The following is a 123,051-nucleotide window of genomic DNA, read 5'->3' as shown; positions in this document are numbered from 1 at the left end:
AAACTTTGAAGATCTGGAACTTCTTGTTAGAATCTTAAAGGGTACGTTTTAAATCTAAGTCGTCTGAATTAATGGTTAAGATTAAAACGAAAGTTATATTATTTTAAGAGCTAAACTTTAAGGTGGTCAATACGTGGACAACTGTTTTTCTTATATAGACAACTATTTTTGGGCCGCGTACGAGTCAATTATGCTTGACTTAGTTGACTTTGATTTAATAAGCGGGCAACTTCATAAAGTCTTAAATACTAACCGTTACTAACTTGTGGACCATTAACAAAAATGATAATTAAAAATAGAAAACCTTACTGTCTTCTTCATCTTCTTCTTCTTAGTTTTATTCTTATTCCTTTACTAGGGTATATCCCGTGCCCTAGGGCACGGACACTTGTATCAATCAAACGTTACGAAATTTATTGTTATATTTTATTGAGAGAGATAGAGATATTTTAATTTCTTTTTTTAACCCTTGAAATTTATATCGTTTCTAATTTTCTTAAATTAGTTATTTTATTTCTAAGAAGGAAACAATTATTGATTTTTATTAGTTAGTACTAATTTCAAGTGTCCGTGCCCTAGGGTATATCCCGAGCCCTAGGGCACGGACACTTGAGAGAGATTTTAATTAGTTATTATTTTATTGAGAGAGATATTTTTAATAGTTATTATTTTTTTGTATTGTTCTTTTGTTTATTTTCTCTTAAATTAATTATCACTAGGGTATATCCCGTACCCCAGGGCACGTCACTTGTATCAATCAAATATTACAAAATTTATTGTTTCTTATTATTTTTATTAGTTATTATTTTTATTAACTAATAAAAACAATTTGTTTATATTATTTTTATTAGTTATTATTTTATTATTTTATTGAGAGAGAGAGAGAGAGATTTTAATTTCATTTTTTAACCATTGAATTTTTTTTTTAATTAGTTATTTTATTTCTAAGAAGGAAACGATTATTGTTTTTTAAATAGGTAACTTTGTTTCTACGTAGGACTATATTTTAATGGTAGCCGGCCGGAAAATTTTCCGGTCGGCGACCATTAACAAAAAAAAAAAAATTCACTCTCTCTCTCTTTAGAAACTCCAGCGAAGGGGTTTCCCTTCAACAGACCAGAACTGGCCTGTTCTTCAACAGACCAGATCTGGCCTGTTGAAGAACATACCAGTTCCGGTCTGTTGAAGAACATACCGGAACTCCGACGAATGGAAACCCCTTCGCCGGAGTTTCTAGAGAGAGAGAGAGTGAGTGAAATTTTTTTTTTCAAGGTCGCTGAAAAAATTTTGGTCGGCGACCTAATCGGAGAAGAGAGAGAGATAATGGTAGGGAGAGAGAAGATGAGGTGGAGAGAGAGAGAGGTGAGGTGGGGGGTTTTTTATTTTTCTCTCTAAACAATATCCTTTATTAAAGAAGAATGTTTGTCCCAGTCATCGTTTTCCCTTCTGTTTTAGTATATAGATTATTGAGAGAGATTTTTATTTCTTTTTTTAATCTTTGAAATTTATTTTGTTTCTTTTTTTTACACTAATATTTTATGGTTTGTTTTAAATTTTGAGAAGAGCTTCTAAACAATATCATTTATTAAAAAAGGATGTTTGTCTCAGTCATATAGAGTATATCCCGTGCCCTAGGGCACGAACACTTGTATCAATCAAATGTTACGAAATTTATTGTTATATTTTATTGAAAGAGAGATTTTTATTAGTTATTATTTTTTGTTTCTTTTCTCTTAAATTAGTTATTATTTTATTGAGAGAGAGAGAAAGAGATTTTAATTTTTTTTTTAACCCTTGAAATTTATTTTGTTTTTTTTTTTTCTTAAATTAGAATTTTTATTTCTAAGAAGGAAGATTATTGTTTTTTAAATAGGTAACTTTATTTCTACGAAAGACTATATCTTAAATTTTGAGAAGGGCTTCTAGACAATATTAATAATTAAGAAAAGGGGTTTGTCCCAGTCATCGTTTTCCCTTCTGTTTTATATAATAGATTTTTTCTTAAATTAGAATTTTTATTTCTAAGAAGGAAAGAATTATTGTTTTTTAAATAAGTAACTTTATTTCTACGAAGGACTATATTTTAAATTTTGAGAAGGGCTTCTAGACAATATTAATAATTAAGAAAAGGGGTTTGTCCCCGTCATCGTTTTCCCTTCTGTTTTATATAATAGATTGTTTCTTCTTCTCAGTCTAATTCTTATTTTTACTGCTACTAAAATAAACTATAGTTTCTACCACTTCACAATCTAATTTGATTTTGTTTCCTTAATAGCCTTGAAAATTTTGCATCTTTTCTATTTGTATTTTGAGGTTTTTGCTTTATGATGATAAAACCTTGATTTCTTTAACAAAATCCTTAAATTTCCCGCCAAATTTGCCTGGGATATGATTAATTTCATCTTAGAAATGTGTGAGAAATTTCGATTATGAGTATTTGAGTGAGTTGATTTGTGGGTTAGGGTTTAAGAAGACGGATGTTATGGCTCAATTAAAAGAGGGATTTCAAGGCAATTTTCAACAGGTTGAGTGAGGAAAAGTGGGAAATTTAGTTTCAAAAGACAATCTTCATGAGGCCCAAGACGAAATACAGATTCAGTTTTGGGAGGATCCAAATCTAAAAAACTCAATCCAGGAAGAACTAACCGTTCCTGAAAGCTTAGATTCCACGATGCAGTAATTGTTCTTGGCTTGTCAAGGAGTTGAAGATTTATTGAAAGAAGATATTGATATTAAAACTTGGGGTTATGGAAGTAGAAATTTGGGTGTTGGTGATGAAGAAGTAGTAGAAAAAGAAGACCAAACTTAAGGTTTTTGGAAAAAAAAGGGAGGAGTTAAAATAAAACATCTAAGAAAAACGGTTGTCCACGTATTGGCCACCAACTTTAAATGTCAGTTGTTTACTTCTCATTTTCATCTTCTCTTTAAATGTAAAGTTGCAATGACGACAGTGAAATGGTGTCGGGGGAGGTGGTATAGTGTGGTGGTGAAGTGGTTGTGGTGGTGATGGAGTTGGGGCGAAACTGGAACAATGGTGATGGAGTTGCGCCGAGGATAAGTTGCGTCCGAAGTCGTGGAATTGCGGAGGAGAGGGTGAAGCGTCGGTGACGGTGGTAGAGTGGTGGCGAAGGTGGTGGGTGGTTGTGATGGAGGTAGTGAAGTGGTTGTGATGGTGGTGGGTGTTTATTGATGGTGACGAAAAATATAAATATTTTATTTTATTTTCATACCTAGCTTTTAAAAAGCAACTATATAAATGCTACAAAATCGTGACTTCTGCTTTTTGAAAAAAATGGGTTTTTCTAGCTTAAAATAAGCTACAGCTTTTCTGAACCAAACGCACAAAATTTTCAATAAGCGCTTAAAGTATACTAAAAACTAGCTTTTAACTTTTCTTTTAAGCAAAACCAAACGGGGCCTTAGAAACTTTCTTTAAGTAATATCAAAGTTTGTTTATAGATCAAACTCAATTAAACTGTGTTAATTTATTAAGTTAAGTTTAATATACTTTTTAGTAAATTAGATTTTAATAGATATTTTTTAATAAATCCAATACAATTACGCCAGCAACATTAGTGAAGATTATGGTGTACGGTTTAATACCTTCCTCACTAATATGTAAAATAAGCTATTAAATTCTTTTTCAAATCTATCTATTTAATCTTTAATCTATTTCATCATCTTTTTCAATTATATTTATTTTATCTTCTCTATTATTGTTTAAGACATTTTAAAGTTTTCAGATGATTTTAAAATTTCCATTTAAAGATTGGTGACGGTTGGAGCAAGTACCATCCAAGTTTGTTCATGACCTTGGTAATATAATTTAACTACACACGTCGATATTCAATTCTAACTATTTTTAGTATTATTAAGACAATTTACTCTATTTATTCTTATCTTGACGAGGGGTGTAGATAGGTTTAGACTACATGATTCAATTGTTTTATCATAATGTACACGTAAACTAACTAACAGACTTGTCTTCTTGATCGCACTCTCACTGATTGGATAGAACTGAGACGGGTACTAATTGACTAAGAAGGTACATACTAATATACTGAGAGACTTAAGTATATTTATGATATCAAAGTCTTCTCAAATCAAAGCTAAGCGTCGCTCTTCTCTTGTCAATTCTCTTCCATAATATTCTTAATAAGTATATTTTATAATTTTTTATTTCTTCCATCACTAGTGAAAGTTTTCATGTATCAGTTAACAAAATTTATTGATTAATTAAGTTAAATTTATTAATAAACTTTGTTTTTTTTGTTGAACTATTAATAAACTTTGTTTAGTCAATAATTTTTTTTTTAATAAACTTAGGTAATAAATTTTATTTAATGTAGAAAACATCTTCATTTAGAAATATTGTTTTAGTAATATGAAAGTTTATTTATACATAAAACTCAATGAAAATGTATCGATTTATTAAGTTAAGTTTAATAAAAAAAAATTAATAAATTAGATATTAATAAATATTTTTTTAATAAGCTCGGTATAATTATATTGATTTACGTCGCAATTTCAAATAAAGAAAATACATAATCTCCTATTAAAAAATGGTTTTAGAGTTTGTGAGTATTTTTGATGTTATTTATAATAGATGTTACATTTATTGTCGGGGAAGTATTGGGGACTTTTTCCAGTGACATTATCAGTTGAGATAATCTTAGTTTCTTCTCCGCTTTTTCTTTTTTTGAATCTTTCTTCATCGAAGAAACCTTTGACTTTTGGAGGAATGAGGATGACGAATAGAAATTAGATAGATTTTAAGATAAGAAAATATTTAGCAAAGAATTGACAAAACGGGCATAGATAAAGAAGAGAGGAAGAGGTAGCCCTTAAAGCAACACTCTCAACGTTTTTCTTCACTGTCACTTCTCTGCTTTTTCTCTTTTGTGTGCCAGTTAGAAGATATTTAGGTTGGATTAATGTTGGACCCTTTTCTAGTCAAACATATGATAATTTTAATGAAAAAAATTACTTACCAAATCAACTAAAAATGATTATCCATTAATGTGCCTCTATTTACAATAAAACAGATTCAGAAAAGCCAGACTCGATGAATCAAATCCAAATTGATAATGAATACAAATATGAGTGTATTCTAGGTGTTAGTATAAGTGAAGAAGAAGGTGTAAACAAGGTGTAAGTAAAGAAATGTATAAGTAATAGAGGTGCCTTTAGAAGAATAACAAACTTGGTAGTTAGAGGTTGTTGGGATTAACAGAATCTGTTATCCCATTCTCTCTCTATAACCGAATATATGAAAGCTTATATAAGCTCAATCTTTGTAATTGAATCATTAATGAAAATTCATTCGATTAATGAAATTCTATCTTTCTCTGATTTCTATCATGGTATAAGAGCTGTGGTTTTTTTTTCTACTTCTTCTTCTTCTTCTTCGAATCACTTTCTCTCTCTAGGAAATCGAGATTCATTCTCATTAATCTCTAATGGCTTCTCAATCATCGCATTCAGTTTCATCACCAAATCTTACTTCACCAAATACTTCCATATCTAATATAGCAAGTTTTGTCTCGGAGAAACTTGATGGATCGAATTTTCTAATATGGAAGGATCAATTCGAAGCAATTCTAATCAGTACTGATCTCTTTGGTTTCGTCGATGGCTCAATTGTTCCTCCAAATAAGTCAATTATAGAGAACAATCATGAAATTCCTAATCCTCTTTATCTTCAATGGAGGAAAACAGACAATTTTGTCAAATCATGTATGAAAGCAACATTTACTCACTCTATTTCTTCGGATGTTCTTGGACTTCAAACTTCTAGAGAAATTTGGAGCTATCTGGAGCAAAATTATGTTGAAGAATATGAGGCAAGGATTGCCTCACTTCGTGAACAAATTCAATCGATTAAGAAAGGCGATTCTTCTACAACTGAGTATCTTCGAAAGATCAAGGTATTATCTGACTCTTTAATTGCTGTTAATGATCGATTATCTGATAAGGAACTTAGTCGAATTGTTCTAAAAGGTCTTGGAAAAGATTATCGATCCTTTGTTATAACTATTCATAATAGAGAAACACCTATAACTTTCTCTGAACTTAGAACTCGTCTAATCCATCATGAACAATGGATGAAAACTCAAACTCAAGAGGATGAAAGTTCAGCTTACTTTGTAAAAAATCTTCCTTCTAGAGCTGGTTATAAATCTTTTAATCCAAATAGATCTTCTCAATCACATCAAAATTACAGGAATTCTTATCAAGTAGATCAAGGAAAGATAATTTCTAATTCTTATAGAGGACCTTCTTCTTCTTCTAATCAAAATCTAGGTGAATCAGCTTCTGATTTTGATTTTAGTACTGTTCCTTGTGGCATATGCAAAAGATGGGGACATTTTGCTTCAAAATGCAGGTATAGATATGCTCCTGATGATTCTATAAAGAATCCACAAAGTAAAAATGATCAAAATCAACCTTAAAAGAGGTTTCCTCAGCAACTTAAACCTATCAAAGGAAATTTTGCTGGTATCCATCTTTATGAAAGTATAGATGAAAGTAAAAATGAGAAAATGGGAGCTTACACTCCAACAGATGAGGAATTGTATGAGTCAAATTGTGACTACAATTCAGATGAATTCAATTGTGAAGAGGCAAATATGGTAGTCATAGTTTCTTCACATAAAAATCCAACAAATGAAGTTCATAATACCATCACTGAGAGGGTCTGGTTGGCTGATACTGGAGCCACCAGTCATATGACAAATGATCCTACTACCATTATTGATCAACAAGAGTATAAGGGTTCTGATTCTGTAATGATTGGAAATGGTCTTTCAATTCCTATTTCTGCTACAGATAATGCTCAACTTCATACTCCATCCTATAATTTTGACTTGTTTAATGTGCTATATGTTCCTAAACTCAAAAGGAACTTACTTTCTATCTCAAAATTTACATATGACAACCAATGCTCTATGACTTTTACACCTTGGGGTTATCAAATAAAAGACCTATGGTCTGAAGACATTCTCAATGAGGGATCAGTTAGGAATCACCTATATCCTATTGTCTTTGGTATACAAAATGAGCATGATCATCAAGTCTATGCTGTGTCACTTGCTGCACCATACTCTATTTGGCATACTAGACTAGGTCACACATCAGATGCTATAATTCATCTTCTCTCAAGAAACAAACTGATCTCTGTGCTAGACAAGCCATCTAAGAGTTTATGCCATCCATGTTCCATTGCTAAAAGTAAATTGCTACCATTTCCTATATCAGATAGCTATACTGAATCTCCTTTGTACTTGATACATTGTGACATTTGGGGTCCTTCTCCTCATGTGACTCTCAATGGAGATAGGTACTTCATATTATTTTTAGATGATTTCAGTAGGTTTTTATGGATATATCCTCTGAAATACAAGTCTGACAGTCTCAAGTACTTCAAATTGTTCAAAACTTCACATGAAAACTTATTCAATACTTCTATAAAGTATTTCCAAAGTGATGGTGCATTGGAGTTGTCCAAAGGAGAATTCAAACAGTACTTGGACCAATGTGGAATCCTATTTAGAAGTTCATGTCCCTATACTCCTCAGCAAAATGGAAGGGCTGAGAGGAGAAATAGACAGATCACTGAGATGGGGAATTCTCTCCTATTTCAATCTCATTCTCCAAAGAATTTATGGTTTGAAGCTTTTTCAGCTGCTGTGTTCACTATTAATAGGCTTCCAACCAGGATTCTTCAGAGTAAGTCTCCTTATGAGGTATTATTTCACAAAACACCTGATTACTCTCTCTTAAAGACATTTGGATGCTTATGTTATCCTCACTTAGGTGCTATTAGACAAGACAAGCTAAGTCCTAAGTCATCTAAGTGTGTATTCATTGGCTATAGTTCTTCTCATACGGGTTATAAGTGTTTTGACTTAGAAACTCATAAAATTCATATATCTAGGAATGTTATTTTTTAATAGAACACTTTTCCCTTTGCTGACATGGGTCAAGTTGAGTCTAACTCTGAATCCTCACCTATCACATTGCAACTACCTATTTCACCTGTCAATCCTATACCTTCAATACTTGATATTCCTTCTATACATGAACACTCTCCTCAAGCTAGCACATCAGTAAATGAACCTAATGATCCTGAACCAAGTCATAGAATGGTAACTCGACTAAGGAATGGTATATCCAAACCAAAGTGCATTCCAGATTATGTTTCTCACTTTACCATTACTCACCCTTTATCTCAGTCTTATCTGACCTTGTTGCTCAAACATAAAGAACCCTCAACTTTCAAAGAAGCTTCTTCAAATCCTAAATGGGTTAATGCTATGAAGGAAGAATTTCAAGCATTAAAAAAGAATGAAACATGGTCATTAGTTCCTCCTGATCCATCTATGAATCTTTTAGGTTGTAAATGGGTTTTTAAAGTGAAATATAGGTCTGATGGCTCTGTGGAGAGATACAAAGCCAGACTTGTGGCAAAGGGTTATCACCAAAAAGATGGTTTGGATTACTCTGAGACATTTAGTCCAGTAGTAAAGGCTGCTACTATAAGAACAGTTCTTAATGTAGCTATTTCAAATGAATGGAATATCCAGCAGTTGGATGTATCCAATGCTTTCTTGCATGGAGTACTCCAAGAGAAGGTTTTTATGACTCAGCCTCAAGGTTTTGTTGACTTGGAATATCCTTCTTATGTATGTCATCTTCATAAAAGTCTTTATGGCTTGAAACAGGCTCCAAGAGCTTGGTTTCAGAGATTTGGCTCTTTTCTTCTCACTTTGGGTTTCAAGAGAAGTGCTCATGACCATTCAATGTTTGTCCAATTCACAGATTCTGCTATAATGGTCTTACTCCTATATGTTGATGATATCATTTTAACTGGGAGTAATAGTGCTATTATGCATTCTCTTGTGCTTACTCTTAGCAAAGAATTTGCTATGAAGGACTTGGGTCCTCTCCATTTTTTCTTGGGGATTGAAGTATCTCGAGCTAACTCTTCTGCTCTATTCCTCACCCAAAAGAAATATGCTCTAAGCTTACTTGAAAAAGCTGAGTTGCTGGACTCCAAGCCTAGTTGTACTCCAGTTCCTGGTGGAAATAGATTATCCAAGTCTGATGGTGAACTAATGTCTGATCCAACCTTCTACAGAAGTATAGTTGGGGGTCTTCAATATCTAACCATGACCAGACCTGACTTGGCTTATGCTGTGAATTATGCAGCCCAGTTTATGCAAGCACCAAGAACATCTCATATTCAACTCATGAAGAAGATTTTAAGGTATGTCAAAGGGGCAATTGACTGTGGGATTACTATCACACCAGGAGACATTTCTAATCTAAGAGGTTACTCAGATTCTGATTGGGCTGGGTGCCCTGATTCAAGAAGATCAACAAGTGGTTTTTGTATTGTGCTTGGTCAATCACTAGTTTCCTGGTGCTCTAAGAAGCAACCAACTGTTGCAAAGTCCTCTACAGAAGCTGAATACAAAGCTCTCTCCATCACCTCTGCTGAAGTACTCTGGATTTCATTTCTTCTTGAGGAGCTCCATCAACAGGTGTCTCTTCCAATGGTTTTATACTGTGATAATTTAGGAGCAAAGAACATTGCGGCCAATCCAATTTGTCATGCTAGGACAAAACACATTGAAGTCGATTATCACTTTATTAGGGACTTGGTAGCCTCTGGTCGACTTGAAATCAGGTATATTCCATCATTAGAACAACCAGCTGATTTGTTTACAAAGGGTCTTGCTAAGGATCAGTTTCTCAATCTTAGAGGCAAGCTAATGGTTCTGATTGACCCATCATCTTGAGGGGGCATGATAATGAATACAAATATGAGTGTATTCTAGGTGTTAGTATAAGTGAAGAAGAAGGTGTAAACAAGGTGTAAGTAAAGAAATGTATAAGTAATAGAGGTGCCTTTAGAAGAATAACAAACTTGGTAGTTAGAGGTTGTTGGGATTAACAGAATCTGTTATCCCATTCTCTCTCTATAACCGAATATATGAAAGCTTATATAAGCTCAATCTTTGTAATTGAATCATTAATGAAAATTCATTCGATTAATGAAATTCTATCTTTCTCTGATTTCTATCACAAATGATTAAAAAAGTTATTAATTATCTTATGTAAATATAATGACCCAAACAGAGACTGAAGCACTTATGAGAAGGAACTTAAAAGAAGCCTTGGCTACTACTACATTTTAAAAGAGTTTTCTAGGTGCATTATATTCATGAAGAGTTTTCGAGCTCGATTAGTTGAAGTTCAGGTTCTTATAGGGTTCCGGAAGCTCATGTCTGATTCCGACCCTTAGTAAAACTTGAAAATAGGTCAAATGAAGCAAAAGATAGTACAAGAGAAAGGTGACTTCTGAAGAGAGAAACAAGATTTCAAAGACTTTCATTGTTTTTTATATTGTTATAATCATATTAAACTATTGACAGATTTAATTTTGGAAAAGTTGATTTTTATAGACAAAAAAAAGTCAATAAAGAGGTTTTGCCATAGCTATCAATTGAAGTATTATGTTCCATAGTCACATACTCACATAGATAAACATTTCCAAGAATTTGAAGTATTCTGTTCCGTCACATAGATAGATATACATCTCCAATAGATATACATCTCCAAGAATTCAGTATATGTTTCAATGAATCCAACACCAAATTCCTCTTTTCAATTGCTTGTTTAAATCATTCCATCATTTTGACAAGAAAAATTGTTTCAGCTTGTCTGAGTTTTATCGGTGTACGTGCAACTTAGTAAACAACTTGACAATAACTTTTTTTTTTTTTTTTTTGTTGAACTACTTGACAATAACTTTTTTGATGTGGTTTACAACTTTCTCACTGTGAATGAATAGTTGACCTTGGTAAAAAATGATCGAAACTCCCAAAGCAAAAAAACATAAATTTTCTGAATTAGGTTAGTTGCTGCTGTTGACTTTAACATAAATCTTACATGTTTCAAGTAATATAGTCTGAGTTCTCATAAAAGAAAAAAAGTAATATAGTCGAGAAAAAAAAAGTAATATAGTCTGAGAAAATATTTTGAGCCATGCTTGTTATTAGGAATGGAATAAGTGATGAATAATTGAGTGTCTATATGTTTAGGCCGCGGCTTTGGGGAATAAAGAAAATTTTCCGGGGAATAAATTCTCGAGGGAATCCAGATTTTTTTTGAAAATTCTCCGGGGAATAAATTTTTATTGGGAATACAGAATACATTTTTTTGAAAGTTCTCCTCCATCTCATTTGTTCTGTCTGCCACTTCATCTTCTCGACACCTCATCATCTTCTCCGGCGAAAGTCGCCGGCCGGCCAATTTTCTGACCGGCGACCTTCAAACATACAAAAAAAAACTTTTTTTTAAAAATTTTCTCTCTCCTCTTTCTCTCTCTAATTTTTTTTCTTTCTTTTCTCTCTCTCTCTAGAACAGATCTAGAGAGAGAGAAGGTATGTTCTCACGACTTTCATCGGAGAGAGAGAGAGAGAGGAGAGAGAAAATTAATATTTTTTTTCTTTTTTATGTTTGAAGGTCGCGACTTTCGCCGGAGAAGATGATGAGGTGTCGAGAAGATGAAGTGACAGAGAGAGGTGATGAGATGGAGGAACCTTTTTTATAGTATCTTCTAAAATTAGAAGCCCCTTAGCAATAAAAAGAAACATAAAAAGTCAATCTTATTTGACTAGTTTTAAGAAAAGTCTTTATTCCCAGGAGAATTTCCTTTGTTCCCCACAGCCGCGGCCATATGTTTATCTACAAAAAGTGCTATATTTATTAGGATGAAGACATCCACATGAAGAATTTTTAGATGATAAAAACTAGAACTTTTGGGTTTATAGCCCAAAAAATGGGCCCTAATAAGACATTTTTAGTCCTCTCTAATCCTATAAAGGGTTTCAAAACCAAATCCCTATAATACATATTAATTTATAATACCTATACTAACCTTCTTTATATATAAAATCTGATTTACATTCTAAAATCCAAAATATCTTTTTCCATTTTTATCTCCCACCATTCTCTCTCCAATCACGTTTCTAAACAAAGTAACCGTGATCTTCATTATCTTTAGTAACCGAAACTTGCTTATTTTCTCTCTCTCTAAACAAAGTAACCTTTTGATAATCATCCATTAATCTCAGAAATCTTGTTTCTTCTTCATTAGACCAACTGAAATCATCTTCTTCATCGTTTATCAGGTAAAACACATTACAAAAGTCATTTTTCATTCCATTGAAACAGATTCTGAATCAGATTTAATATTGTTTTTCAAGTAATGTTAAAGGTTTTAGTTTCTTCTTTTATGTTTAATGTTTTTCATCTTCATCTTCATCTTTAACTTTGTTCATGAATTTCATTATAATCAAATTTCTCTCTGTATCATCTAATCAAATCTTTATCATTATTTAGTATTTTCTCTCTCTAAGATTCATAACCGATTTTATGATGTTAATGTTAAATCCGTCTTTACAATTCATTTTATTCGATTAAAAAGTGTTTGTCTCTATGTATTTTGTTACTTTTTAGTAGTTTTAGGTTATAGATTTTGATTTTTAGATCATTTTTCAAATCTTCGTCAAGGTTTCCGTACAATTTTTGATGCAGTGAAGATATCGAACTTTGTTATAACTGAATGCAAACGATATCTAATTTAAAATAAATTACGGATCGTTTACAATAAATTACATATAATTTTTGATCCAGAGAAGATCTAGTACGATTTGGTTGTAACAGAAAGTAAACGATATATAATTTACACGACATTACATAATGTTTACTGAACATAACACATACATAACTCAAACATCTTCCGTACGATGTTTTTATAACAGAATGTAAAATATATGTATTTTGTTACAAATTATACATATTTTATAAATAATATCAAAAACATCTTATAAATCTGCATAAATTATATATAATTTATTCAACATTACGCGTACTTTTTCCCCAAAACAGTTGTTGTTTATAGTACAATAAATTTTCCAAAAGTTATATGTAATTGATTGCACATTATACATATTTTTTCACATAACAGTGACCTTGTGATTCAAACTAAAGTTATGTTTGTCTCCTAACACATTATGAAGTTTAACAAACAGTATGCATAATTTATTCCATTACACATGTCGATCCTAGTAAATTATATGTTTTGTTGACAAATGTATATGTTTTCTTTTTGTAGTTTTGCTGTTACTTATGGAATTTCCTACTGAAGTTGGTCATTTGTTTCTTGGTGGTGCAAAAGCATTTGGATATGCTCTTCGACAATATAGTGTAAATGTTGTTTGTCCTGCTCAAGACTACATATGCTCTACGACAATATAGTGTAAACGATTTTTTTGTAACAGAATGTAAACGATGTGTAATGTAAAAGAAATTATGTGTAATTTATTGAACATGATACACGTACAGTTGATAAATTACGTTGTATGCATGACAAATGTTGGTTTCCTCGTCATAAATAACAAATAATTTACGTATTTGTTTCATAATTTGTATTCGATGTGTATTTATGTATGAGTAAAAACAAAAACAAATGTTGTTGTAATGTTCCCAGAAAAATATATTATTTCCAAATCTGAAAATTAAGTGAGAGAAAGTAATATATACGTTTTGTATATTAACCCCCAAATCACGCTAAATTGATCTCAGAAAATATACTCTTTCCAAATCTGAAAGTTTAGAGAGAGAAAATAAATTTAATTTACAAATCTGTTTAGAGGAGAGAGAAATTATGATTTGTTTCTATCCGTTTTTTGCTAATAAATTCCCCAAATCACTCCCAAATTTGATTTCCTTCTTTTCAGCGTTTGATTAGTTTCTGGTAATGGCGTTTCGAAGATTTAGGTTAGGATTTTTGAAACGTTTCGTTTTGGGAAAGTTTCGATTTTGTTTCCTATAATTTATCCCAAATTCACGGTTAATAAGTTGTTGGAATTTTCGGTTCGGCCCACAATTTAAAATCCCGTGAAAATGGTTTGGGACACGAATGAAATTGTTTTATAGATTGTATGGGTTTTTAGACCCAAGAACAATAGGACTAAAAATCCATTTTTTGACAAGATTGGACCCTAAACCCTTTTTGAACATTATTTTAGTCTATATACCCACGGACCCTAAAAACTATCAGACGACGTAATATTTACTTAAAATCCTCTATGGGACAAATTTTATGTTTTGAGTTTAACCTCTCCTCTATGTAAATCCTAGGTCTACTAGACTACTACTAGGTGCAAGGATTCTTTGGCTGAATGAAAGCAATAATGGACGGATTACCCTCGAAGTGCCCAACATTTATGAAGGTAAGGAACCCAAACTTAAAGATTCAAGCATAAGTTTTTTTTTTTTTCTCTCAGGTCAATGTTTGGCAGTATAACTTTGCAAATTACTAAGAACCACATTACGAGATTGACATTCTCAATGATCCTGTTGTTTCCTTTCGTGCCAAACATGACCTAAACAACTTGACTTGGGATCATAAGTACTTGCCTTTTAGGATTGAATCATTATATCATAAGGATCATCCAAGACAAACAACTCAAAGCTTGAAACATATATTTAAAGAATGAAGGAGAAGTATCAAAACAATTATTACCCAGAACGGCAAAACTCAAAACAGTTCATTCGATCAGTCTTTGTTTTCCCCCAAATCTTCAAAGGAAGTGTAATCTGCAAAGGTTTTATGGATACTCTCAGACGTCTGATTTTCTCTTTGACTGCAGAGAAAGACGAGCATCCCTTTCTCGTTCAAATTCCCGTAGATCTGTTCTCTGTAAGAAAGACACTTTATCTAGATACTGATTAGAGCTCTTCTTGTAAGCATCTAGTTCATCTTCTAACCCTTTGTTTTCATCCTTGAATTCACCCCAATCCTTTTTCGTCTTGTCGAGTACACTCAGCTTTTGTTTCTTCTTTATTTGTTCAAGAACTGCATCTACTGCAGAAGGAGGCCCCATTGCTACCTTTGCTTTCTCCATTGCCTCCTTTGAGTCAGCATCAACTAGCTTCTTCACTTCAATATCTTGGCCTGCAAAGTCCCTTATCTCTGTTACCTGAAACCAGAAAAAAAAAAACTATAATGTCTGAATACTCCCAGATAACCTTTTCAAATATACTGAAGAAAAAATGCCGGTAAAAGATAATGTTGTTGAGCAAAGATTTCTTCCAAATCTTAACAAATGCCTATTTTGCTAAATGGGAACACGGTTCATTTGGTGGAGATACTAAAACTAGCTTCTGTGATATAGATTTACTGTATCCAAACCCATTTATAGTTTTATACATAAATCTGAATATATGCAAAGAAAACAACAACGATCTTGTTAGTCCAAAGAGTTACTGCATACTTCTATCTTCCCTCTGCCTGCGGCAGCAGCAGCAGCTGCTGCTGCTGCAACCTTCGCTGCAGATATCGCAGCTGCTGCAAGCTTCTTGGCCTCATCACTAGTATGATTTTGTATAAGATTAGGTCTCTTCCCCGGCATGTCTTGCCCATGCAATCCAGGCTTATTAGGTGCCAGACCAAGAGCTGTCATCCAATTCTACAAGATCAGAGTGAAAAAAACATAGAAAATAAGATACTTATTTCATAACAGTATCCCAAAACAATTACCAACTAAACCTCTACAGATTTGAGGAAAAAATACAAGACGAAGAAAAAATCTCACAGGGGAAGTCTTCGATGTTTTATTGGTCGTTGTATTAGATGGTTTGCTTGTAAAGGATTTGGGTATCTTCACCGAAACACTCTTATTCATTTGCTCCCATGCAGCATTCACCCGAGCCTTTCTTTCTGGGGCAATGAGATAAACACACGAGTTCATCATTAGTTCAAGTGTTCGGAATTAGCTGATACGAGGGTTGATCTGTAACTCTGTCAGGTAGTGTTCAAATTTTTAATAGAAGTAAAAGAACACTTATTTGCTGCGGTAGCATAGGGATCTTCTCACCCCCTTTATTTCTTTAAAATCAATACATATTTGAAAATTCTGAACCAAATACTAACATTTTGTTATAAACAAACCCCAATCTCTGTCCTTGTTTTAAGGTATTCTTGTATCTATTTATAAACAAAGTTATCACTAGATTGGAGTCAGATATGCAAAAGGTTTTGAGGCAGCAAAAGTGAAAAAGTTACGAAATCAGAAGCAGGAAAAAAAAATTGAAATTTCATTTGCCGATCTATTCAAAACAAAAGAGCAACTAGCTTGGGGAACAGAAAAAATGGCCAGATAGGTAGGATTACCCGTCTCTTCATGTTGAGCCTCTGGATTAGACCCAAGTAGAACTTCTTCGGCAGATGACGTTGACCCCCCATTTTCCTTAACTCCATTACCTGCAACATGTCCAAACAGTCTAGGGAATGAACGGAAAATAACAAACATAAGCAATATTGAAGAAGAAAGGACTTCAGCTACTTCAGGTATAATCTATGAGCAATTAAGTCACTATATGATATTTGGTTGCCACAACTAGATAAGCACAGCATGTGGCATGCCAAGGATACGAAAGAGGCCGAGTTAGGTTCCGCCCAAATACCCAACACTTATCTATGAGAATTAATGACCTCAAGTCCCGAAGGACCTGAATTATGTTAGAAAAAATCACTTGGCAAAAAACTTAACAAGAAGTACACAAATTTTTCTTTCTCAAAACTTTCAAAGAACTAGCCATCTGTTGGGTACTTGAGCTCAGAAGGTTGCATTTAACGAGTCTGTAATGGCCGAAAGATGTGGTGCTGACTATATGGGTGTTACATTGTTTCTCTTGTATCCACGTGGTGTCAAGGGATACTTGGTCTTAACTCTCTGGGATTGGAGTGAAATAGTTGCTTTCTATTTCATTCACATAAATTGCTCTTTCCCTACAAGAAGTTGTTTTCTATTTCATTGCCATTTTTATGCAGCATGATATCAACAATAAGAACACAGAAACTTGGTATTCTGTATCACTGCTTCTTGAGAATAAATACAAAAATAAAACCCTAAAAAAAATTAATTAAGAAAAAAAACTCTAAGAATTTCATTTAAGAGCCTTTCATAGAAGTACAGGAAAGAAAGCAAAGATTGAAACTCCAAAACCTTAAATTGCATCGTAAAAAGAGCTCCAAAAGTAAAGTTAGATAACTTCGTAGGTCAAAAAGAAAGAGATAGAGGTACCAATTTCACGTTTTGGGCTCTTAGACTGCATCTCTAGAGGCAACTCCATGGCTGATGCCTGTCGGCACTTCGTTTATTCTCGTTGAAGTATATGTTTCAAGTATGTTATTGATTTTGTTTGCAAAGAGGTTTATGGGAATTGGAAGAATGAAGACGAACACACATGCAACTCAAGTACTCTATAAAAGATTTCCTCGCATACAGGTTGTATTTTCTGGTTGGCTTGTTCCTTGCACTTCTGAAGTTTCAGCAGAGTATCCTACGGTTTTAGGCGACGTGTTGAGTACCTGTATGGTGTTAAGATGACATTAATGTAAGTCAATGTACTAGTGATGTAGCAATGTTGTACAATTAAGCAGCGTCTAAGTTAAACAAAGAGTACCTCAAAGTTCCTATCTCAATTACTAGAAGAATTAACTTTAGAGATGTGATAGAGGGGCGAAGATTTGGCACATTGTTTTCTTTCCTTAATATACATTGTCTAACTATGAAATCAACGAGACAACTTTCTTCAAAGATGAAGACGTCACTTTCAATCCGATATCATAAAACTAAGTATAATACCCCTACACCGCCAAAGTACATTTCAACTATTCAGGACTCTCTATTAGGTTCTTTACATTCACGGAAGCTTATAACTTGATACAAAAATTAGTCGTTCATTTCTGACAAATTAAACAACTCTTTTAGTTAAACCTATTAGTAAGGTTTATCACATTTTCTAACTGATTTGTTAATATAAATTTAGTTACTATAAAATTTTGAAGTTTTTTAATCATGAAGAATCCTAAACTTGTTTACAGAATATCTCTGAAACCTAGTTTTAAAACTTCCCCAAGGATCACTGACAAAGTGAAATTGGATAACTAACATTAACAGTTTTTCGTAAATTTGGGCCTTTTTTTTATCAAACTTGCACAAAGGAAAAAAAATTGAATCCAGAAAACAAATGAAAAGGTCTGATTTTTTTTTTGTGTGTGTGATTTTTAGATATTAGTTAATTCTTCAAAACCAATAATAGTTTCATTTACATACATATCTCAAATAAGATGGATCAGATTTACAAGATTTCTTAGAAATCTTGTAAAGGCACTATCTTCATGGGGTTTCTCTAATTCACAAAACCCATTATTATGTTTATAGAAGAAATCTTGAAAAAATTAAAACAAAAAGAAAAAGAGATTTCAGCAGCTAAACGCCATCCCTAATCTCGTAAAGTGTTATGGTTTTCTAAATCTCTATTATACCCTAACAAAATCATTATAACAACAATCAGTTGAAAATGATAAGATAAAGAAAGCAAGAGAGTTTTAAAGAGAGAGAGAGAGGGAATACCTTTTCTGGTGCGTGCGGACGAGAGAGAGAGAAAGAGATCGGCGTAGAGAAACTCCGGTGGTAGTACTGTAGAGAGAGGCAGAAAGAATGAATGCGGGAACGAAGCTAGAGAGAGAGAGAGGGGTTTATACTTACTTTTATAGAGAGAGAGAGAGAGAGAATAGAAGAAGGAAGATGGGAAGCTGAAAAGAGAGAGAAAGAGAGAGTGAGGGAGGAGAAAGTGTTTTTCTTTCTTTTTGTGGGGGGTTGTATTATTAGTATTTTGTTCGTTCGCTCGTGTGTTGCTTCCGGTTTCCGGCTATTGTACTTGTCTTCTGGGTTACAAGACTATTCATTACCCAATTAGGGTTGTCTACCCATTTCCTGTATGCAAACAACAAATTTTTTCTTGAACAACACAATTAAAAAAAAAAAAACAATTATACCTCATATTATTTTATTTTTTTGGAAGACAACTACGATCTACGTAACATCATAGATGTGATAAGCTCGATAACTGCCCACTCAAACATTTACGACACCGGGCCTATAGCCCAACAAAGACAATGGCCTAAAGCCCAACAACTTTATTAATACCTACATAATCCCAATTCAAATAACCAAAGATTCCACCTTCTTTGGGATTCGAACCTGAGACCTCCAGGGATTTCTGGAGTTTATGTCAACACCTTGGAACCAGTTGGGCTACCAACCGTTGACACCTCATTTGATTTTGATACATCATAAAGTGAAGTATATTAACCAGGATACGCAATGCTCGTGCTTGTCAGAGACAATGTGTTTTTCACGTAAGATTTTGTTAAAATAAGTTGACCATGTTTGGTTAGAGACAATGACTTTACCCCTCATTTTTTTAGGGTTTTTTATCACTCTATTCTTCTTTTTCTCTCCCTCAAGCAAAAAAGTCACCGGCTGACGACCTTAATTTAAAAAAACCTTCTTCTTCTCTCTCTTTATACCATTCCCGTCAAAGGGAGTCCTCCCCTTCCCTGACAATGGTACAGAGAGAGAAGAAAAGAAGATGGGGAGAAGAAAAAGAAGAAGAGAGAGAACGAGAAAAACGAAGAAGATAAAAAAATTGTCGACAACCGGAGATTGTTGATCGACGACCTTTTACCGGATACCAGGCAACATTGATCGTGTCGTTAGGTTAAACTCAAATAGACATTGTCTTCTTTTGTTGGTATTGCCTCTATAGAAGTGCCCTTGCTCGTAAAACTAAACTTCTCATTGTGGTCCTCAAAAGGGTTTGCCTTTACACATGAATTTTATTTTCAATGAGAAAAGAGTTAATTTATTTTGGCCTCTAAAAATAACTAATTCACTAAAATAGCTTTCTAAAGTTGACTAATTTCTATTTTGGTCCTATTTCAATATTTTCAGTCAGTCAACTTTAACTGTTAACTTTTCTTTTCCTTTTCTACCCATCTTCAAAATTCTTTCCCTCGCTATCATTTATCATTTTCGTCGTTGTCAATCGACTGATACAAAATAAAATTGTCTTCTCGCTTCTCCTTCAACCACAACCATCTCTCTTATTCTCCCTTTTTTCCTTTACTCTCTCTTCTTCTTTTCTCGAGATCTCTCCCTGGTTTCTTTCTTAAACCTGATGGGGTTTCATTAAATGAAATCCCTATTAGGTTTCAAGTCTTACTGATTGAAACCATATTGGGGTTACTTCAAATTGAAACACTAAAGGGATTTTTATCGATCGAACCTGAAATCCCAGTAAGGCTTCATTCGATCGACGAAACCTCAATGTTGTTTCAATTTGAGAAACCCGGTCGTGGTTTCAATTCGTGAAACCCCATTTGGTTTCTCGAACTGAACCCCTAAAAGATTTCTACATAGAGAAAAAAATCAGGAAGGAGATAAATCAAAAGAGAGAGATAAACGAGGGGGGAAAGGAATAAGAGGAGAGATGGTGGTGTTGTGGTGGTGGAAGGAAATAATTTAATTTTTATCCTGATCACTAGGCCGACAGACGTTGACCGACAAGAAAAAAATGACAAAGGGTGGGGGGAGATAGAGTTTGAAGAAAGCGGTGAAAAACGAAAAGAAAAAACAAAAGTTGAAGTTGACTGAGCAAAAGTTAAAAGAGAACCATGGAAGTTGGTTGTATTTCAAGGTACGGATGGGAATTTGTTTGACCCGTAAGTTTACCGCCATCGCCCTTAGCGGGACAAGTTTATGGTGAACCATGATGATCCAAAAAACGACCATCAATTGACTACGGTAAATAAGTCGAGGAGATACCAAGGGCCCAACGATCAACTCGTATCAAGTCAACAGGGAGGTTGAATCCGAAAGATGTGTCTCATTCAAGTCCAGAACTGGGGGGGGGGGGGGGGGGAGGGGGTCGATATGAGCGTCGCAGGCGTCTATGCCCTGCCTCGATTCAAATACAACCAGGTCTACCCTTGGGACTTAAGAGAAAACTATGCATGAGTGGGGTCGGTACCTCAATCACGAAACATGAGGGTAGAAGCGTGCCTAATGCTTTACCGACTTAATCCTGAAATCTTATCAAAGATTCCAGTTGGTGAAGATCTTAAGTATTTATAACTTGAGCTTAAAGAGTCACGCAAGGAGGAACCTTCTCCTAAAGATCGGAAACACGATCTACCAGATATCCTTAGACAATATAACTTTTAAATATCAAAGATATGGGAAAAACCAAAGAGCAATCCTGGTACTTTCAGACTACAAAATACTAGTTTCAATATAACACGTTGGATCTCAACTGCCTCATCAATGTCGTTTAGTTATAGTCGGCCAAAGCAATCTATAAAAGGTAATCATTCGTCTCAAAGCAGACAAAAGCTAAGACTCTCTCAACACAAGGAGTAAGTCACAACTCTATAAACTCGGGTTCACTCAATATTTTAACTGTAAGGGCAATCTGAATGTCTTGAGCATCGAAGAGGTTTCCGAATTCTTTTGAGGTTTCACTCTCAACCCGAGAGAAGAAAAACGGGATTCAATGTAACAGACCCAACATTCCAACATTCTGACTAGTTCGAAGATGAATTTTTTTTTTTGAAATAACTTATAAATAATATATAACACAAATACAAGATGGTCACGAGTAAAAACTAAAAGGAGTCGCGTTACATAATTATATATAGCCAATAAATTCTTAATCACTTGGTTCGATTAAGTATATGTATTTTGTTACATTCTAAAGTAATTAAGTATAGTCACCGCTCTTTGGTGTAGTGGTTGGACATTCCCTCTCAAGCTCTTGAGGTCGTGGGATCGAGATTTATCCGATGTGATTTAGACAATAAATAACATAAAGTAAAAAGAGATGGGCTTTCAAGCACCCTAAGAAGGCCCTAAGGGTCTTCATGTGTTAAGGCTCAACCTCAAATGTCATGATGTATCATTGCCATTCAAATGTAATTGAAGACTGAACAGTGAACAGGGTTCATTTTGGTGCATTATTCATGTTTAGGGAGCTAAAATGGAATTTCCCTAAGAAAAAGAAAAGGGAGTCATTTGATTTGTCTCAAGTCGTTTGTTCTTCAAAGTTGGATGATTTTGGTAAACTACTAGTCCACTTTCAGTTTCTACTCCCAATCCCCCCCACCATTAACAACACCAGCGACGACTACTACGAATCTCTCTCCATCTCAGTAAGTCTCTCTCTCTCTATATCTTCTACATTTGATTTTAGTTCATATTGCACATTTGATGTTTCTTCTTGCTAAATTCCCCCTAAAACCTTTATGATTTGATTCTAATCTTTCATTTATTTTGATCCAGTATCAATATTTTGGGTAAGAATTAAAAAAATTTCCCTACTTTATCTTTAACTTATGCATAGTTCTTGGAAAAATCAATCAAGGTGTAGTAGTGGGTATGATTAGATTTGTTGGAAGATTGATCCAATTTCCATCTACCCATGGAAGATTCTAAGCAATTTGATTTGACCCATACTTTCATTTAACACGATATTTAGTATTCAGACATTTTTAGAGCAAACCCACTCTTGAATAATGCATATTAGAAGTGGTGTTTTTTTTTAATTTTCTCTTGTATCTGAATCTAATTCATGTGAATCTGACCTTGAAATTCTGAAAGTTTTTCATACTTATGATTTTCTTAAACTGAATTATTTTGGGGTGTATGCATTAGTGAGATCAAGAAGACAAAAAGAAAAACAAGCACCATCTTACATGTACATTGTTTAAAGTGGGTTTGCTTTAGAAAAGGCAGAGGGGATCTAGCTCGCTTGTTAGACGGGTTATGGATCAAATTACGAAGAAAATAAGTGGTTGAAGAGAGGGGGAGGTTTCAGAGCCTCAGAGGGTTATAATGTATATAAATAGAAATGTAAAACCTGTATCAATATCATTTCGCTACTAGAAAGTTGTTAGTTAGTAACGGTAGAACTAGTTAGTCATTGTAAATCTGATACTGCCCCAATCCCAATAGTGTCTTCTTGTTAAAGAAAAAAACAATTTCTAAAATATATATATAGGATGGAATCTAATGTCAGTAGTTTGTGGACTTATAAGAATCTTACACTAGATAATCTGCACCAATCTAGCTCCTCTTGGTAACATCTTAGTACTTGAAACTTTGTTTTGGTGGTTTGAATTCCTTCAATTTTCCATATTTTTGTTCATTCGGGAGGTTTATTACCTTGTTTATTTCAATTGATGTGTGCTGCTCAGGGCGGAAGAGGAATTTGGGTGGGTAGTGGGTGTCGATTCTTGGAGATCTTTGTCTGCAACTGCCGTTCTAGTCAACTTCTTTCTTTAGACCTTAGCTATCCGTGCATTTCCATACAAACCATAAAGTTGATACAAAAGAGAAAAACACCTGGTTCGTGATAATGTTCTTCCAACTCCTTGTATACCGGCTTCTGGTAGAGTTAAATTTAGTCATTGATAAACGCTGCAAGAGTACGTGATGTGGAAGTATTATTGATATTAATCTGTCGTATGAAAATATGTTCTTCGCGAACAGTCTTTGATGCCCAAAAAGTCTTAGAAATGTACGACATGGTCAACAAAATATCTTCAGTCAGCAAGTTATCCTTGCAAACTTTGTTTTACAACACAACTACATAAACCGCCTATTTGAACCCCCCGTTGAACCGCCCAAGAGAGAAACCATTGTTTCTCTCTCCACGTGAGCAAACACGTGAGAGGAGAGAGAAACAATGGTTTCTCTCTTGGGCGGTTCAATTGGGTGTTCAAATAGGCGGTCAGAGTAGAGTTTTTGTTTTTTTTTTATCATCCTCTATAAGAAAAATAACTCTGTATAAGGGAAGAAATCCTGTAAATCAGTCTTAAGAGAAGGAACTGCATGAGGAAATAGAGGTTCCTTCGACATAGGAACACTTTACACAAATACGCAGTCAGTGGTTGAATGAAGATAATTAATTATATAGGACATGAAAGATTTTTCACTAGTTTAATATGTATGTTTTATTATTAGTATGTTTATACTTTATATATATACCCTCTGGTACTTTTTGTTATTGTTCCATTATATCGTTCATTAGCTTATCTCACCGGGGCCAGTATGATCGAAGATCCCATATTAAGTAAATAGGGTCGTGTTCACTCACACTTATATCTAGATTGATGTTTGTCTCTTTTCTTTTATGTAAGTTGCTTTATTTATGGGTTTCCTTTTTAGCATCAAACCCACGTTCAATTAGTCTTATTGGAAGGAAATTTTTGCACTTGTACACAGTTTTTATTCATTAGTATAAAAGGCCTGCTCGCAGTATAATAAGTAGGTCGTTTATTGATAAAATTCATCTGGAATTTGCAGCTTCCCTCATGCCCTCATCTGGACAAGACATCAGTATGACTGGATCAAGTGACCAGGATACTAGTCTTTTCGGTGATGCCCCATTGTGGAGGCATGTGGTGAAGTTAGATAAAGCTGCTGGTGGGGGAGGGAATAGGGCTTTCAGATGCAACTTCTGCAACAATGTCTATAATGGATCATATTCAAGAGTAAGAGCACATCTACTAAAAATTAAAGGACAGGGGATCAGAGTCTGCTCAAAAATTGATTTAGAATCTCTTCAAAGTTTGCACAAGGAACATGAAAGTTCAGATCCTAGAAAACCTTTATCCACAAAAAGCACTGCTGTTATATATGAATCGCCTTTGCCTATTTCATTTCATCCTTTACAATCAAGTCTCCCCCTAAAATTGAAAAAGCGAAAGATAGAAAATGAAGAATGTCAAATGAAATCAATTGATTATATTACTAGAGACGAACTAGATAAGAAAGCTGCTAGATTATTCTACTCTAGTGCCTTACCTTTTAACTTAGCCAGATCTCCTTATTGGCGAGACTTCATTACTTCTGTTGCTAATAGCAACTGTAAGGATTACATCCCTCCAAGTTATGACCAATTGCGCTTTGATTTACTTAAAGATGAAAAGATAAGTGTAGAGAGAATATTGGATAAGATGAAATCATCCTGGAACCAAACTGGAGTCTCTATTCTATGTGATGGTTGGACAGATGATAATCAAAGACCTCTTGTTAATTTCATGGCAGTATCTTCGAACGGGTCATTCTTTTTGAAGGCTATTGATGCTTCAGGGAAGGAAGACGACTCAAAGTTCTTATCTCAATTGTTAGTAGATGCAGTAAATCAGGTTGGTCCGACTAGAGTTGTTCAGATAATAACGGACAATACTTGTGTTTGTAAAGCTGCATCTTTAACTTTAGAGGCAAGATATCCCCATATTTTTTGGACTCCTTGTGTTGTACATACTCTAAACCTTGGGCTTAGAAATATTTGTAGCAATGAAAATAGCAAAACAAACACAGAAATTTATGAATTGCTTAAATGGATTCATGATATAGATAGAGATATAAGGGATATTCAAGATTTTGTTGTTTGTAATGAATATTCGGCGTCTTTCTACAATAAATATGGTCAGCTAAGGCTGTTAAGGGTTCCAAAAACAAGGTTTGCTGCAACAATTGTATTAGCAAAGCGGGTTAAAGAGGTCAGGTCTGTATTAACGAAACTGGTGGCTGATGTTGATTGGGAAATTTACAGGACAAGTGATGATATAAAAGCTGAGGTTTTATGTTGTAGGGTGGAAGATGCTTCATGGTGGGAAAGAATCGATTATCTTCTAGAATTTACAGAACCGATTATTAGTATGATGAGAATGGTTGACATGAATGAAAGTGATCTCCATAGAGTGTGGGAAAGGTGGGGAACTATGTTGGAACAAGTTCAAGAATTGATCTTTAAACACGAAAACAAAGATATTCTCGGTGATCGCTCTAAATTTTTTGACGCAGTTCAATCGGTTTTAGTAGATAGATGGGATAAAAATGACACTGCTTTGCTCTGTCTGGCTTACTCACTAAATCCGAAATATTACAGCCATGCATGGCTTAAAAGTGAGTGTGGTTTACGACAACGCTTAGCACCACATCAAGATCAAGAAATTGCGGATAAAAGGATTCTCTGTTTTAGGCGGCTCTATGATAATCCTTCCTCATTGCGACAAATTCAGACTGAATTTGGAAAGTTTGCAACTGGATCTGCCCTGTTTGATCAATTAGAAGAGATACAACTACAAGATGAAATTGATCCGATTTCGTGGTGGGCAAATTTTGGATCTGGGATGCCTCTTTTACAGTCCCTTGCTTTGAGACTTCTCTCACAGCCGGCATCATCATCTTGTTGCGGAAGGCATTGGAAGACATACTCGATGATCCACAATATTAAGAGCGAAATTACTTCTGCTCGAGCTGAAGATCTTGTGTATGTTCACTCAAATTTAAGGCTCATGTCCCGGAGGAAAGAAGAATATGTGTAAGTGATACTGTTACAGTTCAATCAAATCTTTCTTCTTCATTTCCGTTTACATTTTTAGCATTTAAACCTTATTTTTCCTTCATATTGTTTGATGTACCAAAATGCTGTATGTGGAGGAAAATTGACTAATTTCCTTTTGGAGATGCAGCAAAGGCCCGACAAAATTTTGGGACATGGTGGGCGAGGACTACGACCTAGAAGGTCAGCCAGAACTTGATATTGCCAACTTAACTTTAGATGATCCTATTTTGGAGCCAGTGATATTTGATGAGGAAGAACAAGATGGCGAGATGGATATGTTAAATCGTGTAGGAACATCAGGCTCGTTTGTTGGGGGCGATGAAGAAACCGATTAGGAAGAAATCCGCAGAATCCCAAAGTCCTAAACTTTTGTATGTTTTCCTCACGAAGAAGCTCCTAATTATATGATTATTCTTGTAAACATGAAATACTGAGCCTCTTCTGCTAAATTACTGGTTTTTTCGTCTCTGTTTAGATGTGCGCACCTTCTACTGGAGCAGCTAATGATACCATGATTATAACCATCATGACATCATTGACATGGTTCAAGTAGTTTATTCTCGTCGGGTTTGGGCATCCACTGGAGGAGATTCAACCACTTGAGACTAACAAATTTAGGTCTGAGATCTTTTCTGCTTGATTTCGGTAAGACTAATAAGCTACACGAGTAAGTCTTTAAGATGAATAAGGAACCGTTGTAAATGCATATTGAGTTACCAAGGCTGTTAGGACGGGTGCAAAATCTTTCCGCCGCGATCTGACGCTGGAAGTTATCGTGTCAGATTTCATGGTAATCTTGTATTCTGAACTGTGTGATTAGTTGATTCTGTGAAGTACATGATGCTGAGTTCAGAAGAAACTTTTCCATCTCTAGATTTGCCCATTAATCTTCATGTAAGCTTCTGACATTAGATTAAGTATTCTTCTACTTTCATATTGATTGTATTTTACATGTTGATTTGAAGTTTGAGTCAGGTTGAGGATTTAGTTTTTATTGAAGATAGTGATGAATATACAGACTACAGAGCTCACAGAACCATGTTCTCTTGCGTATCATATTTTCATGCTTCTTTTGTTGTTTTTTTCGCTGTTCTCTTGCTGTTGTGTCTCGAGTGGTTCAATATTGTTGATGTAGAGTGGTCGGAAGTCGGCCAAACCTTTAGGATAGTCAAAGACTTGAAACTATGAAAACCTTCAAATATTTGTCAGGAAGCCGTAGTCTGGTTTTTGCAGCACTCTCCTGTGATTTCTCTGTAAATTTCCAGTAGACAGATCTCCTTCACAGTTTGAAGACATCTTATTCCATTAGCAACTGTTTAGGAAATTTTTTCGTTCAGAGATTTGGTATGTGGTATGGGTAACGATACGCGATAAGCTACTGACTATCGGGTACACTAGAGATATGCTCCTTTGGTTTGCCATATACGCACCTACTCTCAGACATTCATCTCTTTAAAACTTAGTCTTAAAGTAATCTCGAAGTTAACCGTCCAACTAGTCAAGTTTATAGGTTTTCACAAAGAAATTGAGTTAATTAAGACGGAAGATTTGGGTACGCCAAATTTGGAGTACCAGATCAACAATTTGTTGATCTTCAAACATCCTGACTTTCTCCTCCCTTCTGGTTATCCTTCTCTTTATTTCTTTTTCTACTTGAAAACTTTTGAACAATATGATTACTTGTCCTAAAGATGGTCAATGTTTATGCCCTAACTTTCACAAAGACTCTAGTTTACATTTTGGTGTTCAACCTTTCTAATTTAGCACCTTCTTCAAAGGAGCACATCTTTAATTTCCGACTTCAACCTTTCTAATATACAGAACCTCTTTGCCGACCTCTAATTTTCGACTTCCCTTCCCACGCCTTTCGCCCTCAACATGATGAACTAAGATTGAGATAAACGCATTGAAATAACTTGAGTTATACGAGTAAACTACACATGAAATTGAGATTCCTAAAAAAAGATAAATCGGTAATCTAAGAACTCTCTACATCATTAAAATCATTACAATTGACACTAATATATGAAAGAACACAAATAATTAAAACATATTAAATATATAGTTTTTTCGATGACACGTTGTTAAGGATCTTGCTTATTTTCTTGTCACCTTAGAACACTTCCATCTTGAGTGGGATTGGTGTCTTGATAACCTGCAATATTTGCACAACTTCTGCCATTGATGGTCTGCTTGAAGGTATTTGAGATGTACAGACTAAACCCAACTTCAGAACAGGCAAGACTTCATCCTCAGGATACTCATTATTCATGTTCGGATCGACACAATCTAACACATTCCCTTCTTCAAGAAGAACCCTAACATAATCACTCAATATCAAAACATCGTCTTCTCCATACTCTACCGGCCTTCTCCCTGTCACTAGTTCAAGAACCATCACACCGAACCCATACACATCGCATTTCTCATTAATTCTTATACTCTGACATGCTAATTCCGGAGCCATATATCCCAATGCACTCTGAAATCTACTACTTATTACGTGTTTATCGAGCTTTGTAAGAAGCCTTGCTAGTCCAAAATCGGATATCTTTGGGTTGTAGTTTTCGTCTAGCAAGATATTGCTTGGTTTCACATTGTAGTGTATAATAGGCTGATGAAAAGATTGGTGTAAATGGGCAAGACCTTTCGCCGTCCCAAGAGCAATCTTGAATCGAATAGCCCATGAGAGACAAACGGACAATGGCCTCTCATGAAGTAGGGAGTATAAGCTTCCGTTAGGGGCGTAATCTGATATTAGAAGCTGCAAATTAGGAGTCCAATAGTAACCTTTAACGATCATAATATTCGGGTGTTTCACTTTTCCTAGAATTCGAACTTCTCTATCGAAATCTTCGGGATTTTGAAGTATATTTGATGTTACTAGTTTCTTTATAGCCACATTGGATCTTCCTTCTCTACCTAAAGAAACCTTGTAAACTGTTCCAAATACTCCTCTTCCAATCTCACAAGCTTTGTTAAGTAATGTTTCAGGATTATGTATCCAATCTTCGGACGATTTTGTGTCGAACAAAACGAGTTTGCCTGTGACAGTACTAATGCCTGATCCTGCCTGAGAGCTTGAACAGATGCTTTCCAATCCATTATCTCTAAATGTTATTCTTCTTCTAGTGGAAATATTGAGCAGACTCACCACAATAACTCCGAAAACAACCAAAAAAGCGGCCGAAATCGATATAATGGCAGAAATACTAAAGAATCTTCGATGTTCAGATTTCACAGAATCACTTGATGAACTTGGAACTTGATTACTACTCCCATGAGTACCACCCATTTGGTTACCGTACGAAAATGGGTCGAGTACTAATGGCTTCGAGACATTCATCTTACAAGGTCCTTTCAACAAGGGTGAACAAATACCTAAATTTCCTTCTAGTGAACTTCGCCCGAGATTCTTGAATATCCCTTCCATTGGAAGCCGGCCGGTAAGTCTATTGTAGGAAATATTTACTGCAAGAAGATTGTTTAAACTGCCAAGTTCTTGCGGTATCTCCCCTGTTAATTCATTGAACTCCAAGTTGAGAATTCGTAGCTTCTTCAATCTTGATAATGCCTTCGGGATCGAACCGATAAATTTATTATGGGACAAGCTCCTGCAAGTCAAGAAAAAACATAGAAAAATTGTTTATTTTGTAATATGGAATAGAATTTGTACTAATTCTGAAACATTTTGGTCAGAATAAGACTACAATAGTGTTTTTCTACTGTCCGGATCTGACTCGTCGGATTCTGCTTCGTCTGAATCTGAATTTGAAATGCCCGAGTGTGACTTGTCTTACTTTTCTTTTTGTTGTTGAAACTGTCTTGGCTTACTTTTTTTTTTTTTTGATGAAAGAGTCTTCTTGGCTTACTTAGATGCATGATATTCATTTCAGGTTATTCAGACTATGGCCTCTTAATTTAGACTAACTCTATGTCTAGCTCACCGAAGTCAGCCCGTGACAGCAATGCAGACTAGGCAGATAAAAGCAAACGTTCTGAACTCGAGACGATCTGGATCTCGAGTCCGATTTCTTGTCTAACTTAAAGAAAAAACAAACAGAATTTACTTACAGCAAATAGAGAGATGAACAATTCCCTATCTCTTCCGGTATTAACCCACTCATGGAGTTACCATCAAGTTGCAGAATAGCTAGATTTTTGGATTCGCACAAGTCCTCAGGGATCGACCCGTATAGTTCATTATAGCGAAGATCCAATATAGATAAGTCCTGAAAGTAACCAAGTTCCATTGGCAACTCCGATCGAAGATTATTCCAAGACAAGTTTAAGTACTGTAAATGAGAAGAAAGACCCATTTTAGCAGGAATTATCCCTGTGAGCTTGTTTTCTGATAGATCCAGTTCTCGAATAGACTCGAAAATTCTGCTTGACCCAGGTGGAATTGAACCAGTAAACCTATTCAACGATAAGTCGAGTACCTCTAATCCCATATCGAACAAACTCTTCGGTATACTCCCATTAAAGTTATTCCCTTTCAACTGAATGAAGAACAACTTAGAACAGTAAACTAATGACATGGGTAATGTTCCACTCATTTGATTATCAGATAAACTCAAGAAATTTAGTGATTTAAGATCACCCAACGATTCGGGTAGGTTTCCAATGAACACATTGCTAGAAAAATCTAAGTATTCTAAGCTACCCATTTTACCAATCCACCTAGGAAAATCGCCCGTTATCTTGTTCTTGGATAAACTGAAGAATATGAGAGAATTAAGCTTTTGAATTGAGTATGGAAGATTTCCAGTTAACAAATTAGTACTCAAATCTAAATGAGTTAAATGTGGACATAACCCTAAATCATCAGGTAAAGATCCAGAGAACTGATTACCCTGTAAATGAAGTTCTTTCAAGTAATGAAGAGAAGATAAACCTTTTGAAATCGGACCCGAAAATTCGTTATTCGAAAGATCTATGATTCTTAATCCTTTTAAAGTATAGAATCCATTAACAAAATCTGGGTAACCAGAGAGATGATTGTTGGAGAGATTTAGAAATCCAAGTGAAGTACATTTTTGAAGAGAAGAAGGAATTAGACCTTCAAGAACATTATTAGCTAAAGAAATGTAATTTAGAGATAAGCAATCTTGAAACAGAGAATCAGGGATTGGTCCAGAAATCAAATTATTAGAAAAATCAAGAACTTTAATTGAACTCAAATTAAAATCAATGGGTATAAATCCTGATAAATGATTATGACTAAGATTAAGATTTTTGAGATTCTTATTAAGAAAGAATTGAGGAATGATATTACCACTGAAATTGTTATGAGCTAAAGAGAGAACCTGCAAATTCTGCAACTTTTCTAAACCTCTATTCATCTTCCCTGATAAACCCAAACCTTGTAATGAAATTTCAGAGACTTTATTGGTTCTAGGGTTGCATTTAATGTATTTCCATGAACATGGAGATTCATCATCTTCATTCCATGAGACTAAATGTGAAAATGGGTCATGAAGATCTGATTTGAATACAATTAAACCCAATACATCATCACTTAGTTGAAGAGATGGGTTATTACTTGAACAAGTTTTTAGAAACAACATTAAGAAGATCAATACTTGGAGAATTGGAAAACCCATCTTCATCTCTTTCTCTCTCTTTCTCTCTCTCTCTCTCTAAGTTTGTTTTTCTAACTCTCAACCTGCCATAGAAACTAGGAGAAGGAAATGGATAGCTAGTTAAAATACAAGTAGTAGAATGAAAGACAGAAAGGAGACTAATCGTTTGGGGTGACTAGGACTCTGTATAACTGTCAAAGAATGCCATGAGCCTTGAGAAATTTACCTAAATGGTCATACCTTCATTGTAAATGTTTAAGAGAGATAATATTCGGTCTCACGAAAATTATGTAGCTTGGTAGTATCACGTAATAGCGCTGGTACCAAATAATCACCCGAACAAATAGATTCATAACCTAGCTAAATTTCAAAAGACATTTCTTATCTCTGAATCTTTTTAATTGTCGCGTGATGAATTATTGTGAAAAGGCAAAAAAAAAAGACTGATATATTAAGAAATATAGATTATGAAAGGTTGCCAATACGCGGACAACCGTTTTTCTTATATAGACAACTATTTTCGGGCCCGATGCGAGTCAACTATGCTTGGCTTAGTTGACTTTGATTTAATAAGGGGACAACTCCATAAAGTCTTAAATACTAATAATTAGTAACTTGTGGACTACTAACAAAAATAACAGTTAAAGATTGAAAACCTAAACTGTCTTCTTCTTCATCTTCTTCCTTCTTGTTAGTCTTATTCTTCTTTCTTCACTTATACTAAAAGTAAGTTGTAGTTTCTACCATTTTTTTTATCAACCCCTAGATGGATGAAGAAGACAAAATCTCTTCTTAGTCTTATTCTTCTTTCTTCACTTCTACTAAAAGTAAACTGTAGTTTCTACCATTTTTTTTATCAAACCCTAGATGGATGAAGAAGACAAAATCCCTCAATCTGCACCTGAAGAAGTTTTTCCGGGCATTTCCATAATAGGCATTAATGACATTGATGAGGTAAAACAGAACATAACTTGCGACGAAAATCTGGCAAGTTTTCTGATTATGCCAGATTTTCGTCGCAAGTGATGTTCTGTTATGTCATATTTTTGCACAACCCGAATTACCAGATTCATCTTCCTCGTCACCATCGTTTTCAGAGTCGGAACCAACAGATCCATCTTCATCTTCCACATCTTCTTTGATTTTCTCTGCCATCAATACCATCTTCTTCTTCATGGTTGGTTTTAGAATTTTAGGGTTCTAACCTTTGTCTTTGGGAAGATTCTACAACAACTCCCTTACCTTTGTTTGATGCCATAACCACCAATGCTTCTCCAAGGAATTTCTATCTAGAAATTTGGGTGATGATGAAGAACAAGTAATAGAAGAGATGAAGACTAAACTAACCTAGGGTTTGTGGAGAAAGAGGGAGGTCATCAAATAATACATCTGATTCTAAGAGGACTTGAGTGAAAATAATAGATAGTTGTCCCCTTAGAAACTGATGTCCATATAAAAATTTGATTTTTTTGCGTTGTCAATATAAGAAAAACGGTTGTCCGCGTATTGGCCACCTTATGAAAAGTCGAATTATAATATTTGTGCCTTTCCTATTAAAATTCACACCAAGTTTACTTCTAAAATAATTAATTTTTTTAATTTCGGTGGACTCATACCGATTGTTCTTTTCTGAATTAGTTGGATTCGTACATAATGTTCTCTTATGGATTCGATGAACTCGTAACGAATTTACAAAGAGGGTAATGGTGGGAATCGATCGGGATCAATCCATACTGAGTTGAGACTTCATAAGAGCATCTCCAATGCAAAACTCAAAAAAATCTCTATTCATCCTATGTGTCAAGTTCCAATTGAGATTCTCACTCCTAGGTGGCGTCAATAGAGATCCTCAAATTTTTTGTGTCTCCAATGCAAAACTCGAAACTTATCTTATTTACTTATGTGTTATAGTTATTTTTGTAAATAAATAATTAGTATTTTAGAAAATATAGAAAACTCGATTGCTATTGGTTGAAAATCAAATATTGATGAGGTGGACAATTAGAGATATCTCAAGAAGACACTCTAGAAATAGAGTGTCCTCTTGAGATATCTCTATTCCACCCTCGACACGTCATCTTAGAGATCCAAATAGAGTGTTGCATTGGAGATGGTTTTTAAGGAAAAACTCTAAAAATCTTAAGTGGCACTCGGAGATTTTAAAATTGAGTGTTGCATTGGAGATGCTCTAAGAGATGGAAAGCCCTCTAATGGAGCTATTAGTTAAAGAGATGGAAAGATGGTGCGGCTGATATTGTGTTGGACAAATTTATAACGAAGTACAAAGCTCGTCAAACGAGAAACGTGAAATAGAATCTTATCTTGAAAGAATTAAGAATGAAGGGAAGGGATTCAGTCCACGTGGCAACTGATATATATTCTGACCGGATTCCGATGTCTCTTTTTGTCTTCGACTTCGCTGGATTGGCCTGTGTTTCTTGTCCCATACCATAGAGCAACAACATCACCTCCCTTTTTTTTATTTTGTAAACAGAATTTTAGAGAGAGAAAATTTGTAAACTAATCTAACGGTGTGGATGTTATTGTAGAGCTCGAGGTGCTTAGAACTAATAAGGAGAACCGTTAGATCTGACAAGTGGGTTACTCGTGGTATGATCTTGTGGTGTCAATGGAATCGTTGTGTTCGTTAAATGTGGGCGGTGGGCCCAGCTTCATCTAGCATGTGGACTACGCCTGACAGATCGTGACCGTCCAATTTGTCTCATCTTTTGGAACTAGTTTCTTGTTTTTGGTTCCCTTTTATTGTCTCATACAGTATTTTGGAACTAGTTTCTTGTTTTGGGTTCTTTTTTCATTATAAGATTTTGACCTAAAAAAGAGCTGAAGAAGGACCACAAGTAATGAGGAAGATCCGAAGATGTTATTTGTATGTAAGAAATATTTACTCCGACTTACGTTTGGGTAATTATCCATCAAATAATCAATGTATTGAAATCTGATACGAAAACATACGTAGTTAAAAAATAACAACTCAAATTACCGAATAGAATCTTTCAACAAAAAAAAATTATCAGATAGAAGAAGGTTTGAAATTAAACATTTTAAATATTATCGAGTCAAATATTGATCAGTTTTGACTGAGTTAAAAAATAAACAAAACCAAGATCTGCATCTAACTGAGAAGCAAATGAAATATGGATAGTGGACAAATGACTTCAAAATCTTAACGATCTTCCACAAGCTAAGGACTTTGAAAATAATCACATTTGTTTAAAATTATAATTGTATATTTAGTAAGTTGAAGTGATTCGAGATTCAAAGTTGAGGTAGTTAAATTCGATCAAAATATTCTATATAAGAATATTAAGGTATTAGGTTTGGGTTTGGTCCATCATTTATTATATATTTTAAACATTCTCGTGACACAACTATTGTTTTATTTTCATTTTTTAGCATGTAGTTGAATAAAGTTTAGAGCATTCTTAGATTTTTTTATGACTAACCAAAATAGGTAGAAATCAACATGAAACAAACTTCTAAAGTAGCAAATTTAAACAAAAAAGACATGAAATACTAACTTTAACGGAGATATAAATAAAGAAAATTTAAAGCACAAAAAAGACCGTTAATGGAACTCGACGAGTACTTTAACATTCTCAAAGGGAGGGAGAGAGTATGTTTGTTAATGATGAGAGAGTTCACTACCTATAATTATCATTAATGGGCTAATGCATGAAAACAGAAGTCATGAAAAGGATAGAAGCACACGCTTAACAATCTTCCACCTTAGAGGTCAAGGGTTCGAGGCACACGCTTAACAATTCAAAAAAAATGAAATGGATAGAAGCGGTATTTCTAGGGTTTAGCAGCACTCTAGGTAGACAAATTACTTTAAGAAACTTGTACTTGTAGAATATATAAAGCTAGAGAATAAAAACAACAAAAGCATCAAACAATTTGTTATCTAATTGTCTAATCTTGTAATCAGTAGTGTTAGTATTTTAATTCTGGGTTGGGTATCTTCCTGTGGACAATAAAATCCAAAATTGAAAACTTCGTTTATACCGTCGTAAAGGTTGTTAATTTTTACGGTTTCTTTGGCGAAGAAGATAATGTTATAGTTGGACAAGTGAGGAATAAGAAGACAAGAATTAACCAAATATAGTGAACGTGAATTTGTCCCTGTCAATTTGGAATGTTTTGAGACAATCACGGGATGGTAATCACATCTCTCTGTCCCTTCTTCTCTCATTACCTTTCTTTCTTTTCGTCAATCACCACAAATATTATTGTTGCTTAATAAATACATTTCGCAACATATATTCTAATAGAATATGTTTTAATAAATCGACAAATTTTAGAATAACCATTATCGTAAATAATTTATATTCTGACAGTTTTAGCACATTCGATTTGTAAAAGATAAGTTATATCAGTGGTGTAAAACGGTAAGGGTCTATACCTAATTAAATGAAAACAAGGGTTAAGATTTAATATAGATAACAAGTTAAGGGACCGAATTAAACAGAAAAGTACTAGCACTCGAGTACTCGACTAGGCGGTGAATTTGTGCCAATTACTTTGGACGTCACGGCAATCTAAAGAAGTCACGGGGTGTGAGTAGCAAATTGACTTTTACCTGCCTATTTGCAAAAAGGAGACCCCTCTAATTCTTTTTCTAACTAGATCCAACTCCTTTTTCCCTTTTATAAAGGCAAAGTCACATGTGATTCTCAAGCTGGCCCTTTGTGATATTTACGCTACAAACCAAGAAGTTTGTAGCCCAATGGTCGCCGAAAATGTACAGTCGTTTTACAATTGGTATCTTCTGTTTGGTCACTCGATAGTTTGTTCAGTTGTCTTGATGTTAACTTTAGAGAAGACTTCTAAATAAAAAATGTAGACGAAAAATTGAACCATGAAAAATACCTTATGTTACATTGTAATGGTAAAGAAAAATTGGAAACTTTCAAACGTTCAGTATTGCAACTTTAAAACTCATATTCCACAAACACTCCCGCTTGATTGTATTGAGTTTTGGAACGCATAAGCCATGAAGCCCAATGAATGAAACCAGGGGCGGCCCGGGCCCAAAACTACCGAAGCGGTCGCTTTGGGCCAACATTACGGAAAGCTTCATGTTTGGGTTTTCTATGTCTTTTTTGAAATAACAATTACATTCTTAACAAACTTATAACAAGATGGTAGTTGTAGCTCAATGGTTAGGAGTTCATGTTTGGGTGTTCTATGTCTTTTTTGAAATCTTGTTTATTTTTCTCGAACATGTCGTATAAAGGGCTCCAATATTTAGTTTCGCTTGGGGCCTCCCAAATGTTTGGGCTGGCCCTGAATGAAACTGCAGAATTAGGAGGTTTTGGTCGTACGCACTATTAAACTTTTAGTAAATATGTTCTTACGAAGATGCACTTGTTTTTTTTACTCTTCAAACTCTAATGCGAGTCATAAATAAGTCGTACGAATCTTATTTCCATTTATAAAACTAATAATAACGGCTAATACTAGCAAATTATTACCTAACATAAGAATTGCCTAAAGCCCATTCGCCCATATGCCAATGGCTTGACAATGTGTCGTTCTTCAAAACCACAAACGAATATTTCCTTTTTTTTTTTTTTTAGTTGAACTACGAATATTTCCTTTTTGATAACATATCTTAAATGTCTTGATTAATCTATGGTACTTGTCTTTTCTGTAAAATTATTATACTTTTACAAAGAAAAAGAGATCCAATCCTAAAGAAGCCATTTGGTATTGATGGCACCAAAGACATGAATCATAATAGAGGGGGTTGGGTTATGGGGTTTCTTGTGTCCTGACTCAATTGTGTTCTTAAAGGACCCACAATAATATGCTTTGTTATCATATGATTTTGGTGACAATGGGACCAACAAAAATGTGATTTTGGCTTATTATTTAGTTGGAAATTCATGTCTTCTCCTTTTCATCCCTTACAATCAAACAACTTCCCCATCCAAAACTCTTCAACTTACACATGAAGGGTTGCTATGACCCAGATTCTTGATCCGGTATCAACTTGGCTGGGTTTCTTTCGCTCCAGTGTGAACCCGTTCTGTGATCTGGTTACGCAGCCCTCAACTGCTCTGTGTAAGTCCCACCTCTGGTGGGTTGAATGTTAAAGTGTTCAACCCAAACCCTAACTATCTCAAAATCGAACTCGCTATGCCACTTTAAACCCAAGCCCTAAGGTGATTGAGATAGAGCAGATTTGTGAGTGTAACACCAAAATCCAACTGCAGCACTTACAAATACTCTGCCTCTCTCTCTCTCCAACAAACACACACAGACTTTCTGAAGTGTATTTGGACTTCTCAGGTCTCCCTCATAAAGAGAACATTTTCTCTTTTACTTGAGACGTCTTACACTGCTTCTCTTTCTGATGTCTTAAGTTGGGTTAGCTTCAGAAACCCTGAGAACAAGAGGGGGTTTAGAGTAACTTCTCACAGAAAGCTAGGCATTCTTGCACCAAAAAGAAGGGGTCACTCGACCCGACACAGCATCAGTTAGCACTGTACGGCACAATCAGAGCGCCCTTCGCCCACATGCCATAACAACCCATCACAGCTCTTTAGCGTGCCTTTCCCGCACAGGCAAGATATGCCCCACTATTTCATATTTGTCCTAAACTAAGGAAGGAATTGTAGAATGCTGACCTTCAACCTGTGCATTATAGTTAGGGACATGTGAACTATTCTTTCATAGTTCACTTGCAACAATTCTAAGATAAAACATGGGCATAAAACAAGGAAAAAAGAAGATAAAAAGCATATAGATCAACTTAAATTTTTCTTTGCATTTGAATCTGAACAGTAATGACAAACTCTTTCAACCTCTCGAAGGTTTTTCACTCTCAAGGGTTCAGGATGGAACTATGAAACAAAAAGATTTATCGATCTCTGCAGCATCTTAAGAACCTGCATAATGAAATTATCTTTCTACCTACTATTTCAAAACAGTGTATAAGAAAATGTGCATCATCATCATCATCATCATCAGAAGAAGAAGAAGAAGAAGGAGAAGAAGAAGGAGAAGAAGAAGAAGAAGAAGAAGAAGAAGGAGAAGAAGAAGAAGGAGAAGAAGGAGAAGAAGAAGAAGAAGGACAGATTCAGCTTGGCTGTTTGAGAAAAGCAAGAGCCAGACGATCTGAACTAGCTGGAAGTTAAGCGTTTCTGGTGCGCACCCTCTTCTTTATAAACCAAACGCCTATTGTGAGAGACATAGCGATAAATGATACTGTAAAGGCATTGACTAAGACACGATATATCATAACTCCCGATGAATTTCATATCTGTTTCCCTGGCTTTGGCGCCTGCAAAGAGCTGATATTCTTCTAGCACAGAAGGCAAACACCAATTCCTCAGTTTCCTCAGACACCCGATAACGCAACCTGTTCGATGCTGATCATAGGAATATTTTGCACAATAAATTAAAATCTTATTACGAGTATTCAATTATGAACGATAAGAAAACCTTTATTTCTTTTGAGTTAAGGTTTTAGAGACAGATGAAAGAACCTTAATAAATTCTACAAATCGAGAAAGGCTAGGCAGAGATTGGCTCGACTCGAGCCAATCTACGACCAAGCCCCGGGCCCAACTACTTAGTTTGATAGATGAAGTAGTTTATACCAGGATAAGAGCCATACCTTTCCATGTCTGCAATGAACCAGGATCGGATGATTTCTAATATCTGCATTATACAAAAAAGAAGTATAAAGGGAAAATAAGAAAAAATGTAATTAAAAAATAAGATGAGTGGAGAAACGGTATAGTACCAAGCAAGACTTTCAGAGCCTCCGTGATAGTATCTTTGGAAACAGTCACAAAAGGCTCCTGCAAATGGAAAACTCACATAAGTACAAGCAACAGTAACTCACCAGTATATCACTTGATATCATGCCCGCGACAAAACGAGATATATTACAGAACATGCAAAGCAGATAAATTTAACAGTTCATAACTAATAAGAGAGACTTCTACTAGACGATCAAGCAATTTTTAGATTCGCGCATCTATACTATTAAAAGAAAAGTAGGTTCAGAATGTGAACTATTGATTACTGGACAGAAAGACTACGCTTACGATGTTGAAAAACTCAAGTTCTTTAATGGTTCACCAAACATGAGATTAGGTAGCTTTTTCCCAAAAACGCGCATAATGATTTGCTGGTAGGGTCATCTTATTCTAGAAAAGATTTTGAAGTATGAATGTACGTCATGACCAGTTATCGTTTTTCCTAACCAAGCAATATATTGAGGATATTTCTGATATATTTACCCCTTATATAGGCGTCAACTGCCTTATACGTTGCTAGTAAACCTCTAGGTAGATTTCTCATGGTTTGATAAACCCTAAACTTTGTAGACTGCTAACATCTACTACCTATGCAATTTCAGTTTTGAGGGTACTAGAACATTTGTGTAACCAAAACCTGTCCACTCTGGTTTGATGAATAGCACTTGACAACAGTCCACACTCCACAAATTGATCCATGGATCAACCTGAAGAATCTAAGATTTGAGAGGTCAAAAGCTCAATAGACAATGTATCTTGGGCATACAGTTAATGGCATATATGTAAGTTTTCATGGCTCCGACTATATCGGTCGGTAGTACGACAGATTATGTGATCACATACATATGATGTAACCATGCCATCAGATGTGAAGCTAAAATGCAACAACAACAACTAACGATCTTAAAAAAGAAACATAAAACGGAGGATACAAACCTTATTTAAAGAGGAGATTTTTGGCTGCAAAACATAACATTGACATACAAAACAGGAAGAAGAACAAAAAATCAATTATTGCATTGAATGGAAATTTAATGTATATAGCAAGTAATATATCGGCCACTAAAGTAAGACGTGTTCAATTAAAAAAAACATTTGATCTCGTAAACTTTTTATAAAATTTCATCAATACCAAACTAAAAAACGTTCTTTGTTCGACTTGGAAATGTTTAATCTTGTAAACTTCGTACGAAGTACAAACTTTATTCATTCATCGTAGTAGATTGACAAATCCTTCGGCAGAAACACTATTAAAATAATGCCCCTCGTAGTATAGAGAACTGAATGGCTCATAAAAATAAAGTTCTGAAAGAAAAGATTTTTAGGGCAAGAACATATTCCAACTGTGATAAGATATTATAAGAAACAATTTCTCCATTAAACCCAGAAAAGATTCAAAGCTATAAACAAAAGGATAATATCTAAAGCTATATTCATAAATCATCTGAACAAAATGGACTGATTTTTTCAATAAAAAAACTTTTAGATTGAATGGATTTTGGAAGAATATACCTTTGTTCCTTCAATTCCAAATTGGAAAAGTCGGATATTCTTAGATTGAAGAAATTTCAAATTCTCCTCCGGATAGGGTTCAGGACACAAGCATCTGTCCACATCCAATTGAAAAATTATAAATACGATCAAACGTCTACAGGAAGAACAAGAAGAAGAGAGAAAGAGAGAGAAAAACTTACATGATCGATCGGAGGTTTAGGGTTTCAATGAAGGAAAAATTAGAGGAATTCGGAAAACCAGATCTATAAATTCCTCTTTCAACCATGGAGAAATTACAAGGAGTAACCAATTCCTTATTATCATCATCTTCAAGTTCAATTAGCAATCCCATCGCAATAGTATCAATAACTCTCTTCTCTCTCTCTCTCTCTTGAAATCTCACAAGTAAAAAAAGGCAGAAAACGAAAAACTATCAGAGAATCACAACGATTTTAGAGATGGAAAGACAATTATTGTAAAAGAAATTAGGGTTAGGGTTTCTTATACTGAATGAAGTCATGATTTCGTCTATCTATTTTTCTTTTTTTGTTCTTTTGATTTCTATATGATTATCAATGAAATAGAGGTGAAAATCAGAATCCAAATGGAATTAGGTTTAAAGCAAAGAGACGTCACTTTTTCCTCTCTCTCTCTTCTTAATTTGCTGATTAGATATTTTGCGCTAACAGAAACTTGACAGCTGGATTAATTTCTGAGTTGGATCAAACTTGGATGGTTTAGTATTCATTAATGTGACACGTAGGATGAAGATGTCGGAGGTATTTAACTTTTCATGGAGACTAGTAGTAGATTCTTAGGGGGCGTTTTCAGGGAACCAACTTATTAGGTTGGGGCAGTCGGGCATACAAACTTTGACCAATGACGTTTGACCTAATTTGAGTAGGGCAACCTATACCTAATTTTGTACTACAAAGTTATTTTCCAAATGGCCCCCAACTTTTTGACCAGCTTCCTGTCTGGCCCCCTACTTTAACAATAATTCTCGTATGGCCCCCTTTTTCAGTTATCTTTAACTTTCCGTTACTCTCTCTCCTCCATCTCATCTCCTATGCCTGCCACATCATTGATCACGCCACATCCTTCACCGGCAGGGGTCGAACTTTAATTTTTTTTATTATCTCTGCTCTCTTTCTAAAAAAAAAAAATTATTTCCTTTTTCCTCTCTCTCTCTCTCTAAACTCCGGCGAAAGGGGTTTCACTTCGCCGGAGGTATGTCGAACAGACCAAATCAGGGTATGTTCGTGATGAACTGACCTGGTCTGTTCGACAGACCTCCGGCGAAGGGAAACCCCCTTCGCCGGAGTTTAGAGAGAGAGGAGAGAGGAAATAAAAAAATATTTTTTAAAAAAAGAGAGGAGAGAAAGAATAAAAAAAAATTGAAGGTCGCCGGTCGGAAATTTGGCCGGATGGCGACCCCTGGCGGTGAAGACGATGATGTGGCGTGATCAATGATGTGGCAGAGAGAGGTGATGAGATGGAGGTGAGAGAGTAACGGTAACTGAAAATGGGGGTCATACAGAAATTATTGCTAAAGTAGGAGGTCAGGCAGGAAGCTAGTCACAAAGTTGGGAGCTATTTGGGAAATAACCCAAACTTCTTTTCCCAAATTGACTGGGATACTCATTCCATGGCATTTTCAATAAAATCTGGATTTTCAATTCCACAGGGTCCACATGTGGCCTCCGTGTCACGAAACGGTTGTCCAACCAGTCAATTACCACTACACTAAAAAGTGGTCGACTATATTTTTATCCTCTAATCTTTATATTTACCCATCATCACTCCACCCGCCACAACCACCTCTGACCAGGACGACATAACAACTTTCGCCACCATCACAACCACCGGCCACAACTATTTTTTACCACCACAACCAGTATTATTTCATTTTTTTTTTTTGTCTCTCTTTTTCTCTCCTTTTATCCAAGCAAAGGAAAAAGTTTCTTAAGGAGATAAACACTATTTCCCAAACGGAGGGGATTGATTCCCCTTCTCAGACAAAGAGAAGGTCATTCATAAAGCTAAGTTAAATATTGACCAGTTTTGACCAAGTCAAAAAGTCAGATACTCATGGCAACCCACATCCAAGTCATCAGGGAGGCGGATCCGACAGAACCCTGCCACCTAAGCCCTGACATAGGAGATCGACAAGAATTACCTAGGTTCCTTGAGCCCTGCTCTAACTTGGAGAAAAATCAGGTTAGCGCTGGTAAGAGTTTTGCTCCAGATCTTAGAACAACAATGGAGGTAGGTTTGCAGAAGTCAACTCGAACCTTGAGCGTCGTCTTGCCTCGAGATACAAGAAGGTAGATTCGAGCAAAGATTACTCGATCTGAGACCTAGAGAAGAGAATGAACAATCATTTAAGCTCGATATGCCCGAGCTCCAAGCAATAGCCATATCAGAGCTAGTTATATGACATGGAAAGCTAGAATACACCAAAAATTTGTTTTCTATACACAGATCGTTTTTTTTTTTTTGTGAAATCTATACACAGATCGTTAACTGTTAGAAGATATGCCATCATGGGATATTATCCTCCTAACAGCCATTGACATATGGTTGGCGTCTAAGTCTGTGCCTTAGCACCACACCATCTTAGACGAGCATCACAACCAACCAACCATGTCTGTACAAGCATATCTAATTTGCCCTAAAATGAGATCGAAAGTTCAATTTCTTAACTCAGACTTTGAATTAATTCATTTATTTAACTGCAAAAACACCCTCTTGACATAAGCATCAGAGTGGTTCATAAGTTTTGCAAACTCTGTTTCACTAAATCATACAAGGAAAGTTCATCATCTTATGTTGATCCTTCATCATCTAAGAGATAACCGAAAACTACTATTCAACATCATCACAGAGAGATATATATATATATTAAGGAAACAGAGGAAGAAAGATAGACCAAAAAATAGTGGTGATGATTGTAGTTGGAGGCTATTGTGGCTGGTAGTGATGGTTAGAAATGGTAGTAAAGTACAAAGGTAGTGGCCAAGATGAAAATTACGAAGTAACCGACAAACATGTTAATTTTTTTTACTCAAAATAAAGTTGAGAGCATCTATAGGCGCCCCCCCAAAATTGTTCTTGGCATGTTTTCCTCTTTGCATGGCCACAAACTGAGGTAGTTCAAGGGCACTCAATAAAGTTATCTCCTAAGTCATATAGGGGCAAACTTAATTGGTCAAAATTTGCATGTTACTAGCGAAAATACATACCCAAAAAAAAAATGAAAGAAAATAAATTAGTGGTGTGCTTGATCGCAAGATTCTTAAGTAGGATTCCTATCACAAGTGGGATTTGGTAGGAATCAAGAATCCTTAGTCTATTTGGCTACCAAGAATCTTCCTAGCACTCTTGAATCCTAAAGATTCCTAATTTCAAAATTTGTATTGGATAAAATCTCACCCTACCTTTTAGGATTTGCTAGGATTTTGGATTAATAAACCTAGATTTCAAATTTTAAATCAACAAAAAAAAATATTGTGTTCTACAAAATAATTATATTAAAATATTTTTTCCAAATATAATTTTTTTTCCCCAAAAATCATTTAGTCTTCAAAAGATTTTTTTTTTCCGAAAATCGTTTTGTTCCCAAAACCCGATTTTTTTTTCAGAAATCGATTCTTTCCCAAATAATTTTTTCCCGAAATCCGATTTTTCCCCTGAAAATAGATTTTTCCTTGAAATTTTTTTTTTCTCCAAACCCGTTTTTTAATCGAAAAATCGTTTTTTTTTTCTTGAAAAGTGTTTTTTCTTTCTCGAAATCCGTTTTTCCGACAACTGAAATTTCCTGAAAATTGTTTTACTTCATGAAGGTCGTTTTTCCCGAAATTGTTTTTTTCCAGGAAAAATCGGTTTTCGAAAAAATAAATGACTTTCGTGATAAAAAAAATTCCATGAAATCTTGGTTACCCAAAAAATGGTTGTTGAAAAAATTAATTTCAGGGAAAAAAAAGTTTTTTTTGAAAAAAAAAATTTCGAGGAAAAAACGGCTTTCGGAAAAAGTTACGAAAAAAATTTATGAAGAAAACAGAGGGTTATCGAATGAAACGAGTTTTGAAAACAAGGTTTCTTCAATGTTTTTTGTAAAGAAGCGTTAAAAATACTCAAATAATAATAAATCATAGGATTTTTATTAGTTGTCAAACAAACAAAAAATTATTACTTGGATTCATGAATCTGTGGAATCATGATCTAAAGGACTCATGAATCTGTGTAATCATGATCCAAAAGACTCATGAATCCGTGGAATCATGAATCTAAAAGACTCATGAATCCGAGAATTCTTGATTCCGTCATCCAAACACACTATAAGTATTTTGTGCAAAAAAAAAGAGAAATATTAGGAACTTCAAAATAAATGGGCCAACATATATTTATCCCATAAGATCTTATAAACTACTTTTTCAATTTTTGTTCCCGCAACGATTAGAGCATCTCCGATGCGAGACTCGCGATCTTAAAAAGTTTAAGTGTCATAAGATTTTTAGAGTTATTTTTTTATTCTCTCTAATGTTACGCTCAATTTGGATCTCTAAGATGACATAGAAGTAGTTAAATAGAGATATCTAGTCAACAGTTGGTGGCCCAAGTGGTTCCAAGGTGTTGACATAAACTCTAGAAATCCCTGGAGGTCCCAGGTTCGAATCCCAAATAAGATTGAGTCTTTGGTTATTTGAATTGGGATTATGTTCCCGGTGTTGTTAATGTTTGAGTGGGCAGTTATCGAGCTTATCTCATCTATGATGTATCAAATGTCAAATATCACGACATACGTAGATCGTAGTCGTCTTCCAAACAAAAAATAGAGACATCGAAAGTTGACACTCTAATTCTAAAGTGTTATCTTGAGATATCTCTAATTGTCCAACTTATTAATATTTGAATTTGAACTAATAGAAATTAAGTCTTTAGATATTTCAAAACAACTATTTATATATTTACGAAATTAACTATATCACATAAGTAATCAAAACAAAATTTTACATCAGAGACACAAAAGAATTGATGATCTCTATTTTCGCTATATAGAAATGAAAACCCCAATAAAAATTTGACAGAAACTACTAATATTGATCTTTTTTTTTATTTGCATTGGAGGTGCTCTTAGCATGTGCCAAATACCTACAGAATGTGTTTTGATATTTTGGATAAAGGGATAAGGTCTCAAAAACCACAAAATAGAACACAACCAATGAGATGTCTTGGTTTTAACACCTCATCTCAAACAAATCAAATGTGTGGTATATTTGTGGTCTCTCTTTACCCTCCAAATCTAAAACCCTCTTAACTATTATTGCTTAGTTCTATTTGAAGGAAACCCTAGAAAAGAACTTCCAAAAATAAAATTCAAGTATTTTGACAAACATTTCCTTCATCAAAAAAAAAAAAAGTATTTTGACAAACATTTAGTGAGAATGGCTGCTTCAGCAATGGCAAGTCAGCTAAGGGGCAACTTTACTTCATCAAACATTACTAAGGGATTGGTATCTCCTAAAGGTATCTCAGGATCTCCATTGAGGGGCTTACCTTCTAGGAGAAACCCTAGTTTCACTGTTAAAGCTGTCCAAACTGACAAGGTATAGACCACTAATTTTATTTTGCTTTTCTTTATTTTTTTATCAAATTTAATTTTTCAAATTTTTTTCGCACGAATAGTTGGACATGCGTCAATATATTTAACCCGTGTTGTCTGATGAAGAATTTGTAAATGTTGTATGTGGATCGTTAGCAGAATGCTCGTATTATCCGCTAATGTAAATAACAATCAATTAAAAATTTACGTAAGCGGTATATAATGTGAATAATGTTTTCCTTTTCTTGTCACGATATATTTTGTAGCCAACTTATCAAGTGGTTCAACCCATCAATGGCGACCCATTCATCGGAAGCCTAGAAACACCAGTGACATCAAGTCCATTGGTAGCTTGGTACCTCTCCAACCTCCCCGCCTACCGGACGGCAGTCAACCCTCTTCTCCGAGGTATTGAAGTAGGTCTAGCCCATGGGTTTCTCTTAGTAGGCCCATTTGTTAAAGCAGGGCCTTTGAGAAATACAGAATATGCTGGTCAAGCCGGGTCTCTAGCTGCAGGCGGTCTCGTTGTCATTCTAAGTATGTGCTTGACAATTTATGGAGTCGCCTCCTTTAAAGAAGGTGAGCCATCTACAGCTCCCTCGCTAACCCTAACAGGGAGGAAGAAGGAACCAGATCAGTTGCAGACGGCTGAGGGATGGGGTAAATTCACAGGAGGATTTTTCTTTGGAGGAATTTCAGGTGTTATTTGGGCTTACTTCCTTCTCTATGGCCTTAACCTTCCTTACTATGTCAAGTAGATATGGTGAAATGAAAGATATTGTGTGATTATTTTCGCCTTACTTATCAAATTCCATTAAAAACCCCTTTCGACCCTAGCCTGGAAGGGCAAATGGTCTTCTAGTCACATTTGGGAAACCAAACAAGTGTGTCAGCTCAGCTTCTTAGGTTCACAAGAGGGTTGGATACCCATTGGCTATTGCTAGCGACTTGGACACGGTAGCACGGCATAAAAAAAGTCATTACGGGTGCACGTTTCCGAGTAGAAACATAGCATGTCTAATATAAGCAAAAAACTAAAATATGATTCAAGGATTTGGGCTAAAAAGAGCAAGTTGACGAACAAAGTTGTATTAAATAAAATGATGTTGATAGTATTTTGGGTGTATCTAACCCTAACAAAATTGCTTAAAAATTGTTCAATCTGCGTAAAGACAAGTGGGCTGATGTCAAGCACAATAGCCAAATTAAGATTAACCATGACTTCTGTTTAAACAAGATCCTCTTGAGAAAATGTCGCATTCTTGGCTGAACAGAAGTTCGCAACAAACATGATGACCCAATTATAAATCAGGTCAATCTTTATATCAGTTCTCTTGTAGAGCCTTCATCAGATACAATCTGCTGAAACTCTGGCCAGCAACCCTGCACAAGTTAAATGTTGACAAGTGTTACGGACTTGATAGAGAAAAAGAAAACGGGGTACAATCTTCTTAAGAAGATAACGAGGAAACGGAAAATCAAATTCAGAGTCCAAATAATGTAGGTGTGAGTTTGTAGGAAAAAAAAAGCATCGGAATCTTATGCTGGATTACTGGAAGCATGCCCAAGATTTGATCCAAAATCTTGTGCATTAGTGCGCCCAACAGAAACTTATGATGTAGAACATGGGGTTCGGACAGGATAGAATTAATGGTGTTTGTACAACTTTAGCTTTGGGTTGGGGGAGGGGTGCGTCAGAATGGTGACCGTGCAGCGGAAACGTTCAACATCACATCTATAGTTTCAGAAGAAGTATTTCAAGGGTTGGGAATTAAGCCAATTGGTTAATACTCAAAACTCAAAAGCTAAGAAGTTCAGGGGCCAAGAGAGTTTTTAAGAAAAGAGGGATTGTGCTTAAATTAGACGCTAAATTAGTGAAGAGTAGCATACCCATTGATTTGGTTGCAGTAGTTAGATATTTGATTTGTTAGGAGATAACTATCCAGACGGGGAGGTTCACGGACTGGCTTAAAGATGGGGTTTGCAGGATCCTCCTCTGGTAGTGGTTCCTCTCCTGCAGCTTTACGTGCCATGTTCTCTGCCCTATAAAATGGAAGAGAGGAAGAGAGAGACAGAGAAGTCAAATATTAAACGACAAAACAGTAACTAAGACCTAAGTAGAACATACATTAATCGTTAAACAACAGGAGATCTGAGTGCGAGATGCAGGAATTTAGCAGGATAACCGAGAGCATAATACAAGAACAACAAAAGGAACCATCCTCTAGAAACCATATAAGCTTATAATGATGGTCTAGAGAAACGAACTTCCCTCAAAAAAACACGTAACTTAAGCAAATGGCTAACCAATAATATCCAATTATATACCTTCTCTTTTGAAGCCATGCTTGCTGTTGCGCTTGCTGGCGAGAGAGGTTCCGGTAGTAGAATTGGAACTGCATGAACCAAAAGCATTTAGCAGTGCTACCGCTCAGTGTAAAATATTTGTAACATTCAAGCGAAAGAGAACACTAACCTTCTGCTGTTCCACCGAAAGGTCATCCATGCATTCAATCAGGAACTCCACATTTCTCTCCATGAATGGCTTTGTTGACAAGTGTAGACGATCATAATCACACTGCCAAAAAATGGATGTTATCAAATGAAACTGAAAACGAAACTGACGAAATCACTGACAAACTGAATAGACTCCAACAAAATAAGAAACCTGAGTGACAGGAGAATCAGCTTCGAGTTCTGTCATGAAGGCACTAATAAGGGCAGAATTTGAAACTTTTATCTGTGGAAGAATACAACAAGAAGCACTAATGAACTTTTGAAGATGAAGTCTTCCTAATCGAAAAAAATTAGATCCGAAGGATACAAAATCAAGCCAAAACCCATTCCTCCGTCAGTTAATCAAAACCCTACTGTTACAAATAACTGAATAAGGAAATGGGACTGAAGAATTTAGAAAATATTCAACATAATAAAGCAACTAATTTCGTATTTAACCTATTGGGGAAGTAAGGAAGCGGAAGAAGCTTACAGGTATTTCCTCAAAAATATCAACCCATGACAAGTTTTTCTCCCTCAACCTATTGAAACAGGGACAGCAATGAGTTTCAGATTATTAATCTTATACATGAGATACCATTGCGATTAAAACAAAATTATATTGAGGTAGAAGTTCAATACTTCTCTCCAGTGAAATTGTTGTTGCGATAAAGATCCATAAAAGAATCAGATAGTTTCAGTGCTTTGAGAGCTAAAACACCCTGATCGGACCGCGCAGGATCATAAACAATGCAAACACATCGATCTATATTTTCCTGCAGAGAGAAAAGATCAGCTAAATACCTCATTTTTCAATAATCATAACACAATATATACAGCTACCGTACCCGGTCAGTGTGCCATAATAAATCGAAATATAAGAAATGCATATGCAGGAAAACAAGCTATAATTAGCAAAAAAGATAGATACCTAAAAATTAGGAGCACACAAACGAGATAAAGATAACATATTTGGTTCAACATGCACAATAATCTTTACTAAAATTAGTTACTTGTCGAATAAATATTACCTGATAATTCATAAACGTTTCAATCAGTTCCACAGTCTGAAAAGACCCTAGCAAAGTTGATTGATACCTGATGAAAAGATAAGGAGATAAACTGAATAACCACTCTCCAGATACTTCACAAGGAAATAGGTTTTTGATAAGGTTCTAGCTTACTGGCCATCGTGTGACAATCCTTAAGGTCAACCTAACAATAAAAAAACACCAGGAGCACTTACCATCCTACTTGACATGAACATAGGCCAATGGAAATAAAACATCAAATTTCAGACACCAGTGTATGAAAAAGGTACTTGTAGTCTAGTAGAGACGTAGAGAACATGCTTGAAACTGACGACTAGCCACCAGTGTACAAAAAAGTACTCCTACAAGACATGTGCACTCCAGAGATATAAAATATACCCCCTTAGGTTTGGTAGTGTTGACATCAGAAAGTGGATACAACAGCATGGTTTTTCCAACATTTAGCAAAGTTTAAGGTCCATTTTGGACTGTGTAAACAGCTCCCCTTTTTCTTATTAATACAAAAATCAACAGAGAGCAAAGTTAAGAGCTGCTTTATACTAATGTAGCATGTGAGATATGGGTAAGTCTTATTTCCTTCATCCGTTGGATAATCCATGTGAATGAATCACAATACAAACATGACACGTGGATAATTTGAAAATAAGTAAACCAAACATATCGCCTGGAGGTGTGTGGTTTGAGCTTAGAATTACACAAAGCGACGTACTGCTATTGCTAAATGTAGATGCCACAAAACATAATCAAGAACTTACCATCCAACAGTGTTGCTGTCAACATTAACATCTCTCAAGCATAACAACATTTCACGCTGGTACTTAGCCCCGTCTGCTTCAATCTCGTCATCCTCTTCTCTGATCTGCAGATCATTATGCAAATATCAGATGCAAGTATGGATATCTATTTGCAGGTTAAGGACATTAATAAAGAAAAATTCACACTAAAAACACTTTAACTTCACATACAGGGAACGGGAAACAGTTGGTCACTTCAAGAACACTACCAACATCCAGTCCAAGAAGTTGTCCTGTAACAAGAGCTGGTGACGACTCCTTGCAGTGTTTGATTATCTTTAAGATGGCCTGATTAAGAAAATATAGCAACAAATAATATTGAGATAAGCCATACTTGCTTAACCTCGATTGACATTACAAAACATGGATCGCAAAAATGCAAGTGCTAACTACAGTCTTCACAAGATACTAAAAAAAAAAAGAATACCTGATATCTAAAATTTAGTACACAACATTTTCGTCTCATAAATCATGTTTAAAAAACATGTTTAGGCCTCAAGTCTGTGCAGCGATAAAGCTAGGGGAAGCATGGGGACACGTCAAAGAGTTGGCCATGTTTATGGTTCAAAATCTAATTAATATTTTACACATCCTAAATTTCCTGATTTATATAGTTTATTTCTTTCGATATATTTTTATAGTGAATTAGTGTTAAAACTTAAAACACGATGAAAATGTAGAAAGGTAAGTAAGCACAAACTATATAGAGAAAACTAGCAATGAACCAACAACTCATCAAGACTATACTGAGGTATTAGTATCAACGCAAGAACCCGAAAAAATACCATCAATCAAGCTTCGAAAAATAGATTTTGACTGCCTTTTAGACAATTTTGAGCAAAAGTGTAAGCTTATAAATAAGCAATACCAGACCCATTGATTAATGGAACTCACTACACAAAAAATCAATTAACATTACTAAATTTTTAGGAATTAACTTCGTAAAATATAAAATTGTCTCATTTAACCCAAAACATAACTAGATAATGAAATTTCTCCAAGGTTCATAACAACCCTAATTTAAGCACGAATGATTAAAGAAAGACTTAAAGGAAATTACCAGCCCTTCAATCTGAACTACTCTAAGCGGCGGAGCAACCTCTTCTTTTGTCGCAACGGCTTGTAGGAACGACCGTGCCATTGGTGCTGCTACGCCACAAAAATCAAACACAAGATCAAGTAAGTAATTGCATTGATGAATAAAAAGTCAGAAAGAGAAAGAGATAAGGAGAGAGGGAACGAACGGGCTGCCATTGTTTCCCCGGAATACAGTTGCGAGAGGAGGAAGCTTTTAGGGTTTGGGGGTTTCTGCGGAAGACCTTTTTCTTTTTTTCTTTTTTTTGTTGAAATTGATATAATATATTACTATGAAATAAGAGTTCTATTAGGGGGCGTTATTCGTTCAGACCTTTTAACAGATCTTCAAAGTTCTTATGACCTTTAAAGTTTTCGACTTTTTTTTAAGAGCTTCGAAGTTTTGTGTTATTGGTTCAGACCTTTATTTAAGAAGTTTAAAGTTTCGTTTTATTGGTTCAGATCTTTTTTTTAAGAATTTTAAAAGAACGCGTTATTCATTTTTTATTAAAAATTAAGAACTTTTAATCAAAGATCTGGCCCAAGGACTTTCAAAACAGGTGGATCTTTGAATTCCTACTTTGGGTGTACCTAAAAATGTTTTTTTTCTTATCTCTTTAATGTTGTTGATTTTTCCTTATCTCAAATCTCTCCCCCCCCCCCCCCCCCCTCGAACTCCTAATATAATTTGTTTATATCCACAGCATTCACCTCTTATAAAAAAAAATTATTTTTTCATATAAGCAATTGATTTTTTTTTTTTTTACTTTTAATTCTTTTTACGCGAGTCGAAGACGTCTATGTGTTTAGTATTTATTTTGGGAGCCTACCTTTTTATTTTCTTCTTAAATTCTAAAATAATACTTTGTACATAGAAATTAAACTTTATTTATTGGAATATTATAGCTAGTAATATGGGAACGTCCTGAGCTTTCATTCTAAAATCAAGTTTAGCTCTTAAAATAATATAACGTTCATTGTAATATCAAACATTAGTTTGGACGGCTAAGATTTGAAATAATATAATTTGATTTTAACAAAAAAATCCTGATTTTCAAAGTTTTTAATAAAAAGGTTTCCGAACTTAATGATTAAAAACTTTAATGTCCCGGACTTTTAAAAGTTTCAAACTTTAAAGTTTCTGAGAGAGATAAAAATTTAATTAATTTTTTTTTAATGTTTGAAGGTCGTCGACCAGAAAATTGGTCGGTCAGCGACCTTCACCGGTAAAGACGATGAGGTGACGAGAAGATTAGGTGGCAGAGAGAGGTGATGAGATGGAGGAGAGAAAAATGGTGACTGGTTAACGATGTTATAACAAAATCTGAAAAAGGGGATCATTTGGATATTTTTGATAAAGTAGGGGGCTAGGCAGGAAGTTGGTCACAAAGTTGGGGGTTATTTGGAAAATAACCCAAACTTTTTTAAGTACTCATTGTAATCTTGAACTTGTTGTTTTTATCTGTAGGTTGATCACCATGATGAAGATAACATCTCGTTGCTTAGATTCAATGCCTTGTGGGAATCCAATTACCGCCAAGATTCTCTGCTAGTTTTCTCAACTGGCGTTCGCCTGCGCTTTACAAGCAATTGAGGAAAGAAAAACCAATGTTAACCCCAGATATAGCCATAATGTTTGTAGGTAGCGAGATAACATATGGTGAAGAAATGGTGCCCGACAATGGTTGGGAACAATACCTGAACCAAAAGTGGGATAGGATCGTAGGAACATCGTTACAGAGGAAACTGCCAAGTTTCCTCAATTGACCTTACAGGTGTGCTTTTGTGGGTTCTAGACCTCTGTTGCTTGCTCTTTGTATTTGACGATGTTTTTCAGGTTGGAGGGAGGTGCCATAACAAAATGCAAGTCCATTTTGTTTTCGTCTAAACTTTGGAGTCTGGGTGTAGTTCTAATTGAGTATACTGCAGGCAGAGACAGAGCAACGACCACACAAAGTTAGCTTTTCTGTAGAGAAGGATAAGGCAAAAGAGGTGACAAAGGAACTATCAGACTGTCTTGCAAAACATGGGGTATGACTAAAACATGGACCAAAGTTTCCTGATCGAGAACATAAATAGTCGGTGTAGATCTTTGTTATTCTTTTATTAAAGATAATCTAAACAATGAACAAAAATATTGCGCTTGGTATCGTCTATATTATCTCTTTACATTTTAGTTATATTCTTATTTTTCTCTTTTTTGTTTACCAGATAGACGCAAAAATTATTTACAGTGGAGGTATGGATTTGGATATTTTAGCACAAGGTGCTGGCAAAGGACGGGCTCTTGCTTACTTGCTTAAGAAATTTAAGAGTGTTGGGAAAGTACCGATTAACACTCCCGCATTTGGTGATTCTGGCAATGATGCTGAACTCTTCAGTATACCAGAAGTATATGGTGTCATGGTTAGTAGTTCAACCTCCTAAGTTTTGATTATGCTTGTTGAATGTTCTCAGTGTTCAAAATGATTGTAAACTATCATGTCTAATTCTTCTTCTCACGCGTCTTTTGGATATTTACGTCAGCAATGCCCCAAGAAGAACTTTTGCAGTGGCATGCTGAAAATGCAAAAGACAACCCTAATGTAATCCATGCAACTGAGAGGTGTGCAACTGGAATAATACAAGCCATTGGTCACTTCAAGCTAGGTTCAAATGTATCGCCGAGAGATGTCACAGATTTCTCAAAATGCAGTCTTGAAAATGTTCATCCTGGTTATGAAGTAGTGAAGTTCTATTTGACCTATGAGCGGTGGAGGCGTGGAGAAATCGAAAACACTGAGCAGTATATTTTAGATTTGAAAGCAGTCTTTGTAAGTCAAATGCTAGTTTTCAACTTTGTATTCTGTTTAGCTCCTTCTGTATAGCTGCTAGGACTGAATAAAATTTTGGAACCTAAGTTTAGTTGATAAGAAGTTAAAAGCGTCAACATTATTGTGGGTTTAAAAGCTGAAACCTCTAATAATTGCTTAATGTATTTATACAACACCCATCTGGTACCATCGCCCATCCATCTGGTTTAGAAATCTCTCTTCACAAATGCTTGGATGCGATGAAAAATTGTTATGGAGACAAACAAGGAAGCAGTTCCGAATATGGGTTGATCAAGTTGCCGTTCGGATACAGGTTCAGGCAATGGGTCAGTGAAGTTCAACAAGTTGGAATTATCTGGTAAGATCTACTTTATACAAAATAATGGCTTTTTTAGTTTCCCTGCATCCTTTCCATCATATGTTCTTTTCAAATGTCTGATCATGCTTCTTTGTTTCACATAATAGTAATGGACCCCGACAAGCTGCCCTTACGCGAAAACACCGAAATATACATATTTGACATTAGGACTTCCATGCAAGGTTTAAAGTCAGTTGTAGCTAGAAAACTTGCCCCGACCTTTAGCCCAAATCCAATAATATTAAGGTCATTGAACTCTATGAATCTCCTACTCCACATCCATTTTGTTTTTTCCTATCATGGATGATAGCTTTGTCTTCTCAGCTTAATTTACAGACAAATGACTAGCAAAATAATCTAATAGTTCTTTAACAATCCCGTTAGCGTTTATTTTCTCTTACTCTAACGGTCTGGCTATTTCCTTGTAGATGAACCAATAATTGTCAAGTGACGGCTTTTCTAAGTTCTAAGGTAAGAGTAAAAATCTAGTTCGTCTTTTGCATTCCATAATAGAACGAAGCTTTTGTTTTGGTTTTGAATGATTATTCAATGGTTTTTCGGCATGATGGATCAACGAAAGATGGGTATGTGTGGATGAAGGTGCGCAAGACGTAGATGGATTCTGAATCCGGAGGGAAGGTCGATCAGAGTTCGTGGTTATTGTAGATCATCAAGCCTTCAACACCTTCTCTCTTTCTATCTCTCTGACATTCCAAAGACAGAGTAATCTTTAATACTTTTCCTGTTATTAGAATAAATAAACCGAAGGAGTTGTTTTTGTACAAGCCACAATCAGTAATGCATGACTCTTGCTTCTGATCAAATAAAATGTTTACGGAACCTTTGGATATGATTCGATCCATCTAGGTTATTTTGTATTGGACACTTTCGTGTTAGATCCATGGGTCGATTCAAGATTGGATATAATATATAACATAAATATGTGTTCTGATATATTCTATTTAATCGAGTTAGAAACAAATTTTAATGTCAAATGTATAAAGCTGAAGCTCTTTCTAGGGGTGTTTATCGTGTGCCGAGCTTCAACCGAGGCCTATCATGCTCGGTTGAAATAGTGTTGGGCTGGGCAAGTCCATTGAACCTTAAATCCCAGTCTGACCGGATCCGGTCCTGCTAAACCACAGGCTTGGACCGGCCCGGCCCGATAAGCACAGCTAGCTCTCCTGTCCTGTGGATTGAATCGAGCGGGTTAGGCTGGGGATTCGTTTAGTCCGAAAAGATATGTTGAATTTTGAAGCCTGTTTTTGTCAGGTGGACGAAACTACCCTTTTTGTTTGTGTTGTTATGTTCAGTGATTACAGCTGTGAAAAGGTTAATAGTACGAGTAAACTTTCACATTAAACCCTCAGAAACCCGCCTGGAAATATCACATCAGCCTCTCTCTCTTCTTTCTCTCTCTCTACAAAAATACAGAAATGAAAAATGGAAAAACAAAAGCAGTCTGTGAGAATCTGAGAAACCATTTCTACCCAAAAGAGCTTCTTTCCAAAACCTCTTCTTTCCCTACCTCATCCTCTTCCTCAAAATCACAACCAAAACCCACCATTTTAATCTGATCTTACTCCACTCAAGTAAAATCAGATCAGATCTCTCGTAATTTCTTCAAAAACCCCTCACTACCACCACCTTTACTTTCTTCATTTCTCTACCCATTATATAGTTACATGTAGTAAACCAAGAAAAGGAAACCCTTTTCTTACTTTTATAGAATTCTTCTCTGATTTTTTACTTTTTTTTTTTAAAACCCCATTTTCTAAAATGTCTGGGTCTTGGGTTATCTTGTTCCATTTCCTCCTAATTTTCAGCCATGGAAGATCTGCTCATGTAAGTCTCTCTCTATCTCTCTCTGGAATTTTAACTTTATAATAATAGTGATCTTGGTTTTGGGCTAGCTATTAGAGTGATTATTAATATGTGTTTGTTTTGGGGGAAATGAAGGGATTAGATGAGGAAGAGGAGAATGGGTCAATGATGATGGTGCCAAAGATAGAGGAAGAAGGAAAAACAAGAATGGTGAGTTGGGTAGAGTTGAATGAGAGTAGAAGAAGACTTGGTAGCTTTCAGGTATGTGGGATATGTAATTGTTGTGGAGGTTTAAAAGGGGTTTGTTTACCTTCTCCTTGTTGTTATGCTATAAATTGCAACATACCAAACAAACCCTTTGGTTTTTGTTCTTTCTCACCCAAGACTTGTAATTGTTTTGGTTGCCATCTCTAGGAATAAGACTCTAATCTTTTATTTATTCTCTCTCTTTCTATATATATATATATATATATTATTGACTAAATTTATATAGGAATATATGTTCTTGGCTTAATTTTTTTTATTACTATTAAGATGGTTTAGTTCCATTAATTGTATGATGACTTCTCTCTCTCTCTCTCTCTAAATAGACATTAACTAGTAAGATATTTGATGTTTTAATGGATTGATCACATGCCAAACAGACCCTTTGGTTTCTTGTGCTTTTTAGTTTCATTATTCTAATGGAACTTGGGAATGTGTGAATTTATATGAATTCATGTTCTTGGTTTAATCTAATTGTTTATTTCTCTCTCTCTATACATCTCTCTTTAACCAGAAACTGAACTTTTTATCTAGTGTTGGAACTTACAAGAATATATGGTCTTGCCTGATCTAATTGTCTATTGATTTTTTTGGCCCAGTCAGACTTTAGATGTTGTTTTGTATGACTCATAATGTCTGACTCTGAATTGACAAGAGTCAGACTTTAGCTTCTGCTTTGTCTAACTCATAGTGTCTGACTCCTCTGGATGACATATTATGGTTAATTTTAGGCCTATTTGATTTAGATGATCAAATTCAAAAAATGGGAAATGGACAAACACTAACTATGACGGTATATCACGAGTGATAAGTACACGAGGTGTGATAGTTTGTCTGACTATCCGTTCAATTTTGTACTGACAGTTTGGGGTAGGGGTGTACACGAGCCGAGCTCTTAACGAGCTGCTCGAGCTCGACTCGACTATTGCTCGTGCTCGACTCGAATATTAACGAGCCCGAGCTTAACACGAGCTCAAAATCAAGCTCGTTTACATAAACGAGCCGAGCTTGAACATTCTTTAGTGTATCACGAGCTACTCGTGAACAACTCGTTTAACATACTCTTATAATAGTATAGTACATAATTACATATTATTATTGAAACTTGTACATGAAATATCAACCATTAAAAAATTATCGGAATATGAATCATTAATCATTATTATTGTATGTGACAAATGATCATTGAAGTATTTTGATGATTTAAAAAGTTTTAATTTGAAGTATTTTGATAAACGAGCTTAAAACAATGCGAGCTCGAGTTCTTTCAAACTTATACGAACCGAGCTTGAACAAGTGGACAATTACTCGAACGAGCCCGAGCTCGAGCTCGACAGTCAAATACATGAACCGAGCTTGAACATCTTACTACTCGGCTCGACTCGAGTACACCCCTAGTTTGGGGTATATCATGAGTGATAAGTACATGAGGTGTGGTAGTTTGTCTGACTATCCGTTCAATTTTGTACTGACAGTTAGGCGTGGACGAGCATGATTTAGAGAGAAACAAATGAAGTTCTGCTCTCTAAATTCTGACCGTTCACGTCTAATTGCTAGTACAAAATCAAATCGACAAATTACATCCTTATCAATTGGTGGTAGAGATTGTGGTTAAATGACAAACTGTTAAAATAGATCACTCAACTATGGAGGTAGAACCGAAAAGTTTGGCTAGAAGAACCAAATTACTCACATTAACTCCCATACTTAACCTGGAACGAGTATGAAAATGGAATTTGAAATCGGACGAATGGAATCCTTTTAAGCTTTATCCTTGCCCTAGTTATACAATTTCTTGGTATTTGGCTCATGTTAAAGTGATTGATATTGATAGGTTGATCATGATTTAATGTTGAAGTCAGCCATATTCATAGTGCCAATAGGGAAGAAGAAAAATATGGTAGGTGGGGAAGTGTTTAGGTTATTTTGACATTAGACAGTACCTTTTCTTTTCCTCCTTCAATTAGGGTAGTGGACTAGTGGCCCCAAATATATATTTGCTTTCAATTTTTTCAAGTTGATTGAATGGTGTTTGAAATTGAGGGTCTAGTCTATCTATCGATAGGTTAGAGTGCACTTATTTTGATTCTTTCTACCATCTCTCTCTGCCTCCATCTCTTTGTGTATGACCGATTATGATTTCAGTTAATGGGGTTATTGGTACTCTGAGGCGAGTAGACATAGACCTTCGTTGGTGCTCATGGCGATGAGAGCAAGAGTTTTTGCTAAGTACATGAAATAATGAAGGTTATTTGAGAAAGGAATAAGAGAATGTAGGAATGAGAAGGGGTAAAGTGAAAGATGAGATGGCAAATAACCCATGGGCACATTGTTGAGTTTTTTTTTCCCATATGGACCAAGATTTACGTTAGTCATTATATGACATTGATACATCATCAATATGTGATCAACACGATAACCAGAAAAAACTATGAGTAAAGAGAGGTCTAAAGCCCAACAACATATTCAAGAGGCATAAAACTTGATAAATTTTTTATTTATATCTTAACTTAATAACCCAAACTCGGTAAATACGGATTCCACCTCCTATGAGAATCGAACCCGAGACATCTATGATTTTGAAGTTTATGTCAATACAATTAACCACTTGACTAACTAGGTGTTGACTAACACTTTTGAAGTTGAAGTAGCAAACTAACCTAATCAACCACTTGACCAACTAGGTGTTTGACTAACATTTTTGAAGTTGAAGTAGGCAAGTAGCAAACTAACCTAAAGTTTGGGGATGCTAAAGAATTAACTCTTTACAATTAAATAGTACGGAGGGGCGCTCTCTCAAGATACTATATAATGAAGTCAGGGTCGCTCTCTCAAAATACTACAGATTGAAGTCTTACGTTTTAGGTACGGAGGGACGCTCTCTCGTGATAGAGATGTTACCAAGTTAGTTTTCACCTCCTCGAAATATTATAGACTTTTTTCAAAAGGAAATTAACAACAACTGTTTAACTCGACTAGTCGTTCGTTGAGAAATTCTCCAACAGAGTCGAAGCAAGTGGTCAAGGGACTAGAGCGATCTCCAAAAAAAAAAGTAACGACAAAATAACATATTTTCCTTCTTTTTTAGTGGGAGAGTCTTGTGTTGTTATATGACCGCCAATATGGGAACAAACAAACTTCGTATATGGAAAAAACATTGAGGGTTAATATAATCAAACTTTTATTAGAGGACAAAATTATTTTTGCTTCTTTTCACATCATCTCCATCACCTCCCAAAATCATGACATCAAGAAAAGAGGTAAAAATGGAAGGAGAATCAAAGAAATCGGTACAAAAAAACCTTAAGACTTAGGGTCTTCAAAGAGAAAAGATTTAGGGTTTGTTCACCGAGAAAGGGGAGAGTTAAGGTTTGGGATGTGAGATATGATGGAGTTTGAGGTGGGTAGAGGGGTAAGGTTTAGCTTGAATTACAACCACCGAGAATTAACCCATGCTATCTGTGTCTTTATATCACAGTAATCCTCTTTATATCGCGGTACTCCATCTAACCGCGCATTTAAGTCTTCACTAGGATCATCAACACCCTCAACTAAGGTGAAATCAATTTCATTAGACTATATTGAAATCCACCCGACATTCTAATTCAAGCTACCTATGGAAGGAATTAAAGCTCTTTCATTTATATTTGATTTGTGTGCCCACTCGTAAAAGTAATAAATATTTTTTACCTCCAATATTTTTGTTGTCCATATAACAAATTTGTGTCTCCACTTATAAAAGTAATATTTTTACCCTAATATTTTTGTTGTCCATATAACAAATTTGTTGTTCGTATAATGGCGGCCCATTATGTAGACGGGGTATTAAGAAAAGGTGGGTGCTTTGGAGAGAAAAGAAAAAGATTCAAAGAAAAAAAGTTGAAAATTCAAAAACACCCCTCGAGTCGACGCTATAAAACCCTTGGTCAGAGATGTATTTCTCTCTCCCATCTCTAGTCTTTTCTCCTCTCTTTCTCTTATCTCTTTTCTTTCCATCTCCCCTCTTTTCTTCTCTCTCTTTCCCTGTCTAAGTTCCGGCGAAGGGGAGAGCCCCTTCATCGGAACCCTTCGTCTGGATCTAGAAGAACCAGATCTAGACGCGTTTCCGATGAAGGGGAGACTCCCTTCGCTGGAACTTAGTGAGAGAATGAGAAAGGGAGAGAGATAAGAGGAGAGAGAAAAGAAAAAAGAGAGAAATCCAATCGGATTTGGTGATGGTGATCGCTGACATTAATGGTGATTACCGGGATATGCTAAAAGTTGTCAGAGTTCTAGTAGAGGTGAGAGAGGTAGAACAAAGAATGATTAGAAAATACTTAGGGTTATTTCCCTAATGACCCCCAACTTTGTGACTAGCTTCCCGCTTGGCCCCCTACTTTACGAGAAATACCCATATGACCCCCTTCCGTTATAACACCGCTACTCTCTCTCTTCCATTTCTTTTCTCTCTCCTCCAACATGTTTTCTCTCTGCCACGTCATGAAAACCAGCCACATCATCGTCTTCACTGGCAAGGTCGCCGGCCGGTCAAATTTCCGGCCGACAACCTTCAAACTTTTTTTTTTTCTCTCTCTCCATAAAAAAAAAAAAAAATTAGAGAGAGAGAAGAGAGAGAAAAAAAATGTTTGAAGGTTGCCGGCCGGAAATTTGGCCAGCCGGCGACCTTGCCGGTGAAGACGATGATGTGGCTGGTTTTCACGACGTGACAGAGAGAGGAAACATGTTGGAGGAGAGAGAAAAGAAATGGAAGAGAGAGAGTAACGGTGTTATAACGGAAGGGAGCCATATGGGTATTTCTCGTAAAGTAGGGGGCCAAGCGGGAAGCTGGTCACAAAGTTGGGGGCCATTAGGGAAGTAACCCAAATAATTAAGGTTGATGTTTAGAGGAAACAAAAAAAAAAAATCTTCCCCAAATACTGACATAAGAAAAACTATACCAAACTCCGATAACAAGGGGGGCCTAAACAATTTTCAGAGCAACAACAACTACCCCCCAAATTCTTTCAACAAAAAAAAAAAAAAAAAAAAAAAACTACCCCCCAAATTGACGGCATCACACGATTCAGACCAACAAATACCCCCCAAGTTGACGGCATAATTTAGCTAACGTGATAACGCCGTTATAACGTCAGGTACTTTCAGTTGCTGCCCGTAGTTTCTAACCTATCAATTTTTTCTCCCTCTGTTCCATTCAAAACCCTCTGACTGAAAGCACTCTTCTTACCTACTCGATCCTCTCTCTCTCTCAAATTTACAGTCTTTAATGGCGTCTCCTCTTCTCCTCTCAAATTCTACTTTTTCCTCCTCTCAACAACGTTCTCACCATGGCAGATCCTTCACTTCACTCCATACTTTATCCCCCTTCCCTTCTTTAAACCAAACAAAATTTCCCAATTCTAAGAATTCGCAGTTAAAGCAAACACCCCAAAACCCTAAAACCTCTTTAGTTTCTGTGCAATTGAATAGGGAGAAGATTATTGTAAAAGCATCTGTCGGTGAAAGGGAAGATAAAATTTCTCCGGTTTTATCGGATGAATTTCAAGTTGGTGAAGATTCAGCTTATTTCAATTTGGGTGAGCAAAAGATTACTTCTTGGGTTTATTTTACTGGGATTTTAGGAGTTGTTCTTTTTGCACTTGATGTAATTTGGATTGATTCTTCAACTGGATTGGGACTTGGAAAGGCATTTGTTGATTCTATTGAAGGAATTTCTGATAGCCATGAAGTGAGTTATTCTGAACATTTAAATGCTTTTGTTTAGGGTTTCAAATTCCTGAAATGACATACTCAAATGTGGTACTTTTTTTTTGTCTCAATTCACTTGGCTCATTACTGTATAAGACCCACTTTCTAGTTTACTGATCTCATACTGAATTCCAACTTTTGGAAGTAGAAGATGAACTATTGTATGAAGAATTCAAGTTGTGATTGACTAATTTCATGCATTAGTTATTGGAAAATTGTAGAAGGAATTTTGGCACTTTTCGCTGCATAAATGTGAAATTTGCGTAGGTAGGTATTCCTAGGAACCAGACCCCAATAACATATTCATTGTATTGTTTACAGTATACTGATGAAAATTTTCAATTAGATGAGAAGATAAACTTCATTGTATTGTTACGAAAAAATGGATAGAAGGGTAGCTATTGAGCTAACTCATGTTATTATACGCATAGAACCTTAATATTGGAGGAAATAAACGTAGTGATCATATAGATTAGACTTTATAGATATTGTTGAAGGGATAGGTTTTATGTCCTCACAGAGTTGGAGCAAACAGAGTTGATGCGCACACGTCAGCATATAAGTTTACGTGATACCGGTTAGGGAGAGAGAAACTAAGTGTCGGTAACTCCCTCTATGTTTAGAAGTTCGTTTGGCCATTCTTAAATTCATACTACGTGGGTGAGTGACAGCGAGAGATTGATTATAGCATTCTACTATCCGTTTATCTGTTTTACCTTTCGGTGTTATAAGGTTTGGACTTGGAGTTTCATGGGGATACCTCCTAAAAGCACATGACTGGATTCATAGTTGAATCGAGGTTCATTAATCAGTTCAAACGAAAAATACTGAAACTGGTCGATAGACGTTGTTTTGCTTTTCTTGAAGAAAATAAAACCGCAGAGGCTGACTTCCTGAGTTTTCTTCTGCAGATTGTAATGCTGATCATAATATTCATTTTCGCCGCCGTCCATAGTGGCTTGGCTAGTTTGCGAGACACAGGCGAAAAACTAATAGGAGAACGAGCTTTCCGTGTTCTCTTTGCAGGCATTTCTCTTCCTTTGGCATTTAGTGCTGTTGTGAGTTCCTTTTGCTGATTCCCATATTATCTGTGGCAGAATTTTCTGCACGTGTTTTAAAATTTTCTTGTCAGAGGAAGTTTGCTTGGTGAAACTTGATCAAACTAAGACCTCAGGGACTATTTTTCTTGATTCAGGTATACTTCATTAATCACCGGTATGATGGAATTCAGTTGTGGCAGCTTCAGGGTGTTCCTGGACTTCATCAACTACTTTGGCTCTCAAATTTCATCTCGTTCTTGTTCCTCTACCCTTCAACCTTTAATCTGTTGGAAGTTGCTGCTGTCGATAAGCCTAAAATGCATCTATGGGAAACTGGAATCATGAGAATAACCAGGCACCCTCAGGTATTTAGTTTCACAACTGATATAAACTATAGGTATGCTACGCCGGGGCTTGTAGCCCACAGTGGTCACGAATCACGATTCATAATAAAAAGAAACTGATACACCATAATCAAGTTTGTGTAGGTTGTTTTGAGAAATTAGGCTTAGCCGAGGACTTCTAAATAGAAGAAAATAGAAATTTGTTTTCGACATTTCCATAAAATTGTGTGTTGCACGAAATTTCTAGATTTTGTACTAACTGTGCTTTTCCGCACAGCATGTACTATATACTTTTGGATTCCATCCTTATATTGGTATACTCATTTCCTCAATGGTAGACAATAATTTTCTGGTATTAATATACTGTCTCCCTGTTTCGGGAAAGGTTAGGCCTTAGGCCTGATTTTGTGGTCCAGGAAGCCATTCCCCTGGCCTCTGATTGAGTTTATCGGCTTTTCTCTCTTTCGCAGACATCTTCACGATAAAGACAACGGTTCTCCTGTTCTGATAGACCAGTATTTGAAATTGTGTTCTTATTGACCTATTCTTTTAGGTTTGCTCAAGCCATTTCTTTTGAAACAACACAATGGTTTTACAGACTACAAACTTCCATTACCAGGAGTCAGACCCTACTCTCCGCGGTGGAGAGAGAAACACGAAATAGCCCAACTAAAGTGGGCTTTGCTTCCTTGTGCCATTTTTTGATCTCGTTTCATAAGTCTTCCTTCTGAACCTAAATTTCATCTTCAGATGGTAGGACAGGTAATCTGGTGCTTGGCTCACACAATCTGGATAGGAAACTCTGTAGCTGTAGCAACATCTATGGGGCTGATAGGACACCATCTATTTGGTGTTTGGAATGGTGATAGAAGACTTGCTATAAGGTATGGAGAAGCATTTGAAATCGTAAAGAGAAGAACAAGTGTTTTTCCTTTTGCAGCTATCTTAGACGGCCGACAAAAGTTACCTAAAGATTATTACAAGGAATTCATAAGATTGCCTTATCTAGCAGTCACAATCGTTACTCTTGGTGCATACTTAGCCCATCCACTTATGCAAGCGGCAAGTTATCAGCTTCATGGCTAAGATGAAGGTATGAAATTTTAACGTTCTTCGTCACAGATGAGCTATTATTGGAGTCCTATATGTATATTTACTGTAAATGCTTGTTTTTTTTTCTTCAATGATGTTGTTTACTGTGTTCGTTCGAACCTCATATTTTCGGAAGAGTTAGAATATGTTTGAAGAAAAGAAGAGTTGAGTTGTTACACGAAACTGTGTAGATTTGGGAGGAAATATGGAACAGAAATCATGGTAAAAACGCTAATATAATATGTGATTTTTCCGACAGTTTCATATAGTGGTCAGACCTGTTCTTCCTCTCTACTAAGTCCTACTATATAACTAGTCTTAATACTGGGTGGTCCTTTGTGTGTGCAGACATCCTTCAATGATTCAAATGGTGCACCTACTTAGGCCACCTAATTGAGATCAACCCATCCCATCAACAATGTTTTCAGTCGGTAAAATAGCGAGTCGTATTACTGTGTGATGTGGGGACCCTCTTTGAAGTCCTATTGATATTGTTCATGTTTCTGACACTGTAAGTCCCAAGTCTAATGGGTACCGGATTTTTCCTGCCTTAAAGCTCTCTTAGCTTGGCATAATGTGACAAAACATTTCCATCCTCGCCTTCCGGAAATGACACTATTTGGCATATCCTAATGCCTTCAATTGTAGCCTATTGGGCCTAACCTACTGCCTTCCATTGTAGTCAATTAATTACCCATTGCTTGCACCGGCATGGGTTAACTTGCAGACGCTGTCGAAGTTTTATGCCTACATTGGAATATATACCCCATACATGATTTTTATCATGCTCACAATAACTTGTACTTTATTTTGAGCAAGGCAATCGTTAAATCCCAAACAAGAAAAATAAAAACCTCACCATGACGACCACCACTCCACTTTGGTTAATGGTAGCCACCATCATCTCTTTCCGTTCTCTCTCATCTCTTATACGCATTCTCTCTCTCTCACCATCAATCACCATTGTTTGTCTCTACCACCATCGTTACCGCCGCCATCACCTTCCTCTTCTCTATCTCTCTCTTTCCCTCACTCTTGACTAGCAAAATTGAAATTATTTTGCATACAGTTGACTGTGGGAACATCTGTAGATCTCTTTGGAAGATAAAGGTTTCATGGAGTTGGTGGTAACTTATAAGCCATATTATATATGAACAACCTAAGACTAACTAAAATCTCTTTGGCCTTATTAGATGGGCTTATTAGTCGGGCTTCGGGCAGTCCATTGTTTTTAGGATACGGGGTTTTCCGGGTAACTACAGAGTGCGTATAAACGGGTACCCATAGCCCATTTAACAGTTTAACATCTTACATCACTAGGAACGTAAAACTCTAGGGTTTTAGTTCTCCAAAACCAGTTCGTCCTCTCTCTCTCCATCTGGATTCTCACTTTCTCTCTCTAGATTATTGATTTACCTTGATCTCTAACAATGAGACCTAAGCTCATCTCCATATCCAGACGGTATTCAATCAATAATCTCACCAAACAACATTTCAGATTATCTTCTATTTCTTCTACTTCTATTCCCACTAGAAATGCATCATCCGCCATTACAAACACCTCTGATAACTCAACATCCAAAGATCTCCCCTTTAAATCCACCTCCCCTTTATTTAAAAACATAAAATCCCCAAATTTGTTTTCTTCTTTCTCCATCTTTAGTAGGTCGATTCATGCTCAACCCGTCAATGATCCAGCAACCGATTCAGAATCGGAAGAAGATGGTCCCATGACTGAGTTCTTATCCAGATTCACTTGGATCATGAAAGGTAAGCTTGCTGATGCATACCCAGATAGTGATAAAGAAACCCTTAATGCAATGCTTTTGATTATAGTTGAAAAAGTAGTATCAGAGTTGGAAAAAGGTGGACTTGCTGAAATGCTTGATTCAACTGGTAATAACCCATCTCATGATTTTAGTCAAGATTTATGGAAAACAGTTTGGGAAGTAAGTAATTCAGTATTGGAAGATATGAAAAAGGAAAGGAAAAAGGAAGAAATGAAGAGATTTCTTCAATGTGAAGAAGTTAAAGAAATGACTCGTTTTGCTAGTGAAGTTGGTGTTAGAGGAGATATGTTGAGAGAGATGAGATTCAAATGGGCAAGAGAGAAAATGGAAGAATTTGAATTTTATCAGAATTTGGAACGTCTTCATGCTCAAGATCAACAAGCCCAAGAACAAGAAGAAGCTAAGAAAGCAGCTGGGGAGATAGTTGAGGAAGCAGAGATTGTTGAGAATGACGAGGAGAATGTGGAAGAGAAGAAACCTAAGGTCGTTTCGATTCCGCAACGAAAAGGGAAGATTAAGTATAAGATTTATGGTCTTGATTTATCTAATCCAAAGTGGGCTGAAGTTGCTGATAGAATCCATGAAGCTGATAAGCTCATTACCCCTGAAGAACCCAAGGAGATCACTGGAAAATGCAAGCTGGTTCATGAAAAAATCTTGTCATTGAAGAAAGAGGATTTCCCATCTTCACTTTTGACTGAATGGACTGAGCTTCTTCAACCCAACAGGATTGATTGGCTCACTTTGCTTGATAAGATTAAAGAACGAAATTCGGGTTTATATTTCAAGGTCAGTTGGTTATCCCTCTTTTTGTTTATGATTTAACCTATAGTTTTCATTGATATGTTATATATTGCTATAATATGCGAAAATACTCAATTGCTAACTTAAATCCTCGTTATTGATTTATCATGTGTGTGTGAAACTTATTCTAAATCGACGTAAAATACTTGATTGACTTCCGTAGTTTTATCATATAGTATAGCATGTTTATCTACTTCTGCCTTGTAATGCAGATGGCTGAGCATGTCTTGGACGAGGATTCTTTCCAAACAAACATTCGTGACTATTCGAAACTCATAGACGCGCATGCCAAGGATAACCGATTAGATGATGCCGAGAGAATTCTTAAGAAGATGACTGATAAGGGTATCCAACCGGACATCCTCACATCCACTATCTTGGTTCAAATGTACAGCAAGACAAATAATGTCGAACGTGCAAAGGCAGCATTTGACATCATAAGGAGTGAAGGTTTTCAACCTGATATCAGGACCTACAAATCGATGATCATGGCTTACGTAAATTCAGGACAACCCAAGTTGGCCGAGTCATTGATGAGAGAGATGGAAGCGAAAGACATTAAGCCAACAAAAGATATTTACATGGCATTGTTGAGATCGTTTGCTGAACGCGGACACACTGATGGAGCCCAAAGGATTGCTACCACGATGCAATTTGCACATATCCAGCCCGATTTGGAGTCTTGCACATTACTTGTCGAGGCCTATGGACAAGCTGGCGATCCAGAACAAGCAAGACACAACTTTGATAATATGATAAGATTGGGTTATAAACCAGATGATAGGTGTACTGCAAGCATGATTGCAGCTTATGAGAAGAAGAATCTCTTAGACAAGGCCTTGAATCTACTTTTACAGCTTGAGAAGGATGGGTTTGAGCCAGGGGTTTCGACGTATAGTGTCTTGGTTGATTGGTTAGGTAAGTTGCAGCTAGTTGATGAAGCAGAAGAATTCTTGAGGAAGGTGAATGAGAAAGGAGATAGTCCTCCTTTGAAGGTTCATGTAAGCCTTTGTGATATGTACTCAAGGGCAGGAAACGAGAAGAAAGCACTTCAAGCACTTGGAATTGTGGAAGGGAAGAAGGATGTTTTGGGAGCAGATGAGTTTGAAAGGATCATACAAGGACTGCTAGTTGGTGGGCTTAGACAAGATGCTCTGAGGTTACATGATGTGATGAAGGCCAGAGGATTCTCCGCTTCAGAGCCCCTTAAAGTGTCGTTGATGGCATCTCCAGCTTTCCGCAGAGTAGGATTAGCAGGAAGACGGTGATGTTTAGATGAAATTTTAAAAGCAGAAACGACCCCTTTTGACCCTGGTAACATGAAAAGTATCCGCTTTCAGTATAGTAAGTGATATCCGCTTGCAAGATATCGGTAACTTTTTTTTTACTCTGAAAGATTTGTTTTTAATCAATACGGGTGAAGGTGTATCATCAAGCTTGTGGGTTTTGAGAACTTTATGATATTTGTTAGTGTGTTTTGTCAATCTCACCATACACCTTTTGGTATGGCATTAAACACTTGAATAAGTTGCAGAAATTAGTTTCATTTGTTCCATATTTGTGAAATTATTGGCTTTATTGATCAACAACCTATTCCAAAACATCTCTGATTGTGAAATACTGGTTCGGGTTTCTCATGGTTTCAGTGTTCACTGTTAAGCTGAGTTGCCCTAGAACGATTAGTTTTTAGTTACCTACTGTGAATACTGAATAGATTTGTAGCGCGATATAGCATACGATCTTCTCTTATATCTTTCATGGGCAAGACTATATGTGCAGTTCCTTTCAATCAGGAACCTTGAGGTAATATGTTTTAAGGTTAGAGTTGATATGCAAACACTAGGTATAAGGTTGCAACCATTAATGTTATTAGGGCCTTTTAATCGGCTTGGTGCCTACGCTTGTTAATTGTAGGAGAACCTTATACCATGAGAAACTCGGTTGAGTTGACTTGTTTAAATAGGCGACAATTTCCAATTAATCTACTTCTTTTGCGCTTTTACCTCATAATCGTTGCCTCAAAAATTTATATTGGAGTCTTTGACTACGACAAAATGATAGAGTAAACACTTGAAAGAAAAAAAATGATTTTCTAAGAACGAAAGTTTTAACAAGTTCAACTATAACACAACTCAATTGCAGACGAAGATAGAGACATAGAGTGCAAAACTCGGTAGGAATTTAGAGCGAGAAAGAAGAGAAGGCTACTTACCCACGAAGAGATCTTTGTGGGAATTTATGGAGTAGTCATTGTCATATGTCCTAATGGTTTGTTGTATATAATCAGTTATTTGCATATTTCTTGTGCCGAAAAATCGATTTGAAGTAGCCTAAAAGATCAAACTGAAGTTAGAAAAAGTGAATATGACCACAGTGGGAGTCGAACCCACGACCTTTTGATCCGAAGTCAAACGCGCTAATCCACTGCGCTATGCGGCCTGTCGTTGTACAAGGTTGTGAAGTGAATTTATTTATAATAAATATAGGTGGCAACAAGTACCAGAAGACATCTTTCTAAATACCTTAAAATGTCACAACCTAAAGGTCATCTATTGTCAATAATTGGTTGCCCAAGTGGTCCAATGTGTTGACATAAACTCCAAAATCTTGGAGGTCTCAGGTTCGATTCCCAGAAGAGGTGGTTTCCACAGTTTATTGAACTTGAGTTATTAAAGTATAAATAATGTTGTTGGGCTTTAGGCCATAGTTTAGTTGGGCTATATGCCCGTTCTTTGTAAGAGTTTGAATTCGGCAGTTTCGTGTTTATTACATCTTTGATGTATCAATGCCAATGTAATGACCGACGTAGGCCCCTCACATAACTTTATTTTCAAAATTCTTTTAGTTCCCTTCGTTTTATTTTCTCATTTTTCCAAAATCTCCTCAAATCCTTTCCTTCTTTCCTTTGTGCTTGGATATCTCTAAGTATTTTCTTTTCATTCCTAGATTTAGTATTTGTTGTTTGATATTTCAATTCATCGTCTTCTTGTGATAGGTGGGATGCATGTAAAAATATTTGGAGAAAAATTATCAAGGAGCGCTTCTAACAATTATTAGACTTGTGGGCCTTGAACCTTGATGGGCTTGTCCTATCATAGATGGGCAAGGATATTTTATAGCCTATGCAGTAGTATTGTTGGGTAAGACATTTAATCCAACATAGGCTAAGAGCCTCAATTTTCCAATGTGAGATTTAGCAAATATACTACTATTAATTTGAGTTGCCCACTTATATGAATAGTGTTATTGGGAGAAAGTAAGGGTGTTTTGTAGGTAAAGCATATGAATATCCCTTTCTTTTTAGAGAGAGAAAGCAACTAAGCAAAGCTGTTTTGTTGGTGAAGTATATAACTTTTAATACTTTATTTTAGTGCTTGAAAAGGAACAAAAAGTTAAAAGATGAAAATGTAAGGGATAAGGTGCTTAGATTATACAAAATGGATAAAGTGGGTTTTGACCCAAGAACCCTTTCATTACACTTCAAAGCCAAAAGTTTAGTTGAGATTATTATCATTTTAGATGTATTACTATTGGACATATTTTACCAGCCAAATTGTTTGCTACTCAACTTAAAAATAGAACCTTTACTAGATCTATTTTTTTTTCTCTTTAACACAAAAAAAAAAAGAACTATTTTTTTCTTACGTTTTTCTAGTAGGAAGTTAACTAAATTATTTATAGTTGAATTTTACTTATAGTTCTATTTACCAAATCACATCTTAAATGTGGTTCGATATACAAAGCTTTTAATATGGTTCGATATACAAAGCGATTTTAATATGTATGAATATTTGTTGTATAGACTATTCTGCTTAAATTGGATTGTTTGTATAAACTTTTTGTAGTACCGTGAGAATCAAACTGACTATTGTATGATCTAGACTTTAAGAGAGAGTGTTCTTCTAGCCAGTGTGGTGACCAATCTCACATAAAAATCAATTTTGTTTAGTAATTTTTCTCGATAAAATTGATTACTAATTGGCAAAAAGAACTACACAAAAGTCTTGTAAATCTCGATTAAAATTGGTTGTCTTTAAGGTTATTTTCATGTCATATAAGAATTTATTTCATGTTATTAAAGTTCAATGTCATATTATATAAAGATCTTTCATGACAATTACTATTTATTTCATTATTATGTGATAATAAATGTTAGAAGTGTAATAAGTCCTTAAAAAAATCTTAAATATTGTCTGAGCTTTTGATATAACTTAGGTCGGGGTGAAATTAGAACCTCTTTAGACTTTAGAGTTCCTATGTATTTGTTACTAAAACTTGGTCTACTAGAAAAAGTGAGAAAGACAAAGAAGCAAGTTCAATGGAGATTTCTAGAGTACAAATCCAAAAACAGATTGAGAAAGTAGTTTACTTCTATTCAAAGAAAATTAGAAAAGTTCAACCAAAAAAAAAAAGTAGAAAGAAAATGAGAGGTGACGTGAATTTGATGTTTAGAGGCTGAAGGGCAACCAATTTTCCACTAGCCATGCCAATGCTACTATGAATATCATTAATGATTTCATTTTGACCAAAATACCACTCGACACTTCTGCAAATAATTTTTTGTTTTTTTTTTTGTTTTTAGTTAAACAGCAAATAATTTTTTGTTGTCAAAGTTAAAACTAGAGCGCTAGCGTCCAAAATATTCGAAATTAAGATTATTCCAAATTAGGTTTGTTTTGTTTTATGTTCAAAAACTAACTTATTTGATTATTAGTTCTTAACCTTCATCTTTCTTCTCCTGCCAACACCTTTGACCACCACAAACAACTCTAGCTCCACTTGTAACTCCGACTACCATCACCAACTCCGACCACTACTATGTCTCTCTCTCTTTCTCCATCTCCTTCACGGGATCAGAGAGAGATATAGATGGAGAGATGGGGAGGGAGAGTGAGAGAGAGAGAGAGAGAAATGGTAAAAAGTTAAACAGTAGTGGTGGGCGCCGGAAGTGGTGGTAGTCAGAAGTGGTAGTGGCGGTTAGAAATGGTGGTGGTTGGAGATGAAGATAAGGGATTAAAGCATAAACAAAAATAATCTTTAGTAAGAAACTCTATTTGGACATAGGGGTTGTTACTTTACATGCGAGTCACCACAAAAAATTAGTTGTAATGGAGATTATGGAGTACCAATAGAAATAACCAAGGCGTTTGTGGCTGGTCGACGACAAAACCCTCGAGGAGGGTATAGCTAGAACTCTATATTCTTAATTTGAGTTAGGAACTTCGGATGACAAAAACCTTTTCCTTTTGCAAAAAAAGTGTGAGGAGAGAGATTTATGTGGGGTGAAGAGAGATAGAGGGGATTGAGTAGGGGGATAGAGAGAGAGAGAGAGAGAATGAGTGTGTGTGTGTGTGTATGTGAGATAGAGAGATCATAGTGGTGGTTGGAGGTGGTCGTAGTGAAGATGATGAAGATTATGAGACAAATCGCAATAGAGTTGCACCCCTCCCCTACTAAATCAATTAAGGTCAACTTCGGTCGACTAAGTTTTTATGTTCCGGATGCCCTAAACTCATCTGATTTGTGGATTGTGTTTAGAAAAGGTGGCTGCATTAGAAAAACAAAGAAATTTTCGAAACACACAATTTTGGACGAAAATCAATTTTTATTTTCTTTTTTGTTTCTCCCAAACGCACCACATTTCTTTTGTTCACTCAAGCGAGGGTCATCGACAAATTACCATTTTCGCCGACCCTTAAAAGAATATTTTCTTTTTGTTCTTCCTCTTCTCCTTCCACCATACCTTCGACCCTTACCACTCTCTCCATCTCTTTGGCTTGGGGGATTCCTGCGAACCATATATTTTCTTGAACCTTAAACTAGCAAATTGGTTTAGGCGATCTGGTCGATTTAAGGGTTTCCCCCAAATCAGATTCGTTTGCTGACGTAGAGAACCCTCTAGAACACAGACAGAGATAACAAAGGAGAGAGATAGCGGTATGGGTGAACATTAGTTGGATAACCGACTTTTTGAGCCTATCTATAGTCCGACCAAAAGGGTTCGATTATTGTAAATCTCAATCCGAAGTTCCGAACCAATCCAAATATATATGTCTATGGTTTGTTTCGATTACTAACCAAACTACGCATGAACAATTTGGTTCGGTTAGGAAAAGTTAAAATTTTGCCAATAACATAATTTTGAGTTTTAAACATTAAAACCTGCTACAGTTTTACTTCAAACGTGCTAAAAATAGTATCATCTCACAAGCCATTAAGTTACGTACGTGATTAATTCGACATAATTTATCAACATTCGAGGAAGATAAAAAACGATAAATAATTGAATCTCCACCATCCATCATGTCTAATCATATTCTTACATATGTATTATATATAAAAGATAATAATAAATGGTTTGGTTTGTTTTTTCGATTACCCGTTAAACAAATCCATAGACCGAACCAAATCACTCGATTTTGACTTTTTAGTATCTGAACCAATCTGAATAACCATTGGAGCGACTCCCAAACCGCTCAAATCTGTTTAGATTGGTTGATTTGGTCAGTTCAAGTACTAAATGTACACCCCTAGATAGAAGGAGGGAAAAAGAGAGAGAGATATGAGTAACGGTGGTGGTTAGAATTGGTGGTGAACAACGATTTTTGGAAGAGGAGATATAGATTAGAGATTGTTTAATTTTTAGACTCAAAAACATAGTTATCAAACTCAATTGGGCAAATTTTTTTTTTTAGATTTTTTTTTTTTTTTTTAATTCTCATAGATTATTTAGATGCCAAAAACAGCCGCCTTTTGAAAATGATGATGAGGGTTATTTTAGTAAATTAAGACTAGCTAGAAAAATTATAGGCCAAACCGATTTTTCGGGACGGAAGATCTTTGTTATTCATACTGTCAATCTGTCATTACTTTCTCTCTCCCTCTCTAGATACAGAATACAGTCATCACGTATTACCTAACATATTTGTCTGACACGTATCAAGTTCAAATACATCCCTTTATCTCAGCCGTCGAAATAAACCATATTTTATCTAATAAGAAATAAAAAATGTGGGGTCCGTCGTCCAACTCAAACTCACACCTAAAACCCCACGAATTTCAATTCGTCGTGTAATTCGGATTATTTAATATCTCTCTCTCTCTAAAAAGTTGAAGGTTTAACAGCAATCAATCAAGCAAGGAGTCGTCAGTCAAGTCAATAAAGAGGAGGAGGAAGAGGATATCAAATTCGAAAGTATCTAACACCTCTTAACTTTTATCTCTTCACTTTTTTTCTGTTTCCTCTTCAACTTCTCCCATCTCTCTAAATAAGGTTTTCTTTTCGATTTTCATCTTCTCTCTCTTTACTCTCTTTACTCTCTATATATATATATATCAGGTTGAATGATGTGGTTTGATTCATATGTTTTTTTTGGGTTTTCAGGTATTTATTGATTGATGCCTCTGAACTTTTCATGAAAGATGAATTTACCAACTTTTGTAAGCCCCCAATTTTCTTTCCCCTTCTTTCTTTCTGTTATTAGTGTTTTGTTTGTTCATTTTTTGGTCTAATTGGGTCAAATGAAAGTCAATTTGTATCTGAATTGATATTTGATTTGTATAGTTGTATGATCATGGTGAAATTTTCATGATCTTCAGTCTTTTGGCGAGGAAGTACAATTATCCCATTAGTTACAAGATTCAAGTGCTATAAAAACTTCTTCTTTATGCCCAATTTTACAAAACTGAATAACTACAATATTCAACCTGTATTGAATCTATTGTAGAAAGTCCTAAACCTAGAAATAGGACCTCCCCAAAACTTAATACATTAGAGTTTTTCTCTTAGGACCTAAAATCTTGAAGGGTGATAAGATATGTAAACAAGTAAATATACAAGTATACAACTGTAACAACTTGATCTGAGCTCGACCAAGTAGGTGTAATTGTTGATTTCTATGCGACAAATTGAATGGAGTCAGTCGTAGTGATCCTGCTTCTGAAAAAATACGCTAGTCGTGCTCATTTGGGTGAACATTTTGATTTCTTTTTGGTGCTAAACGTGGATAAGAGGACTTCAAGTTCAGGTCGACTTGGTGTTAGCTGAGTTACACCCAACGACATTAGTGGAACGGTGAAACCATATCGAACTAGTATGATATCTCACCTCATGGGCTTGTGTAGTGGGAAAGGTCTTGACATGCATGTATTAGGTTGAATTTAGGATACTTTGACATTGTAGTGTTCTGTGTTTTCTATCATTCAAACTTAAAACTCTTTCCTCTATTTTTGTGTACAAGTCTTACAAGTCAAAATTATTCAATCCACTTGAAGCAGGGGAAGTACTAGTATTATGCCATCTTAAAGAAACTACTCCTATTTAATTCAATCAAATTATTCAAAAAAAAAAACTACTCCTATTATATTTGAGAAATTATTCTTATCTATAAGCGGAAACTTGTGAGTGTTTTTTTTACTGATATCTTGTGCAAGTTGATCTTCCTAGAATCTTTCCCCATGGAGTAATCCTCTTTAATTTGGTTTAAGTTGCAGGAACTTGACTTGGTCATTTGTCATCCTCTTGCTATGTGGTTTCAGTATGCGTATTAGATCTAAACCCCTGATTGTTGTTTAAATGGTTTCAACCTTGAAGACCTTACCCATAATAGCTTTCAATAAATTCTATCTCGTCGTACTGATTTATTTATGTATGCATGGAGACAAAGCTGTTATCCAGTTTCTTTCTCGAGAATGGTTTACATGGTCTTTTGATTTCTTAATGTTATATTGGCACTCACAAGGGAAATTTGGATTTAACTTTCTTAAATGTTTGCTTATGCCTTTACTCTTTTCTTTCTCCTCAGGTTTCTCTACTATCAGATCCTAAATGTAGGAGAACATGTCTCTGTAGTCTACTTCCAACTGCCTCTTTACTTGTTTTGGTGTTCTTCATTGGGAGTGCATTTGTTGCCACAGATTACAAAGATGTATGTATCTCCTTTTTGATCTCTAGTCATTATGGTCCATGTAAATAGATGAAGTTCCTGTATAACTTATTGGCATTCTGATGAATCAGTCATTTAGGGGACTATCAGTTCCTTTGTTACTTGACAATTGATATTGCATTAGCAGGATTGAGATGCTGACCAATTAAAAACATGTTTGAAATTCTTGTCTTACCTGATTTAAATATAAACACCTATTTTCAATTCTGCTATTAATGATTCTGTACCGTATAGTAATTGTATTGCCGGTTCATTAGTGATTGTGTACCTATTTTCTTGTTTTAAGCTCCAAGTGTTAATTATGTTCTCAAGGACTGTGGCTATATTACATATTTGAAATTTCGTGTTTCTGTATCATAAAGTAATCGTATTGTTGGTTTTCTTGAAAACCATGATTCAACCGCCGTCTAGAATATTAATAAATTTGTGGCTCATTTGTAGAGAGTATCTAGATGGGGAAGACCTGATTTTGTTGTGAGTGTCCTACCAGAAATTTGCAAGGTTTGTTCTCTTAGACTTACCTCAATATATATCTAGACTAATTTGAGCTATATATTCTTTACCAAAAAAAAATAATTTGACGGACCACTTGAATATTTTGTTTCTAGAATCAACATATACCCAATGGGACAGAAGCATTACCTAGAGGTATTATATCCAAGACTTCTAACTTCGAAATGCGGCCATTATGGGGTTCCCCAAAGACAAAGGTATGTCATACATAATCTACAGATATTAATTGGTGTTAAACAAGATCATTGTCATCTACTTCTAGTAGGCAGTCATGTCATCTGTGCTCTTAACATATAAGCCTCAAGGCATGTCCATCACTCCATTGACAATTGCACGTAAAGTGAAATCAGTCTTTTGTATTCATCCTTTAAATATTTAAATAATAAATGAAAAACTGCTCCTGATTCTTTTTTCTTCACCATTCTTTCTTCTGAACCAGAAACTAGAAACGTCTTCGATGAGCCTATTAGCCATTGCAGTTGGCGTAGAGCAAAAAGAAAATGTGAATCAAATGGTTAAAAAGGTGGTTGCTTCAGATATTAGCCTTTAATATTCTTTTTCAGCTTATGTCAATGCTTGATTGTTGGTGTTTTCTTTTTGATCCATATCACAGTTTCCATTACGTGATTTCGTAATTATGCTTTTCCACTACGACGGGATTGTTGATCAATGGAGTGATTTGGAATGGAGTAATCAGGCCATACATGTCTCTGCAATAAATCAAACAAAATGGTAATGCTTAATCAGAAAATAGCTGCTCTATAACTTCTAGTAGATCTGTAAAAGTTAGTATAAAGATAACTTCATGTGCTGCAGGTGGTTTGCCAAGCGATTCTTACATCCGGATATAGTTGCGGAATATAGTTACATATTTCTTTGGGACGAGGACCTTGGGGTCGAACATTTTCACCCAGGACGGTATGTGCAGATTGATCAATTCTTAATAATGAAGTTCGAAAGTTATTATTTCCATTTATACCTTTTCTATACTGTGGTAACTTTTTTTTTTGGTATAGACATGATAATTTGGATATTGGAAATTATCTTAGTTATGCTCACAAGTCACAACTCATCATGAGTAGCATTATAAAACATAGATTTAGAGTTTTTGAGAACAGATCTATTTTCACGCAATGTCCAAAATAAAAATGAAGAAAGTGGTCCAATGGGCAAATTGCCTGGTGTTAGAGTTTAGGAACCCTCGTCGGCAACTATTGAAATACTTGAAAATTTTTGTAGGTGTTTAACTCTGTTCTTAGGTGTTAGAGATGAGGAGAGAGTTCTTTGAGATTGTTGACTGATCAATTAGGCATCAGAAAATCTCGAGTTAGACCAGCTGACCTGTAACAGTCTGAAAAATAAGTGGAGCAATGTGAGAAGATCTTTTTCTTTGAAACGGAATGTGAGAATATCTTTCTATTTTACGCTTGACTAAGACGACATGATTCACATGAACATGACTAGAGTGTTAGACCAGTGAAATGACTGCTTAGTATGTGAATTTCTTATTAGAGCCATCCATAACTTATTTAACGTAAGATGATATTTTGAATGCTACAGTTACATATCCATTGTCAGAGAAGAAGGATTGGAAATATCACAACCGGCACTAGATCCTGCTAAATCGGAGGTGCACCATCAAATAACTGCTCGTGGGAGGAGAAAGAGAGTGCACAGGTTTTTTTTTTATGGATTGCAACCTTTATTGGGGAAATGGCATCTCAAACCGGGTATTAGGAAATGTGGTGCTAAAACAGTTTGAAAGCACCCATTCCATTTTCCCGGTCTTCCTTTTGTTGATCAACTAGACTTTGTTTAATTTATGGATGTGTTTGTACTTATTTCTCTTCTTTGATCAACAGAAGGATTTACAAGTCAAGTGGAGGAACGAGGTGCGATGAGAACAGCACAGCTCCTCCTTGCACAGGGTATTTAATTATCACTTATTGGCCCTCGTTCTGTTTATTGACAATTTTCTTTCTCTTTGTGCTCTTGACCTCTGTTCTTACAGTGTTTTGTACTTCGCTACAATATTATTAAGTCCTAAGTTCTAAGAAAACAAGAGTGACTATAGTCTTAGTTTTTGCATAAACTTTAAGCCAGTAGAAAAATATAAATAAATATAAATACTGAAAGCAAAGTGGGTGCAGAGGAAAACTTGATAAAAGTTCAGAACGACGATTAAAATTCAGATGTGAGAAAATCTTTTAACGCAAGTTAAAAACTGATATATATGATTAAATTGAAAATAAATTGATTACCTATAATTCGTACAGAAACCTCTTGAAATAATAGAGGTTTCTTATTCCTAAACAACTTCTAAATAAACTAATTTCCTTATCTTACACAGTTTCTAAATAACTGAAATCTAAAATACAACGACATGAAAGTTTTTGAAACAATATAACATTACTACATAAAGTAATTTCATAACAACTTGTGATAAAAATATTAAGTTACATAGTTTCTAACTTAACTGAATGTCATGTAATATTTTGCCAACTGTCCCTGTATCAGAAATCAAAAGATTCGAAAGGAGCTTAATGTCAATAATTAATGTATTTGGTCAACAATAAAACATACTTGTTGTGATATTCTGGTAGTACTTTTTACTGATCTACATAACCATCTTTCTTCCCAATAAAATGCCCCAAAAGAGTGAGCACAAGCCTCTAACTTCCGGCTTACACCTTACATGTATGCCTCGTTTGCTACCTCAGATGAGTACGCCTTGAGACAGAAATCGAGTGAATCGTCTCAAGGCGCATACAGATCAATTTTCAGAACACAACGAGTAAGAATTATTATATGTTGCAGGTGGATAGAAATGATGGCACCTGTATTCTCAAAAGCAGCCTGGCGTTGTGCCTGGCATATGATCCAGGTAAGAATCTCAAACTAAATATCTAAAATATGGCAGTCGTATTATGATCTGATCACCTAGATTAAGTGATTAACTACGAACTTGAGGAACCTGAAGAGAGTTGTACCTTCGTTAGCTCAATTGAATAATGGGGTTCAGTTTCATATCAGGTTCCTTTGTTCATTGTGCATGACACCAAGTAAATGAACATTCAGATAGTTACTGTTTTTATCGTTTTCCAAAGGAATAATAACCACCACTTTTGCCTTGTAACATTGTAGAACACGTACGGTGGTTTACACATCTTTTGTTAATAATTTAATATCTTTTCAAAATCCACGAAATGAGACGCTTTGCTACCCTTTTCACATGCTTTCATTACTAAATGCAACATGGGTCTACTACTTTTGATGATAGTTACCTCTTTCTCTTAAGCTCACTGCTCACTGAGCTTTTGTGTTTCCAAATTTTAATTCTTCTCTTGGTTTGTGCCGAACTCCCTGTGGAAGAAAGTTGTTCGGCTCAATCTCTGTGTATGTGTATTTGATAAAATGATTTCATTCATTAGTGGTTTGATGAATATAGGGAGTCTAAAAATTAAATTTACTTTTTGAGCGTCAGAAGACTTCAGAGAAAACTATTAAGTGTGTAGTTACCACTTACACCGTCCTTGTTTCCAATTATACGCTTCTGATAAGCTTACGTGATTGTCATTTCTCTGTTTCATAAAATGACAAATTCTTACTCAATTCCAATTATTAATGTATAATTTAATTTTATGTAGTAGGTAACTAGGTATTTAGAGTAATTTATCTCGAACTCTTGTTTCAGAATGATTTGATACATGCGTGGGGCCTTGACATTCAACTTGGTTACTGTGCTCAGGTAACTCTCGAAATTGCAGCATCTTAAACATGTTTTAGTCTCAGTTTGTGGTGTCTCATTATTTTGTTTTGATAGGGTGATCGAACAAAAAATATTGGGGTTGTGGATTCTGAATACATTATCCATCAGGGACTCCCAACACTCGGAAGAATTGATCAAGACAAGGTACATATCTTTCTATCTGTACTAACCACTGAACATGTTTGAACTCCGAAGTTGAATCATTTGGCACGACGAAAATTGAAAAAAAACATAATGTGAGCTACACTATATCCTGGTTACCTGTAACTTATATAAGATGATAAAAATCCTTATTGGCTTATTACTCAAAAATAAAAAGGTAGGCTTGTTTGAAACCTGTCTAGAATACACGGATCAAAACTAGACTCTCCTTGGTCTCCTTGTTTCTTATTTCTCATTGTTTCCGAATCCCTTGAATGTTTTCACTCATTAGACTCTTTGGTCATTTATGCAGGCAAATTCCTATGAAGCAGCGGTATGATTCTAAATCTCCACTCCTTTTCTCCTTTCCATCATATTGTTTATTATTTCAACTGAAACCTTCAAAATTTCTAAATATGCAGGCATCGAGTGTTCCTCGTGGATATGATAGTAGATCTTATGTAAGTCTCGTGTCTATCATCTTTAAGCAATCTCCCTTTTCATTGTTCTTTATGCAGTTTTTTCGTCATTTCCACTAGGCTAGTTAGAGGAATAGTCAAAAGACCAGGTTGATATGAACACTTTGTGGAGGTACACATCTTTGAATCTCGAAAAAAAAGTGGAGACAATGCTAAGTATGTCTTCAGTTTTGTGTCAACCATTTTTATTGATGATCATGCAGTTCACTAATTGCCTGACAATGACAAACAGATTATCTTTCTCCCATTGTACCTCGACTTGGTGAAAGTGTGGGAACTTAAAATTAGTAAATCTTTAAATCAAGGTCCGAAATTAAGGAGGTTAGGTCGATAGCTGATCTGTATGAAAACCTAGCAATTGCTCTTTTTTTTTTGTTGAAAGTAGTAAATATTTAAATCAAGGTCTGAAATTAAGGAGGTTAAGTCGATAGCTGCTCTGTATGAAAACCTAGTAATTGCTCTTTACTATCCTTTTTGTGAAGGTGAGAAGGCAATCATTTATGGAATTGGAAATCTTCAAGAAAAGATGGATAGAAGCTGTGAATGAAGATCAATGTTGGATTGATCCGTATGTACAATCAGCAAAACAGAGTATTCGTTAGTAGTATTAAAACAGTAAAACCATTTTCTCAACTATAGGTCAAGAGGTTGGTGTATATACATTTATACAGATACCGAAAGATATAGGAGGAAGGCGAGCTTAACTAGGAGAAAACTATAAATTAGATCGAACAAAAAGAAACCAAACTGTACTTGCCTGGCAACTTTTGTTTCTCATTTTGGGAAGATTGCTTAGTTTGGCTTAATCTTTGATAAGTTTGAGCTCAAGTTGATTTCTTCTCAATGTTCTTTGTATAATGTATGATGTTTGTAATTATGACATTTCATTCTTTTTTACAAATAATGAAAGCCATTTTGGCTTTTAAGTTGATTCAAGTTTGTTCGGTCTAGTTGGTAATTTCATCTCAATAACATAAGCATTTATTCTTGAGATATTCTAGAATTGAAGATTTAGTAACCGGACATGCTTATTGTGATAGTTTTACATCGTTTGCAAGAGGGATATTCGAGAATTGAAGATTTAGTAACCGGGCATGTTTATTGTGATAGTTTTACATCGTTTGCAAGAGAACACCGTTTGCAAGAGAGTCCAGAATTTGGACTTTACGTGTACACCCCAATTTAATAAGTGTTGAGGTCTTTTAGGTGTGTTCGTAGAGTCTTCGCTTATAACAAAATCTTATACTGTCAGGTTGTTTTATTTGATGGGTTCTATTCATCAGGAAATTGGGCCGAAGGCTTAATTTTAAAATTCTTTTTAGTTGTAGTTGAAAAGACAAGTTAAAACTTTTAAAAACCCAAATTTTGTACTTTTTTTAGAACCCAAATATTTGTATTTTGTTTGTTTTAAAAACCCATGTGTTGTAAGGTGTTGCAAGGCGGTGCAAGACATTGGAAAAGTGTTGCAAGGCGTTGCATAACAGTTGTAAGGTTTTGCAAAGCGCTCCAATGCTATTGCAAAACAGTTATAAAGTTGTCCCAAGACGTTGTCAAGTTGTCGCAAGGCACAAAATTGTCGTAAAACTCATGGGATTGAGACATAACTTGTGGGGTTGGGACAGTGATATTTCACCCAATAGTCCTTTTACACCCTAAAGAAAGAAAATATCCAAATCCCAAACGTCTTCTCTCTCTCTCACTAACAAAACACAAAAGAAGAGAATGAAATTGAAGAACAACTTAGAACCAGAGAAACCCTATCTTTTCAAATTTAGAAACACACACACACAACAAAGGAATTAAAATCTAACCCTAACCATGAAACCCATTTCCAATTTCTCACATTCTTATCTTCTCTCTGGATTTCAAAAAAAGAAATTCTTCTTCTCATGTCAAATTTTATGTCTATCCAAGCGAACATCTCTGTTCTTCCTCAACTTTCACAGTCATTACTGAATTCCCGTAATGGGTTTCAAGCAAACAAACCAAAGATCAACTTCTCTGTCCAAAATTTAGAGAAAAGAAAGTTCAAATTTTGTGCTAGATCAAGTAGTGAAAACGAAGAGGTAATCTAATTCAATTCATTTTTAAACTAATAGAATTAAAACCTTCTTCTTCATAAACCCTGAATTAGAATCGAGTTTATGAAATGGGTTTGCTTTTTTAATAGGAATATTTAATTGATGCCCCTGTTTCTATTGGTGATGGATTTTCTTTCAGTGGAGGTAAGCTTTCAATTTCGATCTTCTTACACAAACTAATGGTAATTCCTAGCTGGAGTGTCATATATATATATATATATATATAATGTATATTGTAGTCATATCATGGAATTTAGTGTGTTCTTTGAATTTGGTTCACTTTGGATTTTTTTTTGTGAGAAATCGACTACGATCGACGTTAGTCGTTATAAGGCATTGATACATCATGAAGATGTCATGCGCACGATAACCGTCTAATTTAAACAATTAATGAAAGATGCCTGAAGCCGGACAAATTTATTATATTATTTACTTTTTATATTGCCTAAATTACATGGGATAAATCTTGATGGCAAATTGCTTCCTCCGAGATTCGATCCCACGACCTTATGGGCTTAAGAGGGGTGTCCAACCGTTGCACCAAAGGGTGGAGGACGGTCCACTTTGAATTATAAGTTTGGCTTTTCTCTTTTTTGTGCCTGAAAATGGAGTAATTATGAACAGGGAAGTTTGGGGATGGGTCGAGTCGATCTGATGAATGGTTTAGAAAAGGAAAATATGTAAGTATTGTTCTTCAATTCTACTTCGAGACTATACCTAAATTCATTATCTGTATCAAACTTCATGAACTAGAATGTATGTTAGGTGAATATAATATCATAATAAGTATTCGTTTCGGAAAACTCTGAATCGAGAATGTAATTTATTAGGTAAAAGCCCATCCTGTTCTTGGCACTGGTGGAAAGGCAAAGGATCCTATTTTTGGACTTACAATGGCTAGCAGTTCTCAAGCTTCAGCTGATGTTTTCAGGTGAATTAGTAGGAGGCTATCAGCTCTTGTGGAGTTATATCCATACCTAGGAAGCCTGCAAGCTTGGAACTTTGGTATTTTTAATAGTTATACGTCATTTTGGTATATAGAATTTAAGAATTTATGATTTGCAGGGTTACCCATTGAAACATGCTATATATCCGTGATTTTGTGCAATAGATGGTTTTGCGTTGAAAGTGGAAACCCGGCTAATCCTTCAATTGTTTTAATACATGGTTTTCCTTCACAGGTAAGGATCATTTGTGATTTGGAAATCACTTACGTTGAAAGTACTAGTTATATACATATATTCTCTTAATTACTCGTGATTTCTTACTTCTTAGACTTCAACAATTTAAGAAAATTTGTATTTGATACAAATGTTTTTCTTTTGATCTTGGTCGATAAAAATTAAGTAACTGCCTCGCTCCAATTATCTTTCGTTTTGATGGTTTAACTTTTAACAGGCATATTCGTACCGCAAAGTTCTCTCTGTTCTCTCCAAAGATTATCATGTCATAACTTTTGATTGGTTGGGTAAGCGAATGCCGTTATTCTCATTGGGCTAAAAAATTTCAACAATATTCCTCTTCCCAAAAATCGTCTTTACCTGTGAATCTTTTTTGTGCAACATCAGGATTTTTTTCTCTAAAACATAACAGAGTAACAACTTTTACTTGTCATTCAGGTTTTGGCTTTTCAGATAAGCCTCAACCAAGATACGGTTTTGACTACACTTTGGATGGTAATTTTCTTAAGCCATGTTAGGAATATGGGTTTTATAGTTTCCACCGTCTATTATTCCGAAAAATGCATATGAAACTTTTGTATGACCAACAGAATATGTTTCATCATTGGAATCTCTTATCAACGAGCTTGCCTTGGATAAAATCTCCATTATTGTTCAGGTATCTTGGTTATCTAGTTAAATGATGTATGCCCTAGAAAGCAATACTAAAATTGACAAATGAATCATTTATTCAAATATGCAGGGCTACTTTGCTCCAGTTGTTGTCAAATATGCTAGCACTAATCAAGAAAAGTTGAAAAATCTCATCCTAGTTAATCCTCCGGTAAGTGCTTTCTCAAGATAGTCATTAGATTTTTTAGCTCATGCCATTCGGTTTGTTCTTCAAATCCTATACGCAAGAAGAGGCATAGAAGTTGTAGAGGTCAGAATGTGCTTGTGTTTCAATGGTCACATTTAAGGCACATGGAGATGATTTTGATCTGATTATAAAACTCTTATCCTCTTCCGATTTAACATTGACCATTTTTTATGCCGTATTGTATCTTATGTCCCATGAAGAGTGAGGCGAGTGATGAGGCTGCCAACTTGCCTCAGCTAGCTTAGGCGAGCACCTCATAGACAGAACTGTTCTTTACTCTCATATATAACATATATCATATATGAGACTTGGTGAAGCAGGAGGTGAAGGAGTTTCGGTTGTCTCTATTACTATGCGCCAAATTACTAGATTTTCCTTGACCCGGCTCCTAAGATTTATTTCCCTGGTCCAACACTATTGGATTGCTTTTGAGGTGTTTAGTAGATTTTAGGAAGAAATCGAGCTTCCGTTTCAAGAATCACATCTGAATTTTTTTGAAATTTATGTTATAGCTGACAGATAAGCATGTAAACCTTCCATCAACACTATCCATATTCAGCAACTTTTTGCTCGGTGAAATTTTCTCACAGGTCAGAAGATTTTCTCATTGTTTATCGCATGTAATCAGTTTATTATTCTTAACATTTACGTCCAAAAGATTTGATTACTTTCATCTTTATTTTTCTAAAGTTGTCCAAATGTTCGAAATTTCAGGATCCTCTTCGGGCCAGCGACAAAGCCTTGACGAGTTGCGGCCCATATAAAATGAAAGAGGAAGATGCAATGGTTTATAGAAAACCTTACCTCACCTCTGGTTCTTCTGGTTTTGCGTTGAACGCGTTAAGCAGGACCATGAAGAAGGATTTGAAGGTAATATCTATCAAAATCGATTAAAATAATTTTTCCAAAAATGAACTGACGAAGAAATACTGGCAGAATAGGTATTTCAAATCTCTATATGTACCCAACAGTACCCCTATTTGACTGACCAAAAAGATCTTCGACATGGTCCCTCCCCTCAGGGCCGGTCCTGACTTTTCGGTGGCCCGAACCGAGGTCTGAAAATGTGGCCCCTTCTATCAAATTGTAAAACGTATACATGTATTACATGAAAACCGTAAGTACTGCAAAATATTTTCATCATATTTATATAACAAAATAGTTTTTTTGATAATTACAATCACTGAAATTTTGTTCTTCTTAAATTTTTCGACGCAAAGTCACTAATAATCGTCGAATAATCAAGAATCGCCGATCAATACCTCTTTAACTCTTTCTGCAGGCATATGTTGCTGGAGCAAGGGCGATATTATCTAGTGATGATTGGAAGGTTAATACAACAATATGTTGGGGTCAAAGAGATCGTTGGTTGAACTATGATGGCGTTGAAGAGTTCTGCAACGGTTTAAAGCACAAACTTGTGGAGCTCCCCTCGGTACGTCTCTGGTAGCTATTAAATGCCCAACAGGCCTTTTGTTACAAAATGTATTCTACCTAGAGGAAGCTAATGACAAGAATTTTTTCGGCAAAGACATCCTATTTTTAAAAGAAATCGACCTGGCATTCGAACAAATATGGGACTCTTCAGAATTTCCTTTTCTTCTTTCTCATCAATATCCATTCTCCGATGATGTTGAAAATTGAATGCAGCTAATTGGTTGGGTTTCTGCAGGCAGGACACCACGTACAGGAGGACAGTGGCGAAGAACTTGGTAATATTATTGCGCAAGTGATTCGAAAGGGAAGATTTACATGATCACCTATTGGTTTTTGAGACCTTAAAATGTTTGAAAATATTGTTGTGTCCAGTTGATATTTTTGGGTTTCGACCTTCATTTGTTGTGGATTTGTTTTCTCAAAAATCTTTGATCTTATTGATTGAGATTGGGTTATATTTATAAACTTTGCCGGTCAACCTGTAAAAATTATCAGCTCTCAGGGCATACGGTGTAATCCTCACCGATATGTGTAAACAGTAGAAGCATAAATCGGGTGATAATATTCGTCGTTTATCGATAAAATGTCTGTGTTCTTACTAAACAAAATTGATATTTTGCTTAAGAGATGATAATGTTTTATGCACCATGTAACTAGACAAATCGAAAATTGGCCAACAACACGTATGATGAAAATAGTGAATAACAAGAAAAGAACTGATCATGTGAATTAAGAAAAAAAGTTACATCTTGATTCCATTTTAAACTTATGATCATCCAATATTGAATGGATTCATCAACATAACTAAGTTCCAAAAAAGAAGAAAAAGAAACTTAAACTACAAGAACCCTAAAACTACAAAGTAACCAATCAAGACTGGCAATGAAACCAACATGCCAAATATCACCCTGCAAAAAAAAAAAAAGAAATTAGAATTGCTCTGTAACATTTCGTTGAAGCATCATTCGAACATTATTTTATTCTTTTCGTTTTTTAGATCTAATTCGCCTTGATTTGAATCGTCTGAATCAAACAACTCAATTTAGTAATTCTAACGAGCGAGACAAAAACAAAGATTCAGAAATCTAGCTTAAGTGAGTTCGGACTCTGAGTACTCAAATTTCAAATCTGACTTGGAGAAAACAAACAGTATCGTAGTACACAGAGCACAAAACATAAGAATACTCACGCAGTGCTAAGAATGTCTGCATGCAGTTTACATTCTTTTGCATAGATAAAGGATGTTATTGATTGTGGTAATGCTGCCTGCAATAAAAAAAACATATATTTATGTTATTTAATCATCCATATTATAAAACACTCATTTTTCTTTTATAATATATATGGTAAGCAATCAAAGGGTTTAACCTGGATTATCGCCACACGAAGAACATCTCCATGTAGACCGACGGCCATGGAACCTATTGCCATGGCAGCTGGTCCTGCTACGAATTTTAAGACCATAGCAAAGATTGTCAAGCTCGGCCCACAGGAAAGAAATTTTTCTTGCAGTGCCATAAACAACCCTGCAAACAATGAAATATCATAATCAAATTTAAGCCTTAGCTAATTAACTAATGCATGCAATCAATGAAAAAAATAATAATTCGTAGAGATTTATTTTTCTCACGTACCCATACTAAACATAGCGGTACCAATCCCTGCGTGTGACATGATCAATACTGATTCCTCCAATATTTCGGGCATTTCGAAATGCCACCTTTTAATTAATCAAAAACACCAACAATAATAATGTTTATAAATGAGTACTTAAATAAGAGTAAATAAACAACTAAATGAATAATAATATAAGTAATGTAATTTGTAGTATATATTATACCTATTTGAAGTGAAAGCCCAAGTGATGCCAATAATACTAGCATAACTATTGGGATTAACTGCAAGCTTGAACCAAACAAGCTTCACCACAGACATAAAAGATGGCCTAGTAGTAGTAATTGCAATAGTATTATTTTCATTTTCTTCTAAATCTTTTGTTGTCGAGTCGATGGATAAACCAGAAGGAGATACGACGTTTGTTACTGTGGTAGTAGAACTATCATTTCTCGCCTTTTGGAACTCTAAAACGAACAAATAAATAGTCAACCAAACAATCCCTTGAAAAACAGAACTTTGTACTACAAGACTCACTGCATTTTCACCATACATAGCCTTCAACATGGGTACACCAACAACCAAGGAGTTGGTTAAAGTAGATAAAGAAAAGCTTGTTATAGACCAGCAATAGCTTCCTTTACTACTACACTTAGCCCATAGAACCAAAACTATAACTATTATGAGTTTAGAAATGACATCCGCGACGATAAATTTATAATTCCAATCGAAAGGATCGACATGAGCTGCGAATTCAAACGTAAAAAACGGAAGAGTGAAATAACAAACGAAGCGATTTATGGCTTCGCATTGTTCCCGTGTAAATATTTTCCACCATTTATAAGAGCCATACCCTAGAATTAGGGCAACATATAATGGTGTCATGGCTACTATAACCTTGTAGACATCACTACAAGTTATCATCATTTTCTTCTACTCTTCTCTACTTTAGTTTAATATATATAGCTAGCTTGAAGATACAAAAACTTAGTGTTTTGAAGGCCTAAGTAATACAATAGTAATAGTTGTGATGTACATGTCTATAAATCTAACAACTTATTTATATTGTACAAGAATGAACTTGCTTTGTAGAAGAAGCTCAAAATTAGCTGGCTTGTTGGGCACTACTAGTCTACTAGTAGTATTGAAGGCATATGGTTCTATGCCCTATACAATAATGTTTTGTCCTGAAATGTAATCTTTGGGCTTGGGGCAGGGTTACAAGTTATAAACCCAACTCCCATTGTGTAGTATTAACTAATTCATTAGATTTTGTGACAGCCACTTATTGGAATAAGTATATGTGGAGAAAAATTAGTTAGGAAGATGATTATATATGCTTAGGGAAATGATAGGGTGCCCAACTATAATGCGCAGTAAAATGCCCAAATTTCCTCATTTAGAAACAAAAGCAGTATCCACCGTAGTCGAACTTTGAAAAAATCTTGTCTTTTAGTGAATTCCACGTCAGCTGGACACACTTTTGGGCACCGAACTGGGCACTCTAGCATCTCCGACTTAGTATATTCTTGAAACACAATACATAGAATAGTTTGTTTTTTGAATTTTGAGATGCATGTTTAGTCTGTATAAATTAAGTTTCTCGGCCAGTTGTTTTTCATAATAATCTCTCTTTCTGTACGATCTTTGTTTTTTCAAATTCAATGAGAAGTGCTACATATACAACTAAATCGTTTACGATAAATGTTCAGTATTAAAGAGCTACGCAGGTTGAGTTCATTTGTTTATTAGACATATATAACTAAAAATTTATGAACTTGTGGTACATTATTTAGTTCTTTTTCATGTTTAATATATACAAAAACCAAAATTTTTATTTCTCCCTCCATTTTGGTCCCTCCCCCAGCCCTTCGCCGATGTGGCGACGTATCACTGGATTATATTTGCTCACAATTCTCTCTCCAATTGCTCCACACTCAAATGATATGTTGCCACATCGGCGAAGGGCTGGAGGCGGGACCAAAATGGAGGAATGAATACAACTTCTCAAAACTAAATCTAGTTGAGTTAACATACAATTACTTTTTTTTTTCTTTTGTTGAACTAACATACAATTACTAATCTATATAATATGCATGTGGATTATATGGGGCGTGGATTTATGGGCATTATTCTTGCGTGCAGTCTATTCAAATTTTGTTCAAGAAGCTCACAAAAAGTTTTGTTTGGGTCGTTTGAAGTACACTCATGTTGCTCGACCCGACTGACACCACTATTTTGTTGGAACGAGAGTTCTGCAGGTGAATGTGACCCTAACCCCACCACTAAAATTTCTTTCCAGGGGCGACCATTGCTATTCTTAGGCGTTTATTAAATTAAAAAAGTATACTCAACCTATCTCTTGGGATTCCCACTTGAACCGCATGTGAGATAAACAAGAGTTTTTCTCTCCTCTCACATATTCAGTCAATTGAAAAGAAAAACAAAGATTTCTCTCACATGTGGTTCAAGTGGAAGTCTAAGAAGGCGAATCATGTAACCTTGTTTTATTGAATTTCCCTCGTGTAGAGAAGCTGGTAGAGGGCTGAAACCCTACCCCTGGTGCCTGGGGGTACAAAAGCACACCTGAACTTTAAATTGATGGACTGAACTCTGAACCACTCAATAAGTCCCATGAAACATCAGTATTGTCTTTTTCACCAATTTGTTGGTGGTGATGATGTTTAAGTAGTTTTCAATATTTGTAGAATGGAAAAAAAAAGAATATAGCTAGAATAAGATCCATTTATTATTCCACCCCATTGAAAACAAATACGTACCACCTTTTTTAACCTTACAAAAACAATTCCTCCCAATAACCTAAACAAGATTTTCATATTCTGATCATATAAAAGTAGAATATGAGAAATAATTTGAGTGGGGATAGATGAGTATTAGAGAATAAATACCCTTTGATAATGAGCTAATCTCCAATTATTTTATCTAGCTATACCTTGTTCGAACCGACACCAATAAACTATATTCTGATTGTTAGTTCGTGGTGTGAGAAATATATGCATCATTCGATTAATAAGGCAAGACAGACCATAATGTGTAGTTTGTTTGTGTTTGGAGTGGAACAATGTTATACTTTAGTTTCTTACATGATCTTCAGATGTTTCATTCTCTTCCATTGAAAAGAAAAAATTTAATATTCTTAATTTTTTTTTATTCTCTTCTGAATAGACCCTCCTTTATTTATTGATCAAAATTCCCTAAAAAAATTGGTCTGGTTTACAACGACCAGTTAATTTCTTTTTTTGATCTTCAGTTCTCTGAGTATTTTTTTAACTTGCAAGGCCTTGCGACAACTTTGTGACATTTCGAAACAGCTTTGCAACACCTTGCGAAGCTTTCGAACGCCTTGCAACAACTTTGCGGACGTTTTAGAACAACTTTAGAGAGCGCCTTGCAACACCGTACAACAGTTTTGTAACGCCTTGCAACCTGAACCAGTGGCGAGGTCAGGAATTTTTATGTGTGAGGGGCACTTTTTAGTTAAAATTAATGAAAGAATTCTATAATGTAAGATTAGGTAAGAATCAAAAAGCAAAAGCTCAACAAACTTTTAGTTATAGTTAATATATTCCATGGTAATTTTGACGTATAACAAGACATATCTTTAATTTTCTCACCAATATGGTTCGGAGATCTTGCCCCCACTAAATTTCCAAAAAAATATTAAAATATAAAACAAAGAGAGGGATAGGGAGATGAAGAGATCGTGGTGAAGATTAAGATGAAATGATGGAGGAGACGATGAAGAGGAAGTTATCCTAATGAAAGAGTAGATGAAAATAGAGTTTTATTTCCTTTACTATGACAAATGCGACAAACGCATAGAAAAGACAATTTTGAATTCCAATATACAAGTCAAAGAAAAATCTGATAAGATTAAAATGTTAGATGTTAGTTGAAAAATTTATCATCTCTACTAGATTATTTTAATAAGTCGATCATTTTGAAGAGGTTAAAATTGAATTAGCCCAATTAGTAAGAACCAATTTAACCCCAACATGACCTTCATAAGGTATATATATATAAGCAATCATTTTAAACGAAAAAAGTCTTCATAAGGGATTGGATCCCATCACCTTAATTAAGGTATTTCAAGTAGTTAAGCCTTTCATCATGTGAGTTAGGCAAGAATTTTGTGTGGGAGACTGGAAAATACACATGTACTAGGCTGGCTAGTGTAGCCAAATGAGCTCCGCTCTTGGTTGCAACACTTTATAATAGTTTTACAATGCCTTGCAACACCTTACAACAACTTTGTAACCCCTTGCAACACCTTTACAAAAAAAGATTGAGCTTTAACGAAATAAAATACAAGTATTTGAATTTTAACCAGAAAAACACAAAATTTTTTGTAACAAAAAAATATATGGATTAATTCCGTTTTGGCCCCCGATTTGTGACCAACTGGTCGTTTTGGCCCCCAATTGTGTCCGGCAGTTCGTTTTGGCCCCAACATATTTTTGTAAGCTTCTCCATTCTACCCTTATGGCAATTTCGTAAATTAAATGTATTTTCTCTTTGTAATCCTCACCAAGCAATTTCCACGTCACACTCGTCCACATAAGATCGCCGGAAAATGTCGCCGGAAAATGTCACCGGCGACATCATTTCCGGCGACCACCATTTTTTTTTTAACTTCTTCTTCTCCAACCATCTCCTTCCTTCTTCTTCTCTCTCTCCTTCCTCTTCTCTCTCTCTCTCTCTCCTTCTTCTTCTCTCTCTCTCCTTCTTTCTCTCTCTAAAAATCCTTCTTTCTCTCTCCTTCCAAAAATCTCTCTTTATCTCTCTCTCCCACAAAAATACACTCTTTTTAATAATCTGGGTGTCCGACCTTCATCACATCAACAAAGAAGAAGAACAGCGTTAATGGTTACCGAAAAGGTCTTTTTAAACCTTTCAATTCCAGTTATTCAAGGAGATAACTTACCCAGATCTGATTTTTTTTAATAATTGCAAGAATCATCTTTTGCTTCACCCTCTTGAGAAATTTTGTGGGCTTGAGATGTGAAAAATCATCTAGAGAAAGAAAAGAGTTTTGCTTCCTCAACACATGATTCACAGTTGCTAAGCAGTTAGAATCAAAGCAAATACCAAAGAAAAGGGTTTTGCTTCCTCAACATCTTCTCTCGTTCTTCAACTTCTCAATTTCTTCCATAGATCGACGAAATTTGGACTGATTTTTACCAACCACCGCAACCATCATCTTCTCAAAACCTAATTTGGACTGATTTACTTCTCAAAACCTAATTTGATAATCATATGATAGTGTAAAATGAACGAAGCAAGAAGACCTACTGTAGTTCCATTACCACCTATAACAGGTGAAAAAGTTGAATTATTAAGAGGACTTGAATCAGCTTTAGGTTCACCCTTTAGTTTAGATCCATTAATAAACTCTCTCTATTTTATCTCTCTACTTTTTTTCCTTTTGTTCAGAACACGACGAGCAGATTTCTTCGACCAGAGCTTCGTCGGGCGATTCACTTTCTGCTGCAAGAATTTCTTAAATCTAAATCGAGAATCCGATCCTTCATCAGTGATTCACAAACTCCCTGAAATCATCATCTGCAAAAAATTCATTCCCATAAAAGGAAAAGAGTCATTTTTTTTCATATCTTGGGGATCGGATTGATCCAATCCGAATGCCCTGACTGAGATTCATATCGGTAGGGACAATACATTCATCAAAAGTATTCATCAACCTCACCAGTTTCAGCAGGAAGACGAGTACCATGACCACTACAATGAAATAAGAGAAAATCACCAGGTTGACCAGATCGGATGAGATATAAGAGAGAAGATCTGATGTTCTTGCCGGTAGGTTGAGTATAAGAATCATCCTTTTAATTCTGCTTTGGTTCCTGGGAAACCTAACCAGTTTAGAGAGAGAGAATAGGGGGAGAGAGAGAGAGAAGAAGAAGGAGAGAGAGAGAGAGAGAAGAGGAAGGAGAGAGAGAGAGAGAGAAGAAGAAGGAAGGAGATGGTTGGAGAAGAAGTTAAAAAAAAAAATTGTGGTCGCCGGAAATGATGTCGCCGGTGACATTTTCCGGCGATCTTATGTGGACGAGTGTGACGTGGAAATTGCTTGGTGAGGTGGACAAAGAGAAAGAAAATAATTTAATTTACGAAATTGCCATAAGGGTAGAATGGAGAAGCTTACAAAAATATGTTGGGGCCAAACAGGAAATTGGGGCCAAAACGAACTGCCGGACACAATTGGGGGCCAAAACGGCCAGTTGGTTACAAATCGGGGGCCAAAACGGAATTAACCCAAAATATATATATATATATAACTTCTCTTTTCAAATAAAAAAGTTTAAAATTGGATCTTCTAGCCTCATTTTTCTGTTATTTATTTCCTCAAAACTTTCCTAGTTACTTTTGTTTAGGGAAGTATTCCGAACTAACTTTGTAATTCTACCTCCAGTTAAATCTAGACTTATTAACCAACTAACAAAGACAAAAAAATAATAAGAGCGACTCTAACCCCAGTCTGTCTTAGATCGAAAAAAACCACTTTTTCATCCAAAATTTTCAGCCTCAGCTCCGTCTCAAAAATTCAACTCTAACCTCAGCCTCTCTTGAGGCCGAAAATTTGTGCATGTGGGAAACACATGTGTGTTTTTTTGTGGGTGTGTGGAAAACGTGTGTGATCTTATGTATGACCGAAACATGTATTTGAACTGTTTTCGAAATAATTTTGTTTTTCAAAGTCGGAGAATTATACGAAGACCGATACGTTGGTGGGATGTATTTTAATTATTAATGTATAGAGTTTCAAAAAATATTTAAACTAATTAAAATTTGTAAAAAAAAAATTTATAAAAAAAAAGAGAAGGTCTAGTCGTTGGATTTGATCCAACGGCTAGAATCACCCCCAACATGACCTTTGGGGTTCCCCAACGGTCGTGTTGGGGAACTTTAGTCGACCCTAAGCTTAGGGTCGACTGAAGTGGTCGTGCCTGGCTGAAGCCAAAAGTTTGCACACTGCAGTTGCTCTAATGAAATATCTTTTAGTGTGGACTTGCTCAATACCTGATTACTTGTAACCTGTTCGGGCCTCCTTTGTTGATGGGCACAGGTAAGCTTGAACGGGCTTGGGCAGGTTTGGACGAACTTTGAACAATAAGAATTTGTAAATAAAACCAACACAATTTAACAAATAATATTTAATGTGAGAAGTATTAAAATCTTGGGGCACTAAAACCCCTGATCCAGCTATTTAAGCCAGGTAATTGTTAAATTTTGGTCGATCTACACATTGATACACCATTAAGATGTGATAAGTACGATAACCAAGTTAAACCAATGACTAATTCAAAGCTCGGCAAACACGATCTTTATTTAGTGCCTAGATTACATGGGTTAAATCTTATTGGGGTTTGGATTTAACACCATGAATTGGTGGCCACCACCATAACTTCCGGCAACCTCCCCCACGATGCCACCCGTACGATTGCTTTGTCACATAACCATTATCATCACCACCGCCAACATTACCATCACTATCACTGTACAGCCACCATCACCATCTGAATGACTACAACTATTACCACTAACACGAAAGCTCCATCATCATGCCATAGTAGATTATGTTATGAAACTAACATCTTGATGTCAAAATAAATATGTAACAAAAAATAAAATTAATTTTTAAATCACAAACATAACTTTCACAAGTTACCTGTCAAAAAATATAACCACAAGTGAAAATGAGATTTACACCATCAATTTTGAAGCAACTAGCAAAAATGAATTGCTTGTTCTTTTAAAGAAGAAACTATCTACTTCTTGAGAAGCAAAAACATGATACACCTTAGCTTAATGCAAAGTCGAAAAAGTGAATAAAAGAGATAAAATTGGTGTTTCTTTTTAACTTTCATCCCTTAGGCTTAGGTTAAGCTTCTACTTATTATCATTCATCAACATTTCCATGTGATAAATTGAAGCTTTTGCATGTGACTTCCAATGGTATTGAACAATTGAGGATCACCACTTGATGCATATTGATATCCTTGGTGCTTGTAAAGTCTTTAAGATGTTGGTTTGTTACATCCACAAGTGCAGCTCTCTATATCTTTGTGCAGTTTCTACATTTTCAAAGAAGAAAAAAAAATGTTATATGCTAAGGACATTATTTTCATTTTTTTTCGTCTATATATTTATATAATAGGAGAGGATAGTAATTATGCGATAAAGGACGGTTGGCTTGGACCCTCATATGGTATAATCAAGTTATATTTCCATATACCCACTAGGTCATATAAGAGGGAATTATAGAAGTGTAACGTTTTTATATGATGAACGCATATATAAATTTGACACGACCAAGTAATATTTCGATATAACCAGAGGGAACACCTATAATAGGTACACTCGCATGATGTTGTTACTGTCATAGTAGACCTACTTACGTCTATAGAATCATATCAACCAGAGATCACAAAAGCGATACGATTAGATGTATCTTAATTATTATTCTTATACAATATAGAAACGAAAAGATGAAAATCTATGACAAACCCATTTCTTTAACATACCTGAACTTCTCCTTGTAAGCTTTTGATATGTTGGACTGCTAAATCTAACATGTCTGATGTGCTGGTTTGCTGCATTAAATCATTCGAAGATGTGAATAAAAAAGAACTGGGACGCCTTATAGTTTCTCTATGTTGGTTTGCTAAATGGTTGGGGTGCCTACAGTCATTCTAGGGGTGGCTAAGAAGAAACACCGCGTATATGAGCCCTAAGAACAGTATGGCCATTTGGGCTCATTGGTATTTGGTAGTATCCAAAATTCTACCTTGGGACTACCTATTCGGCTAAATCGACGAATAAATCTAGTAATCAATCAACTTATGAAAATAAAATCCATTGATTCTCCCTACAGCTATCAATAGGTCAACTTGATGCCCATGACCATCAAAATCCGATGGTCGATACTTTGATATATCAATATCTTTTTTGTTGTATATACAACAATTGCAATAACATAAACCAAATTAAGCAATAGGAATTAAGCAAAAAAAAAATTAAGCAATAGGAATTACCTTATCCATGTTAGGAACTAGCTCCTGTAATTTCCTCAAATTTTCACTTATTCTACCTCTTCTCTCCTACACAAAAATAACAAGCAAAATGACATTAATAATCACAATTAGGATTAGCCAAAAATGGTGTTCTAATATAAATACTTGTATACATATATTCAACATAAATTGGAACAATTATATTTGATTTCAACTCAAGATTTAATGATTCTAAATGGGTTTCAAGAAAAGATTCTAAATGATAATTACATTATAAGTGAGACCATGAGGTTTTTATGATTTAAGAAGTTACCCTTTCGGCGATACTTCGTGGGTGAGTAGCAAAACCGCGTTTAGCTCGAATCTTGCAACGAACTGAGTCATTTTGAAGCTGACCCATATCCATAGAGGGCTTACCTAAACCAAACTACAAAACAAAACAAATCAAATGCTCGAATAATCAAATCAAGCAAAATTTTATGTAGTTATAACTAGCCATTAACGGGTGAATTTATTTATGTATTGGTTCGTTACCAGAGATTGAGATTCCATTTCGCTTAGGGCATTTAGGAATTCGCTATTGTTGTCATTCTTAGCTCGCTTTTTAGGCGGATTAGAGAAAACAATTGCATTTGTATCTTCCCAAGAGCCCATTGTGAAACCCTCATCAGAGCTACTAACACCAGCAAGGCTTTCGCCCGATTCAGATATTTGAGAAAGAGAATCTGTGAAGCTCAATTGAGAATTCAATCTTCCATGGCCAACACTAGTTGATCCTGGTTGCGAACTGTACCGTCCAATTCCTTTTGAGACGGAAAAACCTGCTTTCAGAAAAAATGAATCTAGCAAAACTCCAATGCATAAAAAATATATTTCGAAAATATGCTAGTGGAAACTCTTCCATGCACCTTGTGTACTACATTAATAGGGATTCCCTTTTCAATTTTGGGTGTTTCAGTGCTCCCATTGCATAATGATGTTTGGTGACACAAGAATCACATTCTCAACGAAGAACGATTCTTTTTTAATCCTAAACCTAGTGGGTTTGCGACTATTTTTCTTTTAGAATTGTTAATTGAATAACATACGAACAAAATCAATCTCTACCAATTTTATTCATGACCAAACCAAACAATATAGTAAGGTATTGTGTTTACGAGGAATCACATTCCATGATTATAGGTCATGGCAAACACATTATTGGTGTTAATCCCACATTGATTGTGGAAATTAGTGGTTGTCAGCCCAGAGGACCACTTTGGGGTAAATGAGACCCATTGATGATAGACCACACCCACAAAACATAACCTAAGTTTTTTCCAAATTAATCAACTCCTAACTATTTTTGTTGGCAAAACTGACCCAATCAGATAAGAAAGAAAGATTCACAAGGGAAAGACCAAAATTACCCCCACTAAGATACAAATTGGTGATGCTAATCATCCAAATCAATATGGAAAAACTTCATTTATAGAAGGATAAAACGGGGAAAAGAAAAAAAAACTAACCGTTATCAACCATTAGATGGTTAAAAAATCCAGCAGGTGAGCTACTATGACGAGTCAACGACGAAGATCCACCACCAGAACCACCACCGGTGGCGACGGCACCACCATCACCACCACCGCCACTAACGCATCTCAAATTACTAACCGTTGGGAAATCTCCAACGGTAGTCTGATTCAAACCATAAGATCTCTGGAGTGTCGGAACAGAAGAAGTATTAGTATTAATTCGTTCGTTTTGATAAACATTTTTGAGATCGGGTTGTAACCCAGTATTGTGATTGAGTTGTTTAACACTGGACTCGGTCGTGAGTGAAGAAGATGAATCACCAGTGAAGTATTGATGATGATGATTACCCATAAGAGTTTCTGATCCAACGGCTGATAATTCTTCATTAACAGAATCAACAATGTTAGTTAAGAGTGAACCAGGTGCTGAAACGTACCGAGCTAACCCACCAGGTTGACCCGATCTTTGATTTGAAGGATACATGATTTGGTTGTAAAGAGGAAAGTAGTGGTGGAGAAGAAGGAGGAGGAGGAGGAGGAGAGGTTATTAGAGAGAGAAAGAAGAGAGAAGTAAAGGGGAGAAAAATGAGTGGGCATATTTGAGAGTGTGAAGTTATGATGTTAATTGAAGAAAAGTCTAGGAGGATTCATCTGGTTTGTCCCACAGATCTAGAAGAGAACTTATTCTATTCTATCTTCTTTTTATTCCCCTTTTTATCCTTAATTTTTATGATATTTACTACTAATTCTTTGATCACCCATGTGTGGGCTAAAAGAGTTGACTATTAACTAGTTGATTTGAGGGTCAATGACCAAATTACCCCTCTCCAAGATATGTACATACTATATATCATTGGCGAGGCTGAAATTTTGGAGGTCTGGTGCGAGATTTTAATCGGAGCCCTTTATATCGCACCAAGACAGTAAGAAAGTTATACAATTCAAAGAGGCTCGAACTCACGACCTTTATCTTAAGAGGCATGTAACATACCAACTAAGATAACTTTGTGGGTGGGGAGCCGCCCACACCCACACCCCTGATGTGTGTGTATATGTATATATGTATGTAGTTGTTTGTTAGAGTCATAAGATTTGTATGCTATGAAAAATAATTAACTTAACTTATTCTCTCTCTCCTTTATGTTTCCGATCCAGGGTTTGCCTCGAACCTTCAGTAGAGTTTCTAAAAGAGATAAAGATGACACTGGTTGATAGAGAGGAGAAAGAGATGGTTGTGCACTGTAGTGGTGGATGAAAATGATGGTTGGTGGTGATGTGGATCTAAGACGAGTTATCCGCAGAAAGCCAAAACAAACCACTCTCTGTTGATGACTGATTGAATGTGGGTAAACCAGCGGAGAGAGAAAAGTAAGAGAGATATGTAGGGCCGAATTTGACATAGAGACACATTCATGGGATAATTTTGATATATCACGTGCCCTAGGGCACGGACACTTGTACCAATCAAATGTTACGAAACTTATTGTTATATTTTATTGAGAGAGAGAGAGAGAGAGAGAGAGATTTTTATTAGTTATTATTTTTTTGTATTTTTTTTCTTTTCTCTTAAACAAGTTATTATTTTATTGAGAGAGAGAGAGAGATTTTAATTTCTTTTTTTAACCCTTGAAATTTATTTTGTTTCTTTTTTTCTTAGATTAGTTGTTTTATTCCTAAGAAAGAAATGATTATTGTTTTTTTAAATAGGTAACTTTATTTCTACGAAGGACTATATCTTAAATTTTGAGAAGGGCTTCTAAACAATATGCTTTATTAAAAAAAATGTTTGTCCCAGTCATCGTTTTCCCTTCAGAAAGAAAGGATTATTGTTTTTTAAATAGGTAACTTTATTTCTACGAAGGACTATATCTTAAATTTTGAAAAAGACTCCTAGACAATATGCTTTATTAATAAAGGATGTTTGTCCCAGTCATCGTTTTCCCTTCTGTTTTATATAATAGATATTGGGCCAATTCTCCTACTTGGTCACAAAGTGAGACGAAAATGGAAACAACTTTTGTTAATTCACATGAATGGGTTAATACTGTAAATATCCAAATACTTGAGGCTAGTAATGGGAAAGCACCTCCATCACTCCATGTCCTTTGCATATAAAGCTAAAAACAAAACAAAAAGAAAAGAAAATATTATTTAAAAAATAGGTGGAATTTTTCATATAAAATAAAGAAATAGAGGGATCAACCAATCAGAGCTTCCTGCACAAAATTCCACTTGATAAACATAATAAATAAATAATACTCCATTTCTATCAACCCTTATACACTGCCCAGCCAGTCTTCCTGGTTGGGATTCAGCCAGGGCCGTGCCTGAGAATTCAGAGGTCCTGTGCGAAATTTGAATGTGGGCCCTTCGTGCTATAAAAATTATGAAAAAAGAACAAAATGTAAGCTAATTTATCATCGGTAGATGAAACCATAAATGAACCCAATAATATTTTGCAAAAAGTAGTCATAGGAATAAAAATCATTCTAAAAATTATTTTTATTGAAAATCTAGTCTAAGAATTCACAATCACCAGTAAGCAAAAAGATTTATTTATTCTATCTTAAGAATTTGAATATAAGTTTATAACTATAAATGACATTGAAATTTTAAACTCCAATAGAACGTGTGGATCTTAATGTAATATCATATTAAATATGTAGTTTGTCATTTATCAAACAGACGAGGGGCGGAACAAAGACTTTAAACAACAAAATATTTAAGAAAAAGTGTAATGGACAAAAAATAAATATTGGTTTAACCTTTATATGATGGAGACCATCAAGATGGGCCTCACGGCCGAACTAGTTAGAGGGCCTTATGGCCGAGCCCATTAGGGTTAGAGTTTAGGAGTTTCCATGTTTTAGTATTTCCTACTAAGTCTAGGTTTAAAGTTTCTATGTTTGAGTATCTTTGATATTTAGGAATCCTAATTTGAGTCTATCTAGAAGTTTATAAGTTCCTATAAAAGGAAGTCAGGTTTGTCCTTGTTATTCAGATCAGAGAATATTATCAACCAAGTTTATTATTATTCAAGTTATTAATCAAGTTTATTGTTTATCGTTATTTTATCAGTTTTATTTCGTTAGTTTAGTTTATTAACAATGGTGGATTCCATTACTTTTACGCTTCCGCAACAATCTACATCAGTTGGTATTCAGAGCTTTAAGAATCTGGGAACAGATAATTTTTTAAATACTTCTCATCTTGAATGTTGGAATAATCTTCCGCGTTTAGGTTGGGATCCTTTTAGAGATGCACAACAACTCTATGTTGATCGAAAAGATCAAAACAAAATTAATGTCGATTCCAAAATTCCTATGTTTGATTATCAATATCATATAGATTTTTGGATTCAACAGATGGAGGATTGGTTTATAAACCAAGAAGTCCATGACGAAGATAAGGTTTTTGTCATCGAACAACACTTGTCTAAAAGAGTCTATGAAAAGTTCAATGCAATGCAATGGAGACTCATTAATCAAGGAAAAAAAATTCGTCGACGATTGGACTACATTGAAAAACATCTTTAGGTATGTTTTTCTTCCTTTAGATGAATATTTTTCATATGTGGAGACAAAGATTGAATCCAGCAGACAGTTCTCGAATGTTATTTCGGTCACCGTGTTCGATGGTATTGAAGAAGTTCTTGACAAAAAGAATAAAATTTTCTCAATGACGGAGGAAAAAGAAGAACAAAGTGAATTATCCTCTTTTAGCTTGAAAAGGTCAGTTCATTCTAGTTTAGATTTGATTAAGCCATATTCGAGTTTGGTTTATAAGCAACACGAATATGAACGTGGGAAGATTGTTCAAGTGAAGAAATTCAAGGTTGATTTTTCCATAAAGTATAATGTGGTGTTTGTGGTCTTCTTCATCAAATTAAAAGATGACGGGAGATGTTGCAATTTGTTGGAAGTTTCTTTCCTACATTTATTTTTGCAAGATTCTTTGCACTATGAGATTGAAGCTTGTGATTTCGTCCAAGTGGGTGTCCTTCAACCCCAATGCACTGTTCGCTCGAAGTGGGAATTAAGGATTGCATTGTTGAGTCTCACTTGAGGGCAAGTTCGTTCTCGGTCGGGGAGTATGATGGAGACCATCAAGATGGGCCTCACGGCCGAACTAGTTAGAGGGCCTTATGGCCGAGCCCATTAGGGTTAGAGTTTAGGAGTTTCCATGTTTTAGTATTTCCTACTAAGTCTAGGTTTAAAGTTTCTATGTTTGAGTATCTTTGATATTTAGGAATCCTAATTTGAGTCTATCTAGAAGTTTATAAGTTCCTATAAAAGGAAGTCAGGTCTGTCCTTGTTATTCAGATCAGAGAATATTATCAACCAAGTTTATTATTATTCAAGTTATTAATCAGGTTTATTGTTTATCGTTAACAATGGTGGATTCCATTACTTTTACGCTTCCGCAACAATCTACATCATTATACTAATAAGCTCATAGAGGAGACAAAACCATCAGAAATTTCAAAATCGGAGAATAATGTCAACACTTAGTTGCCTAAGTAGTTGAAAGTGTTAGGATAAACTCCTAAACCTTAGAGATCACATTCGCAAAAGAGATAAAATTCATAGGTTCTATGTTGTTGTGGTTTTAGTGTTTATCACATCACGATAATTTTTTGGCTTTTTAGGCGCCCAATAACACACCCAAAAAGCGCCAAACACAATATCTAGGGGTGTCTATAGATCCCGCCCAAAAAATATATTTATCATGCAGGCAGGAGGAGTCGAACCCGCGTCACCCGCAGGGCATTCCTGGCTGCATACCAATTAAGCTACTAGCTTGGTTTGTAATAAAAACTGGGTATCTACTTTATATAATAATTTAGGGCATTATGAAAAGTAGGCCCCTTGTGTTTTGGGGGCTCAGTGCGGGCGCCCTGCCAGCACTCCCCAAACACGGCCCTGGATTCAGCCCTAGGGCAGGAGGTCATTTTTCATTAGGTTTTTATTATAGTTTAGTACTAAGAGGAACAAAAACCAAGCACAGTTAGAATTCCTCACAAAAATATATATAATGAAGGCAGTATCTAGATTTCTATTAGAACAATTAATTAATAGGAAGTTTCTAGGGGCTTCTCATAAGTGTTACAGGCGCCTCCTCCCTTCACAAACTCCCTCTCAAATTTGTCTTGAAGAAGACGCCTATAACACTTACGGGATGGCCCTATAAAACTACTCTTAATTAAATAATCTACAAACAAAAATAATTTTGATTTATTTTACAGTACTTTTAACCAAACCAAACAATATAGTTAGGTATTTCCATATAAGGTGGTAGAACTGTGAGAATAGTCCCACATGGGAGAATGGGTAACCAGCAACCAAGAATATAAAGTATAGGTCCTCTCCACATTGCCAATTGATTTTGAGTTGGACGATTACAAAACTTAACATGGTATCAGAGCAAGGCCCACACGTGATAGGCTTAAAAAAAATATAGGTCCTCTCCACTCATTGCCAATTTGTTTTGAGTTGGATGGCCACAAACTTAACAAGAACATTACAGAAAAGAAAGAACATGCATATCATCCATACTGAAAATCAATCCGTTATTATATAACTTTAGGATATCATCAAATCAATTGTAGTCAATTAGAGATAAATGATGTTACAATTAATTCTAAACAAAGGAAGATGGGGTATAAGTTTATAATGGGGTGGTTGATGATGATCTATATGTGGTTAGAAGAACATCAACATCTGCCAAAGAATATCGATGAAAAGTAATCGAACTATGACAGTACAATCTCCTGCTCGATATTCCTGTTGTAATTAATCTCAATCAAGTCTTCTGACCTCGAACAACTACAATTTTCATTGGGATGAGGAAATTCATGGTTTTGAACTTCTAGTTAGAGATGTCAATGAAAATTCATGAAATTGAGGAAGAAAGACAATATGGGTATCCATCTTACTGTAATTCAGGACCTGGTTTTTAGAAGAACAGCTGCTCCGTTAAACCCAAGAATGCGATTTTTACGGCAATATAACCATGCTATTGATATTGAATTGGCCCGTCTAAGCTTCCTGACGCAAACTGCAGAAAGAAACAATCAATGGGTTAAGTGAAAATTCAACCAATTTTTCTCTCTTTTTGGTGGGACAAATCAACTGTCATTATTTCACTCAAGTGAAGTTTTTTCTTTCTAATAAGGGAAAAGAATGTCAGTGTACGACGCTGTTGCCGAAAAAATGTCCGTTTATTTTATTTTATAAAGCTGTCTTTTTAACACTGATAAAGACCACAGTACCACACAACTAGGGAAAGTAATTGCGTGAAAGTTTTAACATTACGTTCCTCCAAACACTAATGAATTAGAGAAAGCCCGTAATAGATTATGCATCCAGCTAAATATCATAATTTTCAGGAGATGCAAATTTTACCTGGCGAACGATAGGTTTATCAGATGAGGTGAACTCATGGGTCATTCCTTGCCAGACAACTTTCCCCTCATAGAGAAATAATAACCTACATCGGAAGTTCTTCGGTTGGTATGTTAGAAAGAAAAATGAATCATAAACCGAAAAAGCCGGAGAATATTAGGGACAGCATATAGTAATTACCTATCAACAGCTCGTCTAATGGTACTATGTTGATGAGTAACAACAATGTAAGAAGCGATATTTCCAGGCTTTCCGACTGCATCTTCACCTTTAATATGGACAGAGCGGATAAGATCTTCAACTACAGTTGAAGCAATCGGATCAAGTCCTGCAGTAGGTTCATCGTACAAGAGTACCTGCTCATGTTGAAAAGAGTGAAATATCTCATAATTAACCATCGAACATATTGATCATAACCCGAGAACCATCCAGCAGAATGATCCGTACTATACATGTATATTTAGTTAAAAAGTTCATTAATTGAGGATTCCCTCAATGGGTAAAAAATCAAATCCACCATGAACCCGTTATAGAAACTAGTTAGCCAACCACTCAAAGACAGATAGCCACTAATAGTCACTGATAATAAAGTAAACTAACCAAGAAAAACACCACTAAAGGTACCTACAAAAGAAACTAAGTATAACATTTTATTTAACTGTGCTCATTCAGAGATCCGACATTTATGCATCACAAAGACATAGTGGAAGTTGTGCAAGAGATGTACCTCTGGTTCTACTGCCTCCACTGTGTTATCAAAGATTATCGACCTAGCTAACGCTACCCTCTTCTTCATTCCACCAGATAACTCGGAAGGCATTCTCTCTTCAACCCCCTGCATAAAAAAAAAAAAAAAAAAGATAACTTTTTCTCTTGTATTAGGTGAACCATTTCCAACGTGCCATCTGGGGAGCAGTGAGTTAATTTGATGCAATAATTCGTTATTTTTTTAATATAAACATAAACATATATTTCTTATATAGAAAATATAATAAACTTTCGTTTTTACTACCATCTCGAAGTACCATATAAGATATCAAAGAGACAGAAGAAAGAAACAAGAGAAAGATGGACTTGTACCTTTAGACCAACAGCAGCCAAATTCTCGGTTACAAGATCTGATATTTGCTCCTCTGACATGTTTGAGTTTTCATATCTTGACAGTAAGAAAAAGTAGAGAGTGTTTCAAAGGTGGTTAAGTCTATGTTCTTAGAAAGGAACCGTATGTCAAACTTGGTAAAGAGAATAGAGGATGTTCCTTACAGAAGGAAACCGACATTTTCACGAACAGTTAAGGAATCGAATAGTGCGGCACTTTGAAATACCTGAAAGACATTAAAAGGTAAAAATCATCATATAGTTTGCTAAAAGATGTTAAATCTTAAACCTTAAATGATAAGATAGGGACAAGGACAATAACATACCAAACCAATACGAACACCTGACATTTCGTCATCACTTATTAAACCATGTCTTTTCTTTCCTCGGATGAAAACTTCTCCCTGCCCAATATTCAACATCATTCGTAAAAAAATCCATTTAACTAACTAAATGAGTTAGAAACGACTTTTAAAACAGACGAACACACACACACACACATAAATGAAAAGGACCTGCATCAGATGATTTACCTTGTCTGGGGCAAGAAGCCCTGCTATAATCTTTAGTACAGTAGATTTCCCAGTCCCAGAAGGCCCGATGATCCCGACAGCTTCTCCATGTCTAATCTGAATACGCAGAATTTAATACAATGAATTGCAATAGAAGTAAACCAAACAAAGACTGAAGCGTTAGTAAATAGCAGAAGTAGACAAGTAGGAAATTTATAATAGCATGAAGAAATTCAAGACTAGTTGACAGTAAATCATACATTCATCTGAGAGAATAACGGACAGGCAAGCAAGCACTTAATGCACGAAAGAATCTAGAATGAAACTTTATTATTTTTCTACTTTACTCCATTAGATCATCATAAAAATGAGAGACTTTTCGTAACTCGATGTGGGCCATTAACATTTCATGCTATGTCAGAGCGGATTGAGTTAAATACCTACAGCTTCTGCCGCAACTTGAGGCAAAATCCTTGAAAATATATTGGATTTTGTATGTCCAAATTACCGCATTTTTACATCATTTTCTGTATGTAGTCTAGCATAGCTTTTTTTCAATTACGCCAATTGAGGTTTTTTTTACTGCCATTTTGACATCATTCTTCAATAGACTCAGCAACGGTTTCAGAAATAGTCAGACATTGATGAAGTGGAGCAAAATTTGATTAGTGGAAACATGTTTGCGAAACGAAAAAATCTTGCCTCATCTAGACAAGTTATAGCACTGATGGAGTTTTTGTAGCAAGAATATTAGCGCAATTTCATCAATAAGCAAAACAAGAAATGAACTAGATATTCACCTTAAAGCTCACACCGTTCAAGATGTTCTTATCCCCAAACGACTTATAAACATTTCTACATTCGATAAGAACATCAGAATCATCCTCCACCTCTCTTCCCGTGCTAGAATTCTCTGACTTGGACGAATCCTAACAAGATAACCAATAACATAAATATTTTTTGGACTACAACATAACAAACAACGAATCACAAAAATCTTGTGACGACCCCATAAGTCAAATTAGATAATTTTTTTTTACTACATATGTAATTACAAGAAGGAGATGGATATTGAGTATCACTTCGGGAATAGATTTTTGCCTAATTACTTTTTGGGTCATCTCAGTATTCATTACCCACGTTTCGTGAAAATGAATGTCTTCAATATCGAGAACACAATAAAAGCAACGGTTAGATGACCCATAGATAAGGCTGGTGTGAGCGACTTATTTTCATCATCAACTATTTCATCGTTCATTAAATTTGAAAGATTTGAACAGTTTACAAGCTTTGATGTTGGAAAGGGCGGTCTAACATAGGCATTGAATATTCCCTTGGATTATGTCGATGGGTCTCGATATTGCTTCTATAGTCCACATTATAAACTAGTAAAATACACCATTTTCTTATGACATGACGTAGAATCATTCCGTTCGGTTTGACCATTTCTAAAATGTTTAGAAGGAAAACAATTCGGATCGGATTAGTTTGGTCCGGTTCGGTTTAGCTCACCTCTGGCTAATGGGTCAAGCAGAAGTTATCCTCTAGCATAAGTCTCCCTAAACTACATACGTTCAAAATTAAGACTAAAATTGTAAAATTGATGAATACCCATTAAAGCATAACTACTGAAAAGAAGCTAGCTAAAATTAGCAAAGCAAAAGAAGAAATGATGGTAGGTTTTGGTTTGAACTTACATTGATCTTGAACTGAGAAAGGCTATCAGTCAAGTCCCTAGGTGGTGCCGAACAAGCACAAACAATCTTTCTCTCACTAGAAGAAGAAGAACCCAATCTTTGTCTGCATGAAATAAACGATCTAGGGGATCCAGAAATGCTATAAAGATTTGATTTTGAAACAAACCCAGACAAAGGGGAACAAACAGAATTAGGAATAGAAATCAAATTTGTGTACATTTTCCTAAATTGCTAGGACTTGGACCCAGCAGATTGTTTTCAGAGGGAGAAAACCAAAATATTGATCAAAGTTTCAACAATTGAAGGAGAAACGAAAAAAAGTATGGTGAATGAATTCCATTAGAGAGACAAAAGAGGTAGAAAGAGAGAGAGAAAGTAAATTGACTAAATTCTATTAGAGAAAGCGAAATACCAAACGAATAACTCGTGGGTTTTTTTTTTTAATAGTGGAGAGTTTGAAATGTTTGGTAATGAAAAGGATCTCTCACTCTCTCTCTCTCACTAAACCCCTTTCTCTCTCACTCCCACTCTCTCTCTCTCTCTCTGTAGGTGTTGGAACAGTTTGTTTACTCTGCTTAAAACATTGGGTAAACCAAAAACAGGGGAAGGAAGGAGATACTTAACGTGGTGGGCTTTAAATTACTTAAGAAATTCTATAGGCACATCCATATTTCCAATTGGCATGTCCCATCTTACCACTATACTTTTATGTATGGCCAAATCTTTTTGTTGTTTTTGTTCTTTACAAATGGCCAAATCTTTTTTTTTGTTGTTGCAAAATGGGCAAATTTTTTTGGGAATGATAAGATTAGAGCTCTTGTCCTCACACTATTAGAGGTGGACTCGGTTTCCCCATTTATATTATGTTGGTCGAACACTTTTTATTCACTTGATACTGAATTTCAGTAGATTTTAAACTTCAGGATTCAACGTGAGAATAGTATGACGTTTTGTAAATCTAAATTATTGAGTGTAGTAAGGAGTCACTGGGCAGTACGAAGGCACTCCTGAAACCTACATACATACAACAAAGAACTAGAAGAATTTTCTTTTTTAGAAAATCTAACCTTAAACCCAAAATTTAAAGTAGTCAAAATGAAACCAGACACTATAAAAAAATAAAGAACTAGAAGAAAAAAATGCTTGTTTAAAAAGTCTAATCTCAACAAAAAAAAAAAAAAAAAGTCTAATCTCAAAAACCCAAAAATTAAGGTACTCAAAGAGCGAAAGGAGAAGAGAAAGAAAGAGATTTTGAAGTTTTAATACAAAAAAACGCTAGAAGGAGGGGTCGAACCTCCGACCTTGTGGTTAACAGCCACACGCTCTAACCAACTGAGCTATTCCAGCTTTATTGAACATACTGATATCATTACCTATTAGTAGAGTGAACTCAAAATTCAAAATTATAACCCTTTTGGCTATAACCTAATTATTAGATAATCAAAATTTCTAACCCTAACCAAACTAGATTCAGCAGTTCCCTTGTTCTAATGTAACAATCATACAATCGTGTAGATCACCCTTATCATGCCAAATCGATAGTTTTTTTTAGTAACCATCTTCAAGGACCTAAATGATCTCTTCTCTCTTCCTTATTATTAGATTTTTTTAGCAGTTCTTTCATTTACATTTCAAAGAGTTTTTCAGATGTTCTATATTTTTCATATATTTTTCAAAGGGAAATAGACTAATGATATAAAACCTATTTTACTTGCTTCAATTATTTTTGACATACTGAATTTTGATGAAAAAAAACTGTCATAATAGAGAAGATTGTGGGTTAGAAATTTTCGTTGAACTCAAAAATTGATCTAGCTAGGCCGAGTTAGTCATGTTGGCTCTTATATTACCAAATTTTGTGCGACATTCATATGCAACACTAGATCTCTTCACGTCAGAATTACAAGCTCCAATCATGACAGATGAAGTCAAATATCTGGGTGCCATGTTAGTTAAACCAGGAAATAAAATCAAAAGTCACAAGTGGTTATTAGATAAATACCAATCGGCCTTATCAGGATGGAAACAAAAATTTACATCACAATCAGGGAGAACAATACTAATTAAATCGGTTTTAAATTCCTATTGTATGTGCCCATTTAGTTATCAACTCATCCCACAAGGTATTATACAACAATTGGAAAGGCAACATCAAAATTTCTGGTGGGGACACATAGAGGCAGAAAAAAAATGCACTTCTTGAAGTGGGAGGTTATTTGTTTTCCGAAAATCAATGGTGGTCTAGGTATTAGATCCTTGAAAGAGGTCAATGAAGCTCTTATAGGAAAACTTACATGGAGACTACTAACAAATTCGAATGCTATGTGGGTCAAAATTATCAAAGCAAAATATTTTAATGAAGATAATTTTTGGTCTTCTCCAAAGCCGTATTCATCATCACCATTATGGTCGGCAATAATTAAAACATGAGACACAATGAAGAACAATTGTCTATGGATGGTGGGTGATGGCTCATCCATTAAAATCAATTTTGATCCATGGATTCCAGATCTGGAGGATCACAAACATTTTTTGGGTTTCGGATTTGCTACTACATAATCCAAAGAGATGGAATCAACAATTTCTTATGGAATATTTCAGTATTATTACAGTACAAGCCATTTTAAAGATTCACATCAATGAGGATTTCTCAAGAGACAAACTTATTTGGAAGCAAACAGATCATGGCAACTTCAACCCAAAATCTTATTACAAAGAAATCAAAAACATACCATCACTACCTACTGCTATTGAACAATTTTCATGGAAACTATTCTGGAAAAAATCAACCATGAATGCGAATATTCAAACATTCATATGGAAACTTATTCACGATGGGTTAGCCACTAAATGCAACATAGGCAAAAGGAGAAATGATGTACCTCAAACTTGTCTGCTGTGTGACTCGGGTGATTTAGAAAACATTGGTCATTTTTTTAGAACCTGCACAAAGTTTAAAGACCTAATCAGGATAACCGGGGTACATAAGCTTCAACAACTACATGCAGATCCAGTAGAAAACCTAAAGATTATGTTGAAAAATGGACAAATTAATGAAAGTACCTGGTTTACCTACTCTTACTTTCTTTGGGAATGGTGAAAATGCAAAAACTCCATGGTCTTCACTAACAAAACCATAGATGCTGGTTTAATATGAAAATTTTCTTAAAATCTTTACCCACCTTTGCTCCTTCCCCTCAATCTAACCTCTCTTGCATTTTTCAGATTGATGAATGGTCTCCTCCACGTCAGAGAAAGTTAAAAATCAACATCGATGGCTCTTTTAGGGTTAATGGTGCATCGACGACAACAGTGATTCGAGACTCTATGAGTAATCTCATATTTTCCACGACGACCACCTTTGAACCAATCTCTCCTCTTCACAGTGAACTTCATGGAATGTTGCTAGGGCTTGAGACTGCAGAACTTTTCGGCATCAATGGCTTTATATTTGAAATGGATAGCAGGGTTTTATGGAGTTTCTTATTTATCCCAATCCAACGATTTCATGGCGTTTAATCTCACAATTTCGAGGGCTAGGCTACGCATTCGGGTTTCGTGTCACGTACACATACTGCAGACGAACTGCTAACACCATGCCCCACAATCTAGCTTCTCTCGCTTTAGCCCATCTCTAAAGGACTATTGCTGTGTTACATCTTAATGTAACTTTGTATTTGTTTCCATTTTTCAGACAATTCTTGTATGGGAGGATGGATTTTAAGCCCAAAATCGAATGATCAATGGGTCTAGAGCACAAAGATAATCTGAAATAGAAAATAAATTCACTTAGAGTAAATTACATGTCTAACTTTTGATTTTTTAATACTACCTAACCTATCCTAAGTTTTAAAAAAACTCATATTAAAAATTCACTAAATTATTTCCTCAAATAAGAAATTTCCTTCCACAACAGAAGTTTCCTTTTACGTTTATCGTAATGACCAAGCTTTTAGTTATACCTTTTTTCTATAAAGATTTGGTTAACATAATATAACTTCAGCAGAATTGTGTCCGAATAAATAAGATGCTAGAGAAATATAAGTATTGCAGGAGAATCAATGAAATGCTAGAGAAACATAATTTAAGACATATGCAGAAGAATCAAGGGTTAATTCCGTTTTGGCCCCCAATTGTTGACCAACTCACCGTTTTGGCCCCCAATTGTGTCCGGCAGTTCGTTTTGGCCCCAATATCCACTTTTTGGGCATTGCTGACATCACCAAGGCATAAGCAATACTTTCCTATACCCGAAATACCCCTATGACTAAATCAAAATCAAATCCCAAGTTGTCAAATCAATTAACCCTTCTTTTTAATTTCTTTTTTTTTTTACTCTAACTTTATTGGTATATTCTCTCTCCTTTTTCTTTCCTCTCTCCCCTTTCTCCTCTCTCTCTCTTCAATTTACAGATACGAAAAATCCTCAATCTCTTGTCATCTTCATATTCCAAATCCCACCATCATCGTCTTCTTAAAGAGTAGATTGCTACCTCTTTCTTTCAGTTTTCTTGTACTCGGTTTCTCTCTTTGGTTTCTGTTCATGTCGATTGAGGGGCAAGGACTTGAGTTCCATCAACATCACCTAGGGAGTCAAAGCAGTTAGGTTTCAATCTCTTGGGAAGGTTTATTAGGGTTTGATGAGAAATTTGAGTTGCAGAAGAAGATCAAGATGATTGACGTTTATTAGGGTTTGAAGATCTTTTTATGTTCTTTCTGATACTACCACCAACTGGTATATTGCTTAAAGCACCTCTTTCAGTCCAATAACGTCGGCATTTTCGCAGAAATGTCGAGGTTGAGATAGATTGTAATTATTATAGTAGCAGAATTTGGTGTTTGTTGAATCATAAGGAGGGCATTTAATCTGTTCTTGTTCTGGAAATTGAGGTGCTTTGATTTGTTGAAATATTGTTGGATCTTGCATATTTATGGAAATAGGTTTTCAGTAAAATTATGAAGAAATGAGAACTAGGTCTTTTTTCTGCACTTTTACACGAAGGATTGAAGAAGAAGAAGAAGAAGAAGAAGAAGAAGAACAAAGTTGAGATTTTTAAGGGTTTTCATGAACTGTGATTTTGAAGATCTGATTTGGGTTGTTGAAGAATAGAAAAATCAGAATTGGGTTGTTAAAGAATAGAAAAATCTGAAATCGGGTTTCAATCTTTGTTTAATTTCTTCCATGGAGCTATCATCAAATTTTGGATTTGATGATGATTTCTTCTTACAAATGCCCTAATTTTAACCATGTTTTTTCAAGGATGCCAAATCAACCCATTTGGAATAGATTTGAAAAAGAAATTTAAAGAACAGATCTGGAGAACATTTGGTGAATACCCTAATGTAGGGGTGGGAATCGGGCGGACGCGGACGGGCTCGGGCAACAATGAGCCGGACTCGGACGGACCGGGCTCGGATAAGCCGAGCCCGCAGTAGGGAATCGGGCCGGACGAAAAACGCCATATTGGTGCCCGTAGCCCGTCCGAGCCCGGTTGCCCGAGCGGGTTCCAACGGGCTCGGGTCGGACGGGCTCGGGTTATTTTATTATATTAAAAAAAAAACACTTATCTTATATATATTTATTTTATATAAATAAAATTTTATATAAAAATAAATAATTACTCAATACCCAACCACTTTGTGTGAGGAAAGGCAAAGAGATACTTGAGATATTTGAGAAGATGGATATAAATAACTCTTCTCCAAGTACTTTTTCTCTTGTCCCAAAGGTGTGGGACTAAAACAATCATCACAAAACAAGAATTGAAGATCATTTTTTTGCCTCCATTCATCTATTTAGTCCCACACCTCTCATATTCTCTCATCTTTTCATCTATTTATTCCCACACCTCTCTATTTCTTTGTTCCAACATATTAGGACTTGAATCACTCTCACCACCATCATCATCTTGCCAAGTTTTATCTTTGTTAGGTGTTACTACTTATTCTACCATAGTAATGATATTTACAAGCTATAAACAAGAGAGAACAATATTGATATCCTTCTCTGTTACTTGTAAGTTAACTTTTGGTGTACGAATATTGCATGTACTATCAATTTTTATTATTCTTATCTTATTCATGCCTAAATCAGGTAACACAAGGTCCCCTGCTGATCGTGCTGGATTTCAACCTGGTGACGTTGTCGTAGAATTCGATGGAGTTCCTGTGGAAAGCATTAAGGAGGTATCTGTTATGGCTATCTAATTTTTGTATTTCATTTCTCCATCCTTGTGATGCTATTTTCCAGCAAGTACACATTTAGGCATTGCCTACGAATGCCAAAGCACATGCTTCTTTTGTTCCCCTTTGTTCATTCTCATTATGTTGGATATCCTAAGAAGCCACATTAGTTAGTTTTTCATCATAACATAAGATTGGAAGTTTGAATTCTTATTCCATAGAAGGTTCTCATGATAAGGTACAGCAAATGGTCACGTTTATCGTACCATCGAGGGCATTCATCTTAGTGGAGAAACCCATGCCATGAGATATCTTTACACAGTGACTTGAGGAATCCCACATCCTTGATGTCAATTCACTGCATAAATGGATCGAATTGGCTCCAGTCTGTCCACCAGGACGAGTGGCCTTGACGATATGATAGATGTACACATTTATGCATCGTACCTTTTTGTCTCACAGACCCATAAGTTGTCTTTAGTCCTTGACTGAGTTTGTATTTTTTGAAAGTCCACAAGAATGTTGTTCATTCACACGTCTATTTTGGAATTGTTGCAGGTTATTGATGCAATGAGGGATAAAGTTGGGAAACCCTTGAAAGTGGTTGTGAAGAGAACGAAAGATGAACTTGTTATTCTCACTGTTATTCCAGAGGAGGCTAATCCAGATATGTAACCGTAATCCTCCTTTTTTCCTTTCGTCTTTCATGATAAAAACTTGACTAAACCCTTGTTTATCTAATCACTCGTTCCGGAAATAAAAACAGTTAAATTAGTCTTGCGATGCTCCAAACAAATGAAACTTTCCATATATTTGATTAACCTTTTCTTCAGTTCTCTTAACGTGGGCAGTGATAGCAGTCTTTCTTCTCTAACTTTCTCTCGTAATTTGTCCAACTGGAACAAGTTGGATGAAGTTGGACTTTCACGAATAGAAGATGAAGCTGGATCGTCATCTTCATCTATCTGTTTGCGAAGGTGAAGTTGGATCTTCACCAACAAATAATAAATATTTTCATGAATCTGACTGGCCGACATTTTTCACGAATATGTTTCATCTTTTATGAAGACAAATCTGACAAACAAATTGGACGTTGAGTGACAATTGGTAGTTACGGTAGTTTGGTACCAAAAAACTTCTTAGTTAAATTTGTATATATAGATTGGATCTTCATAATTAAATTTGAAGTTGATTAATTATGAACTATTTTCACTCTCACCATTGAACGAATTATAAGAGTCTCAAATACATGTTCTAACTGTAAGTAGGTGATGTGGGACTAATAAAGTTAAGAGATTTTTGTTGTTCTCTTTGGAGACTTAGTCCCACATTGAACATCTAGAGAAGAATTCATATGGGGTTGTGATTATATGAATCAAACCACACTTCTTGGATTGCAAGCAAGTTAAATATTTAGTCCCACATTATTGGGGGTGAAGATGAAGGAGAAAAGGGAATGGTTATATATAACCTCTTAAACACTCTACAATACAAGCCTCTTCAAGGCCAAAATTTATGTAAGTTCCATCTCTTAAGTCCCTCACTATTGGGTCAAAGATATGGGAGTAAGGCTCTTTGATGGCCAAAAGATCGGGCGGGTTTCAGGCATCACAACTTGGGCGGGTATATCGGGCGGATTTCGGGCATCGGAACTCGGGCGAGTATATCGGACGGGTATAACGGGCCGGACCCCGGGGTCTCGGACCGTTTTCCCAGCCCTACCCTAATGTGTGTATAGAAAGAGAAACAAAAGGTTTTATTCAAATCTAGAAGAAGCAAAAAAGGGTTTTTGAACTAGAAAAAACATATAGATCTAATTAAAGAGACATGATTAACATTTGTGGTAGTGATTTTATAAATTGAATGAGATCTAGGAAGAAATTTGATGAGTGGAATAGTCTCTCATGGATCTCTGAAAATTTCATTAGAGAATTATTCCTTTTAACTTTTTGAGGTTTTTAGATGAAGATGTAGAATAAGATGGCGATGACAGGATGAAAATGGCGATGAGAAAGAGGAAAGGGAAGAGAAAAAAAGAAGTAAATGTCTGGTGGAGGATGAGATAGATAAATAAAGTTAAACAACAGGAATTGAAAAAAGAAATTTAAAAGAAGGGTTAATTGATTTGACAACTTAGGATTTGATTTTGATTTGGTCAGAGGGGTATTTCGGGTATAGAAAAGTATTGCTTATGTCTTGATGATGTCAGCACTGCCCGAAAAATGGATTTTGGGGCCAAAACGAACTGCCGGACACAAATGGGGGCCAAAACGGTGAGTTGGTCAACAATTGGGGGCCAAAACGGAATTAACCCAAGAATCAATGAAATGCTAGAGACATACTAAAAATTCGGTTAACATAATATAATTTCTGACAAATGTTGTTAGAATCAATAAGATGCTAGAGAAATATAATTATTGCAGGAGAACCAAAGAAATTCTAGAGAAAAAAATGGTCCTTCTTCTTAATAAATTTTTTTGAGTGTTGTTAGAATCAATAAGATGTTAGAGAAATGCAATCCTAATTTTAGAAGAATTTATTTTTGTAAGTATATTGTTGAATTTTTAAAATAAAAAAAATGCTAGAATTTTTTTGAGAATTTTGTTATATATAAGAATGTTGTTAGAATCAATAAGATGCTAGCGAAATAATAAAATGATTATTAACCTATTTCTAACATATTCATAACAGATGCTAATAGAATCAAGAAAATGCTAGTAAAATACTGAAAATGTAGCAAAAATAAATTCAGTTTATAATTTTTATGAGAACAATATTATAGTGATAGAGATTTCAAAATTCACTGTGTACGAAAAAGTGTTACATTTTAAGTTTGTTGTTATAATAAAATAATTTTTTAACATGATTCTAAGTTTAAACGACATACGGAGTATATACAATTTTCTTAATGATTTCCAAGGAAAAAATGTTTTAGAGATGGAAATATCGAGGTAGAGATAAAAGCCAATCACAAATTCACAATTTCTTCAAGTTCGAAGAACATAAAGTTAGATAGAGAGAGTAACTCATTTTAGGTAAATCACGATTGTTTTGGTAAGTTACTTTAGACAAGTATAAGTTTTGGATATAAATATTGACAATAAATATCCACCATAAATATTTCTCTTAAAATTTATGGAAAGAATAAATGTATTAACTTAACCATTAGAAACCTTTGGTTTACCAATGGTTAAATATATATTTATGAAAGGGTAAGCTGTCCAGGAACTTCTTTGCTTCTCCGACAAAGGGTCCTCCCTTCGCCGGATTCCTTTTCTTTGTATCTAAATAAAGGTTTATCGGATTCCTCTTATCCAACATTATCACCCTTAATTCTCTTTCTTTTCCTCTTCAACCCTAAACCTAAATTTCAAACACACTCCATTCTCTTCTCCTCATTTAGATCTTCCTGTTGATTCTGACAAAACAACTTTCAATCGGGAGTTTGTCTCCGTTTCAGATTCCGGCGGGAAAGGATTTTTCAAGAGATTTCTTCAGAAACGAACTTTAATTCAATTTTGCGAAAACTTTGGATGAATCTGGATCAGTTATTGTGTTAGGAAACATTGTTTTCCTTCGCCCGGATCAGGTAATTTCATTCAATTTTGATCTCTATCATTGAAAAATTAGGTTTTTATAGAGTCTGTTAATGGCGGAAGATGACATGCTTGAATTTCAGTTTCACTTCACTCACTATATCTTGTCCGTTTACTTTAAATCTTTCGAAATTCTGTCCACTACAAAATGGTGGTGGTGGTGGGTTTAGTGATGTTTATGGTGGTGGTTGGTCTGTGGTGTTTAGCAATGGCGGTGTTTCGATGGTGTGTACCGAGACGGTGGTGGTGGTGCGGAGAAAGGTGGAAGAAAGAGGGTATTTTGTTTTCACTATACCAAGTACAATAAATTTGGTACCCCACTTTTTGTTTCATACGCTTCAGTTCAATCCCTGTCGAATTCTTTCGTGTTTGATGTTTGAATAGATTTAACTAACTATCCAAGGTCCTTAACATGCCCACTTCCACCCCTCTTCGCAACTCATTTGCGATCTTTTGTCGGATTAGCAGAGTATTTATACTCGGGCTATGACGGCGATCCCAATTTCCAGGTATCTGATCAAATTCTACATTGTGGAACTCGAATATGGTCTCTACATATGGAGAATACTGGCGGGATAACTTGGAACCATCTTTTGGTTCCACCCTTGTTTCGTTCTGGAACTCCGGGTATTTGTTTAATCCATCTTCAATGTTACAGGAAGGCAAATACTAGTTTCATCTTTCAATCTATCGGAAGAAGTCTCAAGACCAAATTTCACATCATCCTTTTGAAGAGCTGTCAGGTGTATACGCTACAGAATGAAGGAAGGTCCACTACTAGAAGCTATTTTACGCAATTGCTCAATTATGTATTTTGTTGTATTACTTTGTTTACTGTTATGTTTTGTTTTTTTTAATTTGGATATTGTAATAGACTCTTAAGTTAATGTATTTGCTTTCAACAAAAAAAAAAGTACAATAAATTTGGCGGTTCTTCAGTGGCGACGGTGACTTCCTGGTAACGGCTGTGGTGGCTCAATCGGCTGGGATATTTTAGTCTTAGTTTTTTTTTGTGACCTTTAGGGTTTTTTCATCTTTGATCTTTAGGATCGTTTCATCTTTCTTCTTTCTTTTTTCGTCAGAGTCTAGTCAATTTCTCTCACCTCATGAGGTACTTTACATTCAAAGTTCTGAGAATTTACTTATGTAACTCTCATGTCGCTGAACCGAGAGGAGTAAGAATTTATCCATGTAAATTTGTGATTTTATCACTTATGAATGAAATATGATTTCGCGTGGTTTCAAAAAAAAAATTGGGATTGGATATATGACTAATTGCTCCTCCTATTTTTAGACCTAAAACTCAAAAATCCTTCTTGTATTTGGAACAATTATTTAATGGTATCTATGGTTCCACTAAAAAAAAAAAAGAGTTAATTCCTATTTGGCCCCCTACTTTGTGACCAGCTTCCTTTATGCCCCCCTTTTTTTTCGTAAATTCAAATATAACCCCCTTTTCTTAACACCGTCAGTCAACTTTTATGGTTAATCTTTTTGTTTCCATTATTACCCTTGTTTATAAAAGGATTTTGGAAATTCAAATTTGACCCCCTTAAAAAATGGGGTTGATTCCAAAACTTCAGTTGTTTAGAAAAAAATTAGAGGTCAAAACAGAATTTCTTCAAAATACCAAACACACTTCTCTCACCTCCATGTCATCACCAATCTGCCCACGTCATCACTCACCTGCCACCTCACCATCTTCTCCGGCAATAGTCGCCGGGCGGCAAATATTCCGGCGACCATCTTTTTTTTTTTTCTTCTCTTCTTCTTCCATCTTCTTCTTCTTTCTCTCTCTTATTTCTCTCTCTTCTTTATTCTCTCTCCCTCCCTCCCTCCTTTCTACTCTCTTTCTCTCTCTCCCTCCCTCCCCCCTTTCTACTCTCTTTCTCTCTCTCTCTCTAATGCTCCGGCGAAGGGGTCCTCCCCTTCGCCCGAGCATTAGAGAGAGAAAGAGAAAGAGAGTAGAAAGGAGGGAGAGAGAGAGAGAGAGAGAGAGAGAATAAAGAAGAAAGAGAAAGAAGAGAGAGAAAGAAGAAGAAGAAGAAGAGGAAAAAAAATGGTCGCCGGAGTTTTTGCCGGTCGGCGACCATTGCCGGAGAAGATGGTGGGGGTGGCAGGTGAGTGATGACGCGGGCAGATTGGTGATGACATGGAGGTGAGAGAAGTGTGTTTGGTATTTTTAAAAGAAATTCTGTTTTGACCCCTAATTTTTTTCTAAACAACTTAAGTTTTTTGGGAATCAACCCATTTTTTAAGGGGGGTCAAATTTGAATTTCCAAAATACTTTTATAAACAAGGGTAATAATGAAAACAAAAAGATTAACCATAAAAGTTGACTGACGGTGTTAAGAAAAGGGGGCCATGTTTGAATTTACGAAAAAAAAAAAGGGTCCATAAAGGAAGCTGGTCACAAAGTAGGGGGCTAAATAGGAATTAACTCCCAAAAAATTATATTTACATTAGGATCCACATTTCAGGCTAATATCGAATCCAATCCAATCCCTTAAAAAGGAAAAAATTAAAGAAAACCCCAACAAATAAAGAATCTTATAGTTTCAGTAAAGTTCAATTCCCAAATCTCAATGGAGGAAAGAACAAAACTTTCTTCCCCTAATCACAATTTAAACTCAACAAACCTTTGGCTACATTTTTCTCAACAACTTTTAACCTAAAAAAATATGGCGATAATCCCCCAAATCCCTCGTTATGCCTGATAAAAATGCAACATTTGTTGCTTCTTCAATCCAATTTTGGTTTCAATTCATTCCCAATCGAATTCGAAACCTCAATTTCCATCAAAGATTTCTTCGTTTTCGTAAGAGAAAAACTTTGGGTTTACTTGGTTCTTGGAAAAAGGAGGGAAATTTGGGGAAGAAAATGTTGGAAAAATTAAAAAGCTTAAGATGGTCTACTTGGGTTTTGGGGATTTCAAATTTACTTGTTATAATTTTATCTGTAATTTTGGTGATTTCTACTTCTTTTTCGAATTGTTTTAGTGGTGATAATATTCTTCCAATTGTTGTTGTTGCAATTGCTGCTTGTGTTAGAATCATGTCTATGATAGGTATTGCTATTGCTCAAGAAGCAACTGCTACTACCATTCTTAGTTCACCCTCTGATTCTTCATCTGCTGTCGACGCTGTCATTCGCCATGAAAGACGGGTATCTCTCTCCCTCCCTCTCTCTCCCTCTATATATATATACATATATGTTTATATGTGTACTGTTTGAGTAAATGCATAACTAGAATTAGAAAGAGTTGAAAACTTGAAATGTTTAAATTGGGTTAGAGACTTTGAATTTGCATAGATAATGATTAGATTAGTGAATAAGAAATTCAAAAACCCGAATTAGTATCGGAATGAGCTTAACCTTGGTCTTTTTATTCATGAGAAAGCAACCCCTAGGATATGCTAATTTGGGAGCTTTGTGTTTCATGAGTGCTAAATATGTCTTATGAGAAGAGAGCATTCACTGTATTAGAAATGACATACTAAAAAAAGCTTAAGAGAGCTATGTTGGAGCAGCCCGTCAATTATAATGACGATTCAGTCTACTCAGAGTTGGTTCTATATTTTAGAGTCTAAAAGGTATTGTTTCCTCTAGCATACTCAATTATTGAAACAACTTTTACGAGTACGTAACTTTGATTTTATGTTAATCAACAATGA

General features: G+C 35.5%; 14 protein-coding genes, 1 long non-coding RNA gene, 1 other non-coding gene and 1 pseudogene across 27 annotated transcripts in view; 9 read left to right on the top strand and 8 right to left on the bottom strand.

Moving 5' to 3' along the window:
* The first annotated feature begins 12,131 nt into the window (after window positions 1-12,131).
* On the top strand, window positions 12,132-13,405 carry LOC147568937 (uncharacterized). Its single transcript, XR_015238490.1, has 2 exons — window positions 12,132-12,200; window positions 13,187-13,405. It is a non-coding gene; the product is annotated as an uncharacterized LOC147568937 (long non-coding RNA).
* Window positions 13,406-14,489: 1,084 nt separating this feature from the next.
* Window positions 14,490-18,891, bottom strand: LOC147568936 (craniofacial development-like protein). Its single transcript, XM_086655374.1, has 6 exons — window positions 18,498-18,891; window positions 17,163-17,449; window positions 16,250-16,339; window positions 15,672-15,796; window positions 15,351-15,545; window positions 14,490-15,056 (listed from the first exon to the last, which is right to left on the bottom strand). Exons 2-6 carry the CDS (start codon window positions 17,209-17,211, stop codon window positions 14,697-14,699), a joined length of 819 nt encoding a protein of 272 aa, XP_086511500.1. The 5' UTR covers window positions 17,212-17,449; window positions 18,498-18,891; the 3' UTR covers window positions 14,490-14,696.
* A 2,939-nt stretch (window positions 18,892-21,830) lies between these two features.
* LOC147568935 (uncharacterized) lies at window positions 21,831-27,396 on the top strand. Of its 3 annotated transcripts, XM_086655371.1 has the most exons (5): window positions 21,831-22,135; window positions 23,180-23,330; window positions 24,291-26,316; window positions 26,468-26,711; window positions 26,816-27,396. In XM_086655371.1, the coding sequence occupies exons 1-4, from the start codon at window positions 21,947-21,949 to the stop codon at window positions 26,673-26,675; spliced, it is 2,574 nt and encodes an 857-aa protein (XP_086511497.1). In that variant the 5' UTR covers window positions 21,831-21,946; the 3' UTR covers window positions 26,676-26,711; window positions 26,816-27,396. The 3 variants fall into 3 exon arrangements, with proteins under 3 accessions (XP_086511497.1, XP_086511499.1, XP_086511498.1); XM_086655373.1 differs by lacking the exon at window positions 23,180-23,330 and having other exon boundaries at window positions 21,840-22,135; XM_086655372.1 differs by having other exon boundaries at window positions 21,899-22,135; window positions 26,468-27,396.
* Window positions 27,397-28,232: 836 nt separating this feature from the next.
* On the bottom strand, window positions 28,233-32,294 carry LOC147568934 (Leucine-rich receptor-like protein kinase family protein). The gene is made up of 2 exons (XM_086655370.1): window positions 30,415-32,294; window positions 28,233-29,954 (listed from the first exon to the last, which is right to left on the bottom strand). The coding sequence occupies exons 1-2, from the start codon at window positions 31,950-31,952 to the stop codon at window positions 28,454-28,456; spliced, it is 3,039 nt and encodes a 1,012-aa protein (XP_086511496.1). The 5' UTR covers window positions 31,953-32,294; the 3' UTR covers window positions 28,233-28,453.
* A 6,402-nt stretch (window positions 32,295-38,696) lies between these two features.
* On the bottom strand, window positions 38,697-41,863 carry LOC147568933 (inositol diphosphatase DSP3-like). 2 transcript variants are annotated; one of them, XM_086655368.1, is made up of 6 exons: window positions 41,413-41,863; window positions 41,231-41,324; window positions 40,655-40,678; window positions 39,700-39,757; window positions 39,571-39,614; window positions 38,697-39,322 (listed from the first exon to the last, which is right to left on the bottom strand). In XM_086655368.1, exons 1-6 carry the CDS (start codon window positions 41,562-41,564, stop codon window positions 39,074-39,076), a joined length of 621 nt encoding a protein of 206 aa, XP_086511494.1. In that variant the 5' UTR covers window positions 41,565-41,863; the 3' UTR covers window positions 38,697-39,073. The 2 variants fall into 2 exon arrangements, with proteins under 2 accessions (XP_086511494.1, XP_086511495.1); XM_086655369.1 differs by lacking the exon at window positions 40,655-40,678 and having other exon boundaries at window positions 41,413-41,857.
* Window positions 41,864-46,515: 4,652 nt separating this feature from the next.
* On the top strand, window positions 46,516-47,606 carry PSAL (photosystem I subunit l). Of its 2 annotated transcripts, XM_086655367.1 has the most exons (3): window positions 46,516-46,613; window positions 46,653-46,821; window positions 47,084-47,606. In XM_086655367.1, exons 2-3 carry the CDS (start codon window positions 46,660-46,662, stop codon window positions 47,573-47,575), a joined length of 654 nt encoding a protein of 217 aa, XP_086511493.1. In that variant the 5' UTR covers window positions 46,516-46,613; window positions 46,653-46,659; the 3' UTR covers window positions 47,576-47,606. The 2 variants fall into 2 exon arrangements, with proteins under 2 accessions (XP_086511493.1, XP_086511492.1); XM_086655366.1 differs by lacking the exon at window positions 46,516-46,613 and having other exon boundaries at window positions 46,628-46,821.
* A 284-nt stretch (window positions 47,607-47,890) lies between these two features.
* TIF3H1 (translation initiation factor 3 subunit H1) lies at window positions 47,891-52,625 on the bottom strand. 2 transcript variants are annotated; one of them, XM_086655363.1, is made up of 12 exons: window positions 52,404-52,625; window positions 52,220-52,308; window positions 51,331-51,447; window positions 51,121-51,224; window positions 50,345-50,411; window positions 49,956-50,089; window positions 49,807-49,855; window positions 49,486-49,557; window positions 49,294-49,395; window positions 49,146-49,213; window positions 48,708-48,860; window positions 47,891-48,200 (listed from the first exon to the last, which is right to left on the bottom strand). In XM_086655363.1, the coding sequence occupies exons 1-12, from the start codon at window positions 52,411-52,413 to the stop codon at window positions 48,143-48,145; spliced, it is 1,023 nt and encodes a 340-aa protein (XP_086511489.1). In that variant the 5' UTR covers window positions 52,414-52,625; the 3' UTR covers window positions 47,891-48,142. The 2 variants fall into 2 exon arrangements, with proteins under 2 accessions (XP_086511489.1, XP_086511491.1); XM_086655365.1 differs by having other exon boundaries at window positions 52,220-52,305.
* An 885-nt stretch (window positions 52,626-53,510) lies between these two features.
* On the top strand, window positions 53,511-57,648 carry LOC147568930 (sucrose-phosphatase 1-like; annotated as a pseudogene).
* A 4,716-nt stretch (window positions 57,649-62,364) lies between these two features.
* Window positions 62,365-66,308, top strand: Z-ISO (15-cis-zeta-carotene isomerase). 2 transcript variants are annotated; one of them, XM_086655362.1, is made up of 5 exons: window positions 62,365-63,217; window positions 64,149-64,295; window positions 64,433-64,642; window positions 65,372-65,714; window positions 66,062-66,308. In XM_086655362.1, exons 1-4 carry the CDS (start codon window positions 62,756-62,758, stop codon window positions 65,705-65,707), a joined length of 1,155 nt encoding a protein of 384 aa, XP_086511488.1. In that variant the 5' UTR covers window positions 62,365-62,755; the 3' UTR covers window positions 65,708-65,714; window positions 66,062-66,308. The 2 variants fall into 2 exon arrangements, with proteins under 2 accessions (XP_086511488.1, XP_086511487.1); XM_086655361.1 differs by lacking the exon at window positions 66,062-66,308 and having other exon boundaries at window positions 65,372-65,971.
* Window positions 66,309-67,065: 757 nt separating this feature from the next.
* On the top strand, window positions 67,066-69,862 carry NFD5 (pentatricopeptide (PPR) repeat-containing protein). The gene is made up of 2 exons (XM_086655360.1): window positions 67,066-68,292; window positions 68,520-69,862. Exons 1-2 carry the CDS (start codon window positions 67,144-67,146, stop codon window positions 69,573-69,575), a joined length of 2,205 nt encoding a protein of 734 aa, XP_086511486.1. The 5' UTR covers window positions 67,066-67,143; the 3' UTR covers window positions 69,576-69,862.
* Window positions 69,863-70,672: 810 nt separating this feature from the next.
* Window positions 70,673-70,746, bottom strand: TRNAR-UCG (transfer RNA arginine (anticodon UCG)). The gene has a single exon. It is a non-coding gene; the product is annotated as a tRNA-Arg (tRNA).
* Window positions 70,747-75,373: 4,627 nt separating this feature from the next.
* LOC147568926 (uncharacterized) lies at window positions 75,374-83,080 on the top strand. 2 transcript variants are annotated; one of them, XM_086655359.1, is made up of 16 exons: window positions 75,374-75,502; window positions 75,692-75,747; window positions 77,112-77,234; window positions 77,694-77,753; window positions 77,861-77,962; window positions 78,205-78,288; window positions 78,379-78,497; window positions 78,582-78,683; window positions 79,326-79,442; window positions 79,628-79,693; window positions 80,583-80,649; window positions 81,460-81,513; window positions 81,589-81,678; window positions 81,989-82,009; window positions 82,098-82,136; window positions 82,637-83,080. In XM_086655359.1, exons 2-16 carry the CDS (start codon window positions 75,730-75,732, stop codon window positions 82,754-82,756), a joined length of 1,182 nt encoding a protein of 393 aa, XP_086511485.1. In that variant the 5' UTR covers window positions 75,374-75,502; window positions 75,692-75,729; the 3' UTR covers window positions 82,757-83,080. The 2 variants fall into 2 exon arrangements, with proteins under 2 accessions (XP_086511485.1, XP_086511484.1); XM_086655358.1 differs by having other exon boundaries at window positions 75,374-75,580.
* Window positions 83,081-83,793: 713 nt separating this feature from the next.
* Window positions 83,794-88,296, top strand: LOC147568925 (alpha/beta-Hydrolases superfamily protein). Its single transcript, XM_086655354.1, has 13 exons — window positions 83,794-84,220; window positions 84,325-84,379; window positions 84,860-84,915; window positions 85,066-85,166; window positions 85,347-85,416; window positions 85,634-85,703; window positions 85,855-85,911; window positions 86,007-86,074; window positions 86,159-86,239; window positions 86,788-86,865; window positions 86,990-87,145; window positions 87,558-87,710; window positions 87,948-88,296. The coding sequence occupies exons 1-13, from the start codon at window positions 84,044-84,046 to the stop codon at window positions 88,029-88,031; spliced, it is 1,206 nt and encodes a 401-aa protein (XP_086511480.1). The 5' UTR covers window positions 83,794-84,043; the 3' UTR covers window positions 88,032-88,296.
* Window positions 88,297-88,414: 118 nt separating this feature from the next.
* On the bottom strand, window positions 88,415-90,515 carry LOC147568924 (auxin efflux carrier component 5-like). Of its 2 annotated transcripts, XM_086655355.1 has the most exons (5): window positions 89,553-90,515; window positions 89,347-89,432; window positions 89,081-89,238; window positions 88,902-88,978; window positions 88,415-88,620 (listed from the first exon to the last, which is right to left on the bottom strand). In XM_086655355.1, exons 1-5 carry the CDS (start codon window positions 90,251-90,253, stop codon window positions 88,551-88,553), a joined length of 1,092 nt encoding a protein of 363 aa, XP_086511481.1. In that variant the 5' UTR covers window positions 90,254-90,515; the 3' UTR covers window positions 88,415-88,550. The 2 variants fall into 2 exon arrangements, with proteins under 2 accessions (XP_086511481.1, XP_086511482.1); XM_086655356.1 differs by lacking the exon at window positions 88,415-88,620 and having other exon boundaries at window positions 88,898-88,978; window positions 89,553-90,356.
* Window positions 90,516-96,975: 6,460 nt separating this feature from the next.
* LOC147568923 (basic helix-loop-helix (bHLH) DNA-binding superfamily protein) lies at window positions 96,976-100,648 on the bottom strand. The gene is made up of 6 exons (XM_086655353.1): window positions 99,882-100,648; window positions 98,908-99,194; window positions 98,687-98,800; window positions 98,395-98,460; window positions 97,885-97,953; window positions 96,976-97,434 (listed from the first exon to the last, which is right to left on the bottom strand). Exons 1-6 carry the CDS (start codon window positions 100,369-100,371, stop codon window positions 97,378-97,380), a joined length of 1,083 nt encoding a protein of 360 aa, XP_086511479.1. The 5' UTR covers window positions 100,372-100,648; the 3' UTR covers window positions 96,976-97,377.
* A 4,791-nt stretch (window positions 100,649-105,439) lies between these two features.
* On the bottom strand, window positions 105,440-110,198 carry LOC147568922 (protein TRIGALACTOSYLDIACYLGLYCEROL 3, chloroplastic-like). 3 transcript variants are annotated; one of them, XR_015231149.1, is made up of 11 exons: window positions 109,599-110,187; window positions 108,702-108,830; window positions 107,923-108,018; window positions 107,716-107,793; window positions 107,555-107,616; window positions 107,372-107,447; window positions 107,019-107,126; window positions 106,472-106,647; window positions 106,292-106,376; window positions 105,823-105,944; window positions 105,440-105,712 (listed from the first exon to the last, which is right to left on the bottom strand). XR_015231149.1 is itself a non-coding variant. In XM_086655352.1 (10 exons), exons 1-10 carry the CDS (start codon window positions 109,815-109,817, stop codon window positions 105,903-105,905), a joined length of 1,071 nt encoding a protein of 356 aa, XP_086511478.1. In that variant the 5' UTR covers window positions 109,818-110,198; the 3' UTR covers window positions 105,440-105,902. The 3 variants fall into 3 exon arrangements, 1 of the variants encoding a protein (XP_086511478.1); XR_015231150.1 differs by having other exon boundaries at window positions 105,836-105,944; XM_086655352.1 differs by having other exon boundaries at window positions 105,440-105,944; window positions 109,599-110,198.
* An 11,632-nt stretch (window positions 110,199-121,830) lies between these two features.
* LOC147568921 (lipase class 3 family protein) overlaps window positions 121,831-123,051 on the top strand; it is a 9,090-nt gene continuing 7,869 nt past the window's right edge. The window contains exon 1 of one of the 2 annotated variants that reach the window (XM_086655350.1): window positions 121,831-122,542. In XM_086655350.1, coding sequence (XP_086511476.1) covers window positions 122,087-122,542 — 456 coding nt within the window. In that variant the 5' untranslated portion in view covers window positions 121,831-122,086. The remainder of the gene's footprint in view (window positions 122,543-123,051) is intronic. The other variant, XM_086655351.1, reaches the window with a different exon arrangement.

This window comes from Eschscholzia californica, unplaced genomic scaffold (genome assembly GCF_041429995.1).
Source record: "Eschscholzia californica isolate CP2 unplaced genomic scaffold, dmEscCali1.0.p SCAF_1, whole genome shotgun sequence".
In the NCBI taxonomy this organism is placed as follows: domain Eukaryota; kingdom Viridiplantae; phylum Streptophyta; class Magnoliopsida; order Ranunculales; family Papaveraceae; genus Eschscholzia; species Eschscholzia californica.
Note: the sequence above shows the minus strand (reverse complement) of the source record. Positions and strands in the feature narration are given on the sequence as shown.

Excerpts from the sequence above, each read along its gene's own strand:
- LOC147568936 (XM_086655374.1), bottom strand. The coding sequence starts at position 17,211 with ATGGAGTTGCCTCTAGAGATGCAGTCTAAGAGCCCAAAACGTGAAATT. Across the intron at positions 15,797-16,249 it reads GGCTCAACATGAAGAGACGG|AAAGAAAGGCTCGGGTGAAT; the intron begins GTAATCCTACCT and ends TCATTGCCCCAG. Across the intron at positions 15,546-15,671 it reads AAACATCGAAGACTTCCCCT|AATTGGATGACAGCTCTTGG; the intron begins GTGAGATTTTTT and ends CTGATCTTGTAG.
- LOC147568935 (XM_086655371.1), top strand. The coding sequence starts at position 21,947 with ATGTTTAGGGAGCTAAAATGGAATTTCCCTAAGAAAAAGAAAAGGGAG. Across the intron at positions 22,136-23,179 it reads ACGAATCTCTCTCCATCTCA|GGCGGAAGAGGAATTTGGGT; the intron begins GTAAGTCTCTCT and ends TGTGCTGCTCAG. Across the intron at positions 26,317-26,467 it reads CGGAGGAAAGAAGAATATGT|CAAAGGCCCGACAAAATTTT; the intron begins GTAAGTGATACT and ends TTGGAGATGCAG.
- LOC147568934 (XM_086655370.1), bottom strand. The coding sequence starts at position 31,952 with ATGAAGATGGGTTTTCCAATTCTCCAAGTATTGATCTTCTTAATGTTG. Across the intron at positions 29,955-30,414 it reads TGTTCATCTCTCTATTTGCT|GAGCTTGTCCCATAATAAAT; the intron begins GTAAGTAAATTC and ends CTTGACTTGCAG.
- LOC147568933 (XM_086655368.1), bottom strand. The coding sequence starts at position 41,564 with ATGGGATTGCTAATTGAACTTGAAGATGATGATAATAAGGAATTGGTT. Across the intron at positions 39,615-39,699 it reads GGCTCTGAAAGTCTTGCTTG|ATATTAGAAATCATCCGATC; the intron begins GTACTATACCGT and ends TGTATAATGCAG. Across the intron at positions 39,323-39,570 it reads TTCATTGCAGACATGGAAAG|CATCGAACAGGTTGCGTTAT; the intron begins GTATGGCTCTTA and ends TCCTATGATCAG.
- PSAL (XM_086655367.1), top strand. The coding sequence starts at position 46,660 with ATGGCTGCTTCAGCAATGGCAAGTCAGCTAAGGGGCAACTTTACTTCA. Across the intron at positions 46,822-47,083 it reads AAGCTGTCCAAACTGACAAG|CCAACTTATCAAGTGGTTCA; the intron begins GTATAGACCACT and ends TATATTTTGTAG.
- TIF3H1 (XM_086655363.1), bottom strand. Across the intron at positions 51,225-51,330 it reads CCAACTGTTTCCCGTTCCCT|ATCAGAGAAGAGGATGACGA; the intron begins GTATGTGAAGTT and ends AATGATCTGCAG. Across the intron at positions 49,396-49,485 it reads CTGATTCTCCTGTCACTCAG|TGTGATTATGATCGTCTACA; the intron begins GTTTCTTATTTT and ends ATTTTTTGGCAG.
- Z-ISO (XM_086655362.1), top strand. The coding sequence starts at position 62,756 with ATGGCGTCTCCTCTTCTCCTCTCAAATTCTACTTTTTCCTCCTCTCAA. Across the intron at positions 63,218-64,148 it reads GAATTTCTGATAGCCATGAA|ATTGTAATGCTGATCATAAT; the intron begins GTGAGTTATTCT and ends TTTCTTCTGCAG. Across the intron at positions 64,296-64,432 it reads CTTTGGCATTTAGTGCTGTT|GTATACTTCATTAATCACCG; the intron begins GTGAGTTCCTTT and ends TTCTTGATTCAG.
- NFD5 (XM_086655360.1), top strand. The coding sequence starts at position 67,144 with ATGAGACCTAAGCTCATCTCCATATCCAGACGGTATTCAATCAATAAT. Across the intron at positions 68,293-68,519 it reads ATTCGGGTTTATATTTCAAG|ATGGCTGAGCATGTCTTGGA; the intron begins GTCAGTTGGTTA and ends CTTGTAATGCAG.
- LOC147568926 (XM_086655359.1), top strand. Across the intron at positions 81,514-81,588 it reads AACTTGGTTACTGTGCTCAG|GGTGATCGAACAAAAAATAT; the intron begins GTAACTCTCGAA and ends TTGTTTTGATAG. Across the intron at positions 81,679-81,988 it reads GAAGAATTGATCAAGACAAG|GCAAATTCCTATGAAGCAGC; the intron begins GTACATATCTTT and ends TCATTTATGCAG.
- LOC147568925 (XM_086655354.1), top strand. The coding sequence starts at position 84,044 with ATGTCAAATTTTATGTCTATCCAAGCGAACATCTCTGTTCTTCCTCAA. Across the intron at positions 86,240-86,787 it reads TCATCCTAGTTAATCCTCCG|CTGACAGATAAGCATGTAAA; the intron begins GTAAGTGCTTTC and ends TTTATGTTATAG. Across the intron at positions 86,866-86,989 it reads TCGGTGAAATTTTCTCACAG|GATCCTCTTCGGGCCAGCGA; the intron begins GTCAGAAGATTT and ends TCGAAATTTCAG.
- LOC147568924 (XM_086655355.1), bottom strand. The coding sequence starts at position 90,253 with ATGATGATAACTTGTAGTGATGTCTACAAGGTTATAGTAGCCATGACA. Across the intron at positions 88,979-89,080 it reads TTCGTGTGGCGATAATCCAG|GCAGCATTACCACAATCAAT; the intron begins GTTAAACCCTTT and ends TTTTTATTGCAG. Across the intron at positions 88,621-88,901 it reads GCAGACATTCTTAGCACTGC|GGTGATATTTGGCATGTTGG; the intron begins GTGAGTATTCTT and ends TTTTTTTTGCAG.
- LOC147568923 (XM_086655353.1), bottom strand. The coding sequence starts at position 100,371 with ATGTATCCTTCAAATCAAAGATCGGGTCAACCTGGTGGGTTAGCTCGG. Across the intron at positions 99,195-99,881 it reads CCATCTAATGGTTGATAACG|GTTTTTCCGTCTCAAAAGGA; the intron begins GTTAGTTTTTTT and ends TTCTGAAAGCAG. Across the intron at positions 98,461-98,686 it reads CACGAAGTATCGCCGAAAGG|GAGAGAAGAGGTAGAATAAG; the intron begins GTAACTTCTTAA and ends ATTTTTGTGTAG.
- LOC147568922 (XM_086655352.1), bottom strand. The coding sequence starts at position 109,817 with ATGTACACAAATTTGATTTCTATTCCTAATTCTGTTTGTTCCCCTTTG. Across the intron at positions 108,831-109,598 it reads TTTCTCAGTTCAAGATCAAT|GATTCGTCCAAGTCAGAGAA; the intron begins GTAAGTTCAAAC and ends TTATCTTGTTAG. Across the intron at positions 105,945-106,291 it reads ATAAACCTATCGTTCGCCAG|TTTGCGTCAGGAAGCTTAGA; the intron begins GTAAAATTTGCA and ends TTCTTTCTGCAG.